Source organism: Pezoporus wallicus, unplaced genomic scaffold (assembly GCF_028554395.1).
Source record: "Pezoporus wallicus isolate ANWC-B61680 ecotype Strahan unplaced genomic scaffold, APGP_CSIRO_Pwel_v1 contig_2, whole genome shotgun sequence".
Lineage (NCBI taxonomy): Eukaryota > Metazoa > Chordata > Aves > Psittaciformes > Psittacidae > Pezoporus > Pezoporus wallicus.
The window spans coordinates 823,312-965,880 of record NW_026639478.1 but is presented as its reverse complement, the minus strand read 5'-3'; the positions used below and the strand labels follow the sequence as shown (position 1 = coordinate 965,880).

The window sequence follows — 142,569 nt, the reverse complement described above, 5'->3', positions numbered from 1 at the left end:
AATCAAATTACAGTTCTTGTAGGCCAAGAAATCTTTTGCTTGGTTTAACTTTGTTGTTTCTATCCCTTTAAGTTTCAGTTGCTCTATTCATCAGATATTTTACCTTTTACATCACTGATTAAATTAAGATGCAAATTAATTTAAGGGCTCTGACTGCTCTTGTCAGCAATTTGGATGCTTATTAAGTGGTTTAAAGTATAATTAATTAAGGATGTATTGCTTCACATTCAACAGTCAGTAAAATACTCAGCATTGACATCTTAAATTTATTTAAGCATTATCACTTTTTCTGTAGTTCAAGAAGAGTTTTAAAGGCTTTATTCATGATTTCCTCATTCTGAAAGAAAGACTAACCACTAATTGCACTGAATATAGTCTTCCTCTGGCCTTTTAGAATTAGAAAATTAATTGGCCTTTGCGAAGTGCTACATCTTTGCTTGTTCCTAATGAAAAAATTACATACCCACTCACTATCTATTTCCCAGGTTAAGAAAGACTGCTGATCAGTAAGTCAATGGTAGAGATGGGTCTGGAGTTTAGGCACCGACCTGAGTCACACACTGCTCTGAATCTTTTTTTTCTCTGTTCTTTCTCCCCCATACTAAAAACCTATTCTAGAACAGCAGCAATCAGTCTTTTTAATATATTCCAAAATAGTCCAGAAGACACAGACACACAAACAAAAGCAGCCATAATACCAAATGCCACATAAACGGATGTTTCTTGTGAGTTTAGTTTGCTTTCCCTTTCTCCAACACCTTTATGAAAGTTAAACCGTTATGCCCTGCCTTCACCTTCCCCACAAATCCTTTGGCTGTAACTACCAGAGTGGGGTAGGAAGGGTAAGTGGTTAAAACAAACACCGTATTTCTTTAAAGGTTCTTGGTGAAGAGAGCAGGCAGGAGGTCAAAAGCAGTGACTGGACCAGCCCCATTTTAAACCTGGAAGGAAAATCCTGGCCATTGTAGATATTTTTCACATTTTTATATAACTATTTATTTGGGAATAGAAGAAAGAAATCACATGCTCAACATGAGTTGAGTTAAAAAAGTACCAGTGACTTCTCCCTCCTGGTTTTTGAAGCTGAATTACTCTAAAATAATGGGGTATGTTGAGAGTAATCAGGACAGGAGGATTTGGACATCTTCCCAAAACAGGCCAGCCTCTTTCACCTTTAGCAAAAAGAATTTGGTGTTTGGTGTTTAAAGAAGCAAAAGCAGAAATGGAGATTTCTGCAGCTGATGTCGGTGAAGATGAATTAACCTCCTGAGGTTTATTTGCTTGTTTAGTAAGGTCACCTAGCCCTCCTGTTGAATCAACAGAAAACCACACCTTCCACAGGCCTCCCCACTCCTGAGACAAGGAGGAGCTGGGTCAGGATCCTGACTATTCAGCATCCTGTTGGAGGGAGGTTTATATTGGACTTTAGGAAGCATTTCTTGACTGAGGTGGTGGTCAAACATTGGAACCTGCTTCCTAGAGAGGTGGTTGATGCCCCAAGCCTGTCAGCGTTTGGACAATGCCCTTAATAACGTGCCTTAACACTTGGTCATCCCTGAATTGGTCAGTCAGACTGGATGACTGTTGTAGGTCCTTTCCAATGGAAATATTCTATTATACTTTATTCTAAAGATAGGGACCCAGGAATACATCTGCCACTGCCCTGTATTGCCCCAAGCCCCACCTGCCATTTTTGCAGGGTGCAAGACAGGACAATATCTGGACACATTCCTCCTTCCCCAGCACTTAGCTGGTTGCAGGCAGAAACATTAGGCAAAGCAATAATGGCATCAGTGGACTTTTCCTTGCTGGGCAGGTAGGGCCGCAGGGGGGTGCCAGTGCTGTTTGCCTATGTGAGAAGCTTGCTCTTATTTCTAAGTTACATTGGGAGCGGGTGCCCAGGCACTTGCAGGGGGGGCTGCAGGGTGGCCAGACACAGACACACAGCTCCAGCCAGCTCAGATGGACCCCCACAGTCAAGGTGATACCTCCTCAGAGAAAGCATATGTAAGACAGGGCAGAAAATGTGGGACAGGCAAATGAGTAGGGAACACCAAGGTCAGAGGAGGTGCTCCATGGCAGAGCCTGTGGAAGACCCACCCCAAAGCAAAGGAAAGGGGAGAGGCAGGGCACAGCCTAGGTGCATTTGTGCACACCAGTCATTCCCTCCTCACTTTGCTGAAGGGACAGAGCATGACCTGTGGAAGTAACAAGGGGGAGGAGAGGAGCATGGGGTGATGCTGAGCCTGGAAAAGAGGAAAGGTGTTTCCCCCGAGCATGTTAGTGTTCATCTTCTTGCTTCCCAATACCCAAATCAGTAATTAAACACACAGATAAATAACTTGTTCATAAATTAATTTCCACAAATCAAGTCTGATTTGCTCATGAGGGTAATAGGTAGGTGATCTCCCCCATAGGTATCTTAACCCATGAGCTTTCTTGATTCTGTTTTTTCCCTTTTCCCATCTCACCATTAAAGGGGATACTTGAATCAGCAGCCAGGTGGGAGCATGGCTACCCGCCGGGGCCAACCCAGCACAGATGTTCAGCAACAAAAAGTTGTTTGTAAACTCTAGACTTAAGACAAACAACAAGTAATTTAGGCTTATCAGTCTGTGTTCACTTTGCATTGACTTGAGTTGTCAGTGCTTCTTCACCATGACTCTACAATAAACTTCACATGAGAAAGACCTTTCCTTTTAAATCATCTTATTAGTTTGCACATCTATAAAATCATAGCTTCAATGAAACTGGTTATACAATTCTTTGAGTAAGAAAGTCTGTTTGATCTTTTGCAAAGTCAGTGAGACCTAGAGCTGCTCAAGCTTTGCACAGCAGCTTGTAAAAGCATTGTTTCTAGAAGCTCACTGGAAAGATAAAGCTTTTTCATCTGCAACTCATACCCAGGTTAATAAACAGTTAATACAAAATAAGGTATATACTATCCCAAGTGAATAATTTCCATGCATTTGCCTATAATCCTTTTCTTGTCAAATAGAAGTCACATTGTTCTTAAAACTGTTTGATATTAGTTTAATTCTTACTTAAGAAACTCTTATTCTGTGAAAATCTAGTCATTCTTCCCTCAGGTACTTTACTGTCTTGCCTGAAAGGGTACGTATGTACAACACAAACTTCAGAAGCTAATACAAACCACCCTACACAAGACAGGGTTGCAAAGGAGAATGGGAATGGTTACAAAAGAAACAACACAAACACAATAAAAGTATTCTTAAAAAAAATAAGCAAAAGCAGCATTTATTACGAGATTATAATACATGCCAAATAAAAGGGGCTTTTAAACCACCATGTTTATTAACTGTGTTTACTGGTTTTTCCTCCCATTTTAAAACTGGAATTTGGTTTTGTATTTCCATAATTATTAAAAATAAATATTTAAAAATGTGATTTGAGAACAGATGCATACAGTAAGGAAATGGTTTGAAATGAAGCCATTCCAGCAAAAGCAAGAGCAGAGGATGCATTAGGGTTGAGAATTTAAATATGCCCTACTTAAACTGAGGGTAAAATCTTGTGAAAACAAAACCAAATCACCTAAAAACTAACAATGCCAGCCTCTTTCATAGTATCACATCAAAATTACACAGAACACCCCAGTGATCACTAGGGAATCTGCCACAGTCTAGTTTTTCCAATCCGATTAAGTCCATACTTCGTGGAATAATATGTCCCCCTCCCCCTGCAGGCCGAAAGTAGATGCGGTCAAATCTCATCTTGCACTTGTATGCTGCATGCAGGTTGGTATTGGAGTGGGTGTCCCAAGTATAGCGGCAGTGTTGTGGTTTACCCAAAAACTCCCACATATCCATAATGTTGTCAGGTAAGTTTCCTAGTTTAGCTACCTGAAAGTAGAAAGTGGGGGGGAATACACAAGACACTGAGTGAGTTCAGAAATTTTACCTTCAAAACCAGATCTGAGTTGTCACATCACTTTTTCTGCAAAACATAAGTTGTGGAAAACAAAAAGAGTGGAGATGTTTCTAAATCGTGGTATTTCTCAGGATACTCTAAAGCATGACCAATTTCTGTGGTACTTTCTAAATCCAACACGTTAAAAAATATGCATTAAAAAAATACCTCTGAAATTTTGAGATATGGGGTTCAACACCAAGTTCTCTGAATCAGTGTCATTCCAGTTTACTGCAAGGGAATTTTATGACAAGGAAAGATGAAACATTGACCTTTTAGTAATAATGCACAAATTTTACTTTAAATATCAGCAGCCAAAAATGACTTCTAATTTTGAATGTCTCGATGATGGGGGATTAATTCTGAACTCCAGAGATCTATTTCTCCAGAGTATTAACCCTCTGAGAATCGGAGAGTTGATCAAGTAAAGATCAGGTTCTCAAAATGAGAAGATGCTTCTGAAGTCGAAACTTCATCAACTATCCCTGCATCTTCTCAGATATATTGTTAATAAAGCATTTTGTTATTGGGCTGGTGGAGGGCTCCTCATATGTATCACCTCAACTATAATAATGCCTCAGCATATCAATGCCACAGCTTCTACTTACACTTTCACTTTTTAAGAATAAATGTCTCATATCTCTATTCTGTCTAAGGAGGTCATTTCTCATGAAAAGAACAGAAAAGCTTGAGAAGATTTTGGCAGAATACCTTCCCAAAATAACAAGGTTGCTTATTTCTATTTACCTCACTGTCTCTAAGGTTTGTATCCCCTCCAAATATAACAGTGGTGGACTCAGACTCCTTCTGCATTTCTTTAAACACTATTTGTAGTTGCTTCGTACGCTCATTGGAGTGATCTTTAGTGCTTTCCAGATGAGAAGTCATAAGGCAAAGTTCATTACCAGATATGCTCACCTGTGTGTGAAATGAAGAGGCAATGTTACTATCCACACTACGATAAAAAGTTCAAAGACAAAAGTATAATGTTGAAGTAAATTACTTACTGATAGGGCTCTGGTTAATATTAATTTTACATTGAAGAAAAGTGGCTTACAGGAGGATAACAGACTTTTAGTCTTGTTTTCAGACATTATGAGACTTGAAAACACAGTATGACCAGTAACTTAAATAAAAGATTTAAGTTTGCTAGTACCAAATGAAGCCGAGTTTGAATGTTTGGTGAAGTTTTTCTGCTGTTTGAGACTGTCATAGAGTAAAGCCAGTCCAGCCTTTCCCGAGATTTTTTTCTCTTTTGAAAGCAGAAATGCAGCTGTTAGGTACATACTGTCTCACTCACATGCACAACCAAAAGGTTCCTCATCATAGAGGTTGTTGGAAAAGGTATTATGTCATGTTTCAGTAGCTTCACTCTTGATTTCTTCAACATTATGACAGTGAAATAGCCATCTATGTTACCTAAAGAGGAACAGGGAAAGTCACGGTCAAGGATATCTTCTGCTGTGCCATAAAAAAGGTTCTGAAAGAGACCTTTTTGCCATGATCCAGGAGAATCCCATTAATTTTAATATACATGAAGTCATTAGTTAGAAGTTTCACAATAGGGGTGTGACTTTTTTAAACTTTGTAAATGCAAATATTTAATAAATTACTTACCTATGGGACTTTTTTCTTCTTTATTTTTTTGTTACCCTTGCTATCAGTTTCTCAAAATGCAGAAAAAATAAAAAGAAATCTGGAGAGAAATTTTTACAAAGGCATGTGGTGACAGGACAAGGGGCAATGGCTTTAAACTGATAGAGGGGAGATTTAGATTAGACATTAGTAAAAAAATTTTTACTATGAGGGTGGTGAGGCACTGGCATAGGTTGCCTAGAGCTGCGGCTGCCTAGAGCTGTGGCTGCCTAGAGCTGTGGCTGCCTAGAGCTGTGGCTGCCTAGAGCTGTGGCTGCCTAGAGCTGTGGCTGCCCCATCCATAGCAGTGCTTAAGGCCAGGCTGGAAAGGGCTTTGAGCAACCTCGTCAAAACACTAGTGGAAGGTGTCCCTGCCCACTACAGGGGGGTTGGAACTGGGTGATCTTTAAGGTCCCTTTCAACCCAAACCATTCTGATTCCAAACCAACAGGCAAGCAAGATTTTCACATGCATAACTCGCATTATATCCTGATAGTAAAACACAGTAATTTAAGTGCTTCTTTCTTGACTTTATTCCTTTCATTCCTGCAAATGGTCAGATTTTAGCAAAGGAGACAGAATAAAACTGAACTTACTTCTCTGGTTTCTATCTGAAAGTGAGGGTTATTTCTTACCTGGAATCATAATGTAATTGCCTGCTTTCATCTGTAGAAGACAGAGATGCTGTGGGACAACCTCTTGTAAAAACACAACATCTGGACTGTATCTGAAATCGGCAAGATGAGATTTTAAATTAACTACTGAAATGTAGTACTGTTACACTCTGAGGCCAAATGGAACAGGGTCGGGGGTTCAGGCACACTTTGTCCTCCTCTTTAGATACTTTAATAATCTGTTTTTTAAAAAAAGAAAAAACTCTCTCCATCTTATTTAGTAGCATGTAAACATATCACCACTGCTAAAAGGGAAGAAAAAAATATTACGGCTGAAACGTACTGATGTTGTACAAGAATGCACTACTTCCTTTCACCTGGATCCTGCAAACATTTGCACAGGTTTCGTACACTGCATACACAAGGAATTCAACTTCAGGAGCTGCAAAGTAGCTTTGGAACATATTCTGCAACATCTAAGCTCTCCAGGAGATTCCAACTGTCACCTCGGTCCCTTACAACAGATCCTCTCACGTAACCTGCCATGCATTTTCTCCAGTCTCATCAATGACGAGCTCTTTTATTTCTTAAGAGTTTTTCAGTCAGTAACAGTTTGTGTGAGGCAGCAGTCCTGAAAATACTGATTTAGATATGACTTTACAGCTGTCCCTGTGTTTGCTATACTGCTAACAGCCCTACTGTAAGCAGGTAAAGGACAACCCTATCACCTTACTTACAAAAGAAAAATATGTCACCCCAGGTTAACAAAATCAAGTGAGAATTTATTTAGTTAAGGAGTTTCTGCTGGTTTAAGAGAAAATTAAATTATTACTTAATTATATTAAGAATATAATTACTTTATTAATTTACACTGATAAAGTTACTGTGTTAAGATAAATCAATTTATGTAATTGTTAAGCTGCTCATAAATATATTCATGAAAAGTTTCCACTGGTGGAACTATAAAAGATAATCACAAATTCTACTGCTTTTATCTTACCTTGCACATTTTCTTTTTTTAGTAGACAACAGTTACAGCAAGAGACCCACTTTTCAAATTTTACTAAAAAAGTCTCCAGTTTTTCAGTTTGCTCTAGAGTGATGTTATTCATACTACTGGAATGAGACAAGTTTCTTGCAGTTTTATACTTCTCATATACAGGATGGAAGTATGAAATACACCCTTGATACATGACTACAACTTGCACAATATTGATCGTTATAAAAAAGGCTTTTAAAAATAGGCACCACAAAATACATAACCTTTGGGATGCTGCATGGGCTCATACCTCTTCCATCCAGTATGTCAATGTTTCTTCAGCTATTTAGGATTTATAAAGCGATTGTATTGTTTTATCTAATATTAAGATAATCTGGGCATGAAGATTTGTAAATATCTAAACCAAGAAGCTTCCTTTTTCCTTTAAAGCTAGGTACATGACAATACAGAGATGAAGCTGTACTTACAATGCCAGGTAAGAACAGATTCCTCTAGCTCGTTCTTTTAGATTTCCTGAATCCAACCCATCAATGTTCCAGGTTATCAGTGAGAAGCTGCTGTCATCTTCTTGTTTCCTTGAGTCTGCACTATTGACACTGTCATCGCTAGTAGTTGCATCTGCTGTGAGGTCAATACTAAAGAGAGAGTTTACTTGTTTTACAACATGCATCATACGACTCTTCCTGCAATTACCTCCCTTATCTTCTAAAGCAAAATGTTTTAGACCCATCTAAATATCCCACCCATATGTGGCCATTAAAATTTTCCCAACAAATAAGTTAACATGTATTGATCTCAACATAATTTGATGGCTTGGCTTCGCAAGCAAAGATTTGGGAAGGGCTTTAACCACGCTTACCACATGCACGATGACCAAGGGCATGTGGGATATGCGAATCTGGTTGGAAAAAAAGGCTGCTTGGGCAATCACTAAGTGTCCGACCATGACTGTCATCTCCCTAGCTAACTCGAGCTACCCATGCGCTGGTCCACCCACATGCAAGGTTGGATCTGCAGCTTCCCATGCACCTTGTCACCTACCGTTTCGACCCTCGCCTGTCCATACAGACAAGTGAGAGTCAGCCCTTCCAGCCTGTGCAGCGGATTTTTTTAGGTGAAGTGCAGCTTGCGCAGAACTGGTCCCACCCTTTACGCCTGAGGTTTAACTGCCACGGCCTAGTTAGCTAGGACGGTGACAGCAAAGTCTGCAGGTTTTGTAAGAGTGCCCTTCTCTTAGATGGAAGACCATACATGGCTAGATGAGCTCCATCAGCCCGGGTTTGAAGATAGGAGTTTTCCTTCTCCTATGAGGAAGGCTTGTCTTTGCTAACGAAGATTCGGAAAGACCTTTACCCATGCATTCTGAACGTCAACATAATTTAAAAGCACAGTAACATACAGACCTCAGTCACCCATAGCCTTAGTACACAGGAGAAGTAAGTGGGTTTTCCTCCTCCTTATACACACAAAATAACATTTACCATTCTGATTTAAGTTAATCAGACAGCCACCAATGTAATCCAAAGCACTTGAATAATTCAACTCTTTCCCTGTGCTAAAGACAGGCTGGGTGTATTAGTTTTTCAAACACTTTCCAGCATACTAAAAATGAAGGACTGCAGCCAGGACTTGCTTTTATGTGCTCATCTTTGTAGTACAGCCAAGTGTTTTCAATTGCCAAACCCCTGGGGAGATAAATGTGTTAACTCATTATGTAACAAATTGATAGCCTTTTTCTTTGGGAATATTCACTCCAAATCTCACCTCAAAAACACAGACCTCGTCTACCCTGTGACCAAAACGATATCACAGGGATGTGTCAGCTGTTGTGAGCAGTGTTTACCCAGCATCAAGGCCTTCCCTGCTTCTCTGTTGCCCCTCCAATAAGCAGGCTGGAGATGCACAAGAGGCTGGGAGGGAACAGCCAGGACAGCTGACCCCAACTGACCAAACGGATATCCCACATCATACAATATTGCGCTCAGCAATAAAAGCAGGGGGAAAGGAAGAGGAAGGGGGAACATTCAGGGTTATGGTGTTTGTCATCCCAAGTAATCACTACATATGATGGAGCCCAGCTTTCCTGGGGATGGCCAAACAGCTGCCTGCCCATGGAAAGCACTGAATTACTTGTTTTCCTTTGCTTGTACTCACAGTTTTTTCTTTACCTATTAAACTGTCTTTACCTCAACCCATGAGTTTTCTCACTTTACCCTTCTGATTCTCTCCCCCATCCCACCAAGGAGAAGTGAGTTAAGTGTCTGTGTGGGTTTGAGTTGCCCACCGGGATTAAATCACAACAGTGATCCAAAGCAAATTCCTTGAGTAAAGTCTGTAACAAAATACATTAAACAGTATAGCTAAGACTAGATAAACTGTATTTTGGCAAAGTAACGATACCAGAATTTTCTTTTAAACATAGAATTTGTATGCACACATGAAAATAAGGCCTGGAACCAAACCAAATCTATTCCCTAGATCTTAGTACTGGTTTTGTACTTAGTGCTGCATAAACAACCTAAGAGTCCACTACCATGCACATGTAATCTAAACTGAACAGAAGAAGGAAAGCAGAGGAAAAAGAGGAAGCTAAGGGATATTTAAATAGGTAAATAATGCGGTATATGCCTCCAGTATCTCCATGATGACTTTCTGTATTTATACTGTAACCTGAAGGACTGAGATGAAATACAAAAGTCTATGTGGTCTGGAAGGTCTTCAAATAGTCCTCCCTTCCAACACATCCTGCCATATAACAGCTCAAGGCAGAAGCCACAGTGCAAAAGACAGAGGCAAGTAGTGAAAAAGGTGCTGCCAATTTGATACAGATATATTCTAACTCATCATGGACTACATACAGACTAATGTTAATGTTCAGTAGGCTTGCATTTTTTCATACATACTGATTCAGAGAAAACTCCAGGAACAAACTCGCCAACAGAGTTTCAAGTTGACAAGGAGGTATTCTCTATTGTAGCGGGCTGGGAGACACGGGGGAATAGCTCCTCCTAACGTGTGTCCCTGTATTGCTATACAGGCCATCCTTATATGGTCACAGGGCATATCACATCCAGAAAGTTTCCGGCATGCATACAAAAACGTGATGGTGGTCTTTAAGGGTCGTTTACTTTTCCCAACAATCTCCATAACCAGCTTAATTAACATTACAGACATAGTAATCACCCTGTCTTTCTACTTATCGGTTAGTTTAACTGCTCCCATCCTGGACATCTGCTAGTCCCAGATGCTCCCCATCCCCAGGTCCTGTTTATCTATTCTGCTTTTCTTACACCTTTTGTACTAAGGTCCTAAGGACCTGAAACTATGTCAACTACCTTCAAGCGCTGCAGTTATTTTCCATTACAAAGCCATCAAACTTACCATTACTTAGAACTGATTACATTTTGTGCTTTTGTGCCTCGTCTCAATACATATCAAGCAAAAGCCGATATGCTGTTACCAAATACAGTTTATAACTATAAAGATCATAAGAGGTCTTATGATCCTTATAGTGCAAGGTCCTGCAAGGAACAAGTGCAAGGTCCTGCATTCGGGCCAGGGCAATCCAAACCACAACTACAGGCTGGATGAGAGCTGGATTGAGAGCAGCCCTGACGAGAAGGACTTGGGCTGTTGGTTGAGGAGAAGCTCATCATGAGCTGGCAGTGTGCGCTTGCACCCCAGTAAGCCAACTGTATGCTGGGCTGCATTAAAAGGAACATGGCCAGCAGGCCAAAGGAGGTGATCCTGCCCCTCTACTCTGCTCTTGTGCAGTTCTGCGTCCAGCTCTGGGGCTTCCAACATAAGAAGGATGTGGAACTGGTCAGGCCACAAAGATGATCAGAGCCTGCAGCACCTCTGCTTTGAAGACACGCTGAGAGAGTTGGGCTTTTTCAGCCTGGAGAAGAGAGGGCTCAGGAGAGATCTTATAACAGTCCTCCAATACCTAGAGGAGGCCTACAAGAAACCTGGAGAGGGACTTTTTACAAAGGCATGCAGGGATAGGATGAGGGGGAATGGCTTTAAACTGACAGAGGGGTTATTTAGATTAGATATTAGGAAGAAAATTTTCACTTTGAGGGTGGTGAAGCACTGGCACAGGTTGCCCAGAGAAGCTGTGGATGCCCTATCCCTAGCAGTGTTCAAGGTCAGATTGGATGGGTCTAGTTGGAACGCCCTGCCCATGGCAGAGGGGTTGGAACTAGATGATCTTTAAGGTCCCTTCCAACCCATTCCATAATTCCATATATAACACATAAGTCTAATATATAAAACTACAGTAAAAAAACTTCCCTCAGGACTGCGTATGGCAGGGATCTGTAAAAGTTCAATTCTACATGCAGTTCAATACCCTCGGTATGCCCTATGGGTATGCTGTGCGATAATCTGTGTGTACAAGGAACAGATCTTAGATTCTAACTCCCACAGGTACATTTAACAATATGTGCATGTACGTCAGTTTTATTTATATAAATATAAATGCACACAGAATCACAGAATCATCTAGGTTGGAAAAGACCTTTAAGATCATCAAGTCCAACCGTTACCTCAGGACTGACAAGTCCACCCTTAAACCATGTCACTAGGGCCTCATCTACAGTGTTTCTGGACACTTCCTTGGGAAGCTGTGAATGCTCCATCCCTGGCAGTGTTCAAGGCCAGGCTGGACAGAATCTTGGGTGACACGGTCTAGTGGAAGGTGTCCCTGCCCATGGCAGGGGTTTGGAACTAGATGATCTTAAGGTCCTTTCCAACCCTAATTATTCTATGATTCTAAACCTGTTCCAGTGCCTGACCATCTTTTCAGTGAAGAACTTTTTCCTTATATCCAATCTAAACCTCCCCGGCACAGCATCAGGCTATTACCACTTGTCAACTACATGTAGTATATGATATATATGCACAGTTTACATATATACAAATGCGTGTGTGTGCGGTAAAATCTGCATATGTATTGCTGCACAAGACAAGGCAAATGAGCTCATCCCTTCTCCAAGACTCACAATCCCAGAGGAAGGTGGCTGAAGCATCCACTGAGGGAAAGTGCATCTCACAAGTCTGACAGCCTCCCAGGAGAAGCTATTCCCCTCGAAGGGGATAGTGATGGGAAGCAATGAGAACTCCTGCAGAAACTTCAGTGTGAAGACCACAAACCACCTGCCTCACAGCATGTCAGCAGAGGTGCGAGGTCAAATGGGGAGAGGAGCGCCGCTCCTCAAGGGTACACTATGACCCGGACACAGCTCTCTCGGGTGTCGGGGACCCTGCCTGCACCCCGGAGGTACAGGCGGGTGGAGAGGCACCGCTCCCCTCACCCCGCCTGCCGAGCCCTCCTGCTGTCCCGGGCTCCACGACCACCTACCAGCTCCCGGGCCCCGCGCAGACCGTCGGCACCCTGCCCGCTGCCTCATCCTCCTTCTCCATCGGCGGCTCGAAGTAGGCGTTCAGCGCCCTCTGAAACATAGAGGCAGATGGCAGGGAAGGAAGGGGCCGCTGCCGAGGCAGCCCACCGTGGCCCCCGGGCCAGGCGTACCTCTATGTGCCAGTCGTTGCTGGCCAAGAAGCTGCGCGCCACCGCCGCGTCGCTGCTGGTGATGGCGGTAAACTCGGAGCACAGCACCTTCCTCCGCTTAGCAAGTGGGGACTCTTCCTCCTCCTCTTCCTCCTTCTCTTCCTTCTGCTTCTGCTCCCGCTCCTCCTCCTCCGCCGCCGCCGGCACCACCACCGGCAGCTGCTCCCCAGCCTGCGGGTACCTCGTCGCCTCCTCCTCCTGCCGCCGCCGCCCCTCCGCCGCCACCGCCGCCGCTTCCATGGTTGCCCGGCGGTGGGACGCTCCGGGCGGAAACTAGGGGGAAAGCTCCGCCCGCCGGAGTTGCTGTTCCGGAGCGCGGGCAGCAGCGGAGCTGGCAGCATGGGGTTTACGGTGGAGAGCCTGAAGCAGGCCATGAAGTACATGACAGAGTCGCAGGGCTTCGACCGGGTGCTCAACAAGGTAGGGGTGGCCTCAGAGCGGGACGTACTGGAGGGCGTCCCGCCGGCGACGGGCAGGTAACGGCAGCCTCTGACCAGAGAGACGGCGGTCGGGCGCAGCGGGGCTGATCGTTTAAAAGCCGCTTTTTTCCCCTCCTAGAATAAAAGGCTAAGCTGGGATGAGGTGTTGTGGTGGGTTGCCCTTGGCTGGATGCAGGTGCTCTCCAAAGCCACTCAGCTGGACAGGGGAGAGAATATACGGTAAAAGGCTTGTGAGTTAAGGTCAGAGAGAGATCACTCACCAGTTACCGTCACGGGCAAAGCAAGCTCGACGGGGAAGTTTAATTTATTATCAATCGCATCAGGGTGGGATAATGAGAAATAAAACCAAATCTTAAAAAACACCTTCGCCTAACCCCTTCCTTCTTCCTGGGCTCCACCTCACTCCCAAATTCTCTATCTCCTCCCTGCCAGCAGCACAGGGGAACAGGGAATGGGGGTTGTGGGCAGTTCCTCACACGTTGTCTCTGCTGCTCCTTCCTCTTCACATTCTTACCCTGCTCCAGTGTGGGGTCTGTCCCACGGGAGAAAGTCCTCCATGAACTTCTCCAAAGCGAGTCCTTCCCCCAGGCAGCAGTTCTTCACGAACTGCTCCAGTGTGGGTCCTTTCCATGGGTGCATCCTTCAGGAACAGACTGCTACAGTGTGGGTCCCTTCCATGGGTGCAGCTCTTCAGGGACAGACTGCTACAGTGTGGGTCCCTTCCATGGGTGCAGCTCTTCAGGGACAGACTGCTCCAGCATCAGTCCCCTGCATGGCCACAGGTCCTGCTAGGACCCTCCACCAGTGTGGGCTTCCCACAGGGTCACAGCCTCTTTCAGGCATCACCTTCTCCAGTGTGGGGTCCTCCATGGGCTGCAGGTGGAGATCCGCTCCCCATGGACCTCCGTGGGCTGCAGGTGTAGATCTGCTCTACCATGGACCTCCACGGGCTGCAGGGGCACGGCTGCTTCACCATGGTCTGCACCACGGACTGCAGGGGAACCTCTGCTCTGGTACCTGCATCACCTCCTGCCCTCCTGCACTGACCTGGGTGTATGCAGGGCTGTTGCTCTTACATGTTCTCACTCCAGGCTGGCTAAGCTGCTCTATCCTTGCAGGGCAGTAGCTCCTCAGGCTCTGCCTCAGGCAGGCAGCAGCATGACAGACAGTGCCCTTGAGCCACACAGGCCAGGCCACTGGAGCTGGAGGAGGCCAAGGGCCGTGGTGTGTTAGCTGAACCATGACCTGGTGTCATGGCTGCAGGCGCTTCAGCAGCACACTGGTGCAGGCCTGGATTCAAGATCTCTAAACGGGTTATGGTGGTAACACATGAAAGCACAATTGTTATTCAGTAACTTTTAAAATGCAAGAGCTACCTTCCAGTACCTCTCTAAGGATTCTACTGAATAACCTGCTGTGACTTACTTAGTAACTAGTATTCTTCCCTTCATAGTACGTGTGACTAAGCTAACTTCCAGGACCGTGAAAGTATGAAATAAATCATTACTCTGTTTAAAAATTAAACATAGCTCGTTACAACATCTCACAGTTTACCTTGAGATCAGACTGAAAGCACAAGCATCTCACTGCTCTGTGAGGTTCCACTAAAGGCCCACTATGAAGAAATGCATTTGACTGGTATGGCTCTATTGTAATGCTACATTATGATCAAAAATGTTGAAATGACTTTACTGTGTTGTCCTAAAATCTGTAGTGTAGCTTCTGTGTAGGGTGGTCCTGTGAAGCAGTTTCATTAAATTTTGCAACACTAGAATTCTCCATTTAATTTCTTCTTTATTTGTGTAACTGTGACATAAAAGGATACAATAACTATATCTAAGAAAACCAACCAGGTCAAAATGTACACATTTTGCAATACTGAAGCATTGCTTTCATCGACAGCTTCATGATCCGACATATTTAATAGAAGGTAACTGTTTGCAGAGCAACTCTTCTTGTCTTGTTTCCCCAAGACGTTTTGGTCTTGTATATAAAGCTTAAGAAACTCATTTATTTATAAAGTCAAAGTAGTTCTTAGTCACCCCTTCACTGTGATAATTTACTCTCCTTTACCTTAAAACTTTACCAGTCTAAGTAGAGAGCAAATCACAGAATCATAGAATAGTTAGGGTTGGAAAGGACCTTAAGATCATCTAGTTCCAACCCCTCTGCCATAGGCAGGGACACCTCACACTAAACCATGTCACCCAAGGCTCTGTCCAGCCTGGCCTTGAATACCACCAAGGATGGAGCATTCACAACTTCCCTGGGCAACCCATTCCAGTACCTCACCACCCTTACAGTAAAGAACTTCTTCCTTATATCCAGTCTAAATTTCCCCTGTTTAAGTTTTAACCCGTTACCCCTTGTCCTATCATTACAGTCCCTAATGAATGCAGTATTTCAGCTCATAATGGCAAATGTCTGGAAGTGAGCCTTAGGAGACTGGCTTCATTAAGACAGGCTTGCTCTGAAATACTTTTAGAACTTTTCTGCAATCTCCTAGAATTATGATGCTATGAACAAAATCATAACAACAATAGAAATGCAGTTTTGTTTGAATGTAAACTATTTGCTGGTTTTTTTTTTCCGGGAGATACCTGAAGCTTTTCTTTCTGTAATTAAATGACTCAAGATTTTTCCTGTTCTGGATAAGACAGATTCCAGTCTGAAACTTTCAAGCTCCAGCAACAGACTTAGTTTCTGGTTTCATTCCAATGTGACATCCACACAGGGCTTAACGATTGTGGGTTTTAAAGCCCTTTCTCCAAGGAAGTAGTGCATTGCAGTAGTAACTGGGAGCTGAAGCAGCATACTGTTCACGGAGACAGAGGCGTGGGAAGACAAGCACAGGAGGGCTGTGAGAAGTAGAGACCAGCAGTTCTAGCTATGTAAGTCCTGGAAGCATTCGTACATAGAACTGTTTTCGTCAAGGAGAGCAGGCAGCTAGTGCCAGATCAGGGCAATGACAAATGAAACCAGATGTTTTCCTTGCCTTGCTGGTGGATTGGAGCACTCCCTGACGGTACTGGAAACCATCTGCTCCCAGTGTCAGGCATCAGTGAAGTCCTCATTAGATCTGTCAGAAACTTAGACCTTCAGTCGGTGCAGCACAGCATGCCTGGTTTAGGATTTAGGATTTCTGTTGATCAAGGTGCTATTCCTGTATTAGGACACTGCCTCAGTGATTTCCTTCCCCTCTGCTTAATTCCAGCTTTTTGCATTCATAGACAGACTGTGTACTACGTCATCATTTATCTTAGTATCATTTCTCTGCAAAATTTGGGTAATTTTGGCCTTTCAGAAGAGGACATTGACTCAGACTGAGCACTTACACTGCGTCATAAATAAGGAATAGCAAAATGAGAGATATTTAAATCTTAATTCCATGTAAGATTAAAAAGATTTGAGTCAACTCAGCTGATACAGTATGGAAACATGTAACTTTTAAAATAAGTGTAAAAAATCAGTAGGAATTATAATAAATATGCCCGTATTTCCCTTGTGACAGTCTAAAGGTACTTCAGAGTCTTAGTTGTAGATGTAAATGCATATGCTGAATTTACCTCAGTTTTGCATCTGCTTTCAGATTTTGAACATATTTTGGATTTTGACTATAATGCTACTAACTGAATCACAGTAACTTTGTGGTCTCAAAAATCCAGCTGCTTGTGTTGATTGCAGGGGGAAACATGGTGCCATAGATGTACTGTAATTTTCTATTTAATACCTATGGGCTGGAATAAAAGTTTATACACAAATCATAGTGCTGTAGTACAGTGTGATACAACCTTGGATACTTCTGCCAAGGAATATGAATTTCAGTTGAGGGGGACCAATCTGATTAGCATTTCTAGTGCTCCTGGCCAAATACTGATTTTTACTGAGGTTGCTCTGATAGAATGATTATTAATGAATTACTGTCAGTCTCGTTTCCATTTAGTGAGCTAACAAATATGCCTTCACAAGTGTGGTACACACAGATAGAGCAGTTTTGTGTTCCCTCTAATCTGGGTTTCAGTCACAGATTAAAGCAAAAGGAAAACCAAAGAATAATGTTGTCTCCTAAGCAATTCCTGAGAGCGTAGTAAGTATTGAAGCTTTGTTAAGCTGTCAGTTTAAATGTTTATCTGCACTAGAAAGACATTTGATTTCTAAGGCAACAATCTTGTGCTCAAAATGCATGGAAATACCTAATATGACAGTTTAATTACTATATTTTGTATCTTCTGTCTCATGAGTCCAGAGTTAAACAAGATTTACTTTCAGTTTGATTCAGGGCAGTATTGGGTGTTGGTACTATTGTCAGTAAGCTTTTTTTATTCTTGTTTTGGTTATACAGATGAAACTTCTTTCTGCAACTCCTGGAAAAATTGTTTGTGAAATGAAAGTAGAGGAGGAGCACACAAACAGAGGTGGTACATTACATGGAGGTTTGACAGCCACACTTGTGGATGTGGTGTCAACAGCAGCGTTGCTGTACACAGAAAGAGCAGTGCCCGGGGTCAGTGTGGACATGAACATCACGTAGGTATCAGCCACGATATTTACCAAAACATACTAACTTTTCATCCCCTAACACAGTATTGAGTCCATTGTACATCATTTCTGTGCTGTAGTACTCACTTAAAAAAGTGTTTTCTGTGATTTTAGAAGTCTTGTTTTGATAAATTAAGGGGAGGTTGTATTTGGAGACACACCATTTGGTTGTAAAATTAGAGTTGGACTTTAATCTTTCATTTGTTACATACATTTAAGAGACGGTGTCCATTCATTCATAGAATATGAAGGGATGTTGATGTGTGGTAAACTTTAGTCTTAAGAAATTGGCTCAAATTCTGTCTTCGCTTGTAAAGATATGTTAGAGCGTCCTCAAACACCAAGATCTATGGTAAACAGCTTTCTGTAAGCCCTTTTTAAATATTACTGAATAAAATATTAAAACAGGGAAGATATTAAAATGGGAAACAGTTTAGCTCTGTTGCATGCTCACATAGAAAGCAAATTACAGATTGGATTAGAATTTCTCAGTGGAGGAAGATTCCTTTGCTCTAGGTCATTTAAAGGGAGTTTTATACAGAGAATAGTTCTTTCCGTAATGCAAATTTAAAAGCACAGTGTCTTTAAAAAAAGTTGCTCTAAAACCTTTTCTGCTCATGCAGTTACAGCTTGTCAGCTTTGATTCATTACTTTTAATGAAGAGATTATGACTAATTGGAAGTAAAGCAATCCTACTTGGAATAACTAACACAGAGCATTAAAAATCTTGGGAAAATATCCCATCATCAAGACTTAAACAGAAAATGTAAGTTTTAAAAGTGTCTGGGGAGCAATCTGTATCTTTACCAGGTTCCCTCCTTTCCCCCACCTGCCCCAGCATCTTCTGATTTCTCCACTGGATGGGTGGGACTGGAGAGTCTATTTAAGCTTTATACTGCCACTGTGATGACTAGAAACTTACTGGAAATGAAAACCTGAAATTCTGTGATTCTGTTGTTTTTTTTCCCTACAGTAATATAACAAGAGGCCAACATACAAATTATTTATATTATCAAGTATGCCTACCCAATTACAGAAGGGCTAAAATCTTAAGATAATTCTGTCTCTGGAGGTGATCCAAAATAACTGAGTAGCATAACCTTTTGGAAATGTTATGTCAAGCAATATTAATAGATTTGTTTAACCCAGACTACTGCCTTACTTGAACAAGTGAGATATTGCATATTGAATATTGCTATAATACAACTTTTTCCTTTGGGGGAAGGAGCTTTTTAAAACATTGACACAAGGGAAATATGTCAGTAATGGAAAGAACAGAGACACAGAAGCTTTTTGTTTGTTTGGGATATTTTTGTTGCTTTTTTTTAAATCACAAGAGGATCAGCAGCAGCTTCTAAGAATGAAACAAAACTGAAACCATACCCTCTGTCAACTAGTGGGGCTTGTGCTACACCAGTATTAGGCGTGACTGAGAATACTTTTGACATGGTGTCATGGATAAAAATGGACTGGTTGATGAAAGTAATCTCAGTAAGATTTATATCCAGCAATTACACATCTTCCTCTGTAATTCTAACATTTGAATATTGTTCCCTTACCTCAGATCATGGTTGGATCATATTCATCCTAATTCTTTCCAGGCTATTTGTAGGGGAGTTTCTTCCTATTCCCTGGAGAGGAAATAAATGAAAATAAAAACTCATGAAAATAAAAAAAAAGAGTTATCTAATGAGTGGAAACAACATCAAACCTGGGAAGTTTTGAAGGCCTCCCAGATTTCCATTACTTTTATCATGGTGTGGGAAGCAGTTAACCTGTGCTGCGGTTCCATAACAGAAATGACCTTCTGGAGTCTTTGTAATAGAGACATTTTGCAGCTGAACCAGCTAGACTAGTTTAGAAAGGCTATAGGAAGCTAGTAGTGGCTGCAATAGGACTTGGAGCTGACCTTCTAACTGAGGTCTTTGGTATCTATTTGTTTCTGCTCCAAAATGGACTCTTCCTCAGAATCAAGCCAATGGGTTTTTTTCAGTCCTCTATTTTCTCAGAGAATTCTTATACTGAACTACCACTGCAGTACTTAGAGGAACTCAAGGACTTTACGAAGTGGTGATTTGCAAGCAGGCGGTTATGATATGTCTTTATTACTCACTTTTGTTAATTCCCTTTGTGATAATCTAAAACCACAGGAATAATCTTGGATTTGTGCTCTATAAAGCCTCTTACCTGTTCCTTTTGCTCTTCCTTGAAGATATACTTCTGCTGCTAAGATGGGAGAAGAGATACTGATTACAGCTCAGATTTTGAAGCAAGGAAGAAATCTTGCATTTGCCACCGTGGATTTAACAAATAAGGCAACAGGAAAATTAATTGCACAAGGTAGACATACAAAGTATCTAGGATAAGAAAGTAATTTAAAAAATAATAATGTTGGGTATAAGAATCCCATATAGAATTATTTTTCTCATTATGCAGTAAGACATTTGCACAAAGTTGTGTTAATCTATATGAAGTGAATTTGCCTCACTCATAATAAACAAATTTCTTAATGACCACCAAAGTGGCTACAAGCCTAAAATTAGTGCCTATTTTGAGATGAACAACAGAGTGTGATAGCATGGGATTGCATCTGGCTCTTTAGGGTCAAGATAGCTGAAGGGACAAGCCTTTGGAGCAGCCATATGGTTTATCAGCATGACAGTGTTTTAGGAGATCTGTTTTCCTTGCCTGTGGTGTGGTCGTGTGATAAAGTAACCCTGTCTTCAGGTCCGTAGCAGTCACAATCAAAAAACACTATATATGCTTACAAACTAAACTACTCATTGTGTAAGATGGTAGTAGTACAGAGTTCCTGTAACAGAGTGTGAAAATGGTTTGAGAGTGTAAAGCAGGGTAATACAAAATGTGATTTACTGATGCTGTAACAAATTCAAAAGTATTAAATAAAGCTTCCTGAAACCACCTTTTTAAAGATTATTTAATAGTTTTGTAATCTTTTTGCACTGAGTAAAAGCTTGCCAGCATGGAGTGCTTGAGAGAGTGTGTGATAGAACCCTTGTATGCAAATTCACCTGAGATGTCATCATCCCCCTGTGATTCCTGAATGTGAAAATGCAGTTATGTCACTGGGGCTTTTCACCATTAACTACCTGAGTTCTGGCTATATTTGTTTAAATATCATCAGTTCAGAGACATATCAAAATAAACTGGCTGAGCCTTTCATCAGGCTAAGGCTGTAGATTGCCTGACCTGGGTTGAATGTGGTACAGTTAAGCTGCTGTTCTTCAGCTGAAAACTTGTCTCCTCATGCATTCTTGTGGACAGGTTAAACCACTTTCTTCAAACTGATGACAAATGATCCTTGGCAGGGCTATCACACTGCAATAAAAACAGTGATGCTATGTATGCTGTGCAGGTTTGCATAAACCATGACCTTAGTTTTTAGTCTCTCGTGGAAGATCTGAAAAAGTTTACCTACACTATTAAAGGGCATGCAGAATTCTTTTTGTCATTGTTGACAAAAGTCAAGTTGACTCATTGTCTTCAGTGCTTTGAATTTTGTTATCAAATGTGCAGACTTTTTATGCATTCCTAAACCTAAGAAATAATTTCCCATGAGTTAAGCGACCTGTTCATGCAGACTGATTTTCAGCATGAAGTCAAACAAGATTACCAGTATATCAGACTCTCCGGAAGTCTTTTCAAACAAGTGATACCTGATAACCTTTAATGGAAGCTCTCTAAAGAAATACCTACAGTGGGCTCAGGCTATCAGCATGTATTTTAGCTGCGAGTTTATAACAGTTATTTGTGGTATATACATTCTCACCAAGGCTTTTTCTCTGAGGCTGTCTTCAGAAGCTTACGTGCCTTACATGCCTGTGGGTAGTTGAACTAATAGCAGCATCCCCTCTCCAGCAGTGCATCTGTAATTATTTTTCCCCAGTATTTGCACTCATGCTTAAAATCATCTCTCCTATTTATAGAAACACAGTGCTTTGCTAAAGCAGTTCTCTGAAGATTACAGGAGCAACTTACTGCAGGAGCAATCTTTTCTGCTTAGCAGAATGATATGCTTCACTCTATTAAATTCTCTCACTTTACATCTTTCTCTGCCTGGAGCTCTATTACGAGTCTTAAAAATCTCCAGCTCCTCTACAATTACTAGGATGAGCAGACAGAAAATCTGTCATAGCATGTGGACACACCAAGTGGTTTAGCAATTGCTGTTCTAGTTGTTTTCCTATTAACATGTTCTGCCATCTCCAGTCATCTTTTTCTCATTCTTAAATTTACTGTCCGTCTTCTTCCATAGGTTACCCATGTAGCAGAGTGCAAAGGAGGATTAAAACTGCTCCCCCAGCTACTACAAACCCCACTAGGACACAAGAGGGATTTTGTCCAATATCTGAAATAAAAGGCAGAGGGTGAGAACAATGGAGGTGACAAATATGTGCCAAAAGATTGAATGCTCTCAGCTCCTTGTGCTGGGGCTGCTCTGTCCTTGCGTGACTGTCCCACTGCAACTTCACAGGACTTCCCTCAATCAAAGCTGGCTGCCTTGGGAGCCTACCATAGTTAAGTGGTCCCATTCTATCACTGAGCATTCATTGTATCTACATAATTACAATTTAAAAGTGTTCAGGCAAATTAAGAGCAGCAAACCTCAACAGGGAAACCACAGTATCCTCCTGTTCCCTTTACAAGCCTGGCAAGGGTTGTTGCAGGCTGAGAGGAAACAGAGAACAACGTCTTCCTGAAGTAACAAGTGAATTCTCTTTTCCCTTGTAACAGACTATTCAGCACAGTGTTTTAGTGCTGCCTAATTAATAAGAGGGACATCATTATTATTCAGGCCAGTTATTTTAAAATGGTTCATTGAACTGATTCTTTTAAGACAACCTTGTCTATTACTTCTCCACCAGCAGCAGCATGTTGACCTAATTTATTTCACAACATAACTTAGGCTTGGAGATGATCTTAGAAGGAATTGTTGCCACTGAGCTTGCATAGCTTTGGGAGTAAACTGTCAGTCATCAAGCTTAATGTTTGGAATTGTTCTTTACTGATTTCACCCTAGCCTACATGTTGAAAAATCTGTATTTTACCTTAGCTGAGTCTGGAAGTAAGGGAAAAAATTACTGTTCTAAGGACAAATGGTACATAGCTCCACCTGGCATCAGAACAAATAATCTCCTGCAGAGCTGACCTGGTTCTATCACTGCAGATTGAGGCATAATTCCCTTACAAGCAAGTGAATAAAGTGGCTTGATGAGACAATCTTGTGCGTCTTACACCAGGTTATATATCCAATAACTGACAGACATCTGTAAGCTCCGTATCTTACAGCTGCAAATGACACCGTCCCCTCTATATTGTGCTCTGTTTTTTTCTCCTAGTATTTTTTTTTAACATACCAAACACCTGCACTGTACTCCTTGATGCCTAGAGTTCTGTCCTTATGGAGGGCCACACTTTTCACACAGTGATATGTGATGTGGTGGCACAGTTTGGGTCTCTGTGAAAGTAACTGTAGCTTCTCCCTTCATGCAACATATGGGTCAGCCAAGCGTTCCATGCTGGTTTCACGATTGCACGAGTGCATTCAGGCAGACACCCAGATACTTGCACCAGGATACAACTGTGCAATACAGAGCCCTTGAGACAATGAGGAATTGGGACAGTTGTTCCATTGGAATTTAAAACCAAGAGTCTAGATACAGGACAAATGCACATCACAGATTAAGGTGCTGTGAGGAGGGATTTAGTCATTAAGGATTCCAGCTCTCAGGAAGAAGCAGCTAAGGAGAACTAGGCTGTTAAGTAACTGTTCTGAACAGCAGTTTAATTCTGTTCAGCTTCATTGACTGGCTCTGAGCCACTTCCAGGGCATATGGAAAAATTTCCAACTGTATTTTATCACTAACCATTTTAGAATTCTGTATCTGCAGAATCCATTCGAACAGCAGAGAGACTCCCAAAACCTCTCCCTTACCTCAGTGGCCACGGGAATGAAGAAAAACATTACTTTGATTCCTATTGTGTTACTCAAGTGCTCGGGGACAAGGTGATGACAGTTACTACTTTTTGATTCTGTAACACATGCACTGAATGACTGCTGTTGCCAGATCACCTGGTCCCAAGCTGCCTCAGTTGTGGGACACTGCAGCATATGCAGTTCTCACCTAAACCAGAGTAAATTGCCTGCAAGCTCTAATCAAACAAGACACATTGGCTATCCTCCAGGAAACAAACAAACCAACTAACTTTTGTTCACCAAATCAGTGCCTCGGGGCTGTGCCACTGTAGTGGCATCCAATCTTTGATTTGTTTTGCTTGGAAGCAGTAGCTGCTTGGGTAGATTTCAAGAGTGCAGAAAAACAGCTTGTAGAGTGGGTGCTCTAGCATGAAGTAATTGTGCTCAAATTAAGGGACCTTTCCATATGTAAATCCTTTCCGAGCAGAAGTAGGTCATAGATATCTTCAGCCCTAAAAAGCATTTCAGTCAGCCATGCAGAAGAGGAATTATGCTCACCACTTCGCTTGCCTCAGTTAACGTATAGAGCTGGTGCACCCTTCCACCACATCCATATTGTCTCATCAGCTTCATGAACAACTGCGGTGCATCCGTCAGGAAGCAGCACCTACTGCTCTAGATAGAACTGCCATTTCTTCCTCAGCATTCCTGACAGTAAGAATGAAAGCCAAACCCTACACAGAAATATCCTTTCTGTGCGCTAGCAATACTAAGGGACAAGTAATAACACTGGCTTTATGGTTAGGGAAAGAGTGGTTTACATGTAAAGATTATCCAAATGAAAAATTCCACTAAAAGACTTCCAGAATAAACACCACTGAGGCTAGTACCATTCTTCAAACACCCATGCTAAGCTGTTCCCCTTTTGTAAGACAGTATTAAAACCCTTTATCTCACTGCTTCCTTTCAGAAAGCTGTTCCAGGATCTTAAGCTTATGCAGCTTCCAAATTTGCTGCTGCAGTAAGTACAAAACTAAAAAGGGAGAAGCTTTTCCAGGCTAATAAAAGAAAATGGCAGTTAAATGAACTCACAGCATGTATCTGCTTAATGCATGTAAATGTAGTCTAGTAATTCTTGGCTCTAACAGCTACCGTGCTAGCGGCAGGAATCTTAATGTAGTCTCAAATGAAGCCTGTAACAGCACATTAGAGTAATCTCACACTTAAGGAGCAAAAAACCCCCTTAAGTGACCATTCTCAGCCCCTAGAGATCCAGATGTAACAGGAGATGGTGTTCATTAACTGTGAGTAACTGAACGACTTTGCATGTGATGAGCACCAGAAAACACCATGTTCTCCCAGCAGCAAAACAGACAGAGACAGGGACAGACGCCTGCAGAATTTTCAAGCCAGGAGTATGCACAAGCAACAGGAATCTGTGGCACTTGTAGTAGGTTTGAAAGTAATTTTAAAGCTAATACATTATGCCTTAGCACGTCAACAAAGAGATGTGGTCACTCACAAGGACCAGAGCACCTACCTGTACTGAAGACTGATCCATATTTACAAACAACAACAAAAAAGCAGAGGATCAAGTATGTCTTTCAGAGATATACTTTTGTAAGTCTGGAAAATTGAAACTGGCAAAATTACCATCTTTCCACCAGCTTTGTTTTGAATAGGCTTAACATTCTGATATGAAAAAAGAAACTAATAATCAACTTGTAGCAAGGGATCAGTGCCTTCATTTAAAGCTTTCAGTGCTCAAAGGTCAGTAGAAGTTTTGAGCAACTGATTTCTTTTTGCAAGAGAAACACTGATACCCCCAATGTGTTTCTAGTGCCTGATCTATCAACACAGCAATTTTAGTGTAACAAAATAGCTTTTGAGAAGCAATTTGTGCTGTGAGGCATATGACAAAGGGCATCAACTGCAAACTAGCTATAGACCTATTACATTTGGGCAACGCTTGTACAAGCAGTTCTATCCGTCCTGCTGTATTTTTGATACCACTTGTGCAGCTTAAGAGGTCTGACAAACAAAAGGAAACTATACAGCCATGTACAGGCTATGACACTTAAGAAGTTTCTCCTTGTTATCTGGAAAGCACCTTGTTTATCTGGAAAGCACAAGAGCTTCCCATCAACAGACATTTTTTTTCAATGCAAGGTTTAATGGGCATTTGCCTACTTCATTTTCGTGCCTCTAAATTTATCCCATTGGCACTTGCCAAGTTGACATGACAAATCCTTAAGCAGTAGCCTGGCAAAACTGCCATATTCAGGTGAGATAGAGCATATTTCAATTCTTGCTATTAGCATATCCAAAGGAGCCACAACAGTAGGTGATAACCAAAATTGTCTTATAAAAGAGCTTTTTCTTTACAAACAGCTCCACCACCAACTAATCTTGCTTAGAGTCACAAACTGCTTTGTGAACATTAGTTTCATGAGATAAAACCTAGGCTCTGAAGAAAGCCTACCAAAAAGCCACTAAGCTGATGCCAAGAGGACCCGAAACCAAAAGCTTAGGTATTGTGAACTGCTCCCCTTCACTTCTGAAGGGCATTTTACTGAAGTAACTGAATAGAAGAATATTCCGAGATTGAACTAGAAGCTCCAGTGAGAAAGAGTGGGACAATTTCAGGCTTAATCTTTTCCTTCAGAAGTCATCCTGCTTAAGCGGAGAAAAAGATACCTTTCAAAGATGCCAAATCTTACCATCACCAACATGTAAAAAGCATTTGTATGCAGCCATTCAGGCCAACACCTCAAGGCTACTAAGAGAAACCAGAATGAAGAAAACTCCTAATGCAAGTACTACTGTCATTTCCTTTGCTAACCAAGATAGCTACAGCCATATTCTCACTGCTGTGAGATGACGTCCAAAATGACACATTAAGAAACGGAGGGATTGTACTTGGAAAGCAAAATCCAAACTCATGAAACTTGAGCATACAGGACCTTACAAAACCCATCTTGAGCTTTATGTGAATGCTTGGTATTATGTCTTACAGGTCATTCAAAGAAGGGAAATTTTAAGTACTATTACAGCAGGTATGTTGATTACTAAATAGTCCAGAAAGTCTCCACATTCTGTGAAGCAGCATTTTCGAGATATTTATTTGTGACTTAAGGCATTTAGAGTGAAGTTGCTGCTTTCAGGTGGTGTTTTTTCTAGGGTGCTCCAGTTTAACCTGGAGGACTTTATGACCAAAGAACTAGAAATCTAATAGTACAACAGTATGTCAGCGATATTTTTGACATATCACTATACAACAGTACACTAATGATACGTTTCACAGCTACTTTTCAAAACAAATATTTCACTCACATATGTAAGTACACCTCTGCCACTAATCTTTGTTAATACCATTTTAAAGTCTGTATATTTTCAGTGTTCGTAGTGGGTGATACTGTCAAGATGCAAGACTACTAAAATTCAGTTCACAGGATTTCTCCATAAATACAACCAGTCATCTTTCATCTAATTTATTTAAGTTCCATTTTTTTTTTCAATTCCAAATAAAAGCTAAATACAAGTTTTAAACAGGTAAGCACTAGTTTTATCCAAAGGGAGCAGGCTTATGCAGTTTTACTCCAGTAAAGTACTCAACCCTTAAGCAGAGCCTTCTTTGTCATCAAAACTATACAGTAGTCTTCCTTTTATCATTGCACAATCTTAAAATGTTCTGTCAGAACCAACTTTTGACACTCCAAACACTATCTTACATTGTTTTATAACATCTAATCCAGAAGAAAAAGAAAAAAAAACAAAACAAAAACCTCGATGGGTTTTCCATAAGAAATGTTTTAGAAACCAGTATTTCCTGCACAGTTCACCTGCACGTTTACAAGTCTCAACTCTCAAGAAAAAATAATCCTCTACCAACATTGTTTCTGCAGCTATTATTTTACTTTATTTTTAGCTGCTTTAGCAACTTCAGACTCCTGGTCTGCCTCATCCATACAAATGCACTCAACTTGAAAGAATACTTCATACAGTTATACAGCAACTTGGGAAAGAGATCCAAAACAAAAGTGCCAGTAAACTTAAGACATGGCCCAGCAAAATAAAAGAGGCAAGAAATGCCTACACATTAAACGAGATGCCTTTTTTTCTAAAGACAGATTTCTTTCCCACATTTACTTCCTATTGTAATAGCCACTTTTCTGTTCATTAAAATGATTGGTAGTGCTCTTTGATACAATCATTAACAGCAAAGCTGTAAGGCTTTTATAGCCGTTACATTCACTTCTCACCCTCCGAATACTGATGGTTAACATTACAGATGTTAGGGGGCATGACCAGCACAAATGGGAACACCACCACAAATGATCACCTTGTGCTTTCAGATACATTTGTTTCAGTGTACAGTCCCTTCACATTTTAGCAAGATGCTGATGCAGTGCAGAAGGTGCAGAGCATCCTCTCTTTCACAAGGTCCATGCAGAAAACATCTAAAAAAAATTGTAAAGTTCTGAGATACAAATGATAAAAATAATCCAGGATGATCAAGGTTCACAATGTATAGTGTTCTGAACATGAGTCCATTTTCTTCTAAATTCTGAAAGAATAAAGTGGTGAGGAAAGTGAAAATCCACTGCTGCATTCTGTGATCTTCCCCATTTTGCTGGCCAGAACCTTACTCTGGCATGTAAGGACGGAGGTGATCCTCTATGGTACCAACTGTCCAGTGAGTGAGCTGCTCCTGTGGCAGGTACAGGCAGATGCTGCATAACTTGAAGATTGTAGCTTTGTTTTTTGGAGTCTAAAGGCAAAGACAAAAATCTATTAAACATGAAAGTTAACTCAAGACTAATAGGCAGATGCCCAGCAAACCCAATCCTTAGCTTGCCACTGGTTGGGAAGAACAGTACAGACATTTAAAAGCCACTGCTTCACTTGTATGAACAGCCAGAACTCACTAATAGGCTGACATCTGATACCTAAAGTATTTTCACTATTCTGTTCATTCTTCACTTGAATCACTTCTATAGTATCACCCAAGTTAAGCCAATTTTTATTTTTTCCAAACCACTGTTAAACCTATTTTAAACCTTATTTTTTAAAAAAGGTAATTTTTGTATGTATTAATCCTATTTATAGCACAAGTTTCCTCTGAGAATGTTGAAATTCAAGCATGAACGCATGAGCAACTTTTCTACTTCAGTATTTTGCAGCAAGATCATTGATGTTCCCCAGAAGAAAAAGCGTTTTGCGATTACCTGCAAGTGCTGTCTGTCAATGAAGAGAAACACTGACTGGTTAGGGTTGTTGACAACAATTCCAGTCTTGTCCTTTCGGCTCAGAACATGCAGAAACTGTTTTTCATAGTCACCATGATGAAATTCAAACTTGGCCTGCATTGTGTGAATGAGGGAATAAAACATTTAAGAAACTAAAGCTCACACTTAACTGATTTCCTCCCATCTGGAGCTTTACAACCACTTTTGTTTCTTTCCTTCTCCCGTCTATGAAAAGCAGAAACTGGGGACCACAGAGATGACAGCACACTTGACTCTTGGCACAATTTAAAGAACTCCCAAGTTTCATTCTGCCAACACTGACATCACTTACTGCAATGACATACTAACAATTCAAAGGTACAACATCAACTGCATTTGCAAAACTGGATTTAGCTTGTTGTGGCAGAAACTCCTGGTGCATCAATAATACAGCACATTGCTTCAAACTACTACTGCAGAACTGGCACAGAAAATACATACAAATGTTCAAAAAACTGAATGCAAACAGCTAAGTTTAGCTACTAAAAAAAAAATTAGTCTAAAATGTTTGAAATTTATTTCAAGGTAAAATCATACTGCAAGAATTCCATCCATCTCAGATTCTCTTTAATAAAATACAGCAACTTGGGATACTCTGAAAACCTTAATTACACCATCATATTTAGACAAAGATTCGACTGTACTAAAAGCCACATACTAACATGATTCATGCACCTGCAAACACACCATTTACAAAGGTCCTTCAGTGACAAACTTTGAAGTGCTAAAAAAACAGTGCATAAAGATGGAAACAGAATTTGGCATTCAAAACACTGACTGCTTCATAAACAGAGAGCACACTTTAGCATCTACAGAAGATGCATAACTTTGCCAACAAATTGGTTAAGAAGAGAGTACTTACTCTCCCCTCCAAGTGCAAGTCACTGAATGAAGTTAAACAAAAATAATTACCTGAACAGGCCTAAAGGGTTCATCAGATCCCTTCCACCGAGAAAACAGGAGACAGACTATCTTCTCAATATCATTACGAGGCCAAAGAATGAAGTCCATCTCCTGTGTACAGCCAATCACATCCTGTAAGTAGCAAAGTTCTGTACTTAGATTCCCTCCATTAGTAAAAAACACAGATCAGCAAATTATCTACATAAGCACACAACTGAAAGGCGGTATTTATTACCATATTTGTGCAATGCTCCAGTTGTATTACTCATAGCCCAACTAAAAGTCTTCCTTACCTTCCACTGAAATTTAGTATCAGTATCCAGTTAACATGAATTCCCTTCTAAGGAACTTTCAAGAAAACATTAGCAAAGACTATCTTCCAATATTTGTAATGAGAAACCATTTAGCTCTGCAGCAAGAGCTGTTGCAAGAATTAACACCACACCTAAAGAACAAGGATAGCAAGAAGAGATAATTCCCTAGGCATAGTTGAATGAGATAGGTGAAGGGTAAAGCTTGAGCACTAGGTATTTAAACAGACTTTGAGAATACATACGTTGTTACCCTTCAAAACAGACCGCATAAACACAAGCCCACAAAACCTTCATGCAGCAAAAGAGACAAAAAAAAAACAACCCAAAAGCAGGATTAGCCTTAAGAGCCTCAAAGAGCAGCACAATATTGGAAACTATAACTCAGCAAGTGTGAAGAGGAACTTTACCCTGCGCATAGACTGGTAGCGGGGTGCATGAAGCTGTACTACATCCTTCTGCAGAAGCTCTAAGGAACTTTCCAAAGAATAGCTGGAATCCCGCACACCTTTCAGGATATTTTCTTCATAATTATTGGTCATGACTGGTATTACTTCAGACACTTCAAAAAGCGCTGACTTTTTTTTCTGAAAGAAGCACAGGTTACATGAAGGTTATAATCCTTTCTATGCAACTATAGATAACAGTTTGTCAGGATTTGTGATTTTCTGTTAGCATTCACATCTGAAGGGCACATCGCATCAATGAGGACTTTGACACAAACAACACTAAAACATACATGCAAAATTTTAGAAAGTAAACAGAATCAGTGCAACAACTTTTATAAAAAAATTAACGTTTTTTGTAGTCTCCAAAGATGCAGATTTACATGACAATCTTGCATACAGTAAAGCTGTATCTAAACATGAACAGAACTGCCCTTTTATCACGTAAATACATTACTTCAGGCCAAGAGCTCTCTGTAAATCAAGCAACACTTTTTTTCCCCCTTTGCAATACTTTAAAGCTGGCCTTTTATGAAAAAGGAAATCTTTCAAAGCCACATCTGGTAACTGCGTGATCAAGGTCCAGTCTGAAGTTAGCTGTAAGTCATAACCTTAGGAGGACTATTTTGATTTGCTAAGTAACTTTTATAGTCACTACAAATATCTCAGTCTCTCTCAAGCAAGGCCAAAATATACTCAGGGAATTTGGAAGAACAGTTTCTGCTGCATGCAAAATTGCTCAAGTCGTGTATCTGCTTCTAACAGATAGACAGTATCTGTTACAGCTTACAGCTCATGAGAAGTCTTGACCTATTTAAGAACTACATGACAGGCAAAGCATATTTTATCAAATAACCCCCCCAAGCCACAGGCCAGAACATACATAATGGGCAACTCTGTGACAACCAAGCTAGGCTGAGCTAAACACCTACTTTAAGTAAACTGTCACTGATGGACATCTTCAGTTCACTATAAGCAAATTCTGTAGGATTTAAAACAGGCATCTGCAACTAATTTCTACAAAGCAACCAGAAAGTACTGTTAATGCTCCAGCTGAAACCATCAGAGTCATATCATCTAAGGAAACCTAATTTTCACTACTGCTTAAACATTCACATTTCTTTCTATTTCTTTGACAGTGCCAGAAAATTACATCCCACTATATCCATCTGTTTGCAGTAGAACTGAAGAACAAAAGCAAACTGATCTTAAGACTTAAGTGAAACTTTCAATTAAAGTTCAGAGAACAATCATCACTAAAAAGCACACAGCTATTAAAGCAAATGCAAAATCCATACATCTGAAGGGATTAAACACTTTCAGTGCTCATCTACATGCACTTTGTGCATTATGAACTCTGCTACCATTTGCTTCTATCTTCACTTCCCCATCATTTGTTCAGCACATTCTCTTACTACACGCACCTACTTTTCTTCACCATCTGTGGACGGAAACTCTCCTAAAACTGTGGGTCTATAGTTAGCTTTAGAAATACCACCAGGCTCCCCACCCTGGCCCACAGGCAGGCACACAGCATTCAGCGGCAGCAAAAGCAGCCAAGCAAGGACTTCATCTTTTGCTTTCCCGCTCCCTTTCAAAACGGTAGCAGCAGCTTCACATTTGGGCCATTTCACTATTGCATTTCACAATCCTTCCCTTCAACTGCCAGGTTCACCCTTCTGCTTTAACCAGATAGTTACTTTAGCAATTGAACGAACCAGATCTCCCTTTTCAACCCAACTGTTCACAGCCAGCACTTACACAATTCAGACTCCAATTAGGCTCAATACATTACAATATTAACTTTGAAAAACCTTTACCCAATTCAGAAGTTATCAAGTAATCATTTAAGGGGGCACTGGCACCTCTACATTACAAACCTACAAATATGTGAAAAGCCAAAATGACAAACATAAGCTAAATAAATATGGTGATTAAAAGAGAAATGATAAAAATAAAAGGGAATCTATTAAGGATAAACCATAAAATGCAATCGGGCAGCAAGACTTTACACAGCATAGTTAATATCCATCACAACAGACAACACAGCATGAAAGAAAAGATTAAGTTACCTTGTCTTTGAACACAAAGGCAATGTACATCTTGAAGTCAAACTGGTCAGCTAAAGATTCTTTTTTCTTTCTAAGCTGAGCACGAAGTCTGTTCAGAGCTTGTTTCTTCCGGGAGTTTGGGTCCCCCATTTTGTAACACAGGTGGTACTAAAGCCTTTGGAAACTGTCGCTAAACTATGGGCACCTTTTCGTAAGACTCAAGTACAACAGAAACAAGTCGTTTGATTCCTGCTAATATGACTAAACAGATAAAACGCTAATGTAACCCAAAACCGCACCTCAGGCACTATTTTACGAAAATGGCCTTTCGGAGGGGTCAAGGAACAAAGTAAGTAGTTGTCCAGCCATGCCTGGAGAAGGGATTTTACAATAAACCAAGAAGTAAAACCCCTAAGAATTTTGAAGACAAAAAAATTTTAACAGTTTAACTGCAGGAATAAGTGGGTAAGAAAAAAACAAACAAAAAAAAAAACAACCCACAACAAACGTTATCACAATTTATGTGTACAACAAAAAGCAACTGGCATAAGCCGAATCCATGGGGAGGGGGGTACTTTTGCTCTGCTTACAAAAGAAAAAAAAAAGTGAAGCTGAAATTACAAATTGCGTTTTACCCCAGCCAGATCCATGATTCTGATTATTATTATTCTCAGCCTTCCACTACTGCTATGTTGCCCACCTTATTTTCACCCCTTCAAAATTATTACACTTGGTGGAGAGCAGAGAAAAGGGTGCAAAGGACAAGTGCACATCTTAGGAGGTACATTTCTCTGCCAACAACAAAATCAACTACAGACAACACAGTGATGGCTTGCAGGGGAGCAAAGAGAAAAAACAGCGGACTCATTTCTAACTTCATTCTGCTCATCATCAGGCACATCACTGACCTGCGGCTACTGCTGCCAAAGAGAAGAGGGATCATGATGGCCATAGATGAGGGGCGGGCAGGGGTTTAAGGGACAGTATTATCTCACCTAGAGACTAAAACTCAAACTAGTGCCCCAAACCCAGGCTCCTTACCAGTGGGAGAACCCTATATCCCCCAGCACCTCACACACTTCCTGGGCTGCTGACCCCCCACGGATCCTTCTCTCTCTGCTGCTGCTGCGCTCAACAGCGAGCACGGTTAACCGAGGCTGTGCATGGCCAACGCTTCTCGCTTCTCCTTACGCCTCTCCCTACACAGGGTGGCAGAGGCTGCAGCAAGCAGGCCGGCGGCCTGTGCCCAGAGCGGCGGGACACCCCGCAGGAGGACGGTGTCTCCCCTCTCACTTCATGGTCACGACTTGGGAAACATGGGAGAGTTTTGCTCCTGCTTTTCTTGCAACACAGGTTTTTGGTGTCAAATTTTTGAGAGGTTTAAAAACTAAAAAAACCTGCAACTCTAGGTTGCAATTTTAAACCTCTAAAATACCCTCCCCCCAAAAAGTAAAACCCCAATTATCAAGTTATTTTCCTCCTCTCTCCAGACATTTTTTCCCCACCCCTGGTGTTTGATTAGTCGGGGTTAATAAGTTTTCAGGTTAGGAAATTCGTCGGACCAAGTTAAGAGAAGGGAGGAAAAAGTATTCCTCCCTCCTCCTCTCGTGAGGAAAGGAGAAAAGGAAAATAAAACCAAAAAAGCAACCCCTCCCAAAACTTCTCCCCCCACACTTAGGCAAGAGACTGAGAGACTCAGACAAGAGACCGAGCCCGTGGCCCGCTCGCTACCCGCAGCCGGCGGGCGCAGGAGGAGCAGTGGAGGCGGCGGCGCTGCTAGCAGCACGGAGAGGAGCCATGTCAAGATAAAGACACGAAGCCGCGGAGCCCCCCCATGCCTGCTGCAGTAGACACGGTGACCGGGCCGCCCGCTCTGCCGCTGCGCAGCCCCAATCTGGTCCCCATAGTCTAGCTCAGCGCCCCGGTGCCGGGGAGTGGGGAAATGGTGGCGGAGAGAGGAAAAGGAGGAGGAAGAGGCGGCGGCGGCGGCAGCAGCAGCAGCGGAAGGAGGAGGAGACGGCGACGGGTCTCTGCGCTAGTGGCTCCTACGGAGGGCGGCGGGCACAGAGATCCCGGAGTGGCGGATGGGGACGGACGGAAGACGGATGAAAGAGCTAAGGCGAGCTTCTCTTCGCCCAGGCGGTGCCGGGACGTCCTCGGAGGCGGCCGGCAGGAGTGAGTGGCAGCGCCGCGGTGTGCGCGGGTAGCTCGGCACGGAAGCGAGGGCGAAGCGGAGCTGCGCAGCCGGCACTGACCACTCAAAATGGCAGCGCCTGAGTCACACAGGCACCGCCCTGCCAGCAAAGCGCAGGCGCGTTCTGCCGGCGCGTACCAAGTGCTCCAGTCCCCGGGGTGGGGAGAGCACACGATGGACTCTTGTACTTCGGGCAGTAAGGCTCAGCGGTAGCTCGCTAGCCACGGGCACGCCTTTTCGGGGCAAGAGGAGAGCACATCCAGCGGCAGAGGACCCCCGAGCCGTCCTCACGGTGAGAGTTGGGGTCGCACCTCCCTGCTCTTTCCCCCCGCCACTGTCACGCCCCGTGTCATAGCCCTGGTGCGCCATGTGACGCCGGGTGGACAAGGGCTGGGATGGAGTTGCACAACAGCAGTTCTGTGGGGCAGGGGGTGAGGGGGAGTAACGTTATCGCGGCAAACGCCTGCTTCACGAATCTAGTCGCTCCGTCCTTTCCCCGTACTCATCGGGAAGCGAATGCTTAATCGTGTTTACACTTTAAAACACTGTGATTTATATTGGTAAACGCAGCTTTTCAGTCTGGTAGCAGCACGGTTTGTTCAGTTCTTTTCAGCCCGTGTGTGAAGTAAACTAAATTAACGAATGTAAATCCAGCGTTTACTAAAAGTTTACATGGCGATGGCCTGGCTCCAGTACCGATCTTGCGTGTTCCTAAGGTACTTTCCAACCCTAACTATTCTATGATTATATAATATGCTTAAAACAGGCTGTGTTACTCTGTGCTGGTGGTTGCAATGCTTCCAAGGAGGCGAGCTAATTGTTGTAAAGCAGTAATTGCTATTCCACAGACCCAAACCTAATCCTCGGAGAAAAGTAAAAAGAGAAAAGTACGCAGGTTTATCTCTCTACTATGAGGAAAGGCTTGTTCCACCCTCCCTGCAATGGAAGTGCAGTGAGGACAAACCTCACTTTTACCTGATGTCTTCCCTTCCCCAGGGTGAGAAGGAAGAATTACTATCTTCAGCACTGGGCACAGGCATTTGGTGCCCACCCCTCCTGTATCCCCGCTGGGAAAGCCCCATCACCCAAAATAACTCAGACTCCATAGGTCTCAGTCTTTTTTCCCCCTTTTACTTGTCCCTGCTGGTTTCCCTTGTTCTCTCCTGAGAACTATTTCCCCCTAGTACTCCTTTCCTTTACACACTTTCCCTTGGGCACCTTTCTGTTGGATTTTCCTCCTGCCTGCCTTGCAAGCAGCTGCCATGTTGTAGCCCTTAGACCTTGTTCTCACACAGCATGAGTCAGGCCCTCTGATGCAAACGCTGCATCTTGCCTTCCCCTTCATAGGCGTTACCCAGGACGCTCCTCTCTTGTTTGAACAGGAACAGAGCAGAAAGGGAGTAATTTTTACCCACTTACTTACAGACTGTTGTTCACTCCTCATGGCAGTGCCTGTTGGAAATCACCCTTTGTTTGGAGGTAAAAAGCAAAACCTCTACACAGGAATACTCTACTGCTGGGGCTATTAAAAAAAAATGCCAGCATTTTTAACCTATATTATCAGTCTGGCCTTAATGAGAGCTATGCTTAGATACCCTTTTTTTTCCAGTCATAGCGCTTTTGTTTGCCGTGCCCCCCCCACCCCACATGGCATTTTGTGCTGCAGTCTTGTGCCTGCTGCTATTTTAAGCCGTGACTCACACTTGGCCTGTGACCCTCTTTGTGCTGGCACTGCCGATGCAAGGACGGGTGGCTGCAGCAGCACTGCGGGACACAAGGATTACCCGGCACAGAAGACCCTCTGACAGAACTGGCGCCTTTCCTACCTGCAGAGGAGAAGGGAAGGAGTTTTCTTCCAGCCCAGTAACTCCAGCTGCCCTCTGAAGTGAAGAGATGTGGCTGCAGCTACTGCTCTTTGTCAAAAGGGATTGAGCAGCTGCCCAGCCCCAGGTTGAGGAATGCAGCCAAAAAAATCTGTCAAATGTAGTGCTGGCACTACAGTTTTTCTTCTGGAGGACTTTCTAGAAGAGCTATGAGGACTATACGTACTTAGATGAAATATATATATATATATGCGCACACAGATATGCAGAGGAAACAGGAGGTCGAGTACAGAGTATTACAGGTTAAACAGCTGCCAGCTGTCTCCTGCAAACTTTGGCTGCTCGAATCTTTCCACAACATTTCAGGAGGAGATGGGGAACTGAAATCACCCCAGGTTCCTTGTGTATAGATTGCTGCTTCTCCTTATAAAGGAGAACCAAACACAGAGAAGACTTTTTCTTTTCACTCATGGGCTAGTAAAGATATCCTGACAGTGGTTACACAAATGAGTACATCAACCAACCAAAGTATGTTTATTATACATATATGTGCAGAAATATCTACACTATTAAAGCCATGAGTAGTAGCTGAGTCTTGTACTACATTTATAGTTTGTTGCTTTTCCTCCATCATGCAAAATGATGAAGCTCATATAGGAGGAAAATACCAGCATCTTGGTTAAAATATGTATTTTTAAGTAACATCACTGAATGGAGAGTTAAGAATTATCAAAATAAATATTTATATAAAACTGACCTTCTCTTGAGCTGATAATTTTATATTACTGTTTTGCTTCTTACTGGTTATGCAATGTTGTACCATTTGAAAGAGGGGCTTTGTGCCTGAAAGCTGGTGTGTGTTTTGCAATTACAATACTTGGTCTAATGACAGACTGCCTCTCTTCAAATCCAGTTTAAAATTATGTAAGCTTTATCATGAAGAAGAGAGAAATGTGCGTGGTATATAACACAAACCCGACAAGTGGGTTGTGGCAGTATATGCAAAATACATAATTGGGTTTTTTTTTTAGGCTTCAGTCCCATTATCACAGCAAAAACCGTGTTCCTTGTGCATGTTAAATCCAGGCTGAGCACAACAGTGAGTAGAGTGGGTCAGGTTCTGTTTGGTTAACACAGCACAGACAAACAAGCTAGTGTCCTTTAGTCTTTCTCCCGGAGTGAGGAGCACTTGGTAGGTTTCCATGTAGCTGCAGTCCCATGGTCTCTGAGGAATGAAATGCTTGTGTATCCCTAGGGACTTTGGTCTCTGCAGCAGAGGGGGTAGGCACTGTTCAGCTGTCATCCTGGAAAAATAGAGGATCAGGCAGCATGGGCAATAAATCGTGCGGAGGTAGGAGAGACCTGGCCACAAAATTACATTCCTTGGGAGAGAAGATGTCCGAGTAATGTAGTTTTGAGAAGTACTGTGAGTTTGGAATATCTGGTTCCTTGTGTATTTTTACCTTTTCTGCTCTGAAAAACTTTAATTTTCTGTTCACCATTTTATTGTTTCCATGCTGTTTTCAGTGAAACCAAACACTTATTTTCTTCACATTTCAGTTTCATATTAACTTGTGGAGTTTTCTCCTGTAAGTTAAAAAAGGATTGGTAACTTTATAGGAAGACCTTGTCTTTTTTTTCCCCCAAATTATGTGATTTCACAGTCTAATTCCTGTTTTCATAATTAAATGTTTACTTATAAGCACATGGGCAGAATTGTATGCTAATGCCTCTGTTCTTAATTTCCAGCTCAATAATTAGTTAATTAAAATGTAGCAATTTCTAGTTAATAATTAGTTTGTAACAGATTGTATCAAATTGATGTATATGGTATAGATATAGTTAGGAAGAGAGGAACTGTATTCTGTTATCTTTCTGGTTATGCTTTCCATGCATACTGTACTGGCATGCATATGTTAGAAGTAGTATCAGCCCTGAAGCTACTTGCTTCAATAACAGAACTATGATTAATTCAGTGCCAAAATGTTTATGCATGAGACAAAAGTAAATTAGTATTCTTTCTAAATTCAAACAACACAAATTAGATGGCAGTTAAAACTCTTTCATATACTTTGGAATATAGTGTGATTCACTGTTTTCTGCCTTTAGAGAAAACATTTGTTTCTAAGACGTAACAGGAATGCTTTTGTGCACAGAAATGGCAATGTTTAATGCATAAAATATTCCTTATAGCATGCTGTGGATGACTGTATATCTGCTGCACAGCTACTGCTACATAATTAAAGCTTCATTCATCACTTCCCTGTGCCTTGCCTTCTAGTCATAGGGCTCTGGTCACAAAAGCAGCCATATATTGTTGGGCACATGAGGTATTGATCCTAAACTTCTACCTACTGTCGTTGGGTTTGTTTCATCTAAATTAGTATAATCCTTCCTTTGGACAGAGTTTCAAGCATCCTTCCGTCCTGGTTAACCTAGGGAAAAGAAGACAAATCATGAACTTCTTGTCGGTAACACACGAAGCACTCCTCTATACGATGTAATACCCCAGAAACAAGACGCTGAGGGACGGGAAGCATTAGGCACTGTGATGCCACGCTGCCACCTAGCGTCACCCGGCAAATTGCGGGGAACCCTTTTATCCCTTAGCTAAATGGCCTTTTAATTGGGCAGAAAGGCCAAAAAGCAACAGCAAGAGACCCGAGAGCTACAATTCCTGTTTATTGATTCAGCGATCTCGGGGCTTCCTCTCCTGCAGCACTCTGCAGGGCTTGCACCCAGAGGAGAACTGAGACACACATAAATGTCTTACATTTATGTGCTTCAGAGGCACAACGCTGCACTGACTCCCTTGGCACCCTCCACGGTAGTTTTCTGCATCTAAAATAGTTACAGTAGTAGTTTACATTAAATACTAAAAAAAAAAAAAAAAAAAAAAGAAGTGTTTATGATATTTACTTAATAGTGTCATTTATGAAATACAAAATTACAACGTAGTTTACCTGCACTTAATGTAGCAGGTAGAAATAGAGTCCTTAAGCACCCTAGAGCTAGATAATTATCTGTGGGTTACAGAGCCTTGACAAAAGGTACAATGTGACCATCAAGTAGAAACACCATTTTGCCAGTACTTGATTCAGATAGCCAAGTCCAAGCTCTCTCTGTGTAATCCTGACGAAGTTCCCACACACCGGAATCTAAGCAAGACTGGACCCCAGAGGTAGTAGAGACTATGTACTGCCTTCCCACCTATTCCCATGTTCCCAGATTCCTGGAATCATAGAATCAGCTAGGTTAGAAAAGACCTTTAAGATCATCAAGTCCAACCTTTACTCCAGGACTGCCAAGTCCACCACTAAACCGTAGTCACTACGTGAACTCCCAAGAAGCTTTTTTTCAGCTGTCATTTGCTATAAAAACTGATGACATTTATTAGTAGCAATGGAGTACAAAAGCTCTGAAAATTACACATACTGTCATGACTAATCTAACAAGTTGGCTAGGCTGTATGGGAAACCTCATGTCCTGGGTTCAGCAGTAGCAGTCATTTTTCTCCTTCTTGGTAGCTGATGCAGTGCAGTGTTTTGACTTTCAGCTCGGGAACAGAGCTGATAGCAATGTTTTGGTTTGGCCAAGGACTTTGTGAGCCTCATGCTCTGCCAGGGGGGAGGGGAAGCCAGGAGGAAGCAGAGACAGGACACCTGACCCAAACTGACCAAAGAGGTATTCCATACCACAGCACGTCATGCCCAGGATGTAACTGGGAGTTAGCCGGAAGGGCTGGGAGACTGCAGGGTTGGAGGAGGTATCGGTCGGAGCTTGGTCGGGCTTGGGGGCCGAGTTATCGGTCAGCTGGTGCTGAGGTGTTGTATTCTCTTCTTCCCTTGTTATTTCCTTTATCATTATTATCATTGGTGGTAGCAGTAGTGATTTGTGTTATACCTTAGTTACTAAACTGTTCTTATCTCAACCCGTGGGAGTTGCATTCTTTTCAATTCTCCTCTCCATCCCTCCGAGAGCAGGGGGAGGGCAAGAAAGGGGGGGAGGTGAGTGAACGAATTACCTGACTGGGTTTAAACCACGACACCTCAGTGTGTTTACTTAGGCTCATCTGAAGTGCAAATAGTTCTCAGTATTCGTGACAGAGAGGGTTTTTTTATGAAACAAGCTAAAATGCATTATATTGCTGAGGTGAGTAGCTTGAGAGAGGACGCCTGCAACACCGGAGTGGCGCGGGGAGAGATCGGCCTCCAGGAGCCTCACCTCAGAGCGACAAAAGCCATTGAGGAGGGAGCCTCAGGTCCTCAACAGGACTTGCCCAGGAGCCGGCACCTCAGCTCATGCGAGCAGCTGACTCACCGGGGACGGAGCCAGGAGGCTCGGCGGGAGCTGTGAGCGGTTAAAAACCTGCCCAGGGAGCGCGGGCGACCAGGAGCGGGTGGAGGCAGTTTGTACGGCAGTTCGAGTGAGGTGACCGCCTGATCAAGAGGACTCGACTGGAGCGCAGGGGGAGGAAGGACTGCTTGCTTGTGCGGGGAGACGTAGACGGACCGATCGACCAGAGAGATCATGTTCACCACTCGATCAAAACCTGTAGTTAGGAATAACGTGGGTACCCAGACTGAGCCTTCCTGCAGACATGCGGCCGTGCAGGTCTCTGGCTGCAGTAAATGACTGAGCCTGGCACTTGTACTGGAGAGAGCCAGTGACACCGCTTGTGTGAGGTGTGAGCAAGTAGATGACCTGCTAAAGCAGGTGGTTGAACTGAGGGAGGATGTTGAAAGGTTGAGAGCTATCAGAGACTGTGAAAGTGAAATTGATTGGTGGAGCCACAGCCTAAGGCAAGGGCAGAGGGAAGTGGTTGAACAAGTGATAGATCCCTTTCCCTCCTACCATTAGATAGAAGGAGTGAACTTAAAGGACAAGGAAGTATGGAGGGAGGTCCCTCCTCGGAGAGGTAAGTGAAAACCCTCACAATCCCTTCCTTCCTCCCAGTTGCCCTTGAGTAACAGGTATGAGGTCTTAGAACTACAGGGCCAGGTAAATGGAGATGGAGGGCTAGATCCATCTAGTGAGTCACCTAGGGCTTGTCACTCACCCCCATACCTTAGAACTTACTCAACGAAGAAGAAAAGAAGAGTAATTGTGGTGAGTGACTCCCTTCTGAGGGGAACAGAAGGGCCCATTTGTCGACCTGATCCATCCCACAGGGAAGTCTGCTGCCTACCTGGGGCTCGGACTGGAGATGTTAAAAGGAAACTCTCTGATCTGGTGCAGCCCTCTGACTGCTATCCGCTGCTGGTTTTTCAGGTTGGCAGTGATGAAATTATTACAAGCAGGGCAAGGGCAATGAAGAGAGACTTCAGGGCCCTGGGATGGCTGGTTAGAGGGTCTGGAGTGCAAGTGGTGTTTGCCTCCATACCTGTTACAAGCAAAGGTGAAGAGATAAATAGGAAGAGACTGCAGATTAATGTATGGCTACGGGACTGGTGCCAAAGGCAGGGGTTTGGGTTTTTCAATCGTAGGCTGCTATATGAGACACCTGGTTTGCTGGTGGCAGGTGGGATACATCAGTCCCAGAGCGGGAGAAGGTTTCTGGGGCAGGAGTTAGCAGGGCTCATTGACAGGGCTTTAAACTAGGTAGGAAGGGGAGATAACTGGGCCTGTTCGGGACAAGCCCAAGAGAAACATGCTAGGGCTTGAATAATGGCAGTCTAGGGAGAACTCTCGATCTATTGTCTCATTTGAGGGAAAGGGTAGTTGTTTAAACCCTGTCCTGCAGAGGAAAAAGGGTACCTGGGCAAGAGTTAGTAGAGCTCACTCACAGAGCTGTAGGTTAGATTCAAAGTGCGAGGGGGTTGTAGCTGGGTTTGAACTAGTGGGGCGATGTTCTAGTATGAATGAAGACCAGAAGGCCTCCTGCCTTCCAAGGGTGCCACTAGCATGCTCTGCTCGCGCCCTGAAATGCCTGTACACCAATGCACGCAGCATGGGGAATAAACAGGAGGAGTTAGAAGTCTGTGTGCGGTCTAAAGGTGTCACCGCACCTGGTGGCAATTACAGAGACATGGTGGGACAGCTCACATGACTGGAATGTGGTTATGGATGGCTATGTCCTTTTTAGGAAAGATAGATCAGCAAAGCGAGGTGGTGGAGTTGCTTTTTAAGTGAAAGAATGTATTGAGTTCTGTCCAGGGACAGATGAGGACCAAGTGGAAAGTCTGTGGGTGCGAATTAAGGGACAGGCTGGTATGGGTGGCACAGTTGTGGGGGTCTATTATAGACCTCCTGATCAGGACGAAGGAGTTGATGAGACTTTCTACAGGCAATTGAAAGCAGCCTCACGACTACATGCCTTGGTCCTTATGGGGGATTTTAACTACCCCGATATCTGCTGGAAGACTTATACAGCCAGTCATTCACAGTCTAGGAGGTTCCTCCAGTGCATTGATGATAACTTCTTAATGCAAATGGAGAGGAGTGCTGCTGGATCTGGTACTCACCAACAAGGAGGGTCTGGTTGAAGTAGTGACAGTCAGTGGCAGCCTGGGCTGCAGTGACCATGAGATGGTGGAGTTTAGGATCTTGTGTAGGAGGAATAGAATACCTAGCAAAGCCACATTTCTAGATTTCCAAAGGGTAAACTTTGGCCTCTTCAATCAATTGCTAAGGGAAGTATCATGGCAAAGGGTACTAGGTGGTAAAGGGGCTCAAGATAGTTGGTCAGCATTCAAGGACCACTTCTTCAAAGCTCAGGATCACAGTGTCCCAATGAGTAGGAAGTCAAGTAGGGGAGCCAGGAGACCAGCATGGTTAAACAAAGAACTGCTGGGCAAACTCATGTGGAAAAAGAGAATCTATGGATTATGGAAGGAGGGGCTGGCCACTTGGGAGGAATATAGGACAGCTGTTAGAGGATGTAGGGAAGCAATTAGGACAGCTAAGGCCTCCTTGGAACTTAATCTGGCAAGTTGGGTCAAGGACAATAGAAGGGGCTTCTTCAAATACATAGCAAATAAAACTAACACAAGAAGCAGTATAGGCCCACTGCTGAATGAGGTGGGTGCCCTGGAGACAGAGGATATAAAGGGAGAGGTGTTGAATGCCTTCTTTGCCTCTGTCTTTACTCCTGCAGATGCTCCCCGGGGGACCCAGATTCCTATAGCCCCGGAAGGAGTCAGGATAAAGGAGTTTTCTTTGGTAGATGAGGATTGGGTTAGGGATCAGTTAAGCAATCTGGACATCTGTAAATCGATGGGTCCGGATGGAATACACCCGCGGGTGCTGAGGGAGCTGGCGGAGGTCATTGCTGGGCCACTCTCCATCATCTTTGGTAAGTCATGGGAAACAGGAGAGGTGCCTGAGGATTGGAGGATGGCAAATGTCACGCTGGTCTATAAGAAGGGCAAGAAGGAGGACCCGGGTAATTACAGACCGGTCAGCCTTACCTCCATCCCTGGAAAGGTGATGGAACAACTTATTCTTGACACCATCTCTGACATATCAAGGATGAGGGGGTCATTAAGAGCAGCCAACATGGCTTTACCAAGGGGAAGTCATGTTTGACCAACCTTACAGCCTTCTATGAGGAAGTAACTAGGTGGATGGATGATGGTAGAGAGGTAGATGTGGTTTTTCTTGATTTCAGTAAGGCATTTGATACTGTCTCCCACAGCATCCTCATAGATAAGCTAAGGAAGTGTGGGCTTGATGATCAGGTAGTGAGGTGGGTCAAGAACTGGTTGGAAAGAAGAAGGCAGAGAGTTGTGGTCAATGGGGCAGAATCTAGCTGGAGGTCTGTGACTAGTGGAGTCCCTCGAGGGTCGGTGCTGGGACCAGTCCTGTTTAATATTTTTGTCAACGACCTGGATGAGGGAACTGAGTGTACCCTCAGCAAGTTCGCTGACAATACTAAACTGGGAGGAGTGGCTGACACACCAGAGGGCTGTGTTGCCATTCAGCGAGACCTGGACAGGCTGGAGAGTTGGGCGGGGAGTAACTTCATGAAATTCAACAAGGGCAAGTGTAGAGTCTTGCATCCGGGGAAGAACAACCCCATGTACCAGTACAGGTTGGGGGCTGACCTGCTGGACAGTAGTGAAGGGGAAAGGGACCTGGGGGTCCTGGTGGATAGGAGGATGACCATGAGCCAGCAATGTGCCCTTGTGGCCAAGAAGGCCAATGGCATCCTAGGGTGCATTAGAAAGGGTGTGGGTAGTAGGTCAAGAGAGGTTCTCCTCCCCCTCTAGTCTGCCTTGGTGAGGCTGCATCTGGAATATTATGTCCAGTTCTGGGCCCCACAGTTCAAGAAGGACAGGGAATTGCTTGAAAGAGTCCAGCACAGAGCCACGAAGACGATTAAGGGAATGGAACATCTCTCTTATGAGGAGAGACTGAGGGAGCTGGGACTCTTTAGCTTGGAGGAGACTGTTTACAAATACGTAAAGGGTGAGTGTCAGGATGATGGAGCTAGGTTTTTTTCAGTGATGTCCAGTGACAGGACAAAGGGCAATGGGTGTAAACTGGAGCACAGGAGGTTCCATGTGAACATCAGGAAAAATTTCTTTACTGTGAGAGTGACAGAGCACTGGAACAGGTTGCCCAGGGGGGTTGTGGAGTCTCCTACGTTGGAGATATTCAAGGTCCGCCTGGACAAGCTCCTGTGTGATGTACTCTAGGTTACCCTGCTCTTACAGGAGGGTTGGACTAGATGATCTTTTGAGGTCCCTGCCAACCCTTGGGATTCTGTGATATTGCACTCAGTCTGAATAAATATGTATTTTCCTAGCACTGGGTTGACAGAATTTTGCATATAAATGCCATAACCCCTATTTAAAGTTAACCTTCAGTCATAAAAACAGGAATTATTACAATAAAGTATCTGAGTTTGTAGTTATCAAGGAAATTGTATTTGCTGATGTGATTTTCAAAGTGGAAATTAAGTTTGTGCAGTTCTGGTGTCCTCAACATAAAAAGGACATGGAACTGTTGGAACAAGTCCAGAGGAAGGCCACAAGGATGGTCAGGGGACTGGAGCACCTCCTGTATGAAGACAGGCTGAGAAGCTGGGGCTGTTCAGCCTGGAGAAGAGAAGGCTGCGTGGAGACCTCATAGCAGCCTTCCAGTATCTGAAGGAGGCCTACAAGGATGCTGGGGAGGGACTCTTCATTAGGGACTGTAGTGATAGGACAAGGAGTAATGGGTTAAAACTTAAACGGGGAAAGTTTAAATTGGATACAAGGAAGAAGTTCTTTCCTGTAAGGGTGGTGAGGCACTGGAATGGGTTGCCCAGGGAAGCTGTGAATGCTCCATCCCTGGCAGTGTTTGAGGCCAGGTTGCACAGAGCCTTGGGTGGCATTTTTGAGAGTGAGGTGTCCCTGCCCATGGCAGGGGGGTTGGAACTTGATGATCTTAAGGTCCTTTCCAACCCTATTCTATGATTCCTTTTTGTGAGATTTTTGTATAATAATACTAGTTTCCCCCTCCTAAAAAAAAGGAGGAGGTTCTTTAGACAACTCTAGAAGTATTTTCCAAAGGATATTGTGGGCGATGAAAGTTTAAATGGCTCAGTGGGAAACTGAACAAGTTTATGCAAGAGATATTAGCTGTATTTTCTTATCCTTGTTTACAGATTTCCTAATTCATCCTTATTTATATTCTGCTCTTTTTTCTTTCATCAGACCATCACATGCTCCTAAGTACTATACAGTTTCTTCACAAACAGAAGGCTGACAGAGTGGAATGCTAAATAAATGCTTCTGTCTGTAATGATCCCAATTTCTAATAGCTCCATCAAGTTGCCTGGAAAAAGGTTGATAGCTGCTCTAAACTACCTATGAGACCTTCACTGCAAGGAATGTGTCCTTAACTGTACAACTATTTACTCACAAGGCAGCAGAAGATTCTATTATCATAAATAAAAGTGCAAATATTTGCAAGAACATAATCATAAAGTGGCTCCTAACAACCTTAACAGCATAATTAATGGAGAAATGTAGTCTATATCATATGCAAAATTATTGTTTATCAGTTGCTGTGGCTTTACCATGTTAATTTTTGCCCCTTTTTTTTTTTTGCAACTTGTACTGTATTTAGATAGGAGTGATGACAATGAAGTGGATACATGGTTCAATTCAGTTTGGTACAGTATCTTTACAAAATACAGTGAGTTTGGGGAGTGACAAAGCAGTCAGACAGACTTTCCATCTGCTTTCAAGCTACAGGGAGATTTTGAATATGGAACCAGTAGACCTTCTATGCAATCTTTCAATAGCTAAGATGAGCACAAGGCAGTGCTTGTGTCTTTCATTTCCTACAGCTTTACTTGGTCCAGGTGACTCAAGCCTTGTTACCTAAAATTTGGTGCAAAAGAAATACTCTCCAAGACTTGTTCTGGAGTTTTAGAAAGCAGGTATTCTTTATTCGGTGCTGGGAACACACGGGATTGCTCCACCTAGCATGTCCACTGAGTTACACAAAATTCATTCCTTTTATTGTACAAAACATGCATATGCAACACATTTCTTGGAAAGAGGCAGTCTCTCCCAAGAACTAATTAAAATATTTACATTCACATTCCGCATGTACCATTAATTGAGGCTGGGGTCATTTGAGGGGCTCTGGTGGTCTTTTAGGGTCTGTACACAGTGTCCTTCAGTTAAACTCTGATGATGAGCTTGTGCTGTTCAGACGTGTTGCATAACTTGTCAAGGTAGTTGATTGCACACTACCAGTCTGAACTGGTTACAGTTCCTTCTGTGGAAACCAGGTTCTTCTGATCTTTCTTGTTTTGTTCTTCAGAATGTTGACTTGTCATTTTTTATTGCAGATGTTTCAAAACAAGACCTTGCCTCCAGGTTAATTATTTATAGAAGCTACATACTCAGAATCAAGTATGTTACAAATAATTCAAGGGATCAAGTCTGCCCTTTTCTCATGAGAGTTTTTGATGGATTGTCATCAGAGACCCTCATACTAAACTTTTGTACCTAATTTTAAACCATATTTGAATATAACAACTACAACGTTGTATCACCATACAGGCAAGGATACAAATTAGGATAATCAAGATTATTCCAACAAAAAAAAAAAATTAACCAGGACAAGTTTGGCATCCAAGAGGTAAGTTTATCCTGTATTTATTGGAATACCCAAGAAGTGTAATCTGTGGTAACGTCATGTAAAATTTTAGTGCAATCCCAGATCTCTTCCAAATCTGTAGTAATTCTGCCACTTTGATCAACAGACATGCAATAGCTGTATTTATGATGGTACAAACACCACCTTGTGAAGCCAATAACAAATCTAGGGCCATCCTGCTTTGGATCTACTTTTGACAGGCTAGATACTTTAATCTGCAAAGCCTATATGGCACAAATGGTTTTCTTTTCAATGTTTTCTATTACTGTTGAAATGTTTATTATGGTTTTCTCTAATTCAGTTACCCCAAGCCATGGGAAGAACCATCTCATAAAACCACTGAACCCATGGGCTCTGTCAGCTAAAGCACTATGAACCCTGTTTACTGTACTCCTTGTAGGTATGGTCTCTCAATAATTGTGATGTTAGGAACTAAAGCTCCAAAGGTACATGCTCCTCTCCATCCTAGGGTAATATTTTCTGAGCAGTTGTGCCACACAGTCAATAACATCCTGTTCCTGCAGGAACTAGAAGACCAGTGTAATTCAGTCATTGAAATTCAGAGTCTATCTTTGCCATGTTAAAACAGCATCTCGTTACAACATGAGAGTTTTCCCACAGAGATACCATTTCCTGAACTTACTTAATAGGTCCATGTACTATTTTCTTCTAATATAATTGTGTTTTTTTCCATTATGTTTCACACTTCTTGACACTGGATCTTTTTAAGAGCGGTATTGCTCCAAAATGTGCTATTTGTCCAAGAGCCATTAAGTGGAAGTGGGATTCCTATTAAGGATAACCTTGGACTAGAATCCTTAGGCACTGGGTGTGAATCCAACAATCTCATTTTTGTACAGGAATTGGGTAATATTTTGAATTAGAGATAAGTGTATATTAAGCCTTATTCTCACCAAGCAAGAGATAGAGCCTGTACACAAGTCATAAATGTTTCCTGACATCTTTTTTCCAGCTGAGTTTTGTGTTATTCTTTCTACCATTCCACTTGACTGAGGTCTATATGGTGTATGCAAATCCCAAGAAATTCCCAATATTTTACTCATTTGTTGAACTTCTGCTATAAAATGCGAGCCCCTATCTGATGACATTCCCAAAGTAATTTCAAATAATGGGAAAATTTCTTTTAATAGCATTTTACCGCTTCTCTCACTCTTTCAGTGTGCATGAGAAGGCTTCTGGCCAGCCAGTAAATGTGTCTATTAGAACAAGCAAATATTTCCATCCCCCTTTTCTTGGCAGTTTGGTAAAATCTATTTTCCAAAACTCTCTGGGTAAATTATCTTGTTTATTGGTTCCTAATAACATTTTATTCTGAGTGTTAGGATTATTTTTACTACAAATTTCATCTCTCTCTGTAACAGATCTCACAACTTCTATTGTATTTTGGCTAATAACAGTTTTATGTAGGTGTTTCAATCAATTTTTAAATCCCCAGTGTATTCTAACATGTTCCTCTTTCATGATTTTTCTCATCAGAAAGTAGGGTATTACTATTTGTCCATTAGGGGTCACTGCCCATCCCTTTTCCTGGTTTTGTGCTAGTAAAGTGTCAATTAGTTTTTCATCTTGAAGGTCATGTTTGGGGTTTTCAGTTAAAGTAAGTCCTTTTTTCTGGCAGTAGAGCTAACACTTCACCTTCCATTTCAATGCCTCTTTCTACAGCCACTTTTGTCTCTAAATCTGCTTATCTGTTTCCCAGTTCTTGAATGGTTTTTCACAATCGATGGGCTTTACAGTGCATAATAGCTTTCCTTCTAGGAAGTCTGACACTGTCTAACTAATGTGGTCAGCATCTTTGACCTCAGTCCCTTGTGCTGAAAGTATCACAGTACCACAGTACTGTGGGGACCTCAAAAGGTTATCTAGTCCAATCCCCCTGCTGGAGCAGGAACACCTAGATAATGTTACACAGGAATGTGTCCAGGTGAGTTTTGAATGTCTCCAGGGAAGGAGACTCCACAACCTCCCTGGGCAGCCTGTTCCAGTGCTCTGTCACCCTCACCGAGAAGAAGTCTCTTCTCAAGTTTAAGTGGAACCTCTTGTGTTCCAGTTTGTACCCATTACCCCTTGTCCTATCATTGTTTGCCACTGAGTAGAGCCTGGCTCCATCCTCATGACACTCCCCCTTTATATATTTATAGACACTAATAAGGTCGCCCCTCAGCCTCTTCTTCTCTGAACTATAGAGACCCAGCTCCCTCAGTCTTTCCTCATAAGGGAGATGCTCCACTCCCTTAATCATCTTCGTTGCCCTGCGCTGGACTCTCTCCAGCAGCTCCCTGTCCTTCTTGAACTGAGGGGCCCAGAACTGGACACAATATTCCAGATGCGGTCTCACCAGGGCAGAGTAGAGGGGAAGGAGGACCTCTCTCGACCTACTAACCACCGCCCTTCTAATACACCCCAGGATGCCATTGGCCTTCTTGGCCACAAGGGCACAGTGTTGGCTCATGGTCATCCTGTCGTCCACTAGGACCCCCAGGTCCCTCTCCCCTACGCTGCTCTCTAACAGGTCGTTCCCCAACCTATACTGGAACCTGGGGTTGTTCCTGCCCAGATGCAGGACTCTACACTTTCCCTTGTTATATTTCATCAAGTTATTCCCTGCCCAACTCTCCAGCCTGTCCAGGTCTCGCTGGATGGCAACACAGCCTTCTGACGTGTCAGCCACTCCTCCCAGCTTAGTGTCATCAGCAAACTTGCTGATAGTACACTCAATTCCCTCATCTAAATCATTGATGAATATATTAAATAATACCGGTCCCAGTACTGACTCTTGAGGCACTCCACTAGTTACAGGCCTCCAACTAGACTCCGCCCCATAGACTACAACTCTCTGGCTTCTCTCCTTCAGCCAGTTCACAGTCCACCTCACTACCTGATCATCCAGACCACACTTCCTCAATTTAGCTGTGAGGATGCTGTGGGAGACTGTGTCAAATCCTTTGCTAAAGTCAAGGTAGACCACATCCACCGCTCTGCCATCATCCATCCACTGTGTTATTTCCTCATAAAAGGCTAAGAGATTGGTCAAGTATGATATAATGGTCAGGCATAATCCTCTTTCTTTCCGTACGGCTTCATGGGCATGAACTACTCCAAAGGTCCATCCAAATACAGACAACTTTTCCTTTGCTCAATTCCAAGGTATGGGTGACAGCTACCAGTTCTGCCTTTTGTGCTGATGTTTTCGGGAGAAGGACCTTCACCTCTGTTACATGCAGCAATCACTGCATAGCCCAACATATGCTTTGTTCTCACATAAAAATACTACCATCTGTATACAGAATCATAGAATGGTTTGTGTTGAAAAGGACCTTAAGATCATCAAGTTCCAACCGCCCTGCTATGGACAGGGACTCCTCACACCAGACCGTGTTGCCCAAGGCTCTGTCCAACCTGGCCTTGAACACTGTCAGCATTTACCACTTCTTTGGGCAACCCATTCCAGTGCCTCACCACCTTCACAGTAAAGAACTTCTTCCTTATATCTAACCTAAACTTCCCATTTAAGTTTTAACCCATTACCCCTTGTCCTATTGCTACAATCCCTGATGAAGAGTCCCTCTCCAGCATCGTTATAGACCCCCTTCAGATACTGGAAGGCTGCTATGAGGTCTCCACACAGCCTTCTCTTCTCCAGGCTGAACAGCCCAAATTTTCTCAGCCTGTCTTCATACGGGAGGTGCTGCAGCCCTCTTACAATCCTTGTGGCCTTCCTCTGGACTTGATCCAACAGCTCCATGTTCTTCTTATGTTATATAGTTCATAGTCCAGTTTTCCTAATGGAGCATCCTTCAAGTCTGGACAACTAGAGCAGGCTTCTTCAATGGTCTGTAGACAGTCATGCTTCAGCTGGGCTGAAAGAAACATGGCAGGATTGACAATGGCAGTTGTTTTGAGCACGACATCATCCTGTTCCAACAATACCATTTGGTATTTCAAGATGCTGCTAGGGGACAGCCAATGCGCTCTTTTCTGCTCCAGTAAGAAGAACCATATGTGGAACATATACTATCATTTACTGTCCCAAAGTGATCTTACTAGCCTTGTGTATTAAAAGTACTGTTGCTACAACAGACTTTAAACATCCTGGCCATCCTTGGCTTACAGTGTCCAATTGTTTGGAAAAATACGTCACAGCTCATCTTGAATTTCCCAGAAGCTGTCATAAAGCTCCCAGTGCTACTCCCTGCCTTTCATAAGTGAACAATTCAACAGCTTTAGTGGGATCAGGGAGCCCCAGGGGTGGAGCTTTCGTCAGTACTTGTTTTAATCTTTTAAACACAGCCCTGCTTTTTTCTGTCCCTTCCAGATGGGCGTTTTACAGTCGTTCTTTAGCATCTCATGTAACAGTTTAACTAAAAGCCCGTAATTTGCAATACACAGGCGACACCATGCGACCATTCCTAGAAATGCTTGCAATTCACAGGTACTCTGTGGCGCCAGCAGGCGACAGATGGCCTCCTTTCGTTCTGTGCTCAGCTGTCTTTTCCCTTTTATAATCTCAAGGCCCAAGCAGGTTAGTTTCTTGCACAATTTGTGCTTTCTCCTTCGATATCCTATATCTGCTGAGTCCCAGAAAATGTAACAGGCTGATAGTCAATATGGTACGCTGTTCTTGAAGTTCTGCTGCTATTAGAGTATCATCTACATACCGCAGCACCATCCCGTCTGTATTTTCTTGTCTCAGTAATTCCAACTCCTTAGCTACTTGGTTTCCAAACATTATATGGCTACTCTCGAACCCTTGTGGAAGGACTGTCCATGTGTATTGCGTTTTCCTCCCAGCCTCAGGGTTTTCCTGCACAAAAGCAAATAGCTCCTGACTCTCTAAATCAAGAGGTGTGCAGAATAAGGCAGCTTTTAAATCTAAAGCTGTAAACCAACCTTGCTCCCCCCATAACGGCAGTTAATAAAGTGTATGGGTTGGCTATTACAGGATGAGTATCTTGGACGATCTTATTTGTTGCCCTTAAGTCTTGAACTAACTTAAGGTTCTTTCCATCTGCCTTTTCCACTGGTACTGTATTTAGATTTACAATCTTTTAACAAATGGTATCTAAGAAATCTCTGAATGATTGGCACTAACACCATTCTAGATTCTAATTTTAAAGCATACTGTTTCAACCTTGCCTGTATTGATCCTGGTCTAAGCTTAACTCTTACTACTATTTTGGCATGTCTCAATCTCACAGGTATTTCTCCAGCCCCCACAGTTGGGAGTACTGCTTCTTCTGTTTCCTAAGAGATCAGTGGGAGATACCACAAAGTGGAAAACATATCACAATTCATCATCCCACTTTCCCTCTCTTTTCAAAACCAACACTGACTGTAACAACATATCATAATCCAGTGTTCCACTCTTCAGCCATTTCTCTCCACTAATTTGTACAGCAGCCACCAATGATACTAATATTTAATTGACCTTGTCTCCTTGCAGTCCCTCCCTGGGGTCCTCCAATCTTTTCCCAGCGTTTCAGAAGACATCCCAAGGGAGATTTCTTTAAAATCCCCCCACCCTCGAAGGCTTATTACCCCTTATGTCACACTTACAATGCGCAACTACAAACAACAAATTTAACACATAAGTCAAAAGAGCTCTTTGGTGGGACTCCAGCCCACGATTACCAAACCTAGTGCACAAGAAACCCAAAATATCCAACTGCTGTGTAGGATAAATCCTCACGGCTTAGGTGGATGGGAATTTCCATAAACAATACCTTTTGTACTCACCAGGGGTCTTACTTCAAGCTCTCAGGAATCAGGGTTCTTCCCAAGGAAGTCCTCGGTGCCAGCTGGACGTTCTGCAGTCCCAGGGTCCATAGAGGTCTAGAAGCATTTGTCCCAGCTGGGTCGCCAAAATATTACCTAAAATTCGGCGCAATACTCTCTTAAGACTCGTTTTGGAGTTTGACACGGTACGTGGAGCAATCCGCCGTGTCCCCAGCACCAAATAAAGAATGCTTGTTTTCTAAAACCTCAATACGAGTCTCAGTATTTCTTTCTCATCGAGTATGATGTAACACCTAGGCGCAGACTCCACCGGACAGCTCTGTGCCGCTCCCCAAGGCACTTGGCAGGGCCAGGACGCGTGGTTCACAGCTGAAGTGTCTTATACCCCAGCGCTCTACTCCGAGTGCCCCTCTCACCTTTCTAAAGGTGAGGATCTCTCCTCGGACCGCCTCCAGCAGCAGTTGCTCCACCCGATCTATGCTCCCCCTTATCCCACCCGCCTCAGGGCCCCTCAGACCGCCCGCACGCCCTCCTCGCTCTCCGTCCTCCCGCCATTGGCCCACGGGGCGTGGCTCCGCCGGCTGGATGAAAGAGCGCGGCCCACGATTGGCTCGGAGAGCGGCATCTGATCACGTGGCCGTGTCCCCCCCCCCCGTTCTCCGCGCTCCCTAAAGCCGTACGCCGAGCCCTAGCGGGCAGGCAGTTGTGTGCGCTCTGAGCTGCAGCTGCGCGTAAACGGCTGGTGGTGGTGAGCCGGGCCGAGGAGTTCGCTGGGTGTACGCGGTGGGTTGAGGAGGTGGGGGCCGCTCTCCGTCTCGGGGAAGGTTTTGGGAGCGAGGTGGGCGCAGGTTTTCATGGCGGCTTTTGGGTCTTGGCGGGCTCCTGCCTCGCTTCCCCATTGGCCGCGGCGGCGGGCTGGGAGGGGCGCTGCCGGCTTGCTTGGCGGGAGTGGTGGGGGAGGTGGGGGTCTTTCCGCCATCTTGGGCGTGCGGCTGAGGCGCTCTGCCGCTTCTCATCCGTGTAGGAAGGGACAGCGGGGCTGTGGTTCGTGGTGATGTCTGCCGTGGGCTGCTGTGGGAAAGACGGTGTCAGCGACGCGGGGTGTGTCCTCGGGCTTTGCGTTTCCAATGCCTGTGTCGGGAAGGGACCCCGAGAGCCGCGCGGTTCACGACTGAATGTTTAATGCTGCCATAGAAGTTGATGAGCGGAAGCTGTAGTGGCCTGTAGCTAGTGTCCCCGTGCTTGCGTTGCAGCTGAGCGTTAATCATTCTTTCTTTTTTTTTCTTTTTTTTCAGTGATCCTATAAATTCCAAAATGAAACAGAACGCAGAAAAAACAGGACCTTTGCAGGTATAGGTTTTGAAGTCTTGAAGCTAGAGTATGGGGCAGATAGGGGTGGAAAATTAAAATGTTATCAAGAGCATCTCAAACACGGGATTTCCTTTGTTATGAGGTTTGTGCTCAGTTCTGTAGGAAATGGTCCCTCTGGCACGTGTTTCGTATCTACTGAAGGAATAGAAAGGGATCTGTTGCAATGTGCTTCCACCTGGCTTATGACCTGTTGGCTTGGGTATCCTCATGGCAGGCAGTGTGGCTTGGGAACACTGTCCTGCTTGGGCATACGAGGTTAAGGCTGCTTTTTTCTTACTACTCAACAAGGCCTTTTTACCTCAACGCTGAGTGTGCTGTCTTTCCACGTGACTTAGGTTTTTAGGTACTGACTACCTGCCCTAATTTGGTTACTGAATCAGTCTGGCTGCCGAGGGGGTATAGAGTGGGTTCTGCAGTCTGCCCTTAAATAGGGCTGAAGAGTTAAATCGGTCTTGGCTTGAGCATGCTTTAACTGAAGTATTCATGCAGGCAGTTATGTTTTTGAAGTCACCCTCATGAATCATAGTTGCTGTGGAATTGGTGGAAATGCTTAAATAATACAGATTTTTTTAAGAGGTGGCTTATAAGAAGTTACTGAATTTTATACTTATTCTACTTTTGTTACAGTGTTCCTTTGTTAAACCTTTTAATGTAGGCCCTAAGTGGAATAGTGCAAATGCAAATAGAGGCTATTAGTCCTCTATAATGAGGAGTAGAGTTATTGTAATGAAAACCTCTGGTATTAATGAAAATTGCCAATTGTAAAGTCTGACTTATGCACATGGTAATCTTGTCCTGTAGTGTCTCTAGTGTATAAGTTTCTCAGTGTGGCTTTTTGTGCTTTCAGTGTGTTAACTCAGGTATTACTTAATAATTTCTTGGCAGAGTATACTTAACTTTAACCCTCAATAGCAGCAAGCAGTGCCTGACACCGTGTGCCTTCTATGCCCACAGCAGTTACTGTTTGGCCTTTAGTTTAATAGTAGGGTGATTGGTGGCAGAAACTACCGTGGGAAATGCAAGCTCTTGTCAACTCAAGTACAGTGTGAATCGGGAACTTTCTCACGCTGGTATGGCATTGTGCTCTGGCTAGTCTTGCTTGGTTGTCTGCCATTGTTTGCTGTTTCATGGTGGCTGTGTAACCAACCCAATCGGAAAGCTTTAATGCAGGAAAGAGGTATTTATGCATGACAGAAAAGATGATAAACATACTATTTATACAAAACAATAGCATGTCTGGATCGAAGCAAGGAAGCTTTAGATCTCTTTTAATGGGTAATCGAAGCAACCCATATATTTAAATGAACACCGCTTGAGGGTGTGTTCACAGGTAACCAAAGCAGGTACTGCCTGTGACTTAGCCGCATAAACTTGCAGTTGCTGTCACTTTGGTCTGTGTCCCCTGAAGTCATAAGACTGCTGTTGTCAAATACAACTTTGAGAGCTTCAGCTAAAGTTTGTGTGTCACTGCATCGTAACTGGCCTTGAAATCCAGTTGGAATATTTCTGCTGGAAGAATTTTTCAAGTTCCTTTGTGAAGGGGGCTTCCCATAGCTTCTTGTGATTAAGATCCATCTCTGCTACAGATAACTAGCTTTCTTTTACACAAGCCTTAACATAGGCTAGGGTATCATCTTTTTGTTTTGAAAATATGAACCATGTGTTACCATAATAGAAACGTGACAAATTCAGAAGCTTCATTCCATGGAGAGATAAGTGGCAAATGTCTGAAGCTTTATTCTTCTTTCTAGAAATACCTCACAGACACCACAAGCAGTGCTGCCCCAAGACGGACTCTTAAAATGATCCAGCCTTCAGCAACAGGTTGCCTGGTAGGCAGACGTAATGAGGTATGAATTAAAAGATAGCTTGTAGATGTGTAATTATTTCTACTTGTAGTGAAATGCTTTTGAGCTCTTAACTGAAAAGCAATATATTTGAAAAACCTAATGTGCTAATAAGTATGACACAACTTAAGCTTATTATTGTTTTAATAATTAACAATATTTAATAATTAACAATATTAACTAGCAATTTCCAAGTACTTCAGAAAAATGTTTGCTATTTTTCTTTTGTTAAACCTATGGTTATCAAGGAAGATGTCTGTAAATTAGAACTATAATATGAAGAAAGCAGGGCTTACGAAGACATGTTTTCAGTCATAGTGAGCAGATTTACAAGTCTTTGGTTTCTTTTTAAAAAAAGCTGAAACATTGCTCTGAAGTTAAACCTGCCTGTGTTCTATGTAGAAGAAGTCTTCAGTCAAAAGGAAATGCAAGTTAACCTCAAAGGCTTGTAAAGCTGGTGTGTCTGTGGTAAAGGAGCAAGAAAGTGAAAATATTAATGATGCTGTTGAAGCCATAGATCTCATGATAAAAGGTATGTGGAAATTCCTGAAATGTTCTCTTGCACATTTTATGCTTCTGTTGGAATAGAACTTGAAATGCTGTTCCTTTTGTCAGTTGGATATGGGCTTTGTGGTGTTTTTTTTTGGTGATGCCTAGCAGGAATTAATGATACTTATTCTGTGTACAATGGTAAATACAGTGTAGATAGCCAGTGCTTAAGAACAAGTTTGGTTGCCAGTAGCTGAGAAGTGATGTGTGCAACAGTGTTAAGATGTCCCGTAGCTCATTACTTGGCTTGGCTATGAGCTTTCAAGTGACTAAGTTGAGGTGAAAGCCTGTTCTGGCATAGTGTGCGGTGTGTGCAGTTCCTCAGAACCATTAAGCCCAATATGGACAGTGACTTGGTAATAAGACTTCTGTCTTCTACATGGTACAAAGATACAAAGTACATGTTAAAAGACTGATATTTGCAAACATGACCATCTGTATAGCCATTAATATATTGTAAGCTCTTTTCTGTAAGCTTACGTTTCTAGTTGTAAACTAGCAACTAATTTCTGGGAAAGCAATACATGGAATGAGCTCTTACTATTACAGTTTATAGAATACTTGTATACAAATTAGATGTCTTAAAGTGATCCCAAAAATTCAGTCTTAGCACAGGCTCACTGTAGTTTTCTTTCTTCAGAAAGTCCTTCACCTCAGTATTGGAAGGAACTGGCTGAAGAAAGGAGAAAGGCTCTGTATGAAGTACTTCAAGAAAATGAAAAGGTAGCTAGCGAAAGATAATTAACTTCCTTACTAGTGGCTAGTGTCTTTCTGTTTTAACATTTTGTTATTTGAACTCAGTTGCACAAAGAAATTGAGCAGAAAGATGGTGAAATTGCCCGCCTGAAAGAAGAAAATGAAGAGCTGATGTCCCTTGCTGAACATGTGCATTTTATGACCAGCATGATTGAGGTACTTACAGGACTTTTCAGTTGTAGAATGAAAATGAGAAGCCAGCAAAGATACTTTTAATGAATCACGGCTTCTTTTTTGTGTGCTCCCAGAACACTCCTTTTTAAGTTACTTATCTGTTTCCTGTAAGATTGCTCTAATCCAGAGGCATAGAGTTTCTTTTAGGAGATGATTTTTTTTTTTTCCACCTTGGAACCCACAGGGGTAACAAGAAAGTACGAAGAGGGACTTTTCCTGAAGGGAAGATTCAGCCTATTGTCATAGCACAGGCTTTGCATGTTACAGATGGTAATAAGGGAAAGAAGGGTTCTTTTTCACTTTGAGGTGATTTAAATTCAAATGCTTAATAGACTTAGCATCCTTCCAGTATCTGAAGGGGGCCTATAGGGATGCTGGGGAGGGACTCTTCATTAGGGACTGTAGTGATAGGACAAGGGGTAACAGGTTAAAACTTAAACAGGGGAAGTTTAGATTGGATATAAGGAGGAAATTCTTTCCTGTAAGGGTAGTGAGGCACTGGAATAGGTTGCCCAGGGAAGTTGTGAATGCTCCATCCCTAGCAGTATTCAAGACCAGGTTGGACGAGGCCTTGGGTGACATGGGTTAGTGTGAGGTGTCCCTGTCCATGGCAGGGGGGTTGGAACTAGATGATCTTAAGGTCCCTTCCAGCCCTATATTCTATGACTCTCTGAGGCTGCTGGCTAAACCAAGTGTTTGTACTGGTTCTGCCCTTTGGGGAGCTAAACTTGGAACCAGGACACATGAAGAGGACCTGCAAGAGGGAGAAGGAAGCACCTCTGCCTTTTAAAGTCAGGGTTTCACTGAGGAATTGCCAGTTTTGTGGAAGGGTCTAATGCATTTAAGTCTGTACTTTTCATAAACTTGTAAATTTCAGAATAGCTACCTCTGAGAAGTCCTTGGGGCTATATAGTTGTGTCACTGATTCCATGACTCCTCTACCAGGAGTAAGTTGTTTGTAACAGCCTCTGAAGCTGTCATAAATATATAGCTATGGAACCTTGATACTACAATTACTAGCTAGGTGTTTTTTGTAGGGATTGAGCTCTCAACTGGAGTATGTAGCTGGATGCCTGGCAAATACTTTGGTTATGATTAGACTGGAGAGGTGGAAATAAAATGAAAAATTATTGCAAGCAACTTGAAGTAAACAAGTTAGTTTTTAGTTCAGTTATTTAGCTCAGTCTTGAGAGACTCCACTAATTTGCTACACTTGAATTACTTCTTTTGGTATTCAGGGAGTGCTGCTTGTTATGATTAACCCACACGCTGAAGTTAAATGACTTGAGGAATTAAAGAACTAATATACTTGAACTTCTCTACAGGTCCTCAGTGGTTCACGCTAACTTCTGAGGTTTTAATGAGCCTTAAGTGATACATTAAACAACTAGAAACCTTAAGAGCAGCCTTTTAAAGTCCTCTATTTTTCTTCCGTAGATCACCTTAAATAAGGAGCTCTTAATTTGATCAGTGAGTGCTAGAAACTGTGGGGTCTTCTAATTCATCTAGACTTAATGTAGCTTCATTATCTCTGCTTAAAAATTGAGCCTCATCTGCTATATAGTAACTTTTCTAAAGTTATACCTATATAGTACTATAATAATACTTAACTTGGGAAGCTGTTTCCTGTATTTTAGGTTGCCTAACATAAAACCTAAGGAAGACCTAACAGCAAAGCAGCAGATGTGATCTGTGAGTTAGAGGTAGCAATTTGAGTTAAACTAGAGTGTTTTAAGTTTTTTGTGACTGAGGAATGTTTTAATTACACAACAATCTCCAAATGAAGATAATTAGCTTGCTTAATTTAATATGCACATTCTTATTTCACTGGCTGTTAAGTAGAAAGCATTAAATTTGCTGTCTCCTGTTTTTCCTAGAGGCTAACTGGGCAAGCACCTGACAGTCTTGAGGAACTGGAGAGTCTGGCTCTAAAGCAGTCCAAACAAGAAAATGAAGAGCTTAACTGTGCAGATGATACAGACAGTGCTTCTGAGGAAGGACCATCGCAAGTATCATGTGGTGTACGGGGGAGTATATCAGATCTTGCTTCAAAGGAAACAAATAATTTGCAACAGGAATAACAACCTTTAAATAGGTTTCTGTATGTGGCTTTTAATTGCAGACTTCCTCTTGAAAGGATATACTAAAACTTGTCAGGTATAGGTAGCTCTTGTGGAAGAATTACAGATGTTGGTTTTAACTGAATTATGTGCAGTGAGAGTGCCTGGATACTGCATCCAAAACTTCCCACAGGCTGTGCTTAGTTGCTTGTATAGAATGCAAATACTGTGTATTTGAAATTGTTGTGTAAATATCGGTTGGTCTGACATGATACATGAAAGTTGATAAATAAATCTTTGCATTATTAAAACTGCCTCTTATTTGAATGGAAAATTGCTTGTTCTAGATTTAAGTTAGTTGTGACTGCTGTAAATGGAAGCTTTCAAGTTTTTTAGTGAATACGTGGGCAGTTTTTAACTCCTGACTTCCATAATTCTGGAGAACAGAATGGTTTTGGTAGATAAAGCAGAATAAAACCTGTGTGCTGTTGGTGAGGCTTCAGAAAGTCAAGAATGGGTAATAAAGAGTCTAGATTTATGCTTTTTGGGTTTTTAAATGATTGCCTCTGTCTTTTAAGAGAGCCTTTTCCAAGATCTCTGGATCAGACCTTAAGTAGAAAGTATGTTTTAGAAATGCATTTATTGGCTTGTGAAGAAAAGGTGATGTGTTCTTGCTCCTAGTAGCAGCTGTACTGAAAAATTGCATGCAGACAAAGCAACTGCCTGCACTTGAGAGCTATTCTGGAGACACAGTATCTGTTTTCAGTGTACTGCTCTCGTATTTACCAAAAGATAAAGCACCTTTTTACCAAGATAGTAATGTTCTGAAGGGTTTACAGGAACATAAAGCATACTTTGGAACTTAGAACATCTTATCTGGCATTCATATGAGGTGAAAAATGCTTGCAGTTGAAAGCAAGTTAAGTACAGTTTTCCAGTCCTGAGTGAACTCGGCAATTTTGTAACAAGGTCTTAAAGGGCTTTAAAAGGTGGCTGCCATTGCAATATCTAGTGAAGATCTTAAAGTTGAGTGGCTTTCAGGAGGCAGAGGTACTTGGAGAGATTCTTCTTTGAGTCCATCAGGCTTTGTGAAAATGGGTGCTTCAGGGTATGCATGAAAAAATCTGCGGAGTTATTGGATGAGCACCTTTAGATTTCTTCTGTATCTTACTCTCTCCCTGCTTCTGTCAGTAAGTTAATAGATTTTTCACAATTTATTTCAGTTGTGACATTTGGGGAATGTCAAACATTATAGGAAGTAATACTCTTGTCTTCCATTTCACCTTGAATCTGGTAGCCACAACATGAGGCATCATGTTTTCCTGGGAACTTTGTAAACAAAGGATTACATCATACAGTTTGGGGCTCTAGAGCATACTTGGATATAATTGTTTCCATTACAGTGCAGAAATGGTGACAAAGGGGTGTCCTGTAATTTGTACTGATGCTGTGTTTAAGAGAAAACAGCTGTATGCTGGATGACTGCTTTGTAGAGTAACCTTTGTTTTCTGTTCAAAAGAAATAGATAATGCTGTCAAGTGACAAACATCTCCTATCTCTGTTTCTTAAGCAATCTTAATGTTAGCAGTTCTTCAACAATAGTAAATAAGGAAATGCATGAAACCTTAGTTATAACTTTATGCAGTGCAATTCAGTTTGAGGTATTCACAGTTAACAGACATTTTTCAGAGGTGGCTTTATTTTTAAACATCGGGAATATTTTACATTTGCAGAGACTGCAGGAGGGAGGAAAGCACTATTGCATAATAGCTGAACAGTGCAGCTGAGAGAGCAACTTACCTTCCACCATTTCACCACCTGCTCTGTGAACAGCTGTAATATGGATGCTGCTGTTAGAACCAGGATTTGCATGCATTATCTGTGTCTGGCTTTTTCTTATTTCCATCAAGAAGGGCAAGAAAAATGCTTATTAGACTTAAATCTTGTGCTTTTTCTAATTTTTATATTTTTTTTAATAATAGACTCCCCTAAGTAGCTGCATGTCTACTTCTCTTGAAATGGATTGTGTGCAAAATGAAGCATGCAAGTTTTCCTTGTAGCCTGATGGGTATATTGCAGCATTTGGACCACCTGAATTGAAGAATTTTTTACATCAGAAAAACATGTGCCATGTAGTAGTGCATAAACCTGCACCTAAAGTCTTCAAGGCTATTACGGGTTTATTAATTTGAACTCATTAGACAGAATAGTTTGCTGTATCAGCTCCTGAAAAAAAGATGGTGCAGGACAGGACTCGGTGTGAAAGCTCAAGCAGAGCATAGAAATAAAACCCCTGTACATCTCAGTCTCCATCAATGATGTTTTGGACCTTTGATTGAACAATCTCCCTAGGCCTATTATGTCGGAAGAATAGTGTTGTCAGAAGGCTTAAAATGATGCATTAATCACTGCTTAAACATGTTCAAAAAGGAACAAGTTTCATTTATTCTGAAATTCCCAAGCATTTTTGGAACATGCATGCAGTAGAATGATGTTACATAGCCTAGGAACTTTGTATGCAGATGTGAAAGGCTTGTCAAATGTGTAGTAATTGTACAGAAATCTATGTAATTAGTTCTTTTACAACCATCTGACCTTTTATCTTTGTTTAATTATGTAGGGAAATTCATTTACCACTGAAACATAGCTATATAACAGCTGAAAATCAGCATCACTGAAGACAAAGACATTTCATATCTAGCTAAATTACAGAGACCATTCTGTTGAGCAGAATAAAATTACCATTTCTGGAACCTAACTGCATAATGTGATTCTTTCTGAGAAGTCATAAATGGTTTTGTGCACCAGCTTGACCAGCATGCTGACTCCTTTTCAGTGCAGGGACTATGGCCACAGTCTTGTTTTTCCCTGAAGTATCCTATGGCTGCTGAGAAGTGGGATGCTCCTACTGCATCCCAGCACTTCTCCCATAAAAAGCGTGCCCCAACAGGACAATTTTAGAGATGTAAGGCTGAAGTGTGGAGAGATGGGCCATTTGCAGGTGTCAGCTGTTTGAAGGGGGAGCTGCTGTTCAGGGACAAGCAAACTGAGGTGGATGTTTGTGAGAGGAGAAGCTTTTTAATTGGTTTAGCAAAAAAATAACAATTCTGGTGTAAACATCCATTGTACTTAAGACGATGCACGGAGAAGTGAATTGGATGGTAGTAACTACTTGACTGAACAACTGAAACTGGTGGTTGGCATTGTGTTGCTTACGTGAGGGCCCACAGTGTTGTCGTGTGTTGTGTAAGTAGTAACTTTGGTCGTCAGTTTTTTGCAAGGAAGCAGGATGCATATTCATATACTCTTCCTTGAGGGCTGTCTGAGGTTGTTTCATTTTCAGAACTGGTTTTGAGATTCTGAGCAGGTGGTTTGCAAATCTGCCAAGGCTGTGTGTTTCCCATGCTCTGTTGTTCTTGAGACCGGATTGCATTGTTACGATTTTCTTCAGCAGAAAATGTTCACTGTGTATTGTTAATTCCTCTTTCCAGTCTTGTGACAACACAAAGTAGTTCAGCAAGTGCTAATGGTGTTCTGAGAAACTTTAGTTTGCTGCTGCTCTGTAAATCTGATACCTGAAATGGAATGTGATTGGCTGTGTTCAAGGTTAAACCCTTGGGTATGACCATACCTCTGTCATACCCTCAGGGACACTGCAGCCATTTGGAGAGGGTGCTATGCATCCTATTATTGGGATAATTCCATTGCAAAGCAGGAGTCCATACTTAAGATATGTAGTCTGGCAGTTGTATTGACTCCTGATTTTGAATGTTTAAAGTTAATAACCTGGATATAACAGACTGCAGTATAGGATAAAGCTATAGTGGATGCTTTTTCTGAAGGTGTACTGGGGGCAAGAGTCTTAATAGTAGCATGAAGCTCTGGGCAGCCCAACTTATACTGAGGCTGTAGCTAGAGTAATATAGAGGTACTACGGGTTTATATCTACCAGGCAGAATACAGAGAGACAATAACAGCATCACAGGGGTAGTGAAAACCACCATAGCTATGAAAAGCATGAAGTGCAAATAAGCCACCCACAAAAGCACCAGTCAAACCCCTTTTTCCAGTGTGCTTTTCCCAATTAGCAACCTGTCTCCTCAGTCTGTGCTGTTACCGGGTTACTTCAGTACAGGAACTTCTTCCTGAAGTATTTTTTTGGGGCAGCCCAGACCTTTAAATTTGTTCTAGTCAACCTGCTGCAGCCCTGAGAAAGAGCATTTGTCATAGAGTTATAGAATGGTTTGGGTTGGAAGGGACCTTAAAGATCATCCAGTTCTAAGCCCCCTGCCATGGGCAGGGACACCTTCCACTAAACCAGGTTGCTCCAAGTCCTCTCCAATCTGGCCTTGAACGGTGCCAAGGAGGGGGTTTTAAACAACCTTATGTAGTGGAAGGTGTAACTTACAATTACTGCCTGCTGGTTCATTCTTTGCTCATTAGTAAGCATCCTTCCTGCTATATTCAGCTCTACAGGTCTGTGTTTTCCTGTTCTACAAAGGAGAGGTTTTGCATTAGTGTGGTAGTAAAGGGCAGCACTGTCAGCATAAAAGCATGTAATTTGTGAAACAAATATAGTGCTTGTTCCTTTTTATTTGCCTTCTGGTTTTGGAACTTCCAAAGTTTGTTCACTTTTTCAAAGTGACCCTGGGGGTCATGGGGATGTTGTTTGGTGTTGGACTTAAATTGAGAGTGTGATTTTATATGTTGTCATGAATCATGTTAAAGCATGATTCTTTGTTAGCTTTCTAACACCGTGTTAACACAAAGTGAAATTTAGCCTCTCTGTGTCTGTGTCCCAGGTTCAAGCTTGTCAGTCTCAGCACAACAGGAACTGTATTTGGTCTAACCACTCCCACTTAAATTCCTGTGAATTTCCTCACTGACTTTATTGACAGGAGGATTTGCTCCTGCCTGGTTCATATGAGCTGTGTACGTGGTTTTTAATGGTTATAATATTGTAGCAGATCAGCTTTAGGTTAATGGACTTCGCAAAAGGTGGATTTAAACTACAGTGAGATAAAAGTAGCTATACATTCCACTTGGCATGGTACCTGTAGGTATGAGCAGCCTTGTGTTCTCTGCAGCTTTGGCTCTGCTCCATAGGCAGTTCTGCATTCCCTAGGTCTGCGCCATGGGGCTGAATGTCTGCAAGAGGAAAAGGAGTGTCTTCTGTATGAGAAAAGTCTGTCTTCACAGAAGGAAGAAGTAGCCAGCGAAAGTCTGGTAACAGCCCTGGAGCCTCTTCAGCATATTTTCCACTAGTCTGTGTGAAGCCTTTCTTGATTATCTTGAAGGATACACAAAGCTGTTTTGCTCCAGACTTAAACTAGGACTAGCTAGAAGTGTAGGGTGCTAGTGCTTCCTTGAAAGTGAACTCTGCTCCTTCTGAAGTGACAGTTCAGGACGTAGCACCTACAACCGATGGCATTGTGGCTTTTGTGTTAACAAAACAATCTTCTGTGCTGTGACAGCAAACCTTTGACTGACTATATATTACAAGTAGGAGATTTTGGCAGAAATAAGAATATAAGAACATTCTCATCTTCTTTTAAATACTGTATACCTCTTGCTTTCACCCCAGAACATCAGCAAGAGCCTGCACATATGCATTGAAGCAACCAGAGAAGGAACGCTGAGAGGGCACAGTCCTCCCCTTGTCTTCCAAAATGGCATTTTAGTTTAAAACTGGCTTTTTGAAGAAGTGCTTTGGCTCACCTCACAGAGGTACAACTAAGAGCAGCTGTTTTCACTGTACTTTCATCTCTTCTCTACTTTTTCTACTTTTGTGGCTTGTGTGTTTGTTTCAGTTACTAAAACAATTTGCCACATACCCCCATCTTGTCCAGCAAAAAGAAGGAAACGCAGGTGTTGTGCATATTAAGACACAAGCTAGTGCTGTGCCTTTTCACCCCTGCAGAAGTTGCAGTCCTCTGCCCTCAGGCAGCAGTCCTTGCTACATGTAGTTTACTTGTTCTGATGTTTCTGTAAGACTTTAACGTTCTTCTAAGTCTTAAAGTTGATCTGGTACACAACACAAGTTATTTCTATGCTGTTTCACTTGTTCTGATGTTTCTGTAAGACTTTAATGTTCTAAGTCTTAAAGTTGATCTGGTATGGAACACAAATCATTTCTATGCTGTAAGAAATCAGCAGGTGACTTCATATAATTTAGCTAAACTGAGATTGTCCTAAAGTTTTGACCTAACAGCTCTCCCCAAATCCAGCTGCAAGTAGTGAATGTAAGAGCTACCTGGGACCTGACTTTCAGGATGTTTGACGGTTGTATGAGCCTCACAGGAGAGGGGGTGCTGATAGAAAGAGGGACTATACATATGGACTGATGTGCTTAGTAATTAAAAAATAATCTTTATTATAACTTAAATGTGATAGGAAATATGGTGAGTACAAATGCCACAAAACTAAAAGAAAAAAAATAATTAAAAAAAAAGAATCAGAAGTCAGTACAAAAGGACACCTTGGAAGAATTCAGCTGATGGGAGAAGTGTGGTATAAAAACTGTAACATGGCTATTTTACCTGCTGCAAAAAGAGTCTATCTTCCTCAGTAAACAAGCATTTTGAACTGTACAAAATGTACTTTTTTAATTCAAGGAAGAATATATATTTATAAATATACAGATATGTACACTGTTGTAACATTCACAGTAAAAACAAAAACCTAAACAAAAGGGCCCTGGCCTGCCAAGTGTTTGGCGCACAAGGCTTCCTTTTGATGTGAACTGTTTGCAATCTTTTCTATGTAGCCTATGCAAATTTGGATACTTCAACTGACATCTAAATAGCATTTCATGCATAATGAACACAGTACAGGAACACTCTTCTGTTAAATTCTATTCACCTCCTCTGTTAACTTAACGCTCACAATCAACAGTTTGAAGTACTTACTGTCTTTCATCCTTGCAGTGGGGAGGGGGGGAATGCGTTCACTTCACCCTCTGTTTATTACTGCCTTCTAGGTCCACTTGTTCTAGTTCTTTGTATTGAAATGACTATAAAAAGCTACGATCCACTAATTAGAGTGTATGAAATCCAAGCCTGCCTGCAATTTACAGGAGCAAATGGCTTTGGGGACTCAATTAGCTGTATTCAGTCCTTCCTGGAATAAATAAATGCACTTTACCTTTTCATTTAGTTTTCAGAAACCTACGTGATTGATCCCCCTCACAAATCTGCATTAATAACAGCTTGTAGCTGGAGGGCAAGAGAAAGGAAATAAAAGACCAGTGAAGGCATTTAGAATGAGTCACCAAAGTGACACCTCCCAGGGTTTACATCATGCTGTTTCTGGAGGCAAATCTTGAAGAAACTTGCTCTGTCTTCCATTAATGAGAAGGCCAAGTGGTGTTCCTTGCTGCTGGAGTGTTGGTGGGAACACCAAGAGAAGGCTGCTTTGCTGTCCTGTTCAGGTAGCCTCCGACTTGTCCTTCTTAGGTACAGTATCGCACATCTCAAGCTTTCACGACAACTTCAAGGAAGTAAATGCAATACTCAGTAAAACAGATGAAGATGCCAAATCCTAAAAACTCAAGTTTGTTGAGGCTGAATAACTGCGATTACATCATACATTACTGATCAGTCAGGATAGTTCCTCAGCATCCAGCTGTTCCATCATGAGCTGCAAAGAGGAGCCAATAGGAACCCTTAAGCTGGATTTTAAATGTTGCCTTTCCTTAAGAGGTCTGTAAATTGCTACATTTGAGGGCTTTCTCCTAGAATTCTTCAAAGTCTTCCTTCTGCTCCCCACACTGAAGTGCAGCCTCATCCTATTAATGCCTGTCACGTGTAGGCAGGTGCTTTTCCACCTAAAAAGCTGTGGCAGTTTCAGTTCCACGGCGGCTTCCAACTCTAACAAATTCCCGGGGAAATTTGTCCAGCTGTTCATAGGCCAGTCTCCCATCTTCACCTGGATGCAAAATGTTAACGCATAATAATGTATTATGTCCTTGCCCTACAACATTTAAAATACTGGATTCTCTGCTGTTAGGAAGTACTGTTCAGACACTAACTTCTTCCCCTTAAAATTCCTCTTGCTGAAGTCAACTTCAGAAATTAAATGGAAAAGTTAAGCATGCTCTGAATATTCAAATTATTTTATTTTCACATGTAATTTCCTGGTTTTATCTACAGCAAAGCAGACGCAGATGTGACTTGTATGATTAGATGACAGTATCTGTACCCTTGGCTTACTAAATGACCTGTAGTACTTGTCAAGATCTCAGTTGCAGCTGTGATATACTTGAGGGAGATGATGTTTATCTACTTCTACTTTGGACAGTATAAAGCTTACCCAATTCTCACTTCCTAACACTTTAAATAAGTGAGTCTAGCCACTTCTTCACTTTTACCACTGAAAACCAAGAAGCAGTCTATTTGCTAAATTTAACTATTTGTGTCTCTCACATTTGTTTTCTCTTAGGCACTGTCATCTCTGTGTACCTCAAGATAGAATTGAGCCTAGTGTGCTGAGCTGGCCATTAGGAACCAAAATGCTCTCTCTGTTTTGTCTACAGATCTCCCAGAGATTTCAGAAGTGTCCCTGCGCTAGTTGTTTTATAAAGTGAGCACTGACACGTCCAACAGCAGAGTGAATTCCTGCTGAACTGGTGAATGAAAGTATATTTGAAGGGCTTGCATAACTAAAATCACAGATGGGCACGCACATGGAGTAGAAATTCTTGCCTGATATAAAGGCCATTAAAATACAACTTTTCTCTACTGCCCTGAAACTACTGGTTTGAGTACGGATGCCCTGAAACTGTGCGGCCTTGCTTACAGTCACACACTGCTATGCAGCTAGATTACAGATTAATGAACAGGGTATCTCTTGTCTCAAGGACAAATGAGGGTCAATGCAAGGTGCCTGAGTTATGGTGTAAAGGACTTGCAGGCTAGGGTCTGCCCAAATAAGCATATAAATGAACACTTGGCAGTGCTGATGGCATTTGGGCGTGTGACTGTGGCACTACAAGGGTGATTGATAGGAGGGGATCTCCAAGAGGGGTTTTATGAGATGCAGCAGGCAGTCTGCTCATCCTGCATCCTCAATGCTGCTTGGTTTTCGAATTAATTATGAATTATTTCTGTTTGTCAATTTCTCCTTTGCTGTTTTTAATTTTCTGCTTCATCCTCCAGGCTCACACAATTCAATTGCTCTTTCTGGCTCATTTTCATGGTTTTCAAAATTAATGATATTTAAGAATATATATTTTTTAGCCTGTTCAAGTTTCTAGGTAAAGCTTTGTTTCAATTTAGAGTCTTATGCTTGCATAACTTAGGTATCTTACATACTGCTTTGTCAAAAAAGAAAATTAATACTGCTCTAAACCAGGCAACTCACCAAGGGCAAGCAGGGTTTCGGACGCCACTTTTCTGATCTCTTCATTGTCAGACTGACAGAGTGTGACCAGCATTTTAATACTCTCGGTAGCCTGGGAAGTGCAAAAGATAAGATAAACTTTGTCATCATCACAGAGCCCGGCTGTTTTTGCTATGAAGCTTCTAAACCGTTCCCAAACAGTACAGTATCTGTAAAAGGAAGCAGTGCAGCAATGCAAAACAAAACCACTATTGCTGCTGCTGTTGCAATTCCTATTTTGCTGTTTGTACCTCTCAGATATCCTTTCTTTAAAGTAAAGCCAAGAACCACAATGAATTCATTGTCTCTTACCTTCAGGAACCTTAAAGCCAAGCAAGCTGCTTTCTGCAGCTGGAGGTTGGGCTGGGTTAGTGCTTCACAGTAATAAATCAAGGCCTGAAAAAAGATAGAGTAATGATGAAAATGTCTGTGTCTCTACGGAGCAGAAGGAGTGTGGAGGCATTGCTGCCCTGCTAAAGGGAGAGGGATTGCTGAAGTGAGCACATGGGATGGAGAAGCACAGCCCCTGCTACAGGTAATATGGTGGGATAATTCCCTACAGCAGATAGGGAATTGCCTGCAGGCCAGGCCACTAGTTATTGCTTAGTAATCTCAGGCCAGCTTTTGGTGAGGAACAGTTCATGTGAAAGCAAGAAGCACAGTCTGGCATGCTTGAGAGCCTTTCCATATAAATTGCCGAAGAGCTTTAAATGGGCCTTGGAGTCTAAATAGCTCAAGACCTGACCCTTGAGATGGTCTCTCTAATGCAGAGGTAGTAATGAACAGTCTGGGATGGACCCTAGGGGGACTGCAGGTATCTATTATAAGGTTAGCATGAGCTGCTAGACCACTTTACTGTGTGGCCCTAGAAATCAGTAGCTACTGCTGAGCAAACAAACCAGTGTGAGCAGCAAATCTCAGCAGCAGTTGGCTGCACAATGAATTCAACTGCAGCATAAGGCTACATAATGCCCTCACACAAGGCACCTTGTGGTTCTTCCTGCAGACAGTGAACTAGGTATCACCTACACATGCCTGTTCCAGGAGGAAGTTCTATTTCACCTGAGATGCTGCCTCCATGGTGCTGGGGTTGGATGGAATGAGATACCAAGAGGATGCAAAACTGGAAGATGAAGTGGGAGGGCAAGCAAAGAGGGGATTGGATCTACAAAGAAGAGCAGCAAAGAGTGAGCTCCTTTTTCTCCTCTCTCTGCCTTCTTTCCACCACTTATCCTCTTCCAATTGCCTCTTATTTCACTCTATCCTGACAGGGAACAAGGATAGCTGGGAAAGGTCTGCCATGAAGGGGTAGAAGCCAAAGCCTGATATCTTCTTCTTCTTCTTCTTCCTTCTCTTTCATTTTTGGGTTTAATCTGGCCCTTCTTGCTGCCATATCTGTGACAGATCTCAAAGCTGAGCTGTGTCTGCCCAAGGTAGTCCATCCCTCCCAGAAATGGTGGGAGGTCCCATAGATGCCTCTTTTGGAAAAAAAAATACAGAAATCCCAGACCTAATTCTTTGCATGTTGGTGATGCTGAGGACTATTGCCTTGAAGCCTTGGGCTGAAGCCAAGTCTGAGACAGGCCAGCAGAAATGCTGAAGTGTGGAAGATACCTGGAGAGCACAGCAGTCACTAAGTACCTCAGTTTTGGTTAGTACCTGTTTAGTGTAATGACAGGTAGAAGCAGACTGGTGTAATGACGAAAACAGACCTGCATATTTGCAGAAAAATTAGATGGGAAATCCCCCTGGGTAAGTTTAAATCAAGCTTGGAGCAATTACTTTATATGTGTAGACATTTGAGACACATAGGCAGAAAAAACGTCACGACGATACAGGTCTCTTATGTGACAGGTGATTTTCTGCCACTTACCTTCTCCCTGAAGTGCCTGTTTTCTGCAGTAGCTGTCAGAAGTGATGCCACAGTCTCACTGACTTCATTTTTATTTTCATTGAGAAGTAAAGCCAAAGCTCTCAAAACTTCTTGCTGTGGTGGAAGGTTATTGGAGTTTATTTTGGCCACGTTTTGCTGCAGTTTTCCATCTTTCACTGACTGCAGCACCTGAACCACAGAGGCTACAAGTGCAGGAGAAAGGTCCTTGTTATTTATTTTATCCTTTCAATATCCCAGATTTCCCTGCCAGCAATCCTCAATTTATACTATGCAGACAAAGTACACGAAAAAATCCCCCTCTGAGTAACTGCAGTATTGCAGTGTCTGCAGGGGGAAGGAATTGTTTGGGCTGTAAATTGTGCTGGTTTCCCACCTGTTTTTCCAAAGGAGATGAATAGATGGGCTAGGTGGGACACTGCAGCATTTAACGCCTACTCTGAGCTAAGGGCCTACCTGTCAATCTTCACTTTCTGCTTGAAGATGCAAATCCTCTCCGTAACAAGTGAAACCCACATCCTTGTCAGGGTAGTGACTTCCTGAGCATCTTTATGAGAGCTTTTCCTAGGCAGATTGATGTCCATCACCCAGAGCCATGTCTAATTGTTCCAGAGGAGGGCTGAAATACCTTTTTACTTCCAGGTTTTTGAGTAAAACTCCCCAGTAAGCCCAAATAATAACGAAAAACTAGGCAAGGTTCCTCCAGTTCCCTCTCAGAGAAGAAAACTTGGCACACCAGGGAATGCAGTGTAGAACACTCTAGATGCTCTGTGAAGCATCTGCTTCTCTTTAGCTCTCAATGGCAGAGCCTGTCAAACACTGAACTGCTGTGATACCTTGGCTCCTGAGAATCACTCAGGTGTCTTCATTAAGGATAGTGAAAAACTGGAATGTCATCCAGTCATCCAGGCAGGCACAGAAAACCTCCCAGCCCACCACCATCAGTCATTTCCTAAAAACTAACTTTCAACATAGTTTTTCCCATTTGAATATGGAAATGGAAATAACTGAGGAAGCATCTCCATCAGCTCCTTTCTTTCAGTGGGTTCAGGTGCATTTGGACCTACTATCCAAGGCACTTCCTTGACTCTTTTGCCCCCTTCTTTTGTAAAATTAGCTTCTGGGCTGAACTGTTTTGAGCTGAACTCAGACACCAATGGACTCCCCTGTTAGCCACCAGAATTTATATATCCTACCTTCTTTTGCGAGCTGCAGCAAATAGCTTCCAAGGTCATTAACACTGTGGCTGGCAAAATAGTTGTAATACTGGAAGACGGTAATGATCTCAGAGGACATGCTGGAGTAGAGGACAGGCTCCGTCCGATCCAGGATCTGAGACACCAGGATCCTGAAGACTGCAGGCAGTCATGGACATAGGGAGATATCAGTGAGGGAAAACAGCTGCTGGCAAAATGCTGCAGTCTACTTTAAAGCCAGAAAGAAAGAACCATATTTGCAAAGCCAGATACTTCCCAATGTTTCTAACCACAGCTGTGGCTAGGTTACAAGCTAGACAGACCTTCTTCCTGCCTAGCTCTTATCACCAGAGGATATCTTTGTAAGGACGAACCTCTGCCAGTTTACTGATGGCTAATGCAGATTTCTATCCCATCAATACAGTATTCTTTCTACCCGAATGATATCCTGAATCACTAAACACGTATCCACATGCACTGTCAATTACGACTCTGCGATGCCACTGTACTTCACTGAGATGCTCACAGAGACAGGATTTGGCTTTTGGCTTTGCTTGTTTTTATGTTCCTGCGTGAGCATGTGGCATGAAGAAAACTAGTCTGAGGCACTGTCTGTGAGAACTGTAGCATGGAGGAGGAAGGAAAACAGTACTCTGGGTAGGCTTCTGCAGTGCAGTTGCTCACTCCTGAGCAAGTCACCCCGCTTCCCTGTTCTGTCCCACAGACATCTAGTTTTCAGATAAACTCACTCGAATGTGTATGAATTTCATCCCCAGTGCACTGTAATGGGGCATGGACGTTATACAGACACATAAAATTACGTGTGAGGATTTGTACTTCAGCTTGTACTTTGGAATAAACTTACTTTCCAGTTAGCTCATAAACATCAGTAGATCATAAACATCACTCTATTTTCTTTTCTGCTGACCTCACCTTTTTCCCCTATTCTGATCTCACTATCTGGGGCCAAAACTGTTTTAAGAGTTGTAGCATTAGACTTAAAATACAATCTTGAAGCTGTGACGAAACAGACCTCAAAGGGTTTGGAAAACAAAGCAATGAAGGTCAAATGAAGGTCAAAGTACACAACTGTTCTCCATTTTGATAACTGACACTTTTTTTTTTCTGCAGTAGTTGGTACCTGTTTCTGCAAGTCCTGGACACTCCTCATTCACAGTGGTGGCAAAATTGGTATCCAGCTGCTTCATCATCTTGTCTGCAGATGTGTGATACACTCCTGAAGGGCCAGTACACTTCATCCAGAAAGCCAGCAATGATAGCTTCTTGTGGAACTCTGGAATTGCTGGAGGAGAAGGCAATATGAACAATGAAACAAAGCAATGCTAGAAGCATCAACTTCCAGAAGAGAAAAGATGGTAAGAGCAAAAGAAACCTCACCTACTGATAGACAGTTACTGTTTAGTGTGTCGCCTTGTGCCATTACCTCTACAGAGTGTGATTATGTGCTCATCCCAAGTTTGTGCCATACTTTTTCTGTTTCCCATAGCAGGATGTGAGAAAATTTGCTCCTGATCCAGCTCTGGGCATTCACGTCTCTTCCTTTTAAATACCACAAAACACTAGGAAATACCACAAATGTTCTGCACAAGACTGGTCCCTTCCTAGCGCTGCTTTGTGGCCTTGGGTAAGTCACTCAACCTTGCCTCAATTTTCTGATAAACAAAGTAAATACACCATGTTGTATTTATGTAACATGGCAGAATGCTCACAAGGGTAACTATGTGCTTGTCAAATACCTCCAAGGTATTAAAATAGATGCATCAACAGGAAAAAATAACTAAATAATTCTCCATAAAGATGGCAAAATAAAATTGATAAAATGTTCAAGAAGTCGTATTATGCCTCTCATAGTTATAAGGCAGATCCTGTCTTCCCTTGGGAAAGAGGAAAGAGAGGTGGAGGAAGAATTTGGCTCTTCAGAGGTGGCAGCATCCCCACTCTATCACAGTGGTGGTGGACCTCTGTCCGTATTCTACACAAGCAGGATAAGAAGTCCTTTCTCTTCTCAGTTGCTTGGTTTTGGATACCAGAGCTGAAGACGGTATAAGGTCCCTGACCTGCTGTGGCGACTGCTACATCTGCTGGTAAGTCATGAGTTGGCCCTTATTACGGTGACATCTCCTCCAGTGATGGTGAGCTCTGCACAGCGCTCATTTCAGCAGGCATGCATGCCCAAACAAACCATTTTTAGAAGGACACCCCCTAAATTGTCTCTTACCATCAGTAAGGGATGTGATGTTTCCCAGGTTCTCACTGCTGATCTCCGCGATATTCTCCATCACGAGGATCTGCCTGGACAGCTTATCCAGGAGGTCTCTTGCCACAAAAGGTGTTTTACTGGAGAACACAATTTGCTGGTGGAGACAAATGGGGAGAGAGGAGAAGGAGTCAACCTCAGAAGAAAAAACAACTGGCAACTGAAGTGCAATAGCAAGTTCACTGCCCTGGAACCATGGCGTCTCCTTAACTTTGACAGTTATTTTTCTCTGGGATATTGTATGGTCGTGGCTGATATGCATTCTTGCTTATATCTCATATAACACCTACATCCAGACCCAGACACTTGATTATCCAGGCAGCCATTTGCATATGTAATTTCTGATTTACGCACTCTGCAAAGCTAAAGGAATCTATCATCATAAGCCTTAAAGCCAGAACAGAATATTAATCTGACTTTCACATAATATATGCTGCGGACTTACCTGCCTGGGGGCACACCAATGGTTGCTCTTTCTCCACTCCATTTCAGCTCTGATGAACTACTGCCTTTATGAATTTGGTGCTTTCTCCCTGCTGCTGACATCTTCACGTCATTGTTCAGCAGTCCACATAAATATTGTTCATGTCCAATCTGCTCCATGTGTGGACAATAGCTTGAGCTCACCTCCCCTAGCTGCATATGTACTGTGTACTCTTGTATTTAAACCAAAACCCTCCCTTTTTCTCATACTTGTGAGTCAGCAGTGTCCAGCTCAGTACTAAAGGTAATGGAATTTGGCTTGCTCTCTATTGCTTCAGTGGGCCTCTGGGAAAATAAAGCTAATTATATCTACGATGGAAGAGCCAAATAATCACAAAGGGGAAGTTGCTGTATGTTTTGATTCCCAGGGAAACCCTGAAGCCCTTGCTTGCTGGAGGTTTAAAATCACATTTCCTGTGCTCAGGTTCCGAAAAAAAGAACGGCTCTAAAACGTTGTGCTAGTTAGCTGTGAGCATGAACAGACAATTTTGATGTCTGCCATGTGTCAGGGGGTTGTCATGTGCTGCCTTCACTGCATCTGTTGCAGACAGTCCACCTCACTTGCACAAATTCATTTCTGCTCTTGAACATGGAGGCCTTGTCTCAGTGGGGCCACAAGCTTCTGGTTTACCACTGAAGACATGGGCTGCTGTAACCAGCGGCCTATTTCATTAGGACCTCCTGGTGAAGCCAGTGGACATTTGTAACCCAGAGCAGGGCCTGCCCTGCCAGGATGGAAATCATAGAAGCATAGAATGATTTGGGTTGGAAGGGTCCTTAAAGATCATCTAGTTCTCACTCCCCTGCCATGAGCAGGGACACCTTCTGCTAGACCAGGTTGCTCCAAGCCCTGTCCAGCCTGGCCTTGAACACTGCCAAGGATGGGGCAGCCACAGCTTCTCTGGGCACCCTGTGCCAGTGCCTCACCACCGTCATAGTGGAGAATTTCTTCCCAATATCTAATCCCAGTTTCCCCTCTCTCAGTTTAAATCTATTCCTCTTGTCCTATCACTACATGCCCCTGTAAAAAGACCCACTCCAGCTGGTTGAGGGTGAAGGGTGTCACTGCCCTACCCCACACAGCTGCTGTCGCTGTGCTCACACTGCCTCCCAGGAGCAGCACAGACCCTGCTCGTACCCCACGTTACAGGCACACACCGGTGCCTGCAGGAAAACCCCACATTTCCCCAGAGGAGCTGTGCCGGTACCTGGATGAGCTGCGTGCAGTACTGCAGGTGCTTAACTATGGTGACATCCAGGCTGTCGTTCCCCGTGGTCAGCGGCAGGGGGCTGCCGGCCACGCTGGTGCCCACGCCAGTGTCCTCGGTGAGAGCTTCGCTCAGGTGTCCTCTGGCTTCCGGGTGCTCCGTCCTGTAACTGGGGAGGACGAAGGGAGGAAGGGTCAGTGCAGGGCCAGCCACGGCCGTGGCACACACACACAGACACGCTCACTCAGGGGAGAAGCAAGCAGCAATGCTGGAAGCAGCCACATCATACCGCGAAGGGGCAGCGCCGCCTGGCCGGGAGCCGGAGGGCCGTACCCACCGAGGGGACGGCTCTCTGGGCCCTGACTGGTTTTCCCTGAGCGATGCAATGCCCTGAACAGCAACCCTTTTTAACCTGCAGGCACTGTCGCTTGGTGGTGACAGCTTCCTCTCAGCTGTCGGTGAATCGCCTCCCCAGTCAAGGTGGATTAAGCACCGTTCGTGCCATCCCGAGCACCGAGCTGCTAAGAACAGCTCTGTGCTTCCCTTGTCCTCCTGCTACCAAACCTAGTGCTCGTTGCAGAAGGAAAGGAAATCCACTGCTGGAGTCAGAGACATGATGTTTTCATAGGCTGTTTCAGGCAGAATTTGTACAGCTTGCTTTGCTAATTGTTTCTGTAAGAGCGTAAAGCTGGCCTCACTGTGTTTTAAATCCTTATATCCAACATTGTCTTGTACGAATGTGTTTAAACACAAAGCCTGAGGTCAGCCTCCAGATGGCAAGTGTATTTGGCTGCAAGTTCAGAAGTTTCAGCACTTGCAGTCTTTACACTGAGTCACACACTTACACATCTAAAAATGGAAGCAGGAATCTACACTGTCTGGGGATGAGCCAGAGGGGAAAAAAAGAAAATGTAACTTCTACTTTCGCTTAAGGGATTCGAGTTGCTTTCCGAGTTAGCTTGTAACTGACTTACATTTTTGCTGCCTAATTTCAATTCATGCTAAAGCGCCTGGTTAAAGCCGGATCCTTAAATCAACACAGGCTGAATGAGCTCAGTGCCATTTCAGCAACGCCATTTTCCAAGTTTGTCTTCCCACCAAGTCATATTCTGGAGAAAAAGATACTCAGTGTGGTGGTGGGAACTGCACGGTGGCTGCTTGTTTGCACTCAAAATCCTTTTAAACAGGCCACAATAAGCTGCAAGAAGCATTGCTCCCTGGCTGGGAAGCAAGGGGTGCCAGGGAGCCATGTTCTTTTCTTTTTTTCCAGCTCTAGCACTGCTTATATGCCTGCTGGGCATTGTGTCAGCTGCAAGGATGCAAACATGCTTTTAGGATCTAATGACTGAAACACAGCATCTTAAGGTCACACAACAATGACAGACCACGGCACAAACACCACAGCTATTTCTTTTTGTTTTTTTCTTCTCAGAAAGACCAAAAGTGATGAAAGAAGGGCAGGTAACACGCAGGGCCATGAACAGAGTACCAGTCATCACTCTTACATTCCAAAGGAAACCTACACCATGCTGCTTAAATCTGGCCCTGTGTTATTGTTACTGACAAGCTTAATCCACTGCAAAGACTCATTCGGCTAGAGAGAAAAGACAAAGGGAGGGGGGAAAAACCACAGAGGAATTAGTAATTGCATCCAAGGAAAGCCAGGTCCAAACCTATGTCAAGGAAGAGGCTCTGCCAGTATTGATGTCAGCTTAATTTAATTTAACCTTCTCCTTTGGAGGACAGATTGCATATATTTCAACAGGGAAAAAAAATGATCCTGGAAGCTAAAGATTTTGTATGCAGCAGCCACGGGGAACCCTCTGACCCTATGAACTCATCAAGGATTACTCAAGTCTTCCTTGAATAATGTGTGCACCGGGATCCCCTGTTAGCGACAAAGAGCTAGGGTATCAGTTTGGCGTAAGCACAGCTGGCAGTTACTACAAACTTACCTATTCTTCTCAATCTCAGTATCTGAAAATACTGAGTCTGCACCTCCTCCACCATTACAAACCTCCACACCACCACCATCCTCATCATCAAAGTCAGAGGTGTTCAGGAAATCAAAGCTCTCTAAAGCACTTTCAACTGTTAGACTTAAACTGGAGGACCTGCTTCGGCTTACTGCTGGCTTGCACTGCAAAGGCAGAACGAACCAATGAAAACCCCAGATATTAGCTACTACTGAAAGAAAAGAAAAAAAAAAGAATAAAGCTTAAAACTTTCAAATTCTTCATTTTATTTTTTAAACTTCATTTTATTGGGTGTTTCATTTCAAACCTTCATATTCATAGCACATACAATCAAAGCCTGAGAACTGGAAAACCCCTTCCATTCCTCCTCCCCTCCCCATCCTACCCACTTTCCTCCCCAGAGCAAAACCCTTAAGGGCAAAATTTGATGTATTTTATAGAAATGAGGAGTACAGCTTGAACCCAAGTGACTCAGCTTTCAGTGTTCTCCGAGAGGAGAGACAGCAATTAACACGGCGGAAGTTGAAAGGGGAGGGCATATTCTGTAATTACTGTTCTCCAGCTACAGAAGCCAATTTCTAGATGTCCGATGGCACTGTGGGATTTATTCCAGATGTAACTCCAACAGACCTTAATCAGGAGTAAACATAGTCCCATATCTGCAGATTTAGTCATGGGATGAGAGGACTATTGTGGCCTTCAAAGCCACATGGCTTATCAAGGAAAAGCCAAATCAGGCATCAGAGTTGACAGAGAAAGCCAGTATTGTAACTGGGAAGTTATCAGTGGTAGAGAGCAGGGAAGAAACGTGACAGAAACTGTGCTGTTGCTGTAGGAAGTATCAGACACTCTGGTCCCACATGATGACGCATCCAGACATGCCTACAGAGTTGATTCCAGGGTCACCTTGCAGGAGCAGATGTAGCTTGAAGGATCACCTCCATTGGTTTGTGCAGTGACTTCAACACCTTTAGCACCATGTGGTTATTAGATCAGAAACAGCCAGGAGCCACCAGTGCTGTTACCCGAGGCACATCTTCTAGGCAGGAGCCAGGACTGTCTCAGCTTGTGGAAAGAAATCCATTGGCCTCTGAGCTGCTGCTGACTCAGCACCAGCTGCTCTAGAGCTGAGGGGGGTTCTGTTTCCAGTTCATTTGCACACAGTATTAATTTTATAGCAGTTGTATGTTAGCACTTGACTCTACAGCCAGGAGCTGGTCAAACACACTTCCCATCACCTCCATGACACAGGTGGGTGCTGTATTCTGATTCCTCTGCCAGCACTGACTGTTTTAGCTACCATTTCTTTCAGGACTTCTTCAGGCAAAAGCAAACAGCAACATGTGGGCTTCTTTTCTTTGCCCATCTAATATGGCCAAGAGCGATTTCTTCAGCCACAGCTGGATTCCAGCTCAGCATTTTTGCATGGGGAGTCCAGCATGGCTGCTGGCAATGCAAGCTGATCAATAGGTGACACCCAGACATAAGCAGATCTGGAAGAGGCAATTCATCTCAAGAGTGCAGGAATCCTGTCTGCGTACATGTGTCCTCTCCCCCCCATCCCATCCTTTGTAACTTCTGATAAAAGGAGTGTAAATAAGCACTCTCCATTGTCCCTCTGCTGTTTGAATAGTTGAACTCTTTGTACAAGTTGCAGAGCCGCCAGAAAGTTAAAAAGTAACAGTAATGGTAGCTTTGCCTGCTTGAACCTCCTTGGGAAACAGTGCAAAACCCAGGGGCTACAGGCTGTTAAAAAACCACTTAACTTGGGGAAGTACCATGCAGCTGCAAACACCAATGGGAACAAGGATATTAACAAAGCTTTTGTGTAAAGATGATTCTGAAGGATAAACACATCCCTCCTTCCTCCTCTGCCATGTTTTTGAATGATGAGGCTTAAGTGATTAGCAGACAGACTTGCATATGAATATGAAGCATTTGAAATGATTATTTACCATATAATACTCTTTGCACAGTAATGCCTCTAGAGTTGTTACCACAGTGATCAGGAGTAAAGGTATTAACAACACACATGCAAAACACTTCTCTTTTTGTCAACACTTTCTGTCCATTCTGATGTAATGACAGGATGTCTCTCATTTTGAAAATGGAGGGGGGAAAGAGGAAAAGGCTTGAAAGAAGCCTAGGTGATGTGGGGATGGCAACCTTTAGCAGGACTCATGCATCTGAATCCCTTTGGTAATTTAGAAGGTTCAGATTCTATGGCTGCAAGGCCCGATCCTCAGCTGATGTAGTTTTACACAGCTCCACAGTAGTACACCCACTGAGGATGCAACCCATAGATTTAAAAGGCAGAAGGTTGGCTATAATCTGATTTTCAGTATGGCACAAAAGTGAGAGAGAAGGGTTTGATTTAATTACCCCTCTGCCACTGCACCTTTTTCTTTTTCCCCCAGGTTTTGACCACGTTAAAAGGTCCATTGCTGGAGAATACAAGGCTACAGTAAGCACATCATTGACCACAGAAGTTTAAAAATTGAACACTGTGAAAGGATGCTCCAAGCAGGAGCAAATCTACTGCTACTGCGGAGTTTTACTGGTCTCCAAAAGCCCTACTTTGATGTTTGCGAGGCAGGGGAGGAGATTCTACCCACTCAGATTTTCTTTAGGGTAGTATTTTCTGAAAACGTACTCACTTTTAGGATGTCATCTAGATGCATCACCTCCTGGTCCAGGTCCTGAAACTCTTTATACTGCTCTTTATGTGGCTCAAGAGCTAAGAGAAGCCCTTGCAAGGCTTCTTCAATGCTTCCATCCAGATAAGACTTGTATCCTTCTGATTCCCCACTAATTGACCCCTCGCACAGCAGCCTCTCTGGGATCATGGGTGCCTCAGCTGATGTAAGCCTTTTTACCAGCTGCTTCGTGATGTTACCCTCATAGGTATCCAGCTCCACAGGCTTGAGCTCTGAACCTTCATCCGTGTCCTGCAGGAGAGACACTGGGACACTTGTTTCTAGGAAGACATGATCGCTCCCAGCATCAGAGGTCTTTCGGCAAACTTCAGGAGCTGCCTTTGTGGTGCTCTTGTTCTCAATCACTGCGCCCTCTCCCTGGGACAGCAGGTCCTTCGGCTCAGTGACAGAGTCTCTGCGGGAGTCACTGCTGCTACAGTCCAGGCTTGAGCTCTTGGAGGAGTTGAGACCTTGGTGCTGGGTGGGGGTCGCAGTGATGTCGGGGCTGGAGCTGACATGAGCAGAAGAGGGCTCTGCTGAGTTGGCAGGGGGCACGTGGTCTTCATAAGGCAGGTCACCAAAAGTGAAAGAAAGAGGCCGTTTCTCAGTGGTCGCCGTTCCATTCTCAAAGACATCATCTGGCAAATTTGACTGAAAAGGTAATAGAGAAGGAGATAAAATGTTTTTCATTCAGCACTGGAAAGAGGGAAAAAATACAGTGTGTGCCTGGGAAATAAAAACATAAGGAATAGGAATAAAGAAGCATTCGAGACTCGAAAGACGGGAAAGACATTTCAGATCCAACTTCTGCTTTCATCTGGCACCGCTCCTGATTTCAGCAGGAAAACTGCTGGGACACTTGGGCTCAGCATCTCTCCGGTAAGCAGAGAGCTCTAGGAAGCAAGTCCCAGAACAGAGACCCAAACTCTGCTTGTCTTACCAGATTCCCTCAGACAGCATTTCCAGTGAGCTTCTCCAGTTCCTGCAACATGTCTCTTTTTAATGGAGTTGTACGTAAGCCACCCTGTATGCATTTTCCTATCCATTATAGATTTCTCTTGTATTTATTTTCTGACTTCTAAAGTAGCAATCCCCAAAATTTAGTGCTGTTTGCTCCAAAAGTTTCTCTAGTACCATGGCATTTAAATGGTGACATTACTGTGCTATTGCTTTTCTGTTGAAATTTTGTTCTGCATGTGGATATCTCTCCTAATTGTTGAGCATGAGTTATATAGAAGTCTCATTCGACAGGAGCTTCTGCCAAAATGAAAAAGAATTCTGTGGTGATGTATTGATCATTCAGGAAACAAAACCAGCATATACAGACCCAAAAGTGATCACAGCATGTCATGTCTCTGACAGACCTATAGAGAAAAATCACTATAGGAGTCACAACCTGCCTATCTGACCTACAGATCTTGCTCTGTTTTGTGGCCAACTCACAGAAATGCACAGCACAGATGAAAGGCAACTACTATTTTGCTGACGATTTGCTGGAAAGAACCATAGACATGCACGCATTGGCAAGGTGCTAAAAGGTGCCAAAAACTTTTTTTTTTTCCCAGCACTATTAGCAGTCTTTTTTTCCCCCTAAATATAATTATACTTGAAGGTTTATTTCTTCTTTTCCTCAATATGGGTATGCTTTTAGCATCTGAAAGTCATGTTACTAAGCAAATGTTTAACATCAATCAGTGCAGCGGGAGATTTTTAGAGAATACCATTAGCTTGTATTCCTGCCCTGCTCTCTGCCCACAGATACTTGGCTTCTGATCATTATCCCTGTAGAAACCAAGAGGAATTTTGATTCAATGGGAGCAGCATGGGCTCACAGTCATGTTCTCCCCTCTAATCAGTCAGCAAAATGAGTGAGTTGCAACAGAGAGCGACGCATGAAGCATGCGGGGGAATGGAGATGCCACATGGGGACTGACAAAAACCTTCACCAAACATAAACGAGGACTCACATATAGCTCTAGCTTTGGGCTTAGCCTGAGCGATGGCAGGTCACTAAAAGAACGACTGCGACGAAGCTTGTCAAAGAAAGTGTCTTGCAGAGCATCTAAGATTGTCAACTTTGGCCTGTCTTGCAGGGGATGCAGCCATTTCTTCAACAGTTAAAGCAAAGAGGGTGTGAGGAAGGGCAAGTTAAATGAATGCTTTACAGCAGTGTACTAGATTACAGGCATGGGATTCAGCGCTTGTAAAATTCATATCTGTACAGATGGTCTATTCAGTTTATACGCAGTCCTGATTAAGCAGTCAGGACTTGACTCACACAAAAATGTGGGAGCACCCTATGAATATCTTAGGTACGGGAACAAATTTTAGCATGGGATACATTAGAAATACTAGTGCTGTAATGGTTGTTTAACTACTGTTACAAAATGAAGACACGTTTTAAAAAGCTGATTCAGGTTTTCTAGCAGTCAGGCAAGAATAGGTATGCAATAATTTGCCACATAGTTTGAAAGATGCCAAGACCACGGCCACCTTTTAGGATTAGCAGCTAGGAATGCACTTTCATTATAAGTATTTGTAAGGGTAACCTGCTGCAACCAGGGGAAAAAAGCTTCAATGTGTAAAGCAATGAAATATTTTCAGTACTTGAACTGCTTTAGGGCTTCTCATTACATAAACATGAAGCTAAACAGAGCTTACAAAGAATGAGTGGTCCTTGAAGGTTGGTGTTTCAGGAGTGCCTTGGCTGTACATGGACATTCTCCTCTGGAGAGCAGATGCCTTGCTCACATTTCCTGCAGATGGGGTCAAGTCTTCAACATCAAAGGGGCTACGGACACACAAGCAGAGAAAAACAAAAGGCTGTTAGGTTGAGAGAGAAGGAAGCTCAGGTCCACAGAAAGGATGTTTGAAAAGGTGGTTTGTTAGCACATCAAAACCCAGAGGCAGCAAGTTCTTTTAGCAGAAATGTTTAAAAGAAAATGTTGCTAATTAGACAGCAGGTTCCCAAGTGTGGTTTTCTGTTCTGGTAAGTGTTCTACTCTCAGACATCACTTATGTAGCATAGTTATTCTTCTCACATGAAAAGTATTCTTGGATTTGAGTTGCCAAGTGTCACACATACTAATGAGAAAGGTGCTCTACTATTAATAGAGCTGTTGCATTATAAAGGAAACCAGCAGCTGTTATTGCTGACTTCATGTTTATTGTGTTAGAAGAAACAGCATACATGACTGTAAAAGTTAAATACATCAATGCTTCTTCATTTACCTATTTCATTAAAATGCAGTGAGAATTGGGTTTGAATCCTAACACTGTGCTGACCAATGCAGACACATATGGCAATGCTAGGAGATTTCCTACCATCCTCATGGTGAATGAAGCCCTTAAAAGCTGGCTTTTAAAGATGGACAACTTCTGATCTTGGCTAGGCTGGCATAAATCCAGGACAATCTACTGAACTTTACACTAATATTAAAAAAATGAATGCACATATGAGCACTCAGTTCTGTCCCTCTTTTGAGCTTAGGGAAGAATTTTACACTTAAACAATTCTATGATCTCTCATCACTATATGTTTCACATGTCTTTCAATGTCAGTACTTACCAAATCTAATTTAACAGCCGAAACCAGGCACAAACCCCTTTTGCCACAGGTAACACAATGAATCTATGGCTCGCCATGAACTATTTCTCGTCTCCCAAACTTGGGCTACAATTCCTTTCCCATCTGTCTCAGCAGTAAGCAAAATAAAGAGAAGAGACTACATGGATGGACCTTTTCTCTTCTGCAGTGAATTTTTACAGTTGCTTAACCAACCAACCAGTTGTACTTACTACCAGGTGATTTCAAGGTTCAGCTTTATTGTGCCAAGGTCATTAATGTCTACTGCAACCACCTGAGGCCGAGCTGCAAACAGGTCTTTTGTCTCACAGGTAACACTTCCCACAAGGATATGAGTAGCAAGTCCTTTAACTTCTGTGACCTGTAAGAGACCAGAAAAAGACATAGAATTGCAGAGTGGTTTGGGTTGAAAGGGATCTTTAAAGCTCATCCAGTTCCAACCCCCCTGCCACAGGCAGGGACACCTTCCACTAAACCAGGTTGCTCAAAGCCTCGTCCAGCCTGGCCTTGAGCACTGCCAGGGATGGGGCAGCCACAGCTTCTCTGGGCAACTTGTGCCAGTGACTCACCACCCTCACAGTGGATGGAGCAGTGGTGGAAAGACCTGTGTATTTCTCCAGATCAACAGATGCTGCTTTCTTATCTGAGCAGTATTAACAAACTCATCAGGACTGGGATTTTTTGGTTTTTATATATTTTTTATATTTGGTTTATATTTTTTTGTTGGGGGTTTTCTTGAATGCTGTTAGTAAACAGGTTTCCAGTGCTCCCTTGCTTTGATATAACTGATCTGAGTTCCTGGAGAGTGATGTGAGGCTATGGGGAGAGTTAGGATAACCTCTCCACAAGACTCCCAAACTAGTAAGTCTCACAGCATCTAGGATGGACAATACTATAGTACATCACTCTAGTAGGTATGTTGGAAATACTAATGATAGCTCATTTCGGAAGAGTTTAATGATGCTGATAGTGCGTGAGAAGGCAGCTTCATGACTCCTTGCTTGCAGGCAAAGGAGTCAGCATGTGTACCTTAATGGAAATCAATCCAACAATGAGAGGGAGAAAAACCATTTCTTCTCCATCCCAGCTCTGCTTGCCATTCACTTCTATTTTGCCTTTCAGTTTCCATCGCTGGCGACCGTAACGCATGAAAATCTGAAAAAGAGAAATCCTCGTATTTTCTTGAGAAATCTGCTCTCGTGATGCACAAAAATCAGAAGCAGAACTGGGGAAAAGGGTCAGTAAAACGTTGGAAGAGGTAGTGACTTGGTGCTGCTCCCCATCAAGCCAAAAGGAAAAGGTCTATCCTGCAGTATCTGTGCCTCCCAGCTCTCCTAAACACTTTTGGTAATGTACCTCTTGCCCCAGCTTTTACCTTTGTGTACCTAGATGACAACCAGCTGCAGGAGTTTTAACACTATTTGCAGGAAAGCAGCAACGAGGAGGGCAGGATGAAAGCCCCCATGACATTTCCTGACATCTACAGCTTGCTGGATCTGCTGCCTTCCCAGGCAGAAGAGAGGGTAGATGAGCTCATGGGTATCCCCCATCAGAGGCCTCGCCAGCTGTGAGACTTTGGCTGCCCAGTGATGCATATAACAATGCAGTAAGACAATTTGAAGTGATAAGAGCAGCAAGCCCATTTTGGGCTGCGGGGTTGCCTGGGAGAGAGCTGTACCAACTAATTGGCCCCACAGGGGAAGCACACGCTTGCAGGCATGAAAGCATCAGGAGAGATTTCTCACAGGGAATGAGAGTGGGAACAAATGAATCAATGATCAAGACATCTGGGAAGTACAGGTTGGGGAGATCCATTACCAAGCCACTGTGATTTATTGCAGGGTTAGCTCTGTTCTCTATAGAGCTGGAGGCTTTTACTTAATTAACCTGCTGATAATATTCTCCACTGGAATGTTGTACTGACCAGAGATCCTGACACAGACTCATAGCAGGTAATATCTGGGTCTCAAGAAATGGTTATTCTTTCTGCTGCTCTGCTTTATGATGAAGTAAAGTCTTAGCATCCAGTAAGGATGTGTTCAGTTTCCTCTACATGCATGGGATGTGACATATGCATTTTCCAGGGGAATTAGAAAAGTTTGTCACAAATAAAATTTTTAAAAGTTAAAAAGCATAAAGAAAACTTGTAGTCCTTCTAATAGACATTATCCAGTGCTCTGACTATAATTTTCAGGTCTTCCGACAGATGCCTTGGCAAAGGCAGACATAAGGAGAACTATAAGGTTTTTCAGAGCGTATACTGGAAAAATAATTGCTGTTTCTTGGGGTGCTGATGTGAAAAGGTCTTATTCATTTTGATGTGAAAAGCAGCAGAAATCTGCCTTCTGATTCTTTTACTATTAAATAAACCATAAACCAATGCAAACATACCTCGTATTGATCTCCTGGGCAGAGCCGAGCGAAGCCAGCCAGACCTGAGAAGGAAAGACATGAGGGGCTATGGGAGGGCCTGGGTCCGGTGGTGTCCGGCAGCGGGTTGCAGTGGGGTGCCCAAGGCCACTGCTGCTGTGCTTGGACAGGAAAGGGTGGCAGCACCCTACAGCCCATTCAGCCACTTGCTGGGAGGTGTCTGTAACCCCCCTCTTATTTCTGCCTCCTTTCCCCCCAGTCTTATAGAATCATAGAATAGTTAGGGTTGGAAAGGACCTTAAGATCATCAATCTTAATTTTCTTTCTATTTTTTTCCAGTACATAATGAATTGGGTTGGGGCTTCTTGCATAAGAAAGACTTGCACTTCCCACCTGGTTTATCCTGAAGAGCTCCAAGTTTCCTTTTATGTAATAATTATACAAAAAGAAGAAACAGCTTCCTGACATCATCTGGCTTCAGAAGCTCGGCTTAACACCCTTACTATCGCATGGTGCAGGTGAGCTGTGGAATACCATGCACTGCTTGCTTCCTAGCACTAATCAGATGGAGCTATACATTTTAACACAGATTCCCTTTTAGTACATCTTAATAGAGAGACAGTAAATGAGACAGGCTCCTTCTGCTTGGCATTTCCTTAACATTATCATTCCCATACTAGCTGAGTATCTTTCAATAGTAAATACATCACAAAAAGTGACTGACATCTGTAAAATGAGATTTACCCATCTTTCCCCAGAGGGGGAGTAGTGCAGCAAAGCACTAGTGTTTATTTGATCTTTTCAGTATTTTTTCTTTAAGGCAGCACATGGTGATGCTATTTCTATACTGGCGCTGTGCATATGAAGTGAAAGTTTCCTGAGGAACCATGCTGAAATCCCAGGGAAGCTACTGTCCCTCTCCTAGCCTTGCGACCTTCTCTTCTATAGGATTGAACTGGTGGTTTTTCATTCAGAGGGATCCTCCCCTTTCTCACAGATCTCCTCAGTAGGTAGCTGAGCTGCACCTCTTTTGCTATAGAAATTTACCAGCTTTGCCTGGGTAAGCCTAAAACTATGCCTCTAGTAGTGTAGCAATGCCCAAAGAAACCATCTTGAGGAGACATACGAAGCCTGTGGCAGAGAAAGGAATGAAACCAAGATTGCTGGGGTCTTCAGGCTGCGTTTGTCTTAAAATGCCATGACTGAACCTATATGGGTGTGTTAAAATCAAAGCAAGTATGGTGAGCCCTAGTATTGGCTTTATTTGCTGGGCTGAATTAGTCCCCATCCCTGAATGCAGTCGTGGCCTGTCCCTGTGGCCTGCTTGATCCTCCTCTTCCATTTCTTTGACCAGAAAAGAGTTTTCTTCAGTCGTCTTACTGTGCAGCCCTTACAGAGGGGCCCTTGCACAGCACTCATATTACCAATTCCTTCCTAGTTTATTTACTGTTTATAAATAATTCAAGCTTACTAGCACTTCACTGCTGCTTCTTTCTCCCCAGGCACACTTTTATAAGTGAATTTGATCTCTGCTGGGATACATCACTGGAAGTATCTGAGGAAAATAAAAGGTCCTTTCTTTGCTCAGTGGATGGGGTTGGAGGGTGGGGAAGCACAGCTTAAAATTCCACATGGATGCTGTCTGGAGTCAAGGTCTGTGAGTGGTGGCTGGCCTAACCAGGCTTGTCAAGTCTCTTCAGCCTGATGAACAGGGGACTAAGAGCTTATTTGATTACAGGGAATACAGTACTTTCCTAGGAAACAACATTTTGGTAACTGACTGGCTTCTGGGGACCAAACACATGGCAGAAGCCAATGGCTACTATACAAGCACCATGCCTGTAGTGTAAATGGAATGGGTGATTGCTCCTGGGGTGTCAGCACAAGTAATTAGGGAATAGGGTCCTTACGTGGCTGTGGTAAGGTGGCAGGGCCACCTGAAGCTCACACAGCCTGTGCAGCCCTGCCCATGTGCAGGATGCTGGACATGTGGGCACATGGACTGCGGTTGTGGTGCTGGGCTCCATGCTGCAGAGCCCCTGGTGCATCAGGCCAGTGTATTGCGTTCCGTGTGTGAGACAGCTGGGTGTTTCACCTCCTGCTATCTTGGTACTTCCAAGAGGCAGAGGGGCATTTCCCTACACATCGTAACAGGACACACTGATTCCATACAGGCACTTCTAAATTTCCACTGTTTAATTTCAGCACCTGATTAACCCCTGAGCAGTAATCTAAGCCTGCAGAGAAGTTTATTCTCTTTATTTTGAAAAATAATTAGGCTTTTGGGGGGGCTTTTTTTGAATACCAGTTGTAAAAATGCAGTGTGGGTCCCCTGCTCCCTGGCAGCGCTGTGTAGTTTGGCTTGCTTTCAGTGTAAGTGACAGAGGGCACAACGTAAAAATAACTTTCACTGGAATGGCTAGGAACAGATAAGATTTGGGGAGAGGAATGCTTTGATTTTAAATTAGATCCTAAAGTTAGCTGGATATACTGCAGTATAACTTAAGGGAGGGGCTTGCTCTGTGATCTGCAGGCTTTTGTGCTAGAGCTGTTGTCAGCTTTAGCAGTGGCTGGATTGTCCTATTGTATTCCTGTTCCTAGGGAAGACTATCTAAATAGAAATCTTAGATGTCCTAATTAGAGAATACTGAACAATACAGCATTTCTCTTTGCTATTTTCTAATTTGGGCTTCTTTATGTTACGAGAACTGTGTTCAGAGGTAGCTGTTGTTCAAGGTTTGTGCTCAGCTCTCGCACATGAATGCAGCACCTGACTTCTTGAGAGCTCATAAGCTTCGCTGGAGGATTTGGACATAGAAAGTAGAAGGGGCCAGACCTTTTTCAGCACAGACGTTTGTGACACCATGACATCTTCTGCAACATGTCCTGCTGTCAGGAACTGTGCATTGCGCTGCATTTACAGCAAGTAAAGGAACGCTTTGCGGCACCTGGTGTGATGCAGTGCCCTTTCTACACTACGTGACCTCATGTTTCCTTCAGCATGTTCATGCTATGATTCTGCTGTGAGTTTTTGTATAGCAATATCTGACTTGGTTTCTGTGTGTTCATCTTGTCACTTTACATCTATGCATCTTTGACTGCCTTTCCAGTACTGAAGAGTGGGGGCTTTAAAACCTGAGGTTTGGTGCTGTGGGATGTAGCTAGGAGAACTCTTAACAGCTGCTGCACTTGTTTCTCTCATACGAGAGCACAGAGTAACTATTTTAACTTAATCTAAGCTAGACCATGTCAGTGCAACCACAAGAAACAACTAACTCAGCTGTGACAAGGCAGGCAGAATCAAAGCCCTGTATGAGATTGGTAAGCTTTAAAAAATGCACCAGCAGATTTTTTAAATGGCAAGATTTCAAGTGAAGAATTAAGAGTGCATGAGTATTTCGATGCTGATTTTGTTTCCTAGAACTATTTTCAGGCCAGTGATTGAAGATCCAAAAAAAGATATCCCCCTACAATCTCTTCTTTAAGAGTCTTAAAGGGATAACAGGATTAGCAATAGCCAGTGATTCACTGATGCTTCAAGTAAAACTGATTCCATTGTATGCAAACCTGTCAAGTCTCCTGTCATAAAGACAAGGAGGAAAATGAAAAGGTGGGTGCCACCACAGAGTTATCTAGGTGATTAAATGGTAAACTACCTCAGCTCTTTGCTTTTTTATGTTTGTTTGAAAATAGCAGTAATCAGGATCAGCAAAAGTAAAGGACTTGCAAACATCTGTTGTCAAATTAAGGAAGTTTTGAGCTTCAGCTCCGTGGGCATTCAACACCATTTCCCAGTCATCTACTTAAAGGATTATGAAAAGGCAAAGGGGACAGCAGCCTTCGAAACTGAATTGCTCTGGCTATCAGGGGAGTGTCTGAGGGAAGTAATTAGCCTTGAAAACAAGAAGCAGTATCTCAGAATGTCTCTCTGTTAGCTTTGATGGTCCTGGTTCTGTGATCCTTTCCAGTGTGCAGGGGTGTAAGCTGGGGATTTGAGGGCTGAACAATGCCTGTGGTGGGGGGCAAACCACGCCTATCATAAATACACATCACAGCAGTGTGTCTCGCTAGCATGCACAGTGGCTGCTACTATTTTGGAGAAAGGAGGGAAAGGTGAAAAGGCAATTACCTTTCATCTTGATGCAAAACTCCCCCAATAGGCTCTCCAGCTCTGCTTCTATGGTACACATGTTCTGTGTTGGAAAAGAGAACGGTGAGGTCAGACAAACCCTCTCTCTGCCTTTTTTTCTTTTTTCCTTTTTTTTTTAAGGTCTATTTGGAAGGGAAGATTCTGTCATGCAGATGAAAGCTGTGTTGCAATAAAATCAGTCCGCTGAGCCATCCTTGCTCTTTAGCTACGTCTGACCCTAAAAATGGCAGCTGAGCTGTGCCTGCTCCCACCAAAGCTGAATGTAACCCCGAGCTCTTCTTCTGTTGCACTGTAATCCTCCCGTTGGCACAGGGCAGTTGCGGCCCTTGAAGCATGACCTGGTCACTCCTCCATTCCCCTCCAGCCAGGAGATGTGCCAGCAGCAGCTCCATGCCAAAGTGGCTCCCAGAATGATTTAACATGAACTACATTAAGAAAAAAAAGGCTCTGTGAGGCGTTATTGGACCCAATCCGGTTCTTCCACCAGATTTAGGAAGGGTGTTACAGCTTGTATGCTGGGATGTTTGCAGCGCTATTAGACCCTTGTTCATCTACTGCCTGTTTAAATAAAATAGATCACAGTAAGTAAAATAGGATGGGTTGCAGCAGATATCTGTATACATGTGGGTTCCAGCCAACCTGCTATCCCCAAATTTGCAGTGGTTGGAGTGTAAGTAGGTTCAGGGCAGATTTATGCTTTTTTCTTGTGCAGCAGTTCCTGGGTGTAACCCTGCTCTCATAGAGCATAAACATTATTATTTCAAGGAACTTGCTGGGCCCATGTACCCTCTCTAACTCACTAGGTATCGAGTTGAAGACAAATAAGTAATAATTCTTTGCTGAGTTTGCTTTTGATCCCTTTATTTGGATGAAATTCTCCCTGAAACCAGTGGCAAAGTTCCCATGGCCTTCAAACAGCATGAGAGCAAAAAGAGCAAACTGATGAGGCTGTACCTCTGTGTACTCCTTGTAACTCCTGTTGATTTCAGTTAAACTCTCCCGAGCTGCTTTGCTGGCAGGAGACATTGCAAAGGCTTGTTTCATTTTGCTGGCACCATCGCAGAGACGTCTTTGGATACAATAGGCTTCATAAAGCTCATCCACCTAGTGGGAAAAAGGAAAGCGTATTGGAAAAAAAAACAAGAACCCCATCAAAATAAAACCAGCCATGAAGTCATTTGCATTGTAAGGAAACTCAGCCAAGCGGTTAGATCCAATGGAGGGGCTGAGCAAATGAAGCTGTGATACTGTTACAGTCTGTGAAAAAGAAACACAAGATAAAAATCACTTCCAATGTAAAAATCTCATTACAGTAAATGCTGCCAGCAATTCACCTGTTTGCCCTGCTTGCCTTTAACCATAGCATCTCCCTTTCCCCCATACGTGGGGTTATGTGCAATCGTAACTGTAGAGCAGGCATGCAGCAAGCCTCTCAAATATATTGGTGTGGAAAAACTCTTTCAAAGGCAACTGCAATGCTCACACTGCCAAATCGGACTGGATGCATTAAATGGCACATTTAACAGGGCCAGCAATGTCTTCTGTATTGCTAAGGTCAGCTATGCATCAAAGCTGTTGCAGTATTTGACCAATAGGTAGTGTTGGAAAGTGGAAGTGATTTTTGGAATTCTCACTGCCCATCCTCCAGAAACTGGGAGTCATAGTCAGAATCAGCACAAGTAAGGGGCTTAGAAACAGCTGATGTCAAATTGAACTTCAGCCCCTCAGGCTGATAATTTCCTTGTCATCTTGTTAAACTCCTTTGCCGTGACTTGGGCACCCAACATTTCGTAAGCACTCTGGAAGTTTTGCAAAACCTAGTCACACGCTGCTCACCTGGATCCAGCTTCAGAGTGCAATGGATTTACAAGTCTCAAGCTTTGGTTTCCCTTTTCCCTCTAATCCCTGCTCTAAATGTATATATTTATTCCATCTGAGAGGTTCAGGAAGAGTCCACAGTGGTATAGCTGGTGAATGTATATGTTTCCCAGCAGAATTTCTCTCTATGAACGCATCCAGTACCTTGACTTGTTAATGTATGACTTTTTGTTGCTGCACTAGAGATAAGGCTGATGCAACAATCCAGGGATGTTCCAAATCCCATATTCTAAGCCTTGTTTAACCTCTAACAAAATGTGCTGTTGCTTATTTGTTTGGAATGGGACTGGTCTTCCTGACAGCTTCAAAGCCTTAAGTTTTTTCCAAGGGTAGCTTGGATACCTGATGTCTGAAGCCTCTGACTTGAGGGATCACTAACCAAAACAGGGACTGCTTTGCAAATTGAAAGAGTTCAGCAAAGGGTAGTGGGCGCACAGGTAGCATTTTGCCATTTCCAAGTTACAAAATAAGCCTCTTGGAGTCACTGCTATGTCTTTTGTAAGTCAGCAAGCTAAAGACAGACACTATAAATAGCTGTCACTTGGTATTTACTTCTGCCATCAGGGTGAAGTGTTTGCCTAGGGTTGATGTTGTGCCCTGCCATGTGTACATGGCTAGGGCATGCTCATCTGCCCCCTAAATACACAGGCTCTGCTGCTGTGCTTCCCACTTCCCTCATTTTGGTTTCTCTATGGAATGGGGCAGAATGCATTGCTCTGGCTCTGATTTGGTGCTGCTGAAAAAGACCTTCTCTATTGGACAGAGCCTTGGGCAACATGGTTAAGTGTGAGGTGTCCCTGCCCAGGGCAGGGTGGTTGGAACTGGATGATTTTAAGGTCCTTTCCAACACAAACCATTTTATGATTGCAAAGAAAGATGTTTCTTTACCTGCCCAAGCCTGTAAGCTTTAACACAGCACAGCACAGCTCAGTTCCTTTTGTCTCTGTTGTTGTGGGTTACAGAAAGTGAACTAATGTACTCGGCAAGCTTGAGTAATACTGACCAGCATTACCCCTTGTGTTCGGTGCTTTTCAGTCCTATAATAAGCCCAGAAGCCATTAAATCCAAGCAGGCTGGAGTGGGAAGGACTTGGAAAGAAATGTTTTTTAAGCACTAATTTTGCCATTCATGTTGCCAGCAAGAGAGAAGGTGGTTTGGGGAACAAAATCTCAGTCTATTGCCTTATGATTTATATTTTTTTTCTAGCTCCAAGAGCAAGAGAAAACTCAAATTGAAAGGTATGGATGGGTTGTTATAATTGGAGCACTTCAAGCTGCATGAATGCTTTTCAAATGACTCTCTAAAGACATTTCATCCATCAAAAATAATTCAGTCTTTTGTCAGGCTCAGAAAAGCAACTAATCACTAGCAGATATGTTTATAAGTAGAAGAATACATGCCATGGATTTTGCCCGGCTGTAAAATGTATTAGTCACAAGTACCTCTACTGAATACTCTCACTGATGTGATCAAGTGGACGTGGGCCCCAAACCATGCAGCAAAAGCGTTAGCAGTGAAATCCAGGAATAAATCCAATCTAGCTGCTGCGTACGGTAGAGACAATTGCTGAATTAAATTACTTTCAGATGCAACTCTCCTTCTACCTATAGTTTAACAAAAAGCGTGCATCGAGATAGATTTTCCCAGCCAGTGTCAAACCCTATGTTCTCTCTGTACTAACAGTGGGTGGGAGTGTTTCAGGGCACGGCTGCACCTCAGGGACTACAAACCATGTGGAAGCCTTTCTTTGGCTCTGATGACCAGCCCATCACAGTAAAAATAACTGAATCTGGGAGAGGCTTCATCAAGTGAGCCTCCCTGGAGAAGAGGGGCAGCAGGAGGCCAAAGGTTTGTTTTCATAATAACATAGGAGCAGATGCAGAAGAAAGAGGATAGGAGTGCTCATTACCTTGCTAATGTGGAACTCCAGCCTTCTCATATATCTTTCGACTGCTTTGATTTGCTGGAGGAGAGGAAGAGGTAGAGGGTGAGGCACATGAAACAAATCAGTAAGACACCACCACACTTTCTCTGCTAGTCCCCATGGATCTGAGAGATGACTCCTCAAAACACAGAGGGTTTCAGTGCCCTTGAATCTGGAATCAGCTGGCCCACCTTGCTACCATTAATCTGCTGCTGACAGCAGAATTCACTGACTTGCGCGCCTAATATATTTTCAAAAAGGGGTTGTCTTTGATGGGATTCCTCTAGTTTTTAAAATTTTTAAATGAGAAAACAAACAAACAAACGCAGAGAGCCTTTTTAACCCAAAATACTGTACTTTCAAGTACTTTGAAACCCAGTATTAAAATTGATCAGATTTTGCATTTCAAAATCCATTCTCTTCCTTAGCAAACACTTTCTGACAGCAAAACCAGGCCTGGCATTTTGACTGAAAGAAAAAGCCAGACTTGTTCAGGAAACATTTTTGAAAGTTTCCTTTTTGTTTCACCCAAATTTTCCTGCAGGGAGAAATATGTCCAGCTTTTCCTAACCAGGAACTGGCAGGAGCAGGGATGAGCCAGGGCTTGACCCGGCTCCCACAAGACCCCCCTGGGGTGCCTGTGCCAGCCTCCCAGACACCTGGATCTGGCAGGGCCATGCTGCAGAAGGTGACAGCTTTAATGGCTGGCAGCTGACAGCAATAGGAGGTCTCATTCCTCTGTCTCCCTCCTCCCCTGCGCAGGGGTCTCCTTCCTTCCCTGTGCTTGTCCCAGAGCCTGTTTAACTTGATGGACCCTGTGACAGGGCTGAAAAGGTAAGTTTGATGCTGGGTTAGTGAGCACATCTGGTTGCCAGAGGTTCTGGATAATATCCCTGGGAAGAGGAGGGGAGTGGGACTTCTTCCTTTCCAAGAGCAAATTGTCAGATAACTTCTCCCTCAGCAGTGCTGGCCTGACCATTAGATCTGGCTGAGAGGTTTCCCATGCCAGCTACCTATATACTGTAAGGGTACTAACTTCCTTGCAAAACCAGTGTCAAAGGGAGTAACATACCTTATCTAAATCGTACAGGACTCCCTGCAACAGAAAGCACAAAACTGTGATTAATTTTGCAGCATAACAGCACTATGAGAAACTTGATGAACTATGAGAAATTTGATGGACCGTGAGAAAGTAACATTTGTCAGTCAATAGAAATCAGAAATTGGTCACAAATAAGACCAGGGCTGGAAGGGAAGAAGAGCATCAGTGCAATGTCTCAGTATCCCACTCCCACCCCCTGGCTGCCCCAGCACCTCGAGGAGGTTCACTGTGCATTCACACAATGAAAAAGCATTACACGTACCAGGCGTGAGTTTCTTTTCATGTCTTTTAACTGAGTAGTCAACTTATCCAGCTCTGTCTGGTGAACTTCCAGATACTCACTGTAAACACAAGCCAGAGAAAGGACGCATGAACTCTGCAGCACACAGTGAGCTGGCTGCTGATCATCCTAAAAGAAAATCTCTCCAACAAATGTCTTTCTTTACTGGATATGTTTTCAGACAAGAGCTCATCCGCATCAACCTGTCCTAAATGCAGCTCCCTGCTGCTTTTGGGGGAATAAATAGGAGCCAAGTATTCAGCTGTGTTTTAGCTGTATATTAGCTGTGTATAGCACTTATTTAGCTTGGTGTTCTCCTCTCACTGAACAGCCAGTTTCAAGTTTGCTAATCTGCTGCTTACTTTGTGGGCTGGTGCCTTCCAGTTACTGCCCTTGTATCTGGCTGGTTAAAGCCCGGTTATCGTCTGGGATGTTATCTCAAAGGAGATAGGATTCTAAGAAATCTATTTTTAGTAGGATTCTAAGAAATTCAGAGTAAAGAAAAAATAATCTGATTTTGAAACCCCAGCCTTTGGGAGCTTTCCTAGCAATTTCAGTGGAAATGGGTTTCTGCCCCCTGTATTCCTGTTTCCCATGCAAGTATTTCAGATCCTAAGTGTTATAATCCAGGCTCCAATAGGTATATGCTCCTCTCCTACAGTTAAGGATCCCTGTTCCTGTGATACATTTCTCTAGGCTATAAAATGCCACAGGAAGTGTCAATCAGAAGCAGGATAAAGGCTCTTACTCCAGGCCACTCTTCAGGGCTCGGTAGACCTCTTCCATCCTTTTAGGCTGGGGCTCTTTGGGCGTGGTGCTGTTCTTGTGGCCCAAATTATGCATTTTCTTCACCTTTGCTTGGGGCTTCTTGAGTGCAGAGGAATTTTCAATAAAGGAGTTACACCTGCAAAATGAACATCAAAGAGGAGGAAATCCCTATAAATCACAACCGTCTCAAGGGAGGCGTAGCTTGGAGAAATCTTCTGATATTATCTCTGCTAGCAGAAAGGAATCTGGTGCTGTGCCTGCCAGTTGAAGGACTGTGTTTGTTTACAGGTTAAGAGGTCTGAGCAGCCCGGGACATGCGCTGTAGGCTTTTGATGTGCCAGTTGCCTTCCTGAGATATGAATGCAGGTCTGGAAATGCCGCGCTGACTATGAGGCTCATCAGACGTTTCTCTGTCTTATACCATGCCTGTCCTGCCTCACATTGCTCAGCCACAGCCATAAAAGAGCTGAGCTACATCCAGGTACAAGAAACACAAGGGAGCCCAGATAATCTGTGCCATAAAATGTGGGGGCTCCTAAGGAAGATTTGGCTCAGTTAAGAGTGCCTCTGGAGGACAGCATCACGCCTCTGGTCTTGAGCATGGACCATATTTAGCTCTGTATGAAGAGGGAGAATAGTTGTGCTACGTATAAGTGAATCTCCTGGGGACAGGTCAGCATCTAACAACCATTGCTGGCTTGACCTAACAACAGGAGGCGGCCCTTTGCCTGCTGTTCCTCAGCTGCTAACTGGTGGTCCGGCACCAGGAGATAGTGATTTCCACAAGATAAAATTAATTGTAAAGTAGCCTCTGGGGGCACTGGGGACTGGATAACTTGCTAAGTGCCTGATTCAAAGCCCTAAATCCTGTCTAGCTAAAGGGTAGTGCAAGGAAAGGCTCTAAAGCTAACCTCTGCCCTGTTTCAAGCAGGGCATGAAGGCAGGCAGCCCTGCAAGGGAAACAGAGGTGTTTCGAATTCATAGCAGCACTGCAATGGAAAAAACTGTCTTTTAGGCAGGAACAGTCTTAAACTGGGGGCGGTGGGTAGCGTATTGTGTTCCAGCACATGTCTCATGTTGAAAAGATCACTGCATAAGTTAGTAAATTAAAATGATTCTCTGAAATGCTCTCACAGCTCTGAGGCATGTGAGGAAGCCCTGCATTAATGGGGGAGAGGCAAACAGGCACTTGGGTAGTTAAGGTAGATGGTAACAGCTTGATTATACAAACAATACATAGAAAGATTTTTGCCTAGATTTCCTCTCACAAGTCAGGGAGAAGGCAGTCTTCTCTCACCTTTTTTCCACCTTCACCCCTAAATCCCAGTGCTCCCTTAGGACCCAACTTGGAAATTCCCCTTAGAAAGCACAGCACTTGCCTGGAGCGTCTCTCCTGAAGCCCGCTGAAACCAGCGAAAGACTGGCTTCTAATAATCCCATTAGGACCTCCTGGAGAGAATGAGTGTGATCCTATTGACATGATTTCAGGGAGCCTGGATGATATTCCTGAAAAACAACAGAAAGCAGGTCAGTGATGGAGGAGGATAAGAGGCAGGCAGTGAGGCTGGGGCTGCCTGGTGTCCATTAGTTATGGTAAGGGGTAACCAAATCCCAGGAGGAGCCGTGAGCCAGGGCACGAATCTGTTTGCGTTGCCAAATTGTCCTGACCCAAAAATAAAATGGTCCGATTTTAACTTCTGACTTACAGCCCAGGATCTACTGAAAATGTGCCAGAGACACCAAGAGGGTCTAATTGTGGGACTAGGAACTAGTCCCAGTGCCATCCCTGATATCTGCCATGCCTGGCATGCTTCTCCTCCAGTTCTGGTGTCCCCATCTGCTACATCAGGGTGTCCTGGAGATTACTCTGGGAGGGTGCAGAGCTCTTAGGGTGCACTCACCATCACTGCAAAATGATATTGCATATAATAACATTTTTAAAAGAGGGATCATTCACATGAGTCAAGTCCTGCAGCTCCCCTTTGATCCTTGCTCCTTTTCCCCATGGCTGTTCCCACCTGGCTGCTGAGAAGGAAGATGCAGTGAGTATATGCACAGCTGCAGCATTCCATGAGAAAGGGATGCCCTCCATCACACAGCATCAATGAGAGTGGGTAGGGGGAGGGGCTTCAGCATGTTGAGAGGAAGCCCCTGCTCTGTGTGTTTACTCATTTCCAGTGCCCATCTCAGCATCTACACCAAACTAAGGTGATTTCAACCAGCACAGAAATAGCAAACAAGTGGCATGGTTCGTAACAGCTCCATCAACTTGCTGTTGCCATGAGGGTAAAGGGGGGATGCTTCCCTCTTCCTCTACTATGAGGGTGATGAGACACTGGAACAAATTTCCCAGTGAAGTTGTGGCTGCCCCATCCCTGGCAGTGTTCAAGGCCAGGTTGGATGCGGCTTTGAGCAACCTGATCTAGTGTGAGGTGTCCCAGCCTACAGCAGGCGGGGTTGGAACTAGATGAGCTTTAAGGTGCCTTCCAAACCAAACCGTTCTATGGTTCGATAACTCCAATGCTGGACCCAGATGGTCCCAGTTCATTTCTCTCCAACAGCTGGGTCAAGGGGTGAGTTTGGTGCCAAGGCAGTATGGTGTGGCAGGGGCTGGAGCTGCAGGCAATGGAGATGATGCCTGGTGAGACCATGACCTGCAGGCTGAGGAGGTGAGAGTCTAAATCATCCTCTCATCCTCACAGATGAGGAATGATCACAAGCGCCCAAAAAAACACTCACCTGTGAAGGTGACAGATTTACGATGTAAACCTTCACAATCAAGCCTATTTATTAAAGATAAGCGCCAAAGCTACATGGCTCCTGCATGGCAAACACTCACCAGAGAAAGCAAACATGTGGGGAAACACTGTGCCCCATCCAGTTATGTTTAATTAGTAGCACTAAGCTGGGCAAATACTCTTTGAGGTGGCAGTACGTGTAATGGCTAGCTACTGCTTCTCTGTGGAGAGGACTGCATTGCCTGAAGTGCTGCTTTATCAGGAGTATTTCTGCAAGAGCTCTGCTAGGAATGTTTCTTTCAGTCCTTGCATTGCCAGCGCTAGTAGTAATGTGAAGCTTTCTCTATTGCACAGTCAAAACAGTGTACCTCTTTCTGTTTTGGAAGCAAGGGCTGCAGTGGGCATGTGAGTAGGCAAACCACATGGGCTGCAATTGCAGTTAAGGCCAGTTCTGTCTGCAGGCTCTGGAGAAACTGCAGTGAGGATGCACTTTAGCTAACTTGCACAGAGGTAAACATGCTCAAGCCACAGCTGGAGATACCTGATTCTTCAGTCAGTGAGTGCCCGAATTTGGCCCTATACTCACCCCTAGCACCCTTAGGCTCTCGGCACACCTCTGCAGAGCTGAGCTCTGCTTAGGCTTGCAGCTACCCAGCACCTGGCTGAAGCTACTTTGCAGCTCCCAGGGTCACACCTCACATCCCAGTAGATGGCACAGCATCCACCCATGCCAGTCTGACAGTTCAAACCCAACCGAGAACCAGCTCCTGCGAGACAAAGCTGAAACCACCCCATCACAGTACTCTGGGAGTCTGTCTAGCAAGTTCCCTTTGGTTTTGCAAATAACCCGAAGATGGTTAAGCTGCGTGCCGAATGCTCCTATTTGCATACAAGGATTTGCATTAAAAGTGGGTCCAGAGAGCCAAGGAGCAGAAAATCCCTTGCAAGCGTTCAGTGCTTGCATCGTTTGATAGGATGATTAACACACATCCTGACAGCAGCTGGAGACCTATGAGGGCAGAAGCTAAACAACACTGACAGTCAGAGGAGATTTAAATGCATAAACATCAGCCATTCCTCAAAAAATAAGAGGAATAAAACCAGCTTGAGGCTGGGTGCTAATCATGATCACATTTGCTATAAAAATATAATTACTTTAGATACAAAACTCAAAATGCTAACGTCTTCCACACAATTAATATATTCTGTATTAATGTGAATGAAAGATGAATTGGTTTCCCGCTGAACAAAATCTTTGTGTCCAAATGTGACCATGTGCAGAGAGACTGGAAGTGTTTTGGTTTTCCTTTGGGTAAACTTAAAAACTTCATAATTTTGGAAAAGGAATTTACTTATTTTCTTTATTTTGCTCAAGCACTCAGATGGCTTTGCAATGCTTTAGTAGCTAAGACTTTCCCAGAGATACCAGAAGGAAGTGTGGAATAAGCGCAATTGAAATGCAAATTGTAGACCTGCCTGGAGCTGCTTTCGCTTTGCTTTTGCATAAAATGGTCAGAACTCAAGAGTGCAGATAGGCTTGTACTCTCTCTATATTATATATAATCTTAGTGATTAATGTATGTTTGGTTTCTGTACAGAAGAAAACTGTGATTAAAGGAGGTAACAGAGTTGGAACTGATGAAATCTCCCAGTTACTTTTCAGTTTGTCAGATTAGAGGTTGACCCTACTGTACAAACACAATCTGTTCTTGAGATTTAAACTTACATTGTTGACATCTCAAATACTTCCAACTGACCTTACAAAATAACACTGACTCCACCAGCAGCAGCCTCTTAGCCCAGACTCACATAGACACCAGCTGCATATGGGCACCACATCACTGGATTATTTATGATACCTGCATCTAGCAAAGACACTTTGAGTAATGAGTATTTGTCACATTGTTGTAATATACTTTGCCTCAAGCCATTTCCAGGCCTTTGTGCTATCAACTAAATAGACCTACCTCTGCATTTAATAATACAGTTGTATTCTGTTTCTGTGCATAGATACAGTCAATAGTATAATAATTTCAGTAAGGCTCAGTCTACAAGGATCTTTTACTGACCTGACTGGTATCCCTACAGATGAACACTACTGAGGGGATTTTGGCAGTACTCCAATGTAGCGATCAAGTTTCTAAGTCTACATTTAGTAGTTATATGACATAATGCTCCTCTCTTCTAGATACAGCATAAGCTTTGCTCTCAATATAAAGCATATTGAACATCTAAAACGATATTAAATGCCTTTGAGATTTGAGAGATCCACCTCAGCAGTGGACGCACTGACCATGCTTACATTTTTATATCTAGCTAATGAACCACCTACGTTTCATTTTAAAAAGGCACCAGTCTGCTTACTGCTAATGCAGAAACATAATTAATATAATTAGTACTGCCTGTGCTAAGTGCATGGCAGTTGAATGATGAGCCCATCAGTGAGTCAAGGGATAAGGTGAAATCCTATCAGTACTCTTTCCCTGCCCTATTCTCTGACAGCTTAGCTTGCAGCAGGGAATGGCAGATAATTGATGATGTCTCTGTCCCCAGGGAAATAAAAGTCCCCTTTCCCAGCTCTCCTTTCAGTCTGGAAATGGGAAAACAGCTGAGCCTGAGTTAATGAGAGGGGAAGGGACCATCAAGGCCATCACATCTATAGGGCTGCCCTCTCTTCATCACCTTCAGCATGAACCCCCACCTCCCATAATGCAGAAGTATTTGACAAACAGCATGGACATCAATCCAAGCTAAAAGAGGGGAAATTCCATCAGAAACATATGTGCTAAATCTAGACTAATTTATGCATGGCCCCTTTTGGTTTGCTTTTTCCCCATAGTATTTTTTATTCACCACATTTTGAGACGTTGGGTTTGGTACACATGTGCTAGCAACCACGTAAAGCTGCAATGAATATCCTAGTGGTAATGGTGTCCTTGATTCCCCCTGTTCTCTCCTTGTAGAAGCTATGGTTACAGCTCTGGGTCTAGGGTTTGCTGTAGGCTGTTAGGGAGCTCTCTGCAGCTGAGGGTTCATGGAATAGAGGCTTCAAGGACACTTCAGGATTATGCATAATCCTTGACTGAATAGGAATGAGGGGTAGGACTCAATGAATGAAAGGAGCCTTGATAATCCTTTGTTCCTGTATTATTTTTTTGTATGACACATGTTTCAAGGTCCACTTGGGATCTAAGCAGCTGCAGTCCCTACAGTGAGATGGTTTGTATGTTGTTCCTTCTGCTGATCTGTGTTCTGCAGGGTGCCCATTAAAAATTGGTGGTAATTATTTAGGTTAAGGTAAACTAAGGGTGTTCTCTAAACTGATGTGAGTGGATGGCTACAGAAGTCAACTGACTCTATTTTGCATGCTAGGAACATTTCTTATCTGCAAACCTGGGGAATGTCTAACAAATTAACTGGTATCTTCTTGAGTAATGAAAGAAAAGATGTCCCTCTTTCATCTATGTCAAGGTATGTTCTGTTTATCAGACTAGCTGGCCAAAGATAAAAACTTTTAATTGCAGAAAGATCACATTCAGGAATGTGCACCTCCAAAAGAATAAATCCAGTAAGGGAAGAAACTGGTTATACCCTAGAAGTCACGTAAGGCCAGGAAGTTCTTTCTGCTTTGCACTCATAAATCCAAAAAGCAAGCTCAATTCTGAACTTACTCAGGCTCGGTTCAATGCTGAACTTATTCAGTACAGCTTCAACTGGTGTCACTTGCTTTTGTAGCTTGAAGTCTAGTAATTTTTAATATTTAGTTTCCAACTTCTTCCTTCTTATTTAATTGAATCACCCTGGCAATATGAGGCCAGCAGGGCCAGTATCCCAAATAACCACCTGGAATTTATGGTTTCCATGTTTCTTAGACTCCTAGAAGGCACAGAAGTATGCACCTTGGATGAGAATGTAGACATTCTTGTGGATGTTTTTCTAATATAAAGAATTGACAATAATATATGGGTAAGAGCACTCAGGAGCATTATAAAAACTTTCACAAGAAACTTAATTCTCACACAAGAGTTTTTACACTTATAAGCATTACTGGTAATTCCTGAATATGTCAGGAACATTTCTGTGGGATTGGATCTCCTGGAAGCACCTGTAGAAGGGTGTCTTCTGCTGGTCACTGGATTACATGAGTTGTGGCTTTGATTGCACATTTTATGCTCCCAGTGACTGGGCTGCTCCTTCCTTGTGCAGAGTAGCATTCACCAGAGCTGTACAGGCATGTGAGCTCCATCTGAAGAACTATTCTTGGTTACCAAAACAAAATCATTTGCATTTTTTCCATCAAAGTCCAAGGCTATGAGATTCCTAAATAGCAGCATATGGCTATACTGACAAGCACACTTCCCAAGCCTACATCAGCCGGTGAAAGGCCAGCAGATCTGTGAGCTTCAAATGTTAATTTTAGCATACAGAACAAGAGCCACGTGGACTTACCAGCATGGCTGCAGAGAGCAGCACTGCACAGAGAAGGAGCTGTAACTGACACAGGCCCCTCTCCTTCAAATGGGAGTTTTGGGAGCACCTGGGTCATGCTTGGGTAGGCATCAAAGGTGTTGGTAGCAACATATCCCTGCCCCAGCAGAAGGAAGAAAACTTCTGCCCCACCTCTTAGAGCAACAGGAATCTTAGTTTAGTGCACCACAGCTTGTCCTGCCCCTGGTGGCAGCCTGAGGTGGGTCTTTTCCCCAGCCACAGACATCCAAGCCTTGCCACCACCTATCCAGCAGGATCTCTCCAAAGGCTTTGTGCTCACTTGTCACTGTTGCTTTATATGCAGTGACACCTACGGTGATTCTTTCTTTTATCAGTCTCATTTCAACACTTTCAGTTTGTGTGGAATCAGTTTTTACAATGCACAAAGAAGTGTTTATGCAACTCATGCATTTTTTATAGCTCTACTTAAGTCCATAGCTGGGGGCTTTAGTTTGCCATGCAGAAATCGCTGCGAATGAGCACAAGGCACAGTTACCTATTTCTAAGAAACAAAAATGTTAGATTTGGGTATTTTGTTGCCAATTTTACCTTTTGTTTCAAATAATGTTCTTCCCAAGACTTGATACTGACAGCAAGACTTGTACTTCATGGTCTCATTTCCATAAGAACATTTTTTATGTTGAATGTAAAGACATTTTCAACTCAAATGTTACAGTATTTGCTAGCTCATCACTAGACACTCCGAGCAGAAACACAAATTGTCTACCAACTGGAATAGCTCATGCTGTTTGTTCTGCTCCTTCTACCCAAATTGGATGTACAGAAACCAAAAAGCAATAATAATAGCAAGAAAAAAGCTAACAGTGAAGGTCAGTAGCAAAACGGTAAAGAGTATGTGGCTGTAAATGTATAGGACCTGATACCTGATACTCCCGCTGCAATATAGCTCCATAAATTCAGCAAGCATCAGTCACCTTTCACACCAGTCTAGCTGCTAAAGTCAGCATGGGGACTTTTAACTTTATCTTGAATTTTTTCTGTAAAACACGCCTTTGGCATCGATACTTCACGAGCACAGAAATAATGTCTGGGGGTGGCAAAAGTAAAAGCAGCACCCCTTCTGTCTTATACCACAATTAGCTTTCTTCCTGCTGCTACTCTTTCACCAGAGGTCCTGGTACATGACCCACTTTTCCTGCTGGGGAGCTACAAACTGCCCTTTCCTTTGCTTAACCTCCCCTCAAGAGAAACACTCACAGCATTGCTCCTTACCCTTGGTACGGCACATACCAAAAACATAAGGAGAGGGAAATGCGAATGAGTTATTCCACTGTCATAAACCCAAGAAAAATAAATATGATCCTAAATGGTTCCCGTGCAGGACAGATGGGTTCATGGTCACTGACCTCCTTTTTCCCAGTTCCAGCATTTGTTTCTCTCTGGCAGCTGGAGTGAGTGTGTGCATGAGCCCACATGGTACCCTCCCTAATGCCATTCCCTTACAGCACAAGGAACACGGAGCAATCATATTCAGCTGGAATTAGTGTAGATAAGCAAAATTTGGTCTGTAACAGTGTATATGAATGTGGCTGGGGGATCAGAATCCAGCTGTCTAATCAGATTTGACGTTCGTTCATTTCAAACCCACCCCGCTACGCAGAATTATCTTTGATTAGAAGTCAGCTCCAATCCTACTCATCATTGATTATTCGTTATGGCAATCAAGGATTTAATTAAAAACAAAGCCCCCCCTGCCATTCAAGTGCCAGCAAGTAACCTAAAGAAAATGTATTTCTGAAAATCAACTGAAAATTATCTTCTTGTGCTCTGAAGACACCTTTCCCTAACACCAATTCAGGGCGAGTGACCTGCACAAGCAATGAATCACGCTGTCATTTCAGCAGTGCTACCCAGTAGTAAAGGTGGAAGGCTTTGTGCTGTTCTGTTCTCTATCCCTGTATTAGGAGATCAACTACGAGGAGTGATCTTGTGTTAAGCACTAAGACTAGCATGATGCCAAGCAGGCTGTGGGAGCTACTCTGTCCAGCAGCAGCCTAGGTACTTCTCTACCTCTTTCAGCTCAAGCCACTGAACACTGCCTGGCTGATCGCACATGCTGGGTGGAATTTCAGTTTCTCAGTTCAGATCACATAAAGCAATCAACCTATACTGCACTTCTGAAAGCATTAGCGGTAGGGAAGGCCTAGGAAGCCATGAGTGGTGCTGGTGGTCTCCCTTGGCCTTTACTGACCAACAGTAACAGGTGGATGAGCCCATGAGTATGATCTGAGAACAAGGAGGGTAAGTCATCCCTGATATCAATAGATGCAACTCCAGTGGGAGTCTTTTGTCAAAATCCATGATGACTCTGAGCAGTGACCTAAATTTTTGTGTCAAGTACAAGCAGCAGAGTGGCTTCACTTTCTCAGACTGTGTAAGCAATGAACATAAAAACCTTCTCACTGGCAGGAGAGAAAAGCAATGACCCAGTAGTGTTTAATATAAAATCATCCTTAAGAGTACTGCTTTCCTTTATTACTTGGCACCAGTATTTCTGCTGTTTACAACTCTCATTTAATGCAGATGGCAGCAGCATGGGCAAGGACAGCAAGCAGAACATACAACCTCTTTGCATCTGCAGGGAAGTAAATGCATCAAAGAGACACATAGGATGATTTTGGTAACCAGTGGACTGCTCTAGAGATTATTTGTTTCGCTTCAGCCAAGACAGACAAATTGTAGCTGTACTTGGTATCCATTCCAGGTACGCTCTAATATAAGCATGAGCCAGCTAAATTAAACAAATAAGACAGGCTTTTCATCCTTGAAAGGAAAGTAAAACAGCACTGTTGTTAAAACCTTTCAGTTGCTAATGAGATACAAACACTTTGCTACTCCTCTTTAAATACATGGGATTAGGGTGACTTAAACCGGCCTGGATGTTTATTGATCATTCTATTTCAAGGGCCCTCTTAATGTCATGTTGCTCACTAAAATATTAAGATACAAAACTACATGTTTAAGGGCAGAGGATCTTTAAAGCTGAGCATTCTCGTCCCAGATAGGAGCATTGCAGCAATGGATTTGTTTAATCTTTTCGACACCTCACAAGAGCACTGCCGTAAAAGTCCTGTGTTACTTCATTTGTATTTGGCTATAGCATGTGTCTGAAGCTCTTCTCTAGTACATCATGTAGCTGAACACCGTCCATGCACAACTAAGAGAAGCTGTGTGCCCAGATGTTACTCCCTTGTCTTTTGTCTTCAGTCCATTTAAATTCAATACTTGAATCTTGTGGTAAAGAAGACCTTACATATATGATTTCTATGAGTTATATTTAAAGTTATGGCAGAGGTTATTATTCTTCTGGCTAGAGTATTTTAATCTTTAAAAACTCTCGAAGGTATAATAGACAACAGTCCTTATCTAATATCACTAAACAGCCTGAACTTCCCCAAAAACCACTACCTTCTTCAGCCAGGATCATTAAAGGAGCTGTAAAAAGCAGCTGAAATACATTTGATGCAGGATAGAGGGATAAGGGAAATCTGTGCTATGAAGAGTCCCTCTTGGAAAAGCTTGTGTTAATGATGCTCGTACTGGAGAAAAGATCTGACAACCAAGAGGGAAAGTGAGCAAAACCAGGAAGGTGCTTGCTATGTGCAAGAGACCTGATTGTAGCCTTCCGGTTCTTATAGGGGGCTTATAAGAAAGTTGGGGTCAGACTTTTTAGGAGGGCCTGTTGTGATAGGAGAAAGAGTAATGGTTTTAAACTAAAAGAGGGCAGATTGAGACTAGACATAATGAAGAATTTTTTGTATTATAAGGATAGTGAAACATTGGCACAGATTGCCCAGAGAGGTTGTAGATGCCCCATCCCTCAAACCATTCAAGATCAGGTTGGATCAGGCTCTGAGCAACCTGGTCTAATCGAAGATGTCCCTGCTTATTGCAAGGGGATTGGACAAGATAACCTTTAAAGGTCCCTTCCAACTCAAACTCTGCTATGATTCTAAGTCTCTCATCATAGGAAAGTTGTTCCCTCTTGAATCTGCAAGGGTTTTCTGCTCCCTGGGGCAAAGGAGATTACGCTGCTTGGGCAATTGCTGGCACAGATGTGGTTTGGGCCAGTTTGCGCTCTCCCACACAACTACTGGGCATGGTCTGGGAACTGGCAAGGGCCAAGGACCATTCTCAAAGCAGTCTTCATGTGTTTTCCTCTTTTGAAGAACAGGGGAGTTTAATGCCACGGATACAGTCTGGTCTGTGCCTGTTGCCATTAGTGCCTGAGACCAATCCTAAATGCCTGTATTTTACTGTCACAGGCACAGTCAGAGCAAACCTGATGAAACACTTAAATACATGGCAAGTAGATCTAGTCAGGTTAAATTGGTAAATTTAATCTCTAATTAATTACAAATTAAATTGAGTTAAATACAAATTAAATACATTATTAAATACAAAAATTTTGAGTTTAAAAGTCATACTGTCCAGCCATGCTATAGGTTTAGTTACCATATGAGTCTTTCAGGCACGGAGACATTACAGATAAACTGAGCATGGAATGAATAGATCTGACAGCGTTTATTGTTGCTGGACTACAAGGCAATTATGACGTATAACTTTGCATTGCTCAAATTAAAGCAGCAGTCATCTCACCACAGCCCTGCTTTTCCAGAGTCTGCCATTTAAAGGAAAAACCCACTGGGGCTATTGCAGGCTAATGGCAAGCTTAGAAGAATGACCCCTTATCTTGTTCTCCCTCTCACTCCTTCCTCGTTTCCCTCTCTGTTGAGATTTCTGCATTTTTCAGTTCACATCAAAGTGATGGTCTGTCATTGAGGGTATAGGAAAAGGAGGATATAATGGGTTTATAAGATGATGGAAAACTAGTTCGTCGTTTTGCCAATGGAAGCAATTGTCTTCTTCACTTCACAGCAGCATGACATTCCCACAAGGAAAAAAAAAAAGTGGCTGCAGAAATTCTGCATACAGCATTTGGTTTATGTTCACATAGGAGCTGTTACACTGGATTCACTGGTCCCTTCTTCTGTACCAGGAAGGACGATTATTTTCTTTTTAAGGGCAGGGACACGAAAGAATGGGGAAAAATGCAGCCCCTTGCTGGATAACTTCCAGATGAAAAGCTATCTAATCATCAGGGATCTTTAGCTTTCATTGTAGGGCATGGAAATCAAATATACTGCAAGTGCTTCCAGTCCAGCACCTGCATGCATGGAAGCAAGGCTTTGTGGTCCAGCTGGGGAGATGATGGCAACATCCCCCTCTGATTTCAAAGAAAGCAAAACCTTAGTATATGCAGGCAGGATTTTAAGCTGATTATTTTCCAGCCTCAGCTGAAGCCTTAACCTTTTTTAAACGGCTTTGGTTTGGTTTTGTGTAGCACAGATGACTTACAGAGCATTTCCAGCTCTCGGCTTTATTAATCTAAGTATCTAATAAACTGAGCACTTGCCCCTGTTTACTTTAGAGGACATCTATTCTCATGCATAAGGTCTTGTGTATATCTAAGTAGATGTGGCCTGCGACTGTTACACTGAATTCAGAAAAAAGCCTCATCGTTCAAAGAGCACCTCACAGCCAATTGCTTCCTGCCCCACAATCATCTCTGTGAAAACCTCCAAGTCCTTCTTTGAACTAACAAAATGGTATATTGCGGATGTACCAAACAAGACAAGCAAAGGGCAGTCAGTCATGCAGGACTTGACACATTATGCACTTAATTGAGCATTGGCATTTTTTCAACAGCATCTTCATCCACGGACATGCCTGTATGGTTGGAAAAAGGCACAGAACAGCTGTTACTACCATAATCCAGCAACACTTGCAGGGATGGGCAGAGAAAAGTGTGTCTTCGTACCCGGGAAGACTCCCTGGCCAAAGACTGCTCGCAGGGATGTTATTGCACAAAGCTGAAACATACGTCCCTACCACAATTAAAGTTTTAAATCCAAACATTTTTAAATTAAATACCAACAGAGGATGTCAGGTTGCTTAATTATGGAAAAGGCCCTTTCCCTCATGTTATACAATTAGAAAACGCCCATAAGACTTCGACTACAGAGCTACATCGAATGCCCTACCTACCTGCCTGCCTGAGACAGTACCACAGACAAGTGACACTATCTCAGCCCCAAGCACAAGCCCCACTCCCCGAGACATCTTCAAAGGGCATGTTCAGTACAAACACTATTTTTTCCTCCAATTTGCCTCAGTCTGCAGCAGATGCAAGATAAAATCAAGAAAGAAAGATGCCTCACTGAGGGACAAGTCAAGCTGTTTTGGCTGCTCAGATAGTGAGATGGTAATTTGGGGAATGAGAAAGGAAGCTGGGGTGCTCAACCTTGCCCTGTCTGTTGAAACATGAACTCCTGCAGCTATCTGCAGGTGCTTATTTGCCTATCTCCAACGGATTTCACTGTAAATGAGTTCCTTCCTTTGGTCAGCTCAGATAGAAATGTTTAAATAGTCAGCCTAGCCTGGTCTTTTGTAGAGGTGAAAGCACAAGCTAAAACCAGAACCTTGGTGATTGCTCTGCTGCAACTGCTTTCTGGAGTTGATGGACGGCCTCAAGCTTTTCTGTTGGCAATGTTTTCAGGACAAAGTAAAGTCTGACAAATATCTGGGTGGTTTTGAATAATAATAAGTAAAAGGTTTCATGCAAAAGGAATTATGTGAAACAGATCTCGTGTCACTGAAGGGTTACCAGCAGGCTGCCTGACCTGGGAAGCTCTAGCTGCTGCAATTAATAGGGCTGTTTGAGGGCCAGGGGAGAGGGCAGGCTGTGAGCAGTGGGACAGCAGTAATGAGGTGGCTGGCTCTGCCAGCCAAGGTCAGCTTACTGCAGGCATCAGAGACCAGAGAGCTTCTGATGCTCTAAAAGGGCTGGACAATAAACTGTATGATTGTGACTACTTCATGTGTTGCACTGGGTCCAGGGAACTGTCAGCTTCAATTTGTTCCTTCCATTGAAGAGAAGGAAGATGCTTGCATACTTCTGTGCTATATACCCTTTCTTTTGTGTTGGCTGGGGAGTAGAAAATACAGGATACACTTCTAACATAAAAACATGGCAGAAAAAGGTAACTTTAGGAAATAAAATCCAGTTAGTTCTTGCATCATGCTTAGAGGACTCACTTCTTATTGAGGCCACTGGGTGCAGAGCCTGGATGTGAAGACCAAAGCAAGGTCTGTGTTTGTGGCTGCCAAAAAGCAATTCAGGAGCACCAAGGTGATTCGAGGTGTACACCAGCATGTACTGGCACTTGTTTTTTGATCACGGCTGGATACAGCCAATTCCTGGAGCCTTGCTGCTGCTCCCTAATTAACCTGGACGTGGTCAGGGAGGGCGAGATCCTCTCTCTTCCCAGCAGCACCAGACCCAGAAGTGGAGATACTTCAAAGCTGGAGGTATAAAGCCAAAACTTGAGGGGCTGAATCCAAACCCCCTGGATGCAGATCTGCAGTGATAGGAGAAGGGGTAATGGTTTTAAACTAAAACCTGGGTAGATTTAGACTAGATATAAGTAAGAAATTTGTTATGATGAGGGTGGTGAAACACTGGAACAGGTGGCCCAATGAGGTGGTAGATGCCCCATCCCTGGAAGTGTTCAAGGTCAAGTTGAACAGGGCTCTGAGCAACCTGATCTAGTTGAAGACGTCCCTGCTGACTGCAGGGTGTTTGGATTGGGTGACCTTTAAAGGCCACAGAATCATAGAATGGTTTGGGTTGGAAGGAACCTTACAGATCATCTGGTTCCAGCTCCCCTGCCATGAGCAGGGACGCCTTCCACTAGGCCAGGTTGCACAAGGCTCTGTCCAGTTTGGCATTGAACACTGCCAGGGATGGGGCACCCGAAACTTCTCTGGGCAACCTGTGCCAGTGCCTCACCACCCTCATAGTGAAAAGTGCTTCCTAATGTCTAATCCAGATCTCTTCTCTTTCAGTTTAAAGCCATTTCCCCTTGTCTTATCACTACACACCCTTACAAAAAGTCCCTCTCCAGCTTTCCTGTAGGCCTCATTTAGGTATTAGAAGACAGGTCTCCTCAGAGCCTTCTCTTCTCCAGGCTGAACAAGCCCAGCTCTCTCAGCCTGTCTCCATAGGAGAGGCGTTCCAACCTTCTGATCATCTTTGTGGCCCTCCTCTGGACTTGCTCCAACAGGTCCACATCCCATCAGAATGGGACAGAATGGGACAGGGCAGGAGTGAGCCAGCCCTAGCCCAGCCACTCAGCTCACATGGGTGCAGATAAGCAAGGGCAAGAGCAGCATTTGCATGGAGGAGCAAAAATAAAGCTGCTGAGCAGCAGTGGCCAGGAAAATACAGTTTCTGCTTCGATTTGGGGTATGCAGGGAAGGACAGTCATGAGGTTCAAAGTGAGCTGGCTGCCTAGCCTGAACTGAGCCATTCCTGACATTAGGCAGAGATATATAATATGATCTGGTTTATTGCACGCAGGGTTGGCTCCTGCTGCCGCTCTGCTTCCAGCCCTCTCACAGGGAGCTGGCTAAGCCCATCCAGCTGCTCCTCCTCCAGCCACCCGGCTCCTCTCCACACAGAGTGCCCTCCTGTCTTGCTCTGGAAAAACTGAATGTTTGAAGGGCAGTGAGGGAAACAAAGATGTTGGCAACTTCACTACAGGAAACTGAATTCTCGTTTACACTGTTGCGCATCCAAACTGGAGCCACCACAGCCTGTGAAGTCCCTCAGAGCAAAATTGCTTTCCTCACAAGACTTGGAGTTTGATTTTCTAACTTCGCAGTGTGTCCAGTGTTTCCTCTCTGCCTTCTCAAAGGGCAAGCACATCTTGGAGCCAGTGGGAAAAAAGTAGTGCATGCCCTTGCTGATTAGTTTTGAAAATCTGACTGAGAAACGTGTCTAAGAACCTTCCTGCCAGAAGAGCAGCAAGCACTGGAAGCTAAGTGAACAGAACACAGACCTCCAAGCTCCGGCTAAGTGTGAAAATAACCACATTTCTTCCCATTTTGTTAAGAGAGTCATCCAGGAACACATAGCTTGAAAGTGATGTGGCAGACCCCTATCTCATGTCCTCTCTAAGAAGCCTGTGCCATAGCACACACTCAGGCATCGTTCTCCTCACTTCCCTCCCTGGCTGCTTTCAGCTGATGCTCCGTGCTAGCTCAATGGGCACAGACACAACCTGCCCATCTCCCTGCTGCTCGCAGCTTAGCTTGAGTGGTGAAAACTACCCCAGTAAGTGGGTTGTCAGTGAGCAGCTTGTCACTGCCACATGTATAGCATGCGGAGAAAAAAAAGCCCAAGTCAGACCAGCCATCCCTTTTTTGGAAAAAGCCAATGCTGCCTTTAGTTCTCACTCCCACTTCTTCCCAGTGGGGAAGCAAGGCAGCTCTCCCCAGAACCAGACCTTTCCCAGCAGAGTGTTTTGTGTGGAATTTACCTTTCTGCTTGCTTGGGTTTAAAAATATCAAACAGCAAAATGTAACCCTGCATGCCGTGTGAATGCGCTGCTGAGAGTTGTGAAGTCGTGCTCTGTACCGCTTGTACCCTGAGCGTTTGCTCTGTGATACTGGTGAATAAAGTGGTCATGTGCCATGAGACCACAAGGAAGTACAGCCACCTTCTCGCTTAGGGATGCTCCTTCATCCTGAACCACACACTTGTCCCTTTATACATTCTCAAATGTTTAAGGAATATTCATTCCGCTATAGAAAAACCTCTAAGATATAACTGGATTGTCATTCTAGGGAGAAGCAGAGATACAGAAAAGCTAATTGCTCTGATCCCAGGGCAGGATCCTGAAAAGAAATGAAATCTGTTCCTTCTTACAAATTAAAACAAACAAACAAACAACCCCCCTAAACCCACACCTTGTCAGGGAAGTGCTGCTTGAATGTCAGGCATTAAACCAGCACAATGATATGGATGCCAGGATTTTAAAAGGCCACATTGCACAAGTGCTCCCCTGCACTTGCAGCCATTGCAGACACCATCTTAACTGACTCTCCTAGTGATTCAGTTACTGGCTGAGCAAAGGCTGAATTTACAGAAGAAAAGATAGATTCTGCTGCCTTTACACTCCCACTGTTTAATATATAGCCACCCACACTTACTTAAGCATGGAGCACTCTGTCACATTTGCCCATTATGGTTATAAAGCCATGCTCCTAACCCGGCTCAGCAGATGCCTTCCTCGAGTCTGGCCACAGTAAATCACTTATGTATCTTCCAGTGTGTGAAAATCTCAGAGACAGCTGGGCAGCAAGTGCAGACACCTTCTAGGAAAGACACCGTCCTCTTGCCTCCTTCCTTAAGCCCCCTGTTTGGGTATGCTTTCGCTCTTGTTTATTCAGAAGGAGAGGGATGCTTGTGAAACCTAATTAGCCACTGGAGAACATGAAGGTAATGTTTCTGTTTGGGAGTGTGTTCCCTGCCCCGGGCTCCAGCTGCGTGACAGCAGCTCAAACATGGTAATTAAGATGAGCGTGGCTGAATGCACGGCCAGATTAATGAATGCAGAAATTACACATGAAAACACATTCAGCTCTTCTCAGGGAGATGTATGAAAGGGTGCAAAGGCAGAACGGCCACACGCACACAAACTCGCACACAGAGTTTCCAGAAGCTTTTTGAAACTTTGAATGAGAGACAGCAAAATGCTCAGTTAACACAGCCATAGAAAGACCAGCTCAGATTAGGCTGACCTTTTGTAACCAGAGCATTCAAAGGTAAACTGAAGTGCTGTGCCAGAGTGTAGTACGCTTGCATCAGTTCTTGGGAACGAGCTAGAGACTGAAAGGAGAACTTAAGAGGGTCTAAGCTTTCCTCCAACCAGTAATACCATAAAAGCTCACTGGAAATAGAAGACCTAATAGACTGAGAGTTTTTTTTATGGAAACCAGGCTAAGCACTTCCACGCGCGCTGGGAAACCATTAAACTCGTTCCCCCGCACAGCTTTTCACATCCCTCAGCGAACACCCACTCACAGCCGAGATTTTCCTCACATTCCCACCCCAGACGCACACACAGGACGCCGCGCAGAACTCCCTTGTCCAGCCACAAATACCTGTCGCCGCCTGACCCCCGCGACCGGCGGGGCGGTGGCACCGGAGAGGGGTCAGGAGCCGCTCGGGCACAGACGCTCTCCATCCCGGTTCGGCCACGTCCTGCCTGGGCAGCAGGAGCCCCCCTTCCTCCTATCAAGGGTTTCTCTCCCGCTCCGACCCCCCGAGCCCGTGCTGGTACCTGTCGGTGCCAGCGAGGCTGTCCGCGCCGGCCGCCGCTCACAGCCCGTCCCGGGGCGCCGCTCTCCCGCCGCAGCCCAGCGCTCCGCGGACAGCGCGCCGCCCCATCCCCGGCGGCAGCGCTCGCAGCCGCAGAGCTAATTATAGCCCCGAAGAATTAAAAAAGAATCATTTAAAATTTTAAAATTGAACAAAAAAAGGAAAACGGAGGAGGAGGGGGGCGGGCAGCCCGTCTGCGAGCCCAGCGCACCGCCGCTCTGGCAACGAGCGCAGCCGCTGCCGCTTTTCCTTGCGGAGCTGCGGGAGGAGGGAGGAGGAGGAGAAGGATGGGGACAAGGCGGAGGAGGAGGAGGCGGGGGCGCTGCTGCGAGGCGCTTCGCAGCCGCGGCCCGCCCCCCCGCGGGCGGTGCGGAGCAGAACGGAGCTGATCCCCAGCGGGTGGTGTGGGCCCCCGCAGTGTCGTGTCCCCCCCCACCAATCTCTTCCCGGCTGGCAAGAGGCGGAGCTGGCGGCTCTGCACCTCTGTTGGGAGCGTCCGCGCGGCTCTTCCATCTTGTCATTCGACGCTTGCTGCCTCTCAGGCGGTTTGCCCCGAAGGTGGAACATCCGCAAAAGCCCTCTGATCCCGGCGCATATACCACGCTGATCCTTCCGCAGGGAATGGTGGGGGAACAGGCTCCCGCAGCTCCGCTTTCCCGAGGCCAGTTGCCCTCAGTAGTGTGTGCGAAAGCAGACTCTAAATGTGGATATTGGGAGGGCTAACGACGGCAATTAAAGGTGACTGTAAATGATAGAACATTGCAGGTAATGGACCTTACGTTTCTTCCTTTGAGCATCTTTCTTTGAGTATCTTCCCTCTGTTACCCCAGAAAGGAAAAAAAGGTAGGAATGCAGCATTTTCCCAGAGATTCTGGGGTGTTTTCTTCAAGTCCAGTCTTCCTTCCAAAATGTATAGTCCTATTTACTATAACGGGGGGGGAATCCCTGGTAGGTCTGTGCAGTTGGTAAATAGATACAATTTAGATGGTGGCTCAAGGGGGCAATATTGATACCATCCCGATATTCCTGTATCTTTATCTTTGCCCATTTGGGTCAGGATAGGTAGACTCACCCTTTCTCAAGGTATGTTTTTCATGGAGCTTGAAGACCTGTCACACAGAGGATGACGCAGTATGAGGAAGTTTAGGAAATCACAACAACGAAAGAGAGCTGGGCTTTCACAGAGCATTATACATGGAAAAAACCCAAACCCTCAATGAATAAAAATCCAAGCTGCTAATTTCACCTGATCTGGAGTGATTTTCAGCAGCAGTAATGAACCTGTGTTATTTATATTGTATGCTGAAAATAAACAGCACCCAGTACCCTTAAGCAGTAGAAATGAGAGAAAACAACTCCAGATTATATAAAAGCAGAAAAAGATGCTGCTCTTCACACTGGTGTGCAGAACTCTGGGGCCTACAAGCTATTCCCAAAGGATTCTGAGTTCAGATGGGCTTTACAGCAATCCCAGCGGTGCATTTCCAGAGGCAGACACTTCTCTACCGCTGCCACCACAATGCTACTGCTGTAGCTCCAAGGTGAGATGTTTAGGGTGACCTTTCCATGTCTCTGATGGGATTGACTACTCCCCATTTCATGGGTTTCACACAGGATGTGAACTGTGAGGTCAAGACAGAGAAGCTGCTTTCTGGACAAAGCAGCTGTGAGGCTCAGGCTGTGGAATGCCAGGGGAAGAGGAGACGGAATATTTGTGGCAATGCTGAAAGCTATAAATGTCTCATCATGCATACTTAATATGCTTTTGAGTCCATTTCAGCCTTTTAGGGGGTGGCAGATCTCACTGTGGAAGCCTGGTTAATTTATTAAATGTTTTCAGTGTTATATACTAATTGCAGCATCCTGCTCCAATCTTGAGCCTCCTACAGTAGTTCTTGGCAATTACTTTATCATATAACCCATGTCACAAATTCCCTCTGGCCCTTTTGGTATCTTGAGGAAGAGTTTTTGAACTTAAGGTTGCAGATGCAAATACCTCATTCATTTACAGCCTCCTCTTTCAAGGAAATATTCTCTACCCTATGCAAATACATGTGCTAGGGATGTATGAGCTTATTTCTCTTGATTTCTCATTGTAGTTTTGCATAACAAACACAGAAAGCTAGTTTCCTCCTCTTTGTCACCCCAAACCCTGCACACATTCCCTCTTCCCTGCTTCCAGTGCTGCAGCTTGCCGAAACTGCTGGGAGATTGAGTAGACTTGCAGATGCTCTAGATAAAATCTCTGTCCCACTTAGTCCTTCCGGAACATGTATTCATCCTGACGCACATGCTTTTGAAAGGCTCAGGGTCAGTCATTCCACGTGTGTCTTGTTTTGCTAATTCGGTGGAAAATGCCAGAGAGCTCTGCCTCCCTCAGTAATTAGGCAGGAACCGGAGCTGCCGTTGTATTGTGGCTGTGATCATGCTACTACTCCTATGAATTATTCACTGTATTACAGTGTAATCTGCTGTTATGTTAAAAATAGGTCAGCATGAATGTCCCCAGTGAAATTTCTAAGTGACAACAGCTGATTTGAGCTTTGTCTCCAGAAAACAGTGACCTTTCCAAACCAGTAATTGCCAATTATGCTGCACTTCCACCTCCTTGCCAGCTCCTGTGCACCTTCACAAACACTGATTCTCAGCAATGGTAACCCCACATTATACTTGAGACAACTAAGCCAGAGTTCCTAAATTACCTGCTGAGCTTTGCCGGGGCACTTTCTTTGCCATTAGCCTTTGCTCCCAGGCCAAATCGTAAATCAGGATTATGAATGAAGAGATTATAGTCTGAGAATACCTAAACGGTCTGCTCCTCCCAGGCACCCGGAAGGCTTCTTGCAAGGGCTGAGCAGGATTTTCTGGCTGATATGCATCAGTTACACATTGCTCCAGGGGGTGGATATAATGAGAAGTACTTCACTTTTCCCATCACCCTCCAGGCTCCAGCCCACTAAATCCATCAACTCAGCAAAGCCAGGAGAGCTCCTGGCTCGCATGTCCATTGCAGACATACCTAGAGAAACCTGGAAAGAGGGAGCAGGACCCGGCAGTCTGGACACAGGTCTGGGGGAAACCCTTTTTCCCACATAAGATACTCTGTGGGAGGATTCTATGAACACCCCTGTGAAAATGTGGGATGTCGGTGCAATTTCCCTGCTGATAGTGGGGTGTATGCCTGTTATGCAGATACAAAGACTTAGCCTAGGCCTGGATTCTTTCACCTGCAAGCAAGGATTGGTGTCAATACTCAGCAGACCATGCAGATAGCAATTCACACGGAGGTCTCCCATCAGCATGTTTGGATCAGCCAAAGGAGGTGGGGGGATAGGCGGGCAGAAAATGGCTTTGAGCTTTGGATGTCTGAGATAGGTCAGGCCTGCCTTAGCTTTTAAGGAAGGCAATCTGTATCGGAGCTTTTTCTGTTGTAACGTTTCTTTGCTGTTTCTACGTAACTCTCCTGCTGATAACGGTGTGCCTGGAAATGCATGGCATCTTCCTATCTCTGATGAATGCCCCACAAGACGTCTCCAGCAGGTATCACACTGTGTGAACACAGGTAGCAAGCCTGAGCACTCTTATTTGGGGACCGTGATCCAAAAAAAGGAGGTGAGTGATCACATTTGAGTGTGGGAAGCACAGCAGGTGCCAGAACCATCATTTGGAAAGGCTCTTAGGGGAGAGGTAAAAGACAAGAGCCTGACGTCTGCCGTGAGCAACCTGGGCAAGACATGAGCTTTAACTTTCTAAGCATACACAAGTTCACTGTTACTCTTTCCAGCTAAACACATTAAAGTGTTGCCACAACTTTCCTGCTACACCTTGCCTGTGCTGCCCTTTGGGTTGACCCCCTTCTCTGTCAGCTGAGCCTGCCCAGCACATCTGGCTTGCACTCATCATCATCCTGTAACACTTCTTACTCTCCTTCTAAAAGACTTTGATCTCCACTTGTTTTTCACTGCTGACATCCTCTAACCACTGTGCAACCATTTCCACCTTTTTACTTCCCATCACTGTGTTGCTGCTCTCTCAAGTTCCGCATTTCTCTTGCTGTTGCTTCTGTAAAGCTTTCCACCTGCTGCTCTTGGGGCGTTTTGTGGGAAAAGCTACTTGAGATGATCTTCTGCAGTTATTCAGGAGCAGATTCAACCTTTTGGGACTTCTGGCCAGATGCTCAGCACAGCCGGATCTTTGAGAAAAACTGAAGTATAATGCAGTGGTTTTGCCCTGTGGCATGGTGGTCAGGACACAATTGATATACCAAGGAACAGCTATGCGTGCAGAGAGAGGGCCAGGGACATAAAGGGGAATTGCCTTTAGCCTTTCATGTACTGCAAAAGATAATGCTTTCCATAGGTAATCCTTCCTTTATCTCTTCTTTGGTCTACCTTGCTGCATTTGTGCTGAACTGAGATAGCTGCCTTTAGAGCAAGAACACTTCCCACTGATGACCTGTGCCTCTGGCAGCATTTGAAGATAACAACTTAACTTTGGGAGGCATTTGCACAAGCATACAGCCTACCTGCCCACATGTGTATAACTTGGGGGAGCAGGAGGAAGGAGCCACTGATTGCTTTCCCCCCCCACCCGCCAGAACTGTCCGTATTTCAAAATCACCCTCAATGCCTTTTTCAGGCAGATTTTGGGTGGCAGTGTTCGTGGAGGGCTGCAGGGAGCAGCGCATTCCAGTTTCTCAGACTGCTTAGCAACCAAGGCCGCTGAGCCGCTCTTAAGTGCACACCAAGTGTGTGGATGGCATGTCTAGTGCTGCAGTTCTAGCCTTATTTCCCCCTCTCTCTTGGTTTTGAAAAGCATTCCTTGTTTTCTAATTAAGGCACACAGAAAAATGCTAGAAACTTATTTTTGCTTTCCAGGACAGCTGGAAGTCAGCTATGCAATGCAATGATCAAAGCTATGGTAGTGATCAGAGATCTGAAGCGACAGGTATGGTGCTGTTGGCCTGCTTTTTGGGAGCGCAACTGTCAGACCACCTCTTCCATGCTGTTGGCAATGGGCTGGCTTCAAGTTCTGCTGCTGGACAGACTTGAAACCCTCTTTACCACCTTGTCCAGAGGAGTGCGGAGAGTGGAATGCAGTGCTTCCCAAAGGTCTGCAGCATGGGAGATACCTGCTTGGGGCTGCCTTTCCCAGTACCGCCAGCATGCATAAGATCAAGAAGGCACTGTTAGACTGTTTCCAGGAAAGGATCCGGCTTTGTAGACAGAAAGTTGATCTGATCCCAGCTTCCTTGTTGGGATTGTCTTGAATCTTTACGTAATCTCTTGGCTCTTTCCTGTTTCTTGGCTCTCAAGTGCCCAAACCTGGCTCCCTGCCCCAGATTTCTTTTTCCATCACAGCAGCGGGCTGAATTCCCCACTGTGTTTGGGAGTCTCGTAGGGTTTGATGCCATCTCTACCCAAGTTACCAGACCTGTTGCTGAAACTTGCTAGTGACATCAGGGCTCTAGTTAAAATGTAGGCTCAGCCCATTTTCACTTCTTTTGCAGCCTCACCTGCACTTGTAAATCTGGGACAAGGTCTGAAGCGCAGAGGAGAAGAAAGCCTTTCTTGCACATGCTCAACCACTCTCTGGTTAGCAGTCCCAGGCATGGCTGGGCCAGCCCCATACTCATCCACCCCAGGCTATGAAGTAGGCGATTGACCTGGAAGGACAAGGGATCATGAAGGACAGGTATTATATGGGGCCAAACAGGGTAGGACATGTTATCAACTACCAAAGTCATCCTAGTTCCATGACTGAAAGAGCAGGCTGGGGCACCCAGGGCTTCGGCCTGCCTTGCTGTGCCCTCCAGCAGCAGTGTAAGGACAGCCTTTGCCTTCCTCCAGCAAAGTGTGTCCCACAGGTCATGGCAAAAACACAAGGAGCTGCAGGGATGAAGAATATGGTCTGGGGAAAATGATGGTCAGGTAGGAGAAGGATACAAAGGCTGGGGTGGAGGGAACAGAGCAAATCATGCCAGACAAGCTTCAAAATCAAGTGCCATGCATGAAGCCTGCAGTGCTGCACACCTGTACTCCTGCATGTTCCCAGTGTAGTGGATTCATAACAGAAACCCAGGAAGAGTCCTCTGGGGAAAAGGCTCCAAGCAATTTCCACCCTCAGTTACACTAGTATAAAACCAGAGCTGCCCCGAAATCATTTCCGGATGGACAGCAGTATAGGAGGCCCAGCCAGTTCCTCAGTGTGGCCAGTGACCTGGGCTGACCAAGCCCCTCTTCCTTTCTCCTGGGCCACAGTTCTGCACAGCGCGCTGCAGCTTTGAGAAATCATTTTCATCCCCTTCCAGCCTCCAAGATACCACCACAGCCCTCTTTTCCTCATCACCGCATATTTCTGTGGCTTAAATATAGCAAATATAAAACAAGTGCAGCGCACATGAAATGCCATTCGGGGGAGCGCAATGAATACGCTGCCTCTGTAACATAATGAGCCCCAAGTGCATCTGCCAAATATTTGGACTGAGATTCCAAAGGAGAGGGAGTGGATCTACGGCATGGAGAGGCTCGTGATCAAACCCGCAGGCCAGTATCCCTATGCGTCTCTTGGGGGAATATAGGTTGCTCATTGGTCCAGCTTGCCTTAACATGGAAGTATTTAACCACTCGCAGCGGTTGTTTCCTCTAGAAAAGATGAAAAGCAGCTTTTTGTACCATGTCACTAGGGATGTGAGTGGAATTGAATTAAAAAATGACAAATAATATGTAATTTAAAGCAAAGAAATAGTGTTTTCTTAGGGGTGTGGTCTGGCTTTGTGGCTAAGGTTAAATGACGCTGATTAAACTATGTCAGCTTTTCAACATCTGACCCCGGGTACTATTTTCAGAGCAGTGGTTTTTGAAGTGATTAATGACAACAGCTTGGCACTAAGCAGTGGCTGGTGTTGCTGATTAAGCTAACCCTTCCTTGGCTCACAGCAGGCATCAGGAATAGAATGGGCAGGAAGCTCCCCAGAGTGACTGAAGAGGCAGAGCAGATCAGGACCTCCCGAGCTGCCTGCTCTTCCATGGGAAAATCAAAACAAAGCTATAGCCATCCAACTCCAGAGCTGAGCTCAGCAGTGCTGGAGGGTTCTGCTCCTCCTCTGCCTTCATTCTGCTTTGACAATATTTTTCTATGGACCCTTTTCAACATTCCTACCCCTCTCAATAACAAAAGTGACTCACTTGTTAAATTATGCTAGTATTGCTAGTGTGGCACCCCTTGCACATGTTTGTAGGAGGATCTCAGAGATGCTATCTAGCCTCAAATCTATCTGCATCTGTAAAATTCCTCTTTTCCCTGAGGCACTCAAGAGAAGGAAATCTGTTAGTTCAGTGTGAAGGCTGAGTATTATGGCCCAGTCCTTCAGTCCTGATGTTACCCAGACTCCCCAAATCATTCAGTTCATAGATCAGACTGATTATCCAGATGGCACTCTAGAACTCAGGGGTTCCCTAGAGGAAGCAGGCTGTTCTCAGTCTGCTCTTTACATCACCACCATTAGGAAACTCCAGTGACCCCTGGTCTGCTGGTGACATTTGAGACAGAAAAATGACTTATCTACTCAGTGCTACCTCTGTTATTTTCATGGCATTACCTGGGCCCTGTCCTATCTTTTTCTTCTTCCTTCTCGAGTGAGAAAACGCAGTGAGTGGGAGTCCAAAACTTACAGGGAGCTCCCAGTTGGCAAACTGCACTTCTACACAGGCATAACCACCCTGCTAAAATGAACATAGTGCCCGTGGGTTACATCCATGTTCACAGCAGAACTTTTTCACTGCCCTGAGCTATCACAAAGTGAGAAAGATGTGAATGAAGCTCCCTTTATGCCATAGAGCCTGAAGGCTGGCCAGCATCGTTAGCCTCTGGCATCTTAATCACAAACTTCAGAGAGCTGTAGGGCAAAGATGGAAGATTTCATCTCCAAGAGCATTCTGCAGGAGTCCTTGAAAACTTAATGCCTATGATAATGGCAATATATTCGTAAAGCCATCCCCTCAGAGAGGCTGTCCCCCTCTTTTCTGCTGCAGGTGGTTCTGACACACCTCCAGGGAAGCTCCTGGATGGCTGCTGGGCCACTGCCATTCCCGGACCATAGGCACACTCCTCAGGGGAGCCCAGAGGGTTTTTCACTCCAGTATTGCACGGCATGAAGAGAGGATCACTTGCACAAAAGCTTGTTGCTGTGGGTGACTTCCCCTCAGGCTGGGCACATGGTGGGCAGGAAGGCAGGGCTGGCCTGGGGAGCAGCCTGGCATGATGAAAGGGGAGGTGTTGCAAGCCCTTGTCTGAGTTTTTGAGCAGTTTTGGGTTTTGCTTCCCAGGGTGGTTATTTCACCTGGGATTATGGACTTAAGTGTTTGTCATTTGTTCATTCAGGGGCTGGGTCGCAGTGGAACTTTCTCCAAAATCTCTCTTTATTTTCTCACTCTGGCTATGTGCCTCTCACTGTACCTTCCTTTCTTTACACCTCGCTTTTTGTCTTTCCATCTTTTTACCAACTGTTTGAACCCTAGGCATCACTTCCAAGCTCTAGGTGCCTGAAATTTCCGATTCCCAGACTCTGCAATTAAACCAGAGGAAGCCAGTGTCAGCCCCCATGAGTTATGCAGCACTAAGCCTATTGTGCTCAGCATTTCCACAGTGGTTTTGCTTCACCTGTTGTCCAGTTGCCAACGACGCAGGAATATCCGTGGCTCCTCACAGCATAAATGCTTTCCTGCACCCTCCCCACCCAATCTTTTTTTGGGGTGTGCAAATGCACACATATATACCTACCCCCCTTAGCTCAATGTCTCTGGGTTGAACTAGGAATTTCAGCAGTGTGGAAGGATTGCTTAAGTGGCTGCCACAGTGGGACCCCTCTTCAAACCATCTCCCTGCTCTTAGATGTCAGATCAAGCCAAAAATTCCGTGGGGCCTGACAGCACCCCTCATTCCCCCCACGCCATGCTGAGATGTAGGAGAAATCCTACCATGTGGGAATCATCCCACCATCAACCTCTGTGACAAGTCAAGTGCTCAACTACTTTCCCCTCTGTCTCTAACACATGTTCTCTGACCGTTTTCACTCTTCGCCTTTTAACTCTGCACTTCCTGCCCCGGCTGTTCTGTGACTGTCACACCCTTGGTACACCAACCACAAGGCTTTGGTTTTAGCATCCAGGCAGGGGAAGCTCATTTCAGAGGCAGCTGAGCTGTGCCTCGAATTGTTAAAGGGGTGAAGCTGTTTACGCCATCAGCTCATGTTAGCCAAGACACATCTATTTTGTGACTTTCATGATGGGGCTGGGCGACAAAAAGCTTGTTTCACAGAGCTTTGTAGAGACACCATCTAAACACAGGAGGGGGAAAATGGGTGAAAAGGAAGGCAATTTTGTTGTAGCTTTTGGTGGGACACTTGTTTTGCAAGCTTAGAAGGTGGCATGAGCACACCTGATCAGTGGTTTCCCTCTGGCTTGTACATACCTTCCTCTTTTCTCTGAGGGCTGGTTAAATGCCACTTGTTTATTTGACCTGTTTTTCTCCTTCACTGTTGTTATTGTGAGTGATTTAGAAATATTCTGACGAATACGAACCAAACAAGTTACCTTCAAGACATGGAGAAGGAAACAACTGAAAGATCAAAGATCTTTAATTAAAAAATAAGGAGACAACAAAGCAGAAAGTGTCTCTCCTTTCAATCCTTTTCAGTTCTGGGCCTCAAGGACTTAAGCATTTCTTCTTCAGCTACAGAGCACAATGGCCTGTTAAAAATAGCCCTCCAGCTGCCCAGGACAGCTGGAAGTGCAGGAAGGCCAGAGCACTGCGGGTTGGTTGATGCACCCAGGGTGGGGATGGGCATCTCGCACTGACTCCTCTGACCACAGAAAGCCCTCTCACCCATCTGCATAACTCTGTATCTGCCCATGGGCCACAACCAAAAGAAGCAGCTGTGAGAAGTAGGTGAGCAAAGCATTTAGTGTAAACGGGAATAAATGCTCCCTAAGAGAGCTCCATTTTCTCCATGCCATCCTCTTCCTACACATTAAGTAGGTCTGCCCATATTTTTGGAGAAAGGTGTTTCAATCTGAGTTTGTAGGCCAAATAACTCTTACTATGATCTATCTATCTGGTTAAAGCAGGCACTGTTGCCTTGGTGATGCAGTGATGGGACTTCTCTTCCCTGGATTGCAGTGACTATGGCACATGTGTTCTCCATTTCCGGGAGCATGAGATAAGCTGAAAGGACAAGTGGGGCTGGTGGGACCTGTAAGCATTTTCAGGACAATGATACGTAGTCTCCCAGCAGTCAGGGAGGAAACGCTCCCATGCTTAATACATTGCAAATCTGCTCGCCTTTACTACAGCCTTCTCAGATATTAGGCACTCATATGCTGGAAAAAGCGGACATGTCAAACTCTGAGCTGGAAACAGGAAAAATAGCATCTCTGTATATCTCTAAGACAGACATTCAGTGGAATAGCATACTGATATATACTCATGGATATCCTTAGAAGACATGATTTGTTTAAAGTTGCATCAGTTTGATGTGCTCTGTGGGGGGAAGACGTACCTGGACTGGTCCTCACCAGAGCAGGGCTCGCCATGGTGGGTGAATGGCTTGCTAGCTACAGCATAGAAAGAAGCTTGGGCCAGTGGGTCATGGACAAGCTATGACATTGATCTCCCTGAATGACTTTCAGACATGTCACTGCAGCTGTATGTATGAGGAAAGCATAGTCTTGTATTGCTTTAGGGGAAGAGAAAGGTTGCTTAACCTGAATTGTTGCTGAACAAAAAAGCATGTCTCAACTTTAAGTTAACATCCAAGACTTTATCCTCATTTTTCTCTAACATGAGCAGTGATGTTACAATACACCAGGCAGTACACATAACCATGAACAGCAGCTACCTTTCATTTCAGCTAAGCCTCAAAGCTGATCCCAAACCCCAGAGCTAAAACTCTTTCTCTCTTAAAAAGGGCAGGTAGGCTGTACAAGGATGTAAAGGCATCTGGTACATTTCTGAAGCACACTTTTAAAGTTTGATGCAGCTACTGTTCTGCTGTTCTGTGGCAGGCTGGAGTGCAGCTGTGTGCCATGGCAGCACATCAGTCCTGGGCAAGGAGAAGACCCTGGGACTCTGTGCATTGCACCATCTCAAGGGGAGCTTTGGTCAACTGAACTGGAGCACACACTTGTTATTGGACATTATGAAAAAGACAGCTTTGCTTTTTTCCCCCATGTTTCGGAAACATGGATGGGATTTTGTGTTGGCTCTGGCCTGAGAGGCAGGTGACAGTTATCATGGGTCCAGCTAATGGGCACATAGAGGAGGTGGGAAGGGGAGACATGAGGAGAGGTCAGTGTGGAACAGCTCTATGAAACAATCTGCAATAAATCACAGTCTAACTTCTATTTCTCCTGTGCATTCTCGGTTTGGATATGCTGATCACTGCTAAAGAAATGCCTGGACCCATATGCTACCTGTGTTTGCTGAGTGCTTGCAAACTCTGTGCACACATACGTCTGAGTTGATCCGGCAGCTCTTGCTGTGCCAAAACCCTGGACCCAGTCAGAGGCTGTGCTGGGGTGGTGGCATCATGCCTCCATGTGTGCATTCAGCTCTCCTCCCAGGAGACCAAGGTCTGCCAAGAGAGCTGACGCATGCCCAAATCTCCCTCCCTCCCTGGGCATGGGAGCTGCAGGAGCCTTGCTGGCTCCTCAGCTTAGACAGACCCAAAGAAAACCCACGCCTGTTTGGCTACAGTGATGAGGGGAAGCCTTGTGCTAGTGGAGGCAATTTCTGTAACTTCCGAATCTCAGGCACTTGGAGTCACTGAAAACTAAGCATTTTCCTCAAAGCAGGTGTTTTGACTGAACAAAGGTGTAAAACTAATTGATGTCACTTGCCTTGAATTAACATATTGAGTAAGGCCGTAAAAGAAACAAAACGTGTCACTGCCTATACTTTCCAGAGGCTGAAATGGTTCCTTCTCAAAACATTTGCATACTACAGCTGTGCTCTGTGAAACGATGAAAATGATGTAGAGAAGAGGGAGCTGTACTTCACTGAACCTAAGCACAGTCATTTTGCAAATTCTCTGCAGATCCTTTGAAAGAGGGTAGCATAATGTAAGTGCAAGGTTGATATTAGAAAACAAGAACATTGGCTAAAGTATTTTCTTTGAGGATGAACATTTTCAAGCTTTGAATACCTGCTGCAAGAGTCAGCCTGATTTTTCAGGAAGATATGTGCAGCATATGTTGCCACACGAAGCTCCGTGACTTGGGATTTCAATAAGGTAAATAGGTACAATAAGGAAAACACATGCTACTGGAGCATAAGCAGATAAAAATGGCGCAATTATCAATGATGACGCAATGGTCCTGGCCTTGTTACAGAGTAAGTTATGTAGGAGTCATATAAGCAAAATACCCCATCCCTAGCAGTGTTCAGGGCCAGGTTGGACGGGGCTTTGAGCAATCTGGTCTTGTGGCTGGTGTCCCTGCCCATTTTATTGACAGTGTAATTTGACTTCTATAAGAAGTAAGACTTGATAGTGCATGAGATCTTATTCAAGAAGCTTAAAAAGGATTAGATCAATTTGGGAAATGCTGAAGGGCCTCAGAACAAGTCTGAATGACAGATGTAACCCAGCTGAGGAATCATCAGGGATGCCAGTTTCTAGTGAGGACCTGCACAGATTGATTCTGTCCCTATGGGATTTAACTCTTTTCATGTCAGTGACCTAAAAGGCAACTTTAAACTGAATATTAAGATGGCACAATGGCAAAGGGTAAGAGTGGTATGAATACAGTCTGTGGATAGTTATATGAGACATTTATATGTACAAGCAATAGTGAGTTCCTTGCTCTCCTGGGCAAGAAGGCAACAAACTCCAAAAAACCTAGAACAAATCAGCACTTGAAGAAAAAAGATAATGGCTATCTTTAACTGTGAGAGTAGCTAAGCATTGAGAGAAGCTAAAAAGGTGGATGGGAGATCTGTCATCACCGCTTTCCAAACCAAGCCAGATGTGGAGAACAAAAACCCTCAGCCCATGCCCTATGAGCTGTGGTCTGCACTGAGCTGCAGTTCAGCACCTGACAAATGCCTCCATCTGGCCTGGAAATCTCACACTCAGTTTTGGCTGGCTCCTAGGTCTCTGCAGCGTGAGCAGGGTGACTGAAACAGGCTCTGCTCCTCCCCTCTCGGATCCCACCCAGCTTGGGGAAGAGCACTGGGTTGTCCAGGGTCAACAGCACTCCAGAAATAGCAGCCAAGAGTGAATGTTTTCCTGCTAACCCGCTCAAGAGAGAGGAGAGGGGCTGAAGGGGAAGGCTAGCACTGTGCCTGTGTTGTCCGGGCTTTCCAGCTGGCAGGTTTGGAAGCCAACAGACCCTCTGGCCAAGAGAGCAGCTGGGGTAGATGTGTTCCCAGTTACACACAGATGACTTGAAGAGTCTGTCACCAACTCCTAGGCGTGTAGGATAACCCAGGTGGGAAGGAAGCTCAGGAGGTGATGTAGTCCAACCTCCTGCTCCAAGCAGGGTCATGGAGAGGTTTCTAAAATGTTCCTGCTTTGATAAGCCAGCCTCCTCCAGCTGTTGCTGGATCAGCCCTGCCAGAAACAACTTAGTTGAGAGGCTGGAAAGGATTTCTTAAGTACTGTGTCTTTCCCTTCAGATAACACAATATAAATGTCGAATAACCTGCACAATTCCCCTCCTTCCCTCCTACATTTCTGATTAAGAACATAGGCTAGAGGTTTCAGAAACAGCAACGAAGCCTAAATCCCACTGGCTCTTCAGAGCACTTGAAAATGTCCATATTGAGTCAGAGCACACAGCTGGTGATCCTGGGAAGCAGCATCCACCTGCATAAGAGCAGGATGCAGGGAATGCAACAGGGTACTTTCATTGCCAGTTGATTTGCCCACTGGCATTTCCCCATGTCTTCCCTGAACTATCAGGGTTTTTTCCTGAATGCAAATGATCTGATGTCTCCTTTCTTCAAATCCATTGCCCTTCTGAGCCCAGTCTGAGACACAGTGTGAGGAGTGGGGGCATATAGACGTGAGAAATGTATTTGAGTACAGACAGTACATCATTGAAACTGCTTTCTTTTCTGTGCTGATGCCTTTCACTGGGACACAGATAACTTGATTTGGCACTATTCATTGCTAAGTTTTCCATACCAACCGCAGCTGAGCTTTGTTTAAATGAGGTTTGCTGAAGCTGTGCTGAAAGTGAGTTTAAAGGTTCACAGTCTTTGGAGCAGATCCAGGCAGCTCTTTGTGCCTTCAACTCCCTTGGAAACTGCAGAGGGCTGGGGGCCGGGAGAAGATTTGCATGAGCAAGTTCTTCCCCCAGCCCCTGCTCAAGTGCAAAGGGCAGCAGCTAGCAGCAGAAATTAGATACCGTGGGCCAGATTCTTCTTCCTCCTCAGGGTCCTCTTATCTGCGTCTCTGCTGTTTTGACCTGAGATCACTTGGTACACATGTAACCAGTGACTTGGGATGCTAGCAGTGAGGAATCAAGCTACAGCAAAGCAGTTTTAGGGATAACAAACTACAGTGCCAGCTTTGTGCCCTGCATTGTGGCAGTCAGAGAAGAGGAGGCTAATTTTGCTCTGGTAATTTAAGCAGAAAGTCACCTTTAGCCCCTATAAAGAGCTTCTACTACTTTAGTGACAGCTGCACCTGTGGTGAATGCCCAACGCTACTTTGCACAGTGCAGCCACTGTGGAAAACACATTTGGTGTTCCCCCAGCTATCTTCATCAGCAGTAACCCCCTTGCTAAGGAAGCAAGCTGCTGAAACAGTGTGAAAGTTATTTTTATTGTATCTAGGGTGCTTTTGTTCTCCATTCTCTTAGGAGAAAAAGAAAGTCTGGTCACCCTGTGACCTTGGAGCCCACAGACAACTTCAGATTTACCCAAGAAATACCGCCCAGGCTAGAAACCGGTCTCTAGTCTGAGCAGGAGAAGGATTAATTTAAAAAAAGATGACTTTACCTTCCCCAAAGACATCATCTTCTTCCCCGGGTGCAGCCAGATCTTCTTGGGTGTGCTGCATCATGGCAAGGATGCAGCTCAGGGAGCAGCCAGAGCCAAGTGCTTGAACTGGTTCCTATGCTACAGCTTGACTGTTTCCTTTCACCGGTTCCCTAAACATTTTGGTGGTAACAACTTCCGCATCCGCACTTACGAAAATAGCCTCATTCATACGAGTAAAGCTTCTTGTTTTTATGATGGGTTTTGAGGTGGGGTGTCCTTACTGCTGAGAAGCCGATACTGATACTGAGAGCAGAGATGGGCACAAAATGCACCCTGCCCTGTCACACAAATGTCACAGCAGGAGCTCTGTCACCCTGGGGTGCAGGGGTTTCGCATATGAATGCGAATCCTTTTTGGTGGCAGAGGCTGGGAACAACTTGGTCCTGCAGAGCAGCTCACTTTCACCCCAGGGACAGTTTGACCCAAGTAACCCCCTGGGGCTCTCTCAGTCCCATGTGTCCATGGTCTTTTTCTCATTTAGCGTGGCAGCAATGACAGTGCATTCTCACCCCCACTGAGGTGACCTGTGGCAATGGACACATGAACAAGCTGGAAAGCCCTAGGTGACACGAACTGTCCCATGGGCAGATGCACTAGCAGGGATGTAATTCTTGCAGTTAGGCTTTCCCGAGACACCATCCTCAGTGTGTTACCAAACTAAAGGACCTTCCTGATGATCAGGTGAACAACAGAAGAACATCAAATTAGAACTTGCTGTCTGTCAGTAATAGGTATATTATTTGAGTATTGTTGTCACTCTAATTCTGTATCACACTGGTCCATTCAGTCTCTGTGTTTCCTGAACTTATAAAGCAAGTTGAATCCTTCCTGCCAGGTCTCCCAGTTTATGAGAGGACCTTGCCTACAGACTAATGTACTCTAAACTTGCACAAAAATATATTTGGGCTTCAGGGAGTGTATGAGCCTTGCACAGACCTGCTGACTTCATCAAAGCACTCGGGTATTCGTGTACATGTGTGTGCACATACAGGTGTGGGGCCTAACACTGCCAGTCCCTCACATTTCTGTTATCAGAAGTTAGGGTGTAATGACAGTAAACCTGTACCAAGTTTTGATTAATCAGTCTAGTAATTGCATGTGTTGCCACACCCTTGAAAATGAGATTCCCAGCACAGCAGAGGTGTTCGTTACAGCTTCCCGTACATGAGTCACAAGCAGATATAATGAGCTCATCTCCAATCATTATGGTTTGTTTTTTAAAGCTCAAGCAGTGGGTTACTGCAGGGCTGGAAATGGAGACAGCTGGTTTCCTAGGCAGTGCACTTGGACTAGTCCAGATGGAGAAGACAAGCCAGAAGATGGGACAGGTCCATTTGGAGCACCTGACCTAACCCCAGCCCAGGCTTTAGAGCCAAAACTTCCCTGCAAGAGCTGCTCCGGGCAATGGGCAGCTGTGACCAATATCATTTCCTTAAAACAGCAGGAGATGGGTGAGAGAAATCTTGAGCCCCTGTAAAGTCAATGGCTGAACTGCCCTAGGGTACTGTGGAGCATGTCAGCCCCTGAGGATTGGTGTGGGCCAGAAGAGGCTTCACAGTTCCTGCTGTGGAAGTTTTTTGGGCTTGATTTGAGTAAGTTGTAAGATGAGCAATACTACACATGCAGACTTGAATGACTCAAAACAGACAAACAGCCTAGCAGGAAGAAACCTGGAAGGAATATGCTGCAACAGCAATGCTAACTTCACTGTGTTGTCTTGCAATTTGAGCTCATTTGTAAATTGGGCATGGGCAGTTTTAGCCATTTACTGCTCTTTCAGAAACACGATGGAGCGGGCTATGTTGTCCTGGTTATTGCGGCAGCTCCCTTTTGTCCCACATTTCCCTGGGACTTGAAGTTATTTCCCTACCCGCTGTTTTCAGTCAGCCTCTCTGGATGCCTGTTACCTTGACAGCCCTTTTTTCTTTTATTTTCAGGAATTAAAAGGCATCAAAAGCTGTCCTCTCTCCCGAAAACAACTGTCACCAGAATGAACACACCAGTCAGGCTGGTGATGAATGGTAATGACTCAGCCTCCACTGCAGATGCACAAAGAGGAGTCTATTCGTTCCCATTTGCCACATCGTCCCTTGACGGCAGCCTCACCTACATTGTTCTCAGCATGAGATATTCCAAACCTGTCCCCTAAGGGAACGGGCTGCACTTTTCCTTGAGAAAGGATAAGTTAACAGACAAAAGCAGCCTACTTCAAGTGGATGCCCTGACCCTCCTTCTTCCTGCTCCATCTTTGCATTTGTGGAAGCATGTTTGCTGTGTCAGTTTGCATGCCCCTGTCTTTGCCATTTCCTGATCTTAGCCATCCAGCCTAACAATGTAGCTTCCTCCCTGCTTTATTTTGTGGCATCTCAGCTTCTTTATTCCCCTCTGTACCCACAAGAAGTACTTTGTCTTGTTCTTGTTGAGCTGCTCCAAAGCACAGTAACTTTTCACCTGTTGGCTAGTGAAGCCCTACTTCACACCAGAAAAGTCCCAAATCAATCTTGCAGTCAAGGCAAAGCTCTCACGTGTGTGTTTTTCATGTAACCACATCGGATGTTGCTCTCAGAAAAAGCCACCACCCATCCTCTAAAAACCTGTCAACAAAAAGTGGGTAGACCAGGGAAGTGTCAAAAACAAGGGCGGATCAAGCAAGAGACAGCTCCTTTAAATCACCCCAACTTTACTCTTCTTACCCTGCAACTTAGTCTATTAGAATTTCTGACCCAGGAGAAAAAATCAAGTGTTCTGATGTTTTATCTTCAGATACAGGACTAAAAGCAAAGACATCCTTAATGAAAAAGAAGCGTGAAAACTTGTGCCATTTAGCAGTCTGGATGGGGTTGTTTTAATTCATCCCTACCTTAAATTACCAGCACCTCCACATGCAGCAGGAGAGATGAGTTGGCCCTTGTATGCCCTGCTATGCTGGTGCAGAAGGGAGGTGTCTTAAACAGCTTCTGCCCTATTCATGTCTCCTGCTCCAGCACAAGGAGGATTCCCACGACACAGAAAGTTGTTTGTCAGAGGGTTAGTCAATGTTCTGCTTTGTTCTGGGGTTACTTTGAGGGTGAAGATTGCATATGGGGGAATAACCTACATGGAAAACGAGGGAAAAATGAGCTAAAGGAAGAGCAGATGACCCCAAGATGGAGACAGTATGAAGAGGGATATAGGAAAAGGTGGTTGACGTCAGTTAGTGGTCAGTTTGGGAAAAGGGAATGTTCACATGGATTTTAAGCCCTTCTGAAAGTTTTACTCTGGATATTGCTGCAGTTTCAGTTCTCCCGGTAAACATCCTCCTCAGAAACCCGACGGATGGTGCTGCAATAACTTTAGTTGTTAACTCATTTGCAAGTTACAGGGACTCCAGGGACTTAGGTTATATTTAGACAGTCTGTGTCAGTCACTGACTGAGCTTAGTACAATTTTTTCATTGCCAACTCTCGAGCCTTTTTGCACTTTTTTCCCTAAAAAAAAAAAAAAAAAAGGGATATTCAATTCCAGAGAAAACTTGGGAGAAATTCTCCCTCTTTCTGTCTGGGAGAAGAGTCAGCAGGCCAGGCCAGTAGAGGACATGACTCACTCAACACAACTTCACAGACCTTAGGAGCCCTATGCACAAATCTTCATGAGCCTATAAAATAGACACCACGTATGTGTGCTGATAAAAGGGCTGGATCCAGGAACCACTCACCCAGCAGAGAGGACAGTGGTTCCTGAGGACCCCCGTATTGAATTAGATGGTGAATGTATGAATTGGCCTCAGGGAAAACTGCACTCTTGTGCCAGGTGGCTGAAGAACCACAGGCTGGTTTGCCTAGCCCAGCTGGTGTCAATGTCCATCTTGGACACCTTGGTTTGGGAGCCTGGAGGGAGGTCCAAGCACAGCCCCGTACTCAATACCCCATCAGACACGCACATCACAGTGAGCAGGAATCACAGCCTGTGTTGTTGCTGCCTACCGTCTTCCTTCATGTTCCCTGCCCTTTTGTGATCAGTGAACCCTTCATATAACCTGGAAGTGAGTTGTATGTGTATCCATTCAGGTGTGCCACTGCATCTAGCACATCCCACTAGGCCCATCAAAGGTGACTTTGGTTTTCTTCTTCTTCATCTGAGAGCCATTTTGCATTCCAGTATCATTTGGACTACAAAAATAAATAATCACTTTCTCATAGCAAAATGGTAGTTTAGTAAAAGGGAGGAAGAAAACCACCCTGATGAAACCCCTAGAGAATGAATATAATCTTGAAAATTGTACTTAGTGAGTAGTTCCCAGTGATTCATTATCAAAAGAGAAAAAAATGGTCAAGTGCAATTTTGCAAGGATGGATCTGGTATTATTCAACATATCATTTAATATCCTAGATGATAGAATGGATATGATCACACTCATTACAATTACAGATACCGGACTGACAAGGAGCGTACAAGGACAGAATGAAAATTCAAGCTAATATTGAAAAACTGGAGAAGTGGTCTGGAAAAAACTAAATCCAAGAAAACAAGCTGTGAAATACTATGCTCAAGCAAGAATAATCAACCTCATAAATGCAGGCTGAGGAATGGCTTCTTAACTGTGACATTTTAGAAAGGAGGCTGGGAGCAGCCAAAGGGGGCTCAGCAATAACGCCTGAAAATAGCAGGCACCTTGCCATCAGGTGTGATCAAAAGCAGAGGCACAAAGCAATTCAGTCACTGTGGTTGGGCTTAGCAAGGCTTCTGCAGAGGCAGCACATGGCTTTCAGGCATCTCAGTTCAAGGAGAATAGAGGCTGTTTGGTGACAGTGCTGAGGGGATGGACCAGACTGCTCAGAGGGCTAGAAAACGAAATGGAGAAAAAGATAGGGGGAACCAGAACAACTTCATTTGAGGGAGACAAAATGAATAAGGGAGATAAGAACAGCCATCAATCCTTCTTCTTCACCTCTGTGGTGCACAAGAAGTCATAGACTTAGACTGCAGAATGAAAGAATCAAATTAGGAAGAAAATCAGCAAACTCAAACTAGGAAGAAGCAAGTTAGGAAAAAACCTTTCCAACAGTCAAGGCAGTGAAGCAGCAAAAGTGAGTGCTTGGGTGAGTCAGTGCTGAGTGAATCAGAGTGCTGCTTTAACTTATAAAGCATCCATAAAGATTTTAAAGAGCAGACTAGTCAAGTAGCTATTGGGAATAATATAAGAATAGTTGACCCTGCCTTAGGGAAAGGCGGTGGGAGTAAGGGATCTGTTGAGGTTAGGCTCAGTGTTATTTTGCTAGAGCAGCTATTGAGTAATGCTGGATTTCTACTTGTTAGGTTTATTTCTTGGTGACATTTAGCTGAGTGCTAAGTTCTCACACTGCTTGAGGGGTCCAGCACATTCCAGTGGCTATTGGCTGGGATGGGAATATCTTTGCTGTTTCAGCCAATTTATGTATCCCTACTGTCTCTCTCCTCCTGTATAAATCTTTGTGTCTGGTTGGTTTTGCCTTCATTCTTTCTTCCTAATTATTTTCACACCTACTCCTCTATGACCCAGAGAGGTCATTGTCATCAACAAGGAAGAGATGATGAATTTTTCACCCTTTGATGACTAAACCCCATGGGTTTCTCTCAGATGTATTTCAGATTGTTCTGATAAATTGTTAAAAAGAAGTAGTCTGCAGACCATAACATGCAAACTAGCTGATGCTATCCCCAACACAACCAACAAATATGCTCAATCCTGCTAAACATCAAAACCTTATGTTACACATCATTTATATAAACTTTTAACCAACTTGATCGAATTCTAAAATTGACCAAAGAGGTCTATACAATATTCTAATGCCAATGCCAAAGCCACAAGACCTTCTGCATTTTCTTCACCATTGCATCTGTTAATCAAACTTTTTTTCCCCCAAGAGTAGTTTTCCTGGGTGTTGGAGGAAGTACAGGGAAGAAACTCATCTCATTGTTCAGCTCTGTGTTTTCAATCCTAGGCAAAGTATGCCACAAGTTGATTCCTAGCAATATTTCAGTAATATTTCCATAAATATATGGAGTTCCTTTTCTTTCCTTTTAGGAAGACTAATAGAAATGGAGTGAAAGCCCCGGGTTATTTACTGTAGACTCCCAGGTCACACTGTCAAACAAATGCTGCCTGTAGATGAATGTCCTTGCTACATGTTAAATTAGCTCTGCCTGTAGACTATTCCATTTTAGAACCTTTGCTGCTCTTCATTGTGTACGCCTTGTTTCCAGTTTCACCAGCTATTGGAAGGAGTGAGGAGCTGGCCTTCTCCCCTAGTCTTTTCTGTTTCTTCCAGTTCCAACCAGCACAGTGCTTATTCTGCTGCTGTGAGATGGCTTTTGACAGTATCGACCCCAGGCATTTTGCAAGACAATGTGGGGGGTTTTCTCTGACAAAGGAATTTCTGAAGACATTCTCCTATATTCCCAGAAACTGTGGGTAAGATGGGGAGCCGCAGTTGTGAGATGTCTCAGACCCTGCCTCGGGCAGCTGCAAAAGGAGTATGCAAACATTTCTCTGAGGCTGTCTGACTTAGACACTTCCAGCACCAGGACACTGTCAAGTCTCAGTATTTTCCCTTGCCCACAATGCATTCCTTTTATCAGTACATAAAATGCTGTGAATCACTATTTAGCATGATTTTGTGGCTCTCTTACAGAGCACCACTTAACAGGGGCTGCCACAGATAATGTTCCAGGCAGAAGTATGAAATTGAGGCCATGCCTTTGCTTCCAAACTCCATTACAGAGAGAGCATGAACGCCACAGGTTGTCTCTGGCAGGGCTTTCTCTGCTAGACTCTGTATTTGCAAGAGCTGGAACAGCCCTAAACCTTTGTTTAGCAGGAAAGTGTTACTTCAGTCTTGCTCAAATAGGCAACTGCAAAGCTGGTATGGCACCAGCTTCACCACAGGCTGGAGACACTAGTGAGGTACTTTGGTATCTAGCCCAGCCTGGTTTCCATCAAACCTTTGCTGATACTGGTTCCTGACTTAGGTGCTCTCTCAGGCCATGTGTCACTCACACCTGGTACCAATGTGCCAGGGAATCAGAGCACTTAAACCCAGACTTAGTGGCAATGCCAACATTCAAGCTTTTGATCCTTCCCCAGTAGTGTGTTCCAATCCAGTCACTGCAGGTGGCCGTGGCACAGTTGTTTTAAAACTGGAGCATCTTTGTGTTAGAAAAACAAACGGATGTCTCTAAAAGATGGAAAAGCTCTCTTATATTGCCTGTTTGGTGTGTGACAGCAAAGAAGAATTTATTTGTTAAGGACAAGAAGGTTGTGAAGTTGAGGCAGGCCTATTCTGTTCTTGCTTTTGGGCAGCTTCTTGAGAATGTCTTGTGAAAAATGTCCCCACTTTGTATGTGCAACCTCCTGGTACATCAGTGCCACCCTGGGATTGAGTTCTCTGAATAATTGCAACAGCAGGATTTGCTTCTCCTTTTTCTGAAGCTGTATAATAGAAGTATAGCTGAGAACGGAACCTGTGGTAAAGGAAACCTCGTTGCAAGGGATCCCCACCCTGTTTGGCTTCCTTCTTGAGCAAGCAGTACAGGGCATGCGCAGGGGCTGGACCCGCACCGGGCTGGTAATAGCTCTCCTGGAGGGATTGCTCCATTTTTACTCCTACAAAGTAGGGCGGAAAGGAGGATTTTTATAATTCATATTTTTTTAGCACAATGTCTCACTTTCTGCAGCTCGCTGAAGTGAGTAACAGCTCAGAAACAGTGCAATGGCCACAGCAGACCGATTTGACATTTGTGGGTTTGGCTGCTTTTAACTGCAGAGTAACACTTCTCCCTCCCCTGAAAAGCATATAGGGTCAAAAGAAGGGGTGTGGATTTGAGCCCCATCAAAAGAAGGAAGTGAAGAGCCACTTCCATATCTTCCAGGAAGAAATTCTGCCAGCTGGGTGGACAAGCAATGGTATTATTTGTAGAGTATCTTAAAATGAGGAAATCCCTGCAAATATTTACATGCTCCTGCAATTCCCTACCCCACCAAGGTATAGTGGTTTAAGATGGGAAGTGAAGAGCAGCTTTTCCACCTTTACATGAGGGATGTACATAAACTGGCTGCTGTTGACCATGGTATCCTGAACAAATTTCACTCATAAAATGTACCTAAAGCCTTCCACTGGCAAGGAGTTTGGTTCCCTCCTTCTGCATTGCTGCACTAACACTTAGCTGGCCCAGGGGAAGATCACCACCCACTGCATCAGTGCTTCAGAAGCCCTGATTTTGTTAATCAGCCCGTCTTTCATCCTGGCCTTGTTTGCTGAGAGAGCTACTTCAGAGAGAGCGGTACAACACAGGAAAGTAAAAATAGCAGCAAGAGTTTCAGCAAAATGTGGCACTTCATGCAATTATTTTTTTGCTGTTTGCATCTCCTGAATTTTCTTTTCCTAACAAGTTTAACTCTTGTGTAGAGACCACCACACACACAGATTGAGGTTAGTGAGTGGCTCTCCTAAACAGTGATGGATCAAGGAGTTTGCTTTTCAAAGTAAGCAAAAAATGGCTCAGTCTGCTGAAGCACAAGTGTTCATGACATTAAGTATTCTACACTAAAGGCAGTTCAGAAATAATAGTCATGGCTGATAGAAAATAACATAGGCTGGCCAAAAGGAAAACCAGAAACAAACTAGCATACCCATATGGGCAGACTCTTTGTTCTAGTTCAGAAAGATGCTGTGCTTTATCTAACAGCCTCAGTACAGGCTTCACTATTGCAGATTTGATGAGAAATCGGTGATAGCAAAGCAGTGACCTGCAGTGTGTGACCAAGAAGCTATTGTGGAAGACACACTTGCATGCCCTATTTCATGCTCTCTGCATGGAGAGTGCACAGCCTGTGAAAAAGCTTGGGGGGTGTGTGTATATTCTATCTCAATTTGACTTCATGCTGCCCCTCTAGCTGTGGAGATAGGCAGAGAGATGCTACCGTTTGGGTAGGGTGGCAGGGATGGAGGAGCCTGGCTATGAGCCGGCTTGGTGGACAGCAGCAGACACTGCAAAGCGTGCAGCAGCTCACCTTTGCCATCAGAAGGCAAAGCCCCAGAGGAAACCTCTCCCTACCTCTAACCAGGTGGCTGCCCCCTATCACAGCACCCTGCCCTCCATGGGCTGGTGGGAGGCACCGATGGTACCCCTCCTCCCTGCTCCTCTGCAGAGGCTGGCCAGGATGGGGATAACATTCAAAGTCAAAAGAAAAAAGGTTAATTATATTTTTCATCGTGCATCTTAGCAACCACACCTACATGAAAATCTAAGTATAAGATCTTTTACCCCCCACCTTTCCAAGCAATTAGCATGCTGAAATACAGGCAAGAAACAGGATGGCGGTGTCAAAACTGACACGTAGGAAGACCGTTTCCTTTTCGCAAGGGTACACCAAGCTGGCTGAGAACAGTTTCTGAACTTTTCTCCTCCCTGTGGAGAATTGCCTCCGCAGCAGCTTTGGTAACTGTCCAAAACCTCCTACTTTTGGTGACTGGCACTCTGCTGGCAGTCGATGCCCAGAAGGTCTCACATTTCCTAAGTAAGAAAGCCCCAACCCCCGTGGACTGTTCTCCAGTGAAACTAGGTTGCTCAAAAACATCTGAGAAAGATGGAAAATGAAGGCTGCCCGTTTGAAGTAGAGAGACTGTCTTTTGGAGCCGAGTAGAGAAGAAAGGCAGCTGATGACATATTCAGTGCAGCGCTGGCTCTGTCTGAGCCTTCTTTTGTCGGCCAAATTTTAAATTAATCTCAGTCTGGTCTCTGAATCTTGCTGGCAAGTTTTCTGGTAAACTTCAGACTTAGAAGAGGCTAAAGAAGGATGCTAGCCAGACAAATTTATGTTAGTGTTTTCAGGTGTGGCCAGCAGCGCCTGGGAAGCTGTTTGTGAAACCGGAGGCTGCTGTGGGAAATGTGGGGTGATCTCCTCCAGCACTGCACATCTCCTCTGTGCAGGGAGAGCAGGCAAAGCCCCCCGGCTGAAACACAGCCAGGCCTATGTAGCTGGCCATGAACCAAACCTGTATATGCTCATGAGCTGATATATCTTGAATAAAGAGTGAATCCAAGGCCTTTGCTTGTGCTGTGTTTTCCTTCATAAGAGCAAATGATAACTTTTTCTTTCTCTTAGCAGCCAAGAAATGTTATTTCCACCCAACAAGTTCGCTCCTCCAACCTGCAGATGATGAATAGAGCAGACAAGGTGAGGCATCACCATATAGGGAGGATGTCACTGGGGAAGGCAGGGAAGATTGAGTTGGGAAGGAAATGCCTGTGAGCCTCCTCACACAAGGGAAACCAAAATCTCTAGAGATATCTCTATAAAGATATCTTAATTTCTTCATGTTTGTTGACATTTGACCTCCAAGTGCCTTGTCGGACTGACAGCCTTGTTCTTTTCCTTCTCTCTGTGCCCCACGAGTCTGGGACACTGCTTAACGCCAACTCATCCAAACAGTCCTTCCCAGAGTGCCTACTTGTCCCTGCGCTGGGTCTGGAGACTCAGGACCAATTAAAACAAGGCAAAAGGTCTTGTCTTGAAGGTTCTAATGAAATTCCCTCTGTTAGCAGTTAGGTTAACAATCCATCACCAACGGGCTTGCAGGACTAGCTCTGTAAGTGTGCCTGAATAAGGCTGTTTCCATTTTCAAGGCCAAAACTAAACTTTTGAGGCAGGCAATAAGCCTGTGATTAGGCCTTTAGAGTAGTTTGCATTTGAGAAGATGCAATGACTTGTGGAATGAATCACCAAATCTGAAGTTGACTTTTCTGGTCAAGATTAAGAAGAAAGTAGCTGAGTGTAGGAGGATCACAAAATACATTAAGCATAACAGCAACAAAAGGTCTGACCCAGCCCTATGAGTTTGCAGGTTTTACTTTCTTAAGTGCTATTCTTCCTCTCAGGAGCTACCAGAACAGCAATACACTGAGCTTTTAGCACATGCTCTCCAGTTTCTTCATCTCATTCTCACCCTCAGCCGCAGCCAAATGACTGTGCCTGACCCTAGTGAGCTTGAGCAAGCAGGGGTGAGGAACCCTTGCTTGCTCAAGTCCTCTTTTCTGAGAATAGGGAAGGCAGAGCAACACTGGGCTCCACCTTTCAGACCTGGCTGTGGATGAGCTCTCACTCCTCTGTTGCTTGCTCCACAGCCCAATGAGCAGAGCAAACCCATCTGAGGCAGAGACACATGCTCCTCAGTGGCTGATCCATGCTGGTGGAGAGGACTACTGCAAGAGCTGTGTCGTGGTTTAAACCCAGTCAGGTAATTCGTTCGCTCACTTCCCCCCCTTTCTTGCCCTCCCCCTGCTCTCGGAGGGACGGAGAGGAGAATCAAAAGAATGCAACTCCCACGGGTTGAGATAAGAACAGTTTAGTAACTAAGGTATAACACAAATCACTACTGCTACCACCAATGATAATAATGATAAAGGAAATAACAAGGGAAGAGAATACAACACCTCACCACCCGCTGACCGATAACTCGCCCCCCAAGCCCGACCAAGCTCCGACCGATACCTCCTCCAACCCTGCAGTCTCCCAGCCCTTCCGGCTAACTCCCAGTTACATCCTGGGCATGACGTGCTGTGGTATGGAA

At 43.9% G+C, this 142,569-nt stretch overlaps 5 protein-coding genes and 1 long non-coding RNA gene across 7 annotated transcripts; 3 read left to right on the top strand and 3 right to left on the bottom strand.

The window, feature by feature from the left end:
• Window positions 1–3,473: 3,473 nt before the first annotated feature.
• Window positions 3,474–13,119, bottom strand: TDP2 (tyrosyl-DNA phosphodiesterase 2). Its single transcript, XM_057414719.1, has 7 exons — window positions 12,713–13,119; window positions 12,542–12,633; window positions 7,647–7,814; window positions 6,201–6,292; window positions 5,231–5,349; window positions 4,678–4,848; window positions 3,474–3,863 (listed from the first exon to the last, which is right to left on the bottom strand). The coding sequence occupies exons 1-7, from the start codon at window positions 12,989–12,991 to the stop codon at window positions 3,582–3,584; spliced, it is 1,203 nt and encodes a 400-aa protein (XP_057270702.1). The 5' UTR covers window positions 12,992–13,119; the 3' UTR covers window positions 3,474–3,581.
• On the top strand, window positions 12,997–20,650 carry ACOT13 (acyl-CoA thioesterase 13). 2 transcript variants are annotated; one of them, XM_057414728.1, is made up of 3 exons: window positions 12,997–13,128; window positions 17,534–17,718; window positions 19,943–20,650. In XM_057414728.1, exons 2-3 carry the CDS (start codon window positions 17,534–17,536, stop codon window positions 20,094–20,096), a joined length of 339 nt encoding a protein of 112 aa, XP_057270711.1. In that variant the 5' UTR covers window positions 12,997–13,128; the 3' UTR covers window positions 20,097–20,650. The 2 variants fall into 2 exon arrangements, with proteins under 2 accessions (XP_057270711.1, XP_057270710.1); XM_057414727.1 differs by having other exon boundaries at window positions 13,014–13,171.
• Window positions 20,651–27,143: 6,493 nt separating this feature from the next.
• On the bottom strand, window positions 27,144–33,660 carry CUNH6orf62 (chromosome unknown C6orf62 homolog). Its single transcript, XM_057414725.1, has 5 exons — window positions 32,689–33,660; window positions 30,581–30,757; window positions 29,869–29,991; window positions 28,897–29,031; window positions 27,144–28,439 (listed from the first exon to the last, which is right to left on the bottom strand). The coding sequence occupies exons 1-5, from the start codon at window positions 32,815–32,817 to the stop codon at window positions 28,314–28,316; spliced, it is 690 nt and encodes a 229-aa protein (XP_057270708.1). The 5' UTR covers window positions 32,818–33,660; the 3' UTR covers window positions 27,144–28,313.
• A 21,180-nt stretch (window positions 33,661–54,840) lies between these two features.
• GMNN (geminin DNA replication inhibitor) lies at window positions 54,841–60,609 on the top strand. Its single transcript, XM_057414726.1, has 6 exons — window positions 54,841–54,891; window positions 56,664–56,762; window positions 57,162–57,291; window positions 57,949–58,031; window positions 58,110–58,220; window positions 60,116–60,609. Exons 1-6 carry the CDS (start codon window positions 54,856–54,858, stop codon window positions 60,317–60,319), a joined length of 663 nt encoding a protein of 220 aa, XP_057270709.1. The 5' UTR covers window positions 54,841–54,855; the 3' UTR covers window positions 60,320–60,609.
• Window positions 60,610–66,644: 6,035 nt separating this feature from the next.
• On the bottom strand, window positions 66,645–131,192 carry RIPOR2 (RHO family interacting cell polarization regulator 2). The gene is given in 23 exon segments (XM_057414708.1): window positions 66,645–68,188; window positions 68,190–68,224; window positions 69,659–69,749; window positions 69,989–70,072; window positions 71,550–71,752; window positions 72,764–72,922; window positions 73,905–74,066; window positions 75,003–75,138; window positions 76,733–76,901; window positions 78,688–78,872; window positions 81,366–82,055; window positions 84,066–84,195; window positions 85,203–85,351; window positions 86,020–86,145; window positions 87,382–87,425; window positions 91,490–91,553; window positions 92,465–92,614; window positions 95,298–95,351; window positions 96,385–96,408; window positions 96,677–96,755; window positions 97,443–97,598; window positions 98,842–98,968; window positions 130,940–131,192. Coding segments are annotated over 23 exon segments (3,372 nt in total). The 5' UTR covers window positions 131,004–131,192; the 3' UTR covers window positions 66,645–67,897.
• On the top strand, window positions 68,813–74,358 carry LOC130602131 (uncharacterized). The gene is made up of 3 exons (XR_008972827.1): window positions 68,813–68,924; window positions 73,895–74,139; window positions 74,271–74,358. It is a non-coding gene; the product is annotated as an uncharacterized LOC130602131 (long non-coding RNA).
• Window positions 131,193–142,569: the final 11,377 nt, after the last annotated feature.

Bases quoted from the DNA above. Each gene is read 5' to 3' on its own strand.
- CUNH6orf62 (XM_057414725.1), bottom strand. From the start codon at position 32,817: ATGGGGGACCCAAACTCCCGGAAGAAACAAGCTCTGAACAGACTTCGT. The intron at 29,992-30,580 runs GTAAAGTTCCTC...TGCTACTTACAG, and splicing joins GCTACCAGTCTATGCGCAGG to GATGTGATTGGCTGTACACA. The intron at 28,440-28,896 runs GTAATCGCAAAA...CTTTGCCTTTAG, and splicing joins TTGACAGACAGCACTTGCAG to ACTCCAAAAAACAAAGCTAC.
- GMNN (XM_057414726.1), top strand. From the start codon at position 54,856: ATGAAACAGAACGCAGAAAAAACAGGACCTTTGCAG. The intron at 54,892-56,663 runs GTATAGGTTTTG...TCTTCTTTCTAG, and splicing joins AAAAAACAGGACCTTTGCAG to AAATACCTCACAGACACCAC. The intron at 58,221-60,115 runs GTACTTACAGGA...TGTTTTTCCTAG, and splicing joins TTATGACCAGCATGATTGAG to AGGCTAACTGGGCAAGCACC.
- ACOT13 (XM_057414727.1), top strand. From the start codon at position 13,091: ATGGGGTTTACGGTGGAGAGCCTGAAGCAGGCCATGAAGTACATGACA. The intron at 13,172-17,533 runs GTAGGGGTGGCC...TTGGTTATACAG, and splicing joins TCGACCGGGTGCTCAACAAG to ATGAAACTTCTTTCTGCAAC. The intron at 17,719-19,942 runs GTAGGTATCAGC...TCTTCCTTGAAG, and splicing joins AGTGTGGACATGAACATCAC to ATATACTTCTGCTGCTAAGA.
- TDP2 (XM_057414719.1), bottom strand. From the start codon at position 12,991: ATGGAAGCGGCGGCGGTGGCGGCGGAGGGGCGGCGGCGGCAGGAGGAG. The intron at 12,634-12,712 runs GTACGCCTGGCC...TCTATGTTTCAG, and splicing joins GCAACGACTGGCACATAGAG to AGGGCGCTGAACGCCTACTT. The intron at 4,849-5,230 runs GTGAGTGAGACA...TTTCACACACAG, and splicing joins GGAACCTTTTGGTTGTGCAT to GTGAGCATATCTGGTAATGA.